The following is a 119,754-nucleotide window of genomic DNA, read 5'->3' on the forward strand; positions in this document are numbered from 1 at the left end:
GAGGCTGATCAGGATGTAGAGGAAGATTCAAACCGAGGGGTTTGCCCTTACACGGTGGCATGTGAGGTTTCTGCTAGGCCATGCTTCCAAAGGACTGAATTACAACATAAACTTTAATTGTTATGTATATGTACTTACTAGTTGTATTTTTAAGTTGAACACCCTTGTGTTTTGATATTTCTTGCTAAGATGAACATGAATTGTTAGAATCTCCTGGGCTTCCATTTGTAAGTATGACTGGTGTATAAATAAGATGAACCAAATACGTTTTAGTTTAAGTCGTTGGGGGTACATATTGTCCTACATCCCCCAATGTTTAACTTTCATATGATGACCATTATGTTTGTGTCTGGCTCATTTATACTCCTCTCAGTGGCCTTGTAGCTATGTTGAAAGGTATCATTTCTAAGTAGGGCAATATAGGTTGGCAGGTGACTATTGTGTGCGTATGGACCCTATCTTGCTAAACCTGTAATGGGTGATTGCTTGATTGTTTCATAAAAAGTCAAAAGACATATTTATAAATAAAAAATAATTTGTGAATAAAAATTTTATAAATAATTTGTGAATAAAAAAATCTTAGAATCATCTCTAAATTTAAGGTTGAAAAATTTAAATTTTAGCTTATAAGCATAAGTATAAGCCAAAATATAGTACTTACAAGGGACATTTTAGTAATATAGCTCTGAGTGGCCCACAAAAAATATCCTAAGAGTTGTAGCCATCGACCACTGTTTATATGAGCGTTCGACCAACATCTATGGGTATTATCCTTTGTAAGAATAGAACTTATATTTTTCTATGGTCAAAATTTCTCAGCTTTTAACGTTGGAATTCTTTCCATCAACATTCACGAATACGAGAGAAAAATTATAAGTTTTAGCCATAGTACTATATTTTCGGTAATTAACTTCGACCAAAATTGATGACTAAAAAATAGCAGATGTTTCTCCTGCCCAAATTTCATACTCCCTTCATCTCATAATATAAAGCATAACTATTTTTTATTTGTCCTATAATATAAGGCGTGCATGTAACCGTGCATTAACTAGCACATGTCTTTTCTCTAAATTTGATTTATCTTAAGTTCTTCACCATCCAAACATCCAGCCACATTACATGTATGCATACATGCACCTAGGTAATCTAAACGAAAAGGTAGTTACACCTAGATAATCTAAACGAAAAGGTTGTTATAACTCTTTGTGTTGGTGTTAGTTACATCTTATATTATTCAATGGAGGGAGTAAGTTGTAGCGCTGGGATCGTTGGATTATAAGTTAATGAAAGAGAAAAATAATTCAAAAATTTTAGCCATCGGCCACTATTTCCATGAGTTCTAGCATTCGATCAATATTTATAAGCATTATCGCTTGCAAGAATGGAACTAATAGTTTTCAACTTTTACCATTGGAATAGATGCCATCAACATTCGCGAATGCTTACCTTGAGAGAAAACAATTCATAATTTCATTTATGAGACTAAAAAATATATATTATTTTCTTTCTTATTCATGTTTGTTAGTTATGAGACATGGAATATAAGTATTTACGTAATCATGACTGTTTATATCTAATTACACTATAGAGTCTTGATTTTATGCGTGGTAAGAAAAGAAATATCATATTTCCGCTTATGTTTATCCTTATAAATTGAATCTTGAGTTTTCAGTTTTAAATTTAGAGTTGATTTTAAATCTTTTTATCGTAGTTTTTTTAACATTTTTTTAGATCTCTAAGAGTATATATATGTCTTATTTATAAACTATTTTTAATTTATAAATATGATATTTACATATTTTTTATTTTTACTATGACCGGCTGTCGCAGTCAGAAGAGCAAGGCGTGGCTCCGAGAACAACAACAGTGAGCACGGCATGCAAGTAAATCGGTTGGTGGAGGAATGGGCGGTCTCCCAAGGATAAGGAAAAATCGGCGGTCTCTGTCTGGTGTGCATCATCGGTCATCACTACAGCTGCACGCCCATCTCCACTCTTCTTTTAATTTTATTTACGGCAGTTTCCAAAAAGTTTTTTTAAAAAAATTTAAATATTGATAAAAGTAAAAAACTAATGACATAGTTAGAGGAGAAATCGAGATAAATCTTTTGAGCCTAATTAATCTATAATTAACTATAAGTGGTACAATAACCTACATGTGCTAATCTTGTGGTTTTTACGCGAGCTATGAATTTTTTTATTCATGTCCAAAAATACCTTTTGATATTTTTCTAATTTTTTTAAAGACTAAACAAACCCTTATTATTATTATTATTGATTTTTTTGTTTTCCCTCTTGGTAGCAGCAAGGGGAGCTAGCTGATTTCAGAAGCAAGTCACATACTCACATCAGCACATGTATAAATAAATAAATAAGGAAGACAGAGGCGGGGGAGCAGAGGCAGGGAAAGGAGAGAAGTGAAGCAAGCAATCAAGCAACTAGGGAGGTGAAGCCGTGAAGGTATCCAGGCTCCAACATATTTTGCTCTCCAGACTCCAGGTTAGGATCTCTTACCACTCCAACTCCTCCTCACCTCCTCCGATCCGCCAAGCACATCTCTTAATTAGGAGTAGCTTGTTGATTTTTGCAAAGTCGCAGGACGGGAGAGCGCAGCCTACTGAAGAGGGATCTCGCATTCACACCACAGGCAATCAGCTAGCTTACCTGAGAATCGAACAACATGACCACGCCTCTGCAGCATCAACTGTTGTTGCTTATCATCCTCGTATTCACCTGTGCTTCTGCCCCCCAGGTCCCCCTTTTTATTCCCCCTCATCACCTGCACTTCTTTCTTAATTTCTGCTCTAGTCATCTGATTACATCGATCCATTTCGACCAGCAACACCTTACAAAACCAGTAGATAACATTAAGATCCAATCAAGTATCTTTAATTCTTTACGGGTAGAATCCAATCGAAATTTCTTCTGGCTTTTTCTCCCACAGATCTGTTCCATCCATTAATTCATTTTTACCTGTGCTAGTTCCGCCAGGCACATAGCCAGTAATAAGTTTTGCTGTTAGAAAAAAAGGTTAATTAGATGCATGCTATTATAAATTTGTTAGTTTTGAAATATAGCATTATAATTCGACTAATTGGAAAGATGCCATTATAATTTCATAATTATTAGAAATACCCTTTCGGTGTATTTCTTTTAAAAAATTGGACCATATTGTCCATCTGTTATTTACTGTGCCCTTGGCATGTGCGAGGGCAATTTGATCCAAAAATAACATATCTGAAATGGTTCTAAAATTATAGTGGCATCTTTACAATTAGTCGAATTGTAATGACATATTTTAAAACTGGCAAATTTATAATGGCATGGATCTAATTAACCCTAGAAAAGAATATTGAGTGACGGGACAAGTCCCCAACTCCTCTAAAAAGATAACATATCAATTAAAAGCTAAGGAATTCTAGCAATTAATTCTACAGGCACCACACCATCCAAACATGAATAAAATAACGTTGGCTACCAATTCCAGGAGCAGCACTACACATAATATCCTTCGCCTCCAGTGATAGCATCAAAAAGCAAGAGTGGAGCTAGCTGGTAGACATGAACATAACCTGCATAATATTAGCCAATTTTTGTCATAAAAGTTTATCATTGACCAACATAGTTCACTATTCCCAGATAAAATCAATTTTGTGGAGCTTCCATAAGCCAATTTTCCAAAACTTGTGTACATTGAAGACATTTCTACAGCCCTATAGTGGACGGTCCTTCCTCTGATTGTTGAATGGACTGTAGTGGTGTTCTAAATTTCCTGCTATGGAGGCAGATATAGATCTGAGTTAGCATACTTGGTCGGGGAAAGAAAGGTTCTGGTTACTGCAACTAAGTCACTAAAAAAAAATTATCATCCATAGAATGACAGAATAGGAAGGTAGGAGGAAGCCCCTTCAGGCTTCCAGTCTAATGATTATTCTATCCTCAAATTGCTATGTCCAAGGAAATGTCTCTTGATTAATGAATCTCCCCTTTTCTGGCGATTTTTTTAATGAATTTCTTTTTCCCCTGCAAAAACGAAAGAATAGAAACACCTACAGGCCTCCTGTTTCCTCTACACCGAAAGGAAACAGGGAAGGAATTGTTCCTTGAGTTATGTTGTGAGCTGAGTCACATTTGTACATACATATGCACAGGCAACCAAAGCTGCAAAGTCAATCCCAGATCCCCAGCTCACAATTGAGGAGGGTGACAGTTCGAGAATCATCCAGGTGATGCCTCCCTTTCAATGTCGTCATTCTCACCTTATCTTTACCCATGGTATATTATTGAATGATATTTTGTTGTCACAGGACGACATCATAAAGACAATAAACAAGCATCCCAATGCTGGCTGGACTGCTGCACAGAATCCATACTTTGCAAACTACACTGTAAATAACAACACCCTCCTGTTGTTAGTATTTCAGCATCAAAACATTCATCTCCTGTTCATTCAGCGGCAGAGAATAATCCTCCTGTACAGGTTGCGCAATTTAAACATATCCTTGGAGTGAAGGCAACACCTCATAGCGTGTTAAGCAATGTTCTTGCCAAAACTTATTCAAGATCACTGATGCTTCCAAAGGAGTTTGATGCCAGGTCTGCATGGTCACACTGTAGCACAATTGGGACAATTCTTGGTAAACTCAATAAGAATCTCATTATTCAACTGTAGTTGGTTCTAGTTACTCAATGAGTCCACTCACCATGCTTTATTTCCTCAATAAATTCCCACCCAACCATGGGAAATGCTGATTTTCGTGAGCAGATCAGGTAAACTATGCACATCACCTTAAATTGTTAATTCCATGATGATTCTAAAAGTTATAATGTCTTGGTTGATCATGGCAGGGTCACTGTGGCTCGTGTTGGGCGTTTGGTGCTGTGGAGTGTCTCCAGGATCGTTTCTGCATTCATTTCAACATGGTCAGTGAATATGAATGTCAAGTCTGTTCTTATTGTGAAGGTTTCTAAATTCTAACAGGTCTTGTTGGTCCTTATCTTACATAGCCAAGCTACTGTTTTGTTCCTTGTAGAACATTTCGCTTTCTGTCAATGACCTACTGTCATGCTGTGGTTTTATGTGTGGTGATGGTTGTGATGGAGGCTACCCTATCATGGCATGGCGCTACTTTGTTCAAAATGGTGTTGTTACCGATGAGGTATTGTCCTTTTTCTACATGCTACCACATGAATGTTTCTGCATGATCCAGCAGCAGTTCCTATTATTGTGAATTATTTACCTGGGCTCTTACAACAATAGTTCAGCTTGATATACTTAGAGAATGCTAAATATTTCCATTGTTTTGCAGTGTGATCCGTACTTTGATCAGGTTGGTTGCAAACACCCAGGATGTGAACCTGCTTATGCTACGCCTGTGTGTGAGAAGAAATGCAAGGTGCAGAACCAAGTTTGGCTGGAAAAGAAGCATTTCAGTGTCAATGCATACAGGGTAAACTCTGATCCACATGACATCATGGCAGAGATCTTCCAAAATGGCCCTGTAGAAGTTGCTTTCACCGTTTATGAGGTACCATTGACTTTATTTTTTTTCCATGCTATTTTTGCAACGAATTTTAAATTGAAGGTTAACAGAAGTTATACATGACTGTAGGCTGCTCAATTACTGCTATGTTAGCTTTAAATAAAATATGACATGCAGAGGTTTAGGAAGGACAAAGTCGAAGGAGGAAAAAAATGAAAAACAACCCAAACAGAAAACCGTGCACCCTACTTATAGGATTGTTTTAACGTACCCTCGAATGAGTGTCAGCCGTTGGTTGCTTTAGATCCAATGGATTTGATTTATTATGCTACACCGGTAGTGGAAATTTTATAGGGGGTAAAATTAGAACTAAAATATATCACATTGCGATAAATTTGTGTCATATATCATATTAAAATAGATGAATTGGTATATATATATATATATATACTGCTAAAGTTTCAAATAAAATGTTTAATATATACTTATTAAAAATACATAGTTAGATTTTAATTTACTACACTACTACAGTGTAAGGTACCGCAATGTTGCCCTGGTTATAATATTTTATGAAACCTGGAACATTTATCTGAGCATTTTTTTGGTGCACTGGATGGGAACTTGTGCGTATTTTAGTAATATTTCAAACATTGATTGATCCAATCGGACATTTAATTTACAGCTCGTACGTTTTGAGACTTCATTTATAGCCTTCTGTGGTCTATTACCTGAGCAAAAAAAGAGTATGTTTTCTATCTTGGATGCATATTATACTGCTGATTTAATACTGCAACATTGTCAAGGATTTCGCACACTACAAATCAGGAGTATACAAGCACATCACAGGTGGCGTGATGGGTGGTCATGCTGTCAAGTTGATTGGATGGGGAACTACTGATGCTGGCGAGGATTACTGGGTATCTTGTTTCTTTTCCATACTACGTTATTTTTGAACATTTAAGCCTTAATTTGTTTTGGTTTTTGACCCAGAAAACAGTCCTAATTTGCTTTATTTCGTCTTTTTGTTTGTTGCAGCTGCTTGCAAACCAGTGGAACAGAGGATGGGGAGATGTAAGTTTGTGGCAAATACCGTGTTTTTTTATAAGTTCAATAGTGAGCTGTAGCATAGTTTGTATTTGCAGCTATTATTAATCTTTGGTCGGTGATACTCGTAGGATGGGTACTTCAAGATCATAAGGGGCAAAAACGAATGTGGCATCGAAGAAGATGTTGTTGCTGGTATGCCCTCGACGAAGAACATGGTCAGGAACTATGGTAGCGCCTTCGGAACGGCCATAGTTTGATCGATGTTTTTGGCCTCAGATACGGTTGGAAACATGTAAATTGTCCTGGGTGGTTTGTGGCTTTTGCACATGGGCAGGCCTCTCGAGACTGATAGAAGTTAGGTTACTTGTCCAGAAACATATTGGACTAATATCTGAATAAAAATTTTATGCTGGCTAGGAACACACGGTGATCTCAATGTAATCGAAAAACGTGGGGGATGTTTACACACTGTAATCCTTGTCTTTTGGCCTTTGTTTATGTCTATAAGCCAAAATTTAAAGTTTTAATCTTAAATTTAGAGTTGATTTTGAGGTTTTTATCGTAGCTTATTTTTTAGTTTTGACTTTTAGATTGCTATAAGCATATATATAAAAGTTTTATTCACTAAATTATTTTCTGTTTGAAAATATGTCGTTGGACTTTTTTTTCCTAAAAGATGACCCCTTTTCTAGTATCCTCAAGCATTTTGTTCAGTCAACTGCAGCAGCAAGCAACTAGATACATCTGGTTCAAATTACTGGAAAACACTGCAGAAATTACGCAAAAAAAAAAATACCCATCTTAGTTCAATGGAAACCGAGTATTCAGACAATGGCTGCATTAATCGATTTACTGGAATGACTAAAAACAGATGTACAATCGATCAATACATTTTGCTTCCCATTCAATGTACAGAATGCAGATAGAGTAAATTGAAACGATGGCCGGTCAATCAATAACATGCATATGGTCAGAATACAAGTACAACAATCGTTACATTGCGTCATGCAATGTCATTCGGTTTCGGCAACATAATATTTTCTCTTAGCATCGCAGAAGCACACTGCTTTTCCTGTTAGCAAGCGCTAGCTTCGCGACACAGGAACGCAGCCGCCATGCCCGTCTCCATGGCATTCCTGTCGACGTTGTTGAGAAGCAGGCGCAGGATCTCGCGACCAGTGCTCCACTAGCCTTTCAACAGGGACTTTGATGACATCGCGCCGAACACCAATATCTGACACATATCGCCCCACAGAGTACATGCCGCTTGTCACAATCGCCAGTCCACCAGCACTAGTTGTCAGGAACCGGAGCGGCGATGAGGCCACTGCGCTGAACGCAGCCGTCAGGGAGGCCAGCTGCCCACTGCGCCCAACACTGAAAGAAGTCTCCACAAGCAGCCCTGTCTTGCGGTATATAGCAAAGTCCTCGCAATTGTTCTTGAACAGACTATACATGCCAAACCCATTATTCAGGAGGTGCTGGACACGGTGGATCACAACATCAGCAGGGTCCGATGCAGCCAGGGTGCATGTTCCCCCACGTGCTTTTGCAAGGAAGAAAGCAGCGGACACCGCATAGTCGAACATGTACAGATTGCCCCCATATAGGAAGCAATCAAGGCATGATGTTATGACTCCCTGCTGCTTATTAATCAAGTGACCACATTTCTGGCAGGGAGGACCCTCCGTTGCTAGAGATGAGCTGAAAAGGAACCTGTCCAACAACGTCCCAGTTCCAATTTCATGTCCAGCTGCTTTTGTAAAATGAATAACCATGGCATCACCGATGTATATCCCTGACAATATGGCCACAGGTCAGAAACTTGAGTATCCTTACTCCTCAGCAAACACGTCAAGAGGAAAGCATGAACTGACTGGCGATTGAACCAACTCCAGATGTTACTAGCATTTTGCATACAACAACAACAGGAATGAGGTACATGCGGTTCACTGGAGCATTGAAAATCAGAAGCAATAGAGGGATGATGAGTGAGAAGAATAACCGTGGTGGGCATAGAGGTAGGTGGTTCTCCAAGAGTAGATGTGATCCCCGGCGGCGATGTCCATCCGATCCACCTGGTTGGAGAGCACGCCCACCATTGTCCTATCAATTGAATCGATCCCCTTCCCCTTCCTTGGTGAATGAATCTGATGAGGGTCACCTCACCTCACCTAGGCAAGGGATTCTCATTGCCATCGACTAGATGGCTTGGCTGGGTAAAGAAACCTACTCCACTCTGCTTCACTTGCTTAGCCTCGAAGGAGACGGACGGAGACGCCTCGGCCTCTCCTCGTCCCAACGACAAGGCTGGATGCGGATGGTTTGGGCCTTATTCTTAACCGGCCCAAGCCCAACATGTCATATTCTGTGCACTGCCAGTGTTTCTTTGCTCCTTTTTGTCCCTTTTTTAATGTTTGGTTTGGTGTATGCATGTCTTTCTACATCTTTGCCTTCATGCACTATATTCTTGCATTTTGCATTTTAGAAACATCAAGTTTGCGTCCTTCTAGCTATATTTATGCCCTATTCATTTTAGACTTCATTATATGAAACAAGTGGCAAATGGCCTTCCATAGTTCAAATGTTCAATCATCCCAAATCTGAACTCTTCATACTGGCAGTTCTTTTAGGCTTGTCAACAAGCAAGCTACACAGCAGGTAGGGGTTGATGCAGAAGATAATGATTCACTAGTAACTATCTTGCTATCATAAAGCATCGAACAACTCTCCGGTGCATTTTACTTATATTATACTACTAGTAAAAAATGATATTTTTATACTTTATTAATTACTTGATTACCAGTATTTTGTAATTTTATTTTTTTGCAATAAAAATCAAAATAAAAGGACAATATTGCCCCTTTAAATTTCTACTACACCTAATATTATTGGTAGTATAATTTAATTACAGATGTCCGATAAAAATAGATCAACCGTATGGATTAAATTCTATTACCAACAAAATACACCGGAGTTAGCCCCTAAAGCATTTTATTCTATTCTACATTTCTAAATTATTTTTAACTTATTAAGAAGTTTGCTAAAATCAAAATTGTCCCATAGACACTTGTACATTTACATGAAGCATTTCGTTTTTGACAAAAAAAAGGGTTTACATTAAAACTGAAATCCCTTCCCACTCTGCCTCACTGACGCCTTTTGAGGTGGAATCGAGTTCAAAACAAAGCAGTGGATCATTTTGTTGAATGCCGGTCGAATATACAAGTCTTAATTGATTGTATGTAGACTTAAAGTTAACTGTGGTACAATGCAGAATTATTGTCAAACTCTATAACCTATACCTGTTTTACATGATAATGGCAATATACAGTAGGTACAAAAGTGGACAACATTTGGACCATATTTGACAATCCACCTACCGTTGCATCCCGTCAGCAATTTTTTGGTGTTCGTAAATGATTTACAAGATTTGGCACGCTCTAATACTCAGGGAGAAGAGGGGACTGACTCAGCCCGATGTGTCAGATCTTCAAAAAGATGCATAGCTTCGCAATCAAGTCCACCAGCAAACTACAGAAATGCAGACAAGAAGTGCAGGCAAGCAAATTAGCACACCAAACGCCATGATCATCCATTAGCTTGGTGTGGTTTTTGATGAGTACTACCTGGTGAGCCCTGTAGGCGAAGCGCACACTTTGAGCAAGCAGAGCCTCACCCCCTGTTTCCCTGTCCAGTTCCTTGAGGGCTCTCATCATGTACACCTTTGCAAGCTTGAGTGAGGCCAACCTCATCTGCAGACCCCAACTTATTTAGTTGGTAGTTGATGTTTGCCTCAACAATGATAATAAACAAAACAGAATAATAACATGACTTGTACCTTGGAAGCAATCCCTGAATCAAGCATCCAGTCAGTGGGTATCCTCAACTCTTTGTAGGATGGTATCACCGAGCTCCTCAGATTCACCAATCTGCTCATGCTCTTCTCCAACCTGACAGCAATTTAACAAGCATGTCAATTATATTTGAGGAAGAAGCATCATATAATCATATATTAGAGCTTTTGAGTTATATATACTTGTGTTGCAAGGCTGATATCTTGGTGAGAGCAGCCTCACAGGAAGCAAGGGTGGTGTCACTGGAGGAGTTAGAGATCTGTGTGAGAAGAGAGTTGAGATGGCGGTATTCGGAGGCTGCCTCTCGCAGTGCATCGGCTTTTCTCTCCGGCCAGCTGAAGTGCTTCAGGACAGCTGCCTCGTCAGTCTGAAATCGATCAGAAGCAAGCGATGAGGAAGCAACGAAGGAAGGGCATTCATAAGGAAGAAAGAAATGCAGTCCACTTATATGCTATACCAGGGTTGATAGGTGTTGGTCCAGCCAATCCACAAAGGCGACCACTTGATCCACATCGGCGAATGTAGTTTGGTGGACTTTTGCGATGAGATGGTTGATCAACACTGCTTTTCCTTCCACGTCTGCTTTGATCTGCATGCACCAGCACCACCCATCGGAAACAAGTAACGGAGATCACAGAGAATCAACCAATGGTGATAGGCAGACTGACCGCTAGCAAGTGCGTGGAGCGGTTCTGCAGCTCGCCAACAATGCCAGAGGCAGCAGCATTTGGTGTCTTGGTGGTGAGGGATTTGTACATGTCGACCAGCGCCGTGGCATGGGAAGATCCTTGCAGCCTTGGAGGTGGTCGGGTAATTCGGCTAGGAGGAGGCGGCGCTGGAGGAATACATGTGGGAGGCGCTGAGGAATTCTCGTCTGCTGCTACCTGCTGCCGGAGCTGAGCGACAGTGCGGTGCGCGAGGGCGAGCTGCTGCTCCAGCTCGTCGTTGCGCCGCCGCAGCCTCTCCACCTCCCGCCCGAGGGACTCCGATTCTGATTGCATGTCATCCTTGCTGTTGCCGTTCGCCCTCGCAGACGCTGTGGCTGCTGCTCTGGAGGCCCTCGTTGGCACAGAGGCGTCCCCGTCGCTGAGCACTTGATGCTTCATCTTCTGCATCACATCAATTGCACTTGGTGGTTTGGTTGGCGATGCATGGAAGACAGTAGAAAGTCTGCTGAAAATCATTACTCTAGCTATCACCGGATGCTAAATCCCAATATCTAATTAGTAAAGAAGAACTGTAAGCAAGCCATTGGCTTATTAGATTTTAGACAGGCGTTTGACAAACAGGCTGGAGTATATATACTCTTCTAGACCACGTTACCAACTGAATTTAGTATGGAGTATACTGGACGAGCAATTTTACCATCTTTGATAAGATACTTCTTGGTACCTTCTCAAGGATTGGAAAAAAGCTCATATTGGATGCTTGGAGGCAAGGAAATATTGAAAATGTAATGAAGGGGAAAGTAACCAAAGTTTTAGTTTCTAAAGCAGTTACGAGAACACACAAAAGAACAAGGTTCGTAGTGAACATTTTGATCACTGTCAGTTGGAACATAATTTGAACTGTACAGGTCAACATACCAAAGCAAAGTTGTAATTATTTCTTGCTAAAGATACTGCCCAGTATTTTTGTTGGTGGCCTTGAATGCCATCTCTGTGCTCTTCCTTGATTACTGACTGAACAATCTTGTCAGTTTTGTATTTTAAGCAATTGCACAATCATGAAGTATATTGTTCAGCTTCATTGCATTAAAAAGATCGGAAGAGAAGAATGGGGGAATATACATTCAATAAAGATCACAATCAACGCATCATCAAGACAAAAATCAGAGTGGGGAAATGCAAGAAAAAGGGGAAATACTTGCAAGAGATCATATAGTAGTATTCTCAAGAACAAGAACAAAAGGAAGCACCTGAATTTTGTAAGATGCAAGTTGAGCATCTCCAATGGAAATTGGTGAGACCAGAACAGTGGCGAGATGCTGCTACTTATAGCTAATGAGAACAAATTTGCTTGTGGCTGGAGCTGGAGAGTGGGAAAGCAGGTAGCAATACAGCAATCTCGGATCATGAAAAATAATGCTAAGCTAGTTAGATAGTTACGGGTGGAATGTCCCAATATAAACCTCCCTTCCACATCACTTGCAACCAACCCAACCGAATCTTCTGAAAGGACCAAAATGCAGAGCATTCTTAAGTGCCAGTCCTGATTATTCAACTAGTAATCAACTTGTTGGTAATCTGAGGATTTTTGATGTGGAGAGTCCATTTCCTTTGGAAGTTTAGCAAGAGCAATAGAAAGAAACACAGAAAAACAAAAGGGAAGGTTGGCCAGTCAGTACGTACGATGAGTGGAGCAAGCAAGCAAGCACTCCTTGCAAGCAAATACAAGACGGGTGGTATATGCTGATTTGGTGTTGAAAGTTTGCTTAATTTTCAATCATCTGGATTCTGGAACACGTGTGACTTCAATTTCACTCTTTTTCACGCACAGCTCCGTACGTATTGCTCTTGTGGCTTAGATGCTCATGCTTTTCTTGCCATTCAACTTTGGCCTTGTTTAGTTTCAAAAAAATTTTTCAAAGACATCACATCGAATTTTTGGACACTTAAATAAAGCATTAAACATAGATGAAACAAAAAATTAATTGCATAGTTATGGAAGAAATCTTGAGACAATTTTTTGAGCTTAATTAGTCCATTATTAGCCATAAGTACTACAGTAACCAACATGTGCTAATGACGGATTAATTAGACTCGAAAAATTCATCTCGCGGTTCCTAGGCTAGCCATGAAATTCGTTTTTTCATTCGTGTCCGAAAACCCTTTCCGATATCCGGTCAAACATTTGACGTGACATTTTTTCCAAAAATTTTCTCAATCTAAACACCCCAATGTACTGAATTGGGAGGGTTTTCCATGATTGCTCCCGGACCTTATCGCCCAATTACTTCCAGCAACAGGATCAACACTTAAAAGTCAAAAAAGAGAATTATTTTTTCTTTCTTTCTTCACTACAACAGCTACCGACCAGGCTATCAAAAGCAAATTAACCCTAGTTGCTACTAATTCCTATAGTTCCTACTATCTGCCATACAACTTGGATGAGTGAATTCCCTAGCCTTTACATCAGCTGTAACTACTCTGTTTCCAAAACTATTCCTTTGATGTATGCAAATGCAATCACTGAGAACGAAGCAGCCAATGACCACCAATTGGGAGAGATTGTGCGCCAACAGTTGCTAGTGTCTGCAATATCTGACCCAAACCCAGAACTGGAAGAACCTGAGCCACCCGGGTTTAGAACTGATGAACCTGAACCAGACAGCGTAGTAGGAGTGGTAGGACTAGTGGATGATGTAGTAGGAGTCGTCAAAGCAGGATTATACCCAGCTACGGAGCTGCAAACATGAAAGCTGTAAGCACAATATTTCATTGTTTTTGAACTGAAGGACCTCATCCCAACTCCCAAGTTCCCTTAAAAGATATAAATTGAAGGGCATGGTCAAGCACTAGTTTGTCAAGCTTGCACAGTTGAACTAATTTTTACCTTGATGGTAACAACATTGATGATGCCAAAACACAGCTTTCTGAGCCTGCAAAGGGAAAGATACACACATTACAGATCTTTACAACATCAACCTGAAAATACATGAACAGGTGTATAATGAGAGGATACTCATTCTTACTAGGATTAACATTGACAAGCAACGCTGCCCCCCCAAAGTCACAGCTGGAGGGTGCAGGGCTCCTCCGGTAATAGCTGTTGAAAGCATAAGATGCATGCGCATCCAAGGTATTTGGATAATAACAACTGCCTGATGGTTGTATTGCTGAGCAATCTGCTCCTCCAATACCACATGCATAGTCCAGTGCATTCTGAAGTGCAGGTTGTGCTGAGCCAGCCTTGGCCACACACCATACTTGCTGCCCTGAAACAACTGGAACTGTAGTCGGACCGGGAGGTGACATGCTGAAAGCAGGCACAATCGGGTTTGTTGTTGGGTTGGTCGCTGGTGGGGAAGTAGGAACTGTTGAAGGGGAGGTGACAGGAATGATGATTGATGCAGTTGGCGCGGAGGTTGAAGGAGTTGGCAGTGGGTATGTCACAGGCGCAGGTGAGATGGAAGGATTCACCATTGAGGGGGCAGTGATGGGTGTAGGCAGAGGGTTCAAGGAAGGAATTGTGATGGTAGGATTTGTGGAAGGAACACTGATGATTATTGGTGTTGAGTTTGTAGAGGGGACTGTGATTGGCATCACTGGTTGAGCTGGATTCAAGTCGTCATGGACGGTTTGTTTGCCTGCAGTTTAAACAAATAGGAGTAATTAATTAGTCATCCAGTGTCACCATCAGCAAACCAAGGCAAGGTTTCTCAAACTTTTATGTCCTGACAAAGCTGCAATAGCATGCACATATCATTCAAGATAAAACCTAATAAATAAAGAGTAGTACATTTTTAGTCTTTTCGTAGTCTTTTGTGTGATGTAAGATGGGATTAGCAAAAGTGTTTGTGAGGAGTGGGTTCTGTCTGGATGTACTCCCAGGGCAGTTGTTTTTGTTTATGGAAAAATATTTTCATCACTCCGTTGAATATCCACTCTTTCTTGCATTGTTACCTCAACCTAGACTAAAATTGGTGCAGGAATAAAAAGATTAAAGGAAGGGTGATTAGGAGAAAGAAAAGTCTTACTCATGTGCCAGCCAAATGGAAGAACGAATCAAGTGAATTAGTTAGTGGAGAGGAAAATAGGAAGGCATCGGAACATACAGATGCCGAGACCAAAGATCTGGCTTATGGAGGGCAGCAGCTAAACATTACTAACATACAAACTGAATTGAAGGGCAGAGAAGAACAGACCTGAGCAGCAGGGAAGCGCACAAGAGAGGAGGACAACGAGGAGGAAAGGAGCCCATCTTCTGGCCATCCTTGTGCTGCTGGGAAGCTCAAGAAATAGATTTGGGAGCGAGAGGTGGAGCGCCGGAGCGGGGATGAGAGCGTCCGTGTGCTCGCCTCGCCTGCCCTCTTGGCAGCCGCCCAGAGAACACGGTAAAAAGGAAACTTGACCGGGCGTCGACCTCGTCTGTGGACAGATTGAACGGTCGGTTTTCTATTTATTAATACTGAATATAATTGTATATTTTTAATATAGAACTATTAAACTATGAGACTTTAACTTTTTGCCACTCTTACGGATTTTCATAACAGATTTAGCACTAGACCCACCTGTCATAGACTCCCACCTGTCATACACAGCGAGTGGTAAATCTGTTTTGGCCGCTCGTAAGAGTGGCAAAAAGTTAAATTTCTCTTAAACTATTACATGGCTATCGGCCTATCGCAATCAAAAATAAATGGTGACATAATATATTCGTAATGCCATGCTATTATAGGGTAAATTTAAAAATGTATTTATTAATTATACAAAACTACCATTGGTTTCCTATTTTTTTAAAAGAAAAACCTGGTTCACCCAATTTTTTACCACTTTGATTATAAGGACAAATTTTGAGTAGAAATGAGTTGTGTCGGTTCTAGTTTCTTATGTATAAACCACTCGTTCGATCCAATTTATCATACTATGACATGCTAAAGGAAACAACTTACTGTTGTTTCTATTTTTCCCCTTCCAATTTCTTCCTTTTTATTCTTTTCAAGCATAGGGACGGAACGGAGAAGGTTTTTACTGTGCCACCAAGGGTCGAAAAGCCTAACAAATCAATGCCCACACATCTGCTAACCTGCGTGAACAAAACTTCCTGTATATAAACTTTACTTCGTGTGTGTCTATATATATATATATATATATATTGTGTGTGTGCGTGTGCGTGTGTGTAATATTTATAGATACATCTTTTGTAAGGCAATATTTTAAATGTAGAAATTCTTATACGCCAATTTTAAAACTTAGTATAAAGACATATGTAAACTTTCTAAGCAGCAGAACCATTCGCGAGTTAATAGGCGCGGGAGCGTTCGCTATTAGACCGACCTGCCAAGGGCTAGTTTACCTGGTGTTAACTATAAAACTATAAAATTTAATTTATGAAAATCCAATTACTCTTTAAGTTTAATTGAATTTGATAGATATATCTTATAGTTTTCGTTTCGTATTTTGGCTTTACAGCGGTAACGTGTGATCGACGGTGCTGTTGATCCTAGACTGAACTCCAACTGATCGGAATTAGGTCATGGAAAATTGATTTGAAAGAGGTAACAATATATCGCCTTTATTATTTATATAATTAAATAAATATAACAAAAATTAGAAAATATAGTATTTTCCATCTTTCAGCACGCTTCAAAACAGCCATGTCGAATGTGTCGGCATTGGCGTGAGTGTGATGGAATATTATCGAGTCATATTTGGTTAGCATATTTGCGTTAAGATTAATTCCATGTATATAGGAGTCAGTACTTGGTGTTTAGATATTTTCCTAAATAGTTTGTAACCTTCGAACAATTCAATCTATACTCATTTTTTATGTTTATTTACTTTTATGTATTAGTTTTTATCCTAGTCTATCTTTGTCGTTTTGCAATAAAAAAGAGGTCGATGCTTCTCCCTGAAAGTAAGAAGGTTATCGTTTGCTAGTTTGCTAAAAAACTAGTTGTTCATCCTAACAGAAGTACAATTGCAATTTTGCTTGTAAATTAGTCGTTTGATTCCGCGAAAGTGAATTTATTTACAAATCTGCTTCGCTAGCCGTTTTTGATATTTCTGGAGGCATAACCATTCTTGTTTATTTTATGGGGTGAACTATGAGATCTTTGCTTTATACTTGAATCTCACCATACTATGATGAATCATTGTACTCATATTGTAAGCCAAGTAACAAATAAAAAAACTTGAACTACGCCTGGGTGTAAACGTCTTTATTTAACCCTTTCAGTCTTAAGAACGTACTTCTTGGTATACCCTTTTATTAGCCTATATCTGAATTGTGTTGCTCCCTTTACTCCATAATTGTATCCAAAGTTTCATGAAATAATTTCTAAGCTAGCATTGTGACTTGTACATATTGTGCGGTTAGCATCGTTATAAATTATATCTATATATACATGAGTTCTTATCTTGATATTAATTTTTAATTTTTAATTCAAATTTCAGATTTTACTAAATTGTATTTCTACATGGAACCTTATTTTAATTTTATTTATTTTTCAATTCCCAATTTGTATTTATACTCGTATTCTAAACTTGTACTCGTATGTAAACTCTTTTCTGCATAATATTTGTTTTTTGATCCACTTTTTAGATACTTCTTAATTGTATTTATACATCCACCATTTCTCTTAATATTATCTATTTTTAACCTAAATTTTAGATGTTTTCAAATTGTATTTATAGATGGACTCTTTACACAATATTAATTATTTTTCAATTCTTAACCTGAATTTGGATTTTTCTAAATTGTATTAACACCCAAGCTATTTTTTTAGTTTTATTTATTGTTAATTCCAAAATTTTACTTCTAATCAAATTCTAATTTTTATTTTTAATAATATGGGATTTTGTTGTCCATGAAGGCGAACATGGTTCATGTTCCAATTAGTTTATATGTATAATAGGTTTCAGTATGTCTAACTATATATGTATACATATATGTGAAAAGTAAAGAATAGATGACATTTTTGTGTCATCTATCACTTTTGGAAGTTCAGTTTGGAGATGCTGAGACTAAAAAGGATGGCGAAAAGAGTAGGGAACATGGCCAACATAATGGCCGATAGTGGTAGTAGGTCACGATGGAAACTAAAGTAGTCACTGAGGAAGGTTGCAACAGTTTTGGTCTGTCCAAATACGAAAATCTCCTGATCCTCATCTCCGAATTGTGTGGTGAAAAAAACGTTGAGCGTCCATGACAAGGGGGAAGCGTAGTACAACCATATCCACCATCTTGGTATTTGCTGCCATATCAGTCAATAATATATTTATGCATTATGTAATGACATGCCTATGATATAAGCAATGACTAATTTATGTGAGATGGAGAGTTTGCTTACTGGTGCAGGCACAATGAAGCCAGACATGAGGTTTTGCAAGGTGTAGAACATGGATGCCATTATTGACGCCACTTGGATATTAGGGGTGAGTGACACTATCATCATTCCTAGGTAAAGGAAGTATAGCAGTGTGCAAACCATGGTGTATATAAACCAAAAGAACTTGGTTGGTGTCCATGCATACCCTATCATCGGGTAAGATATGGACATAAATAATACTATCTGCACCATCACATAGGGGATCTCCATGGCAACCTACTCCAGTCACCCAAAGATGAAACATGAACAAAATAAATACAAAAGCATGTTGAACCTAAATATTAATGCAATTAAGTCCTTTACATATATGTTTGATGATTTGTGATACCTGTGCTAAGGAGTATGCCCAAGGGGAGTACATTCCAGCAAACATCTCCCTATATACAACAGAACGCTCAATGGAGATGAAGGGCATCACCAATTGACAATTATTGATGCCAGCAAAGACAGTGGTTGCATACATACACCCCATTATAGTGAATATACCTTGTTGGTTATTTCTGCCACAACAATGAAGAAAAATGAATGGAGAAACATGATCAACAGAAATCAATTTATCCATATGTATACGTATATATTTTCTCTACATCTATTTTTGCGAGGTTGGACAATAATGGATCACAATACATACATGTTGTTGATGTCACCCTTCTGCCAAAACAATGCACCAAAGATGATGCAGGACACTGCCATGAATATAATCCGCACCAAGTTGTAGGAAGGGCTCCTCCAATAAGATAAACATTGCTTCCAAAGACAAGCTTTTAGTTGCTCCCCAAATTTTTGTGGAAACCGTGTTGGGAAATGGATATCAGTCATGCCTGGAGTTGGTTTGCTCAACCACTTCACTAGGGTATCCTTGTCCCTTCAATCACCAAGTATTTATTGTTATTATAAACATCACACAATATTTTCTTAAAATTGTTAAGAGTACCATCAACTACAAGTTTACAATATTTCACGGTGACACATACTTATTTTTTATTTTAGTTATTGATGCAGTTGACATCCATGCATGATTTTATTCTTCTTTAGTATTGTAAAAACATACCACCTTGCATTATATATGCACGTTATTTTGGGCTTATAAATGACAATAAAACTACATGTAATGACTTTTTAGAACTTACTTGCACATGGATGACTCCTTATAAACTTTTGAGAAATCTACTCCTAGTCGAGCTTCCATAGATGCACAAGTAACTTCTAGCATCCAAGTTGATGGATTGTAGTTATCCTTGATCTTGGGTACCCCGGGTATTGCCTGGAAAAATGAAGAGAAAATCAAATACTTGGTGAATATATTTTCTAGTTAGGGCTATAATTCTAATTTGAATATTATTTGCTAAAAAGTATAAATGATTACTCCCTCCGTCCCAAAATAAACCAATTTTTCACTTTTTACCTACAATTTTTGACTATTTGTCTTATTCATTTTTTTTTTGCGATTGATATTTTTGTTTTTATTAGATGATAAATCATGAATAGTACTTTACGTGTGACTAATTTTTTTCTAATTTCCTAAAAACTTTTTAAATAAGACGGATGACCAAACGTTGGACATGAAAGCCGGAGAATTGGTTTTTTTTTTTGGACAGAGGGAGTATGTTGGTTGCTCCAAAGTGCAATGTGTGGAGAATGGATCTATTAAGAACAATTTTATGTACAACTATACTAACCTCTTTGCACATGAGCATACATTTGTATTTGCTAGTCAATTGCCCCCATTTAATCATTAAAGAATCATTCATTGGATTTCAATTTAGGCTTATAGCATATTAAATGGAGACCAATGGTAGCCGATGGACATGATACTTACCATAGAGAATGGAGTAAATTCCTTACGTGCCCCTAAAATTTTGTATGGCCACTTTTACGCATATGAGATTTGCTTGATCCCTCGTGTAACCTTAAGTTTTTATTTGGATTTATTACAAACCCATTCAATTAGCTTACCATTTGTTTTTGATGAAATGACCATATTGCCCTTTGCATATTGTAGAAAGTTAGAAATGTTGAGTGTATGCATTATTTGGGTTGTGAACAACAATAAGGGATAAGTTTTTAAATATTTGTTTTGAATTTTAAAATCCCCTAAACCCTCAAGGGTACTTAGGGAATTTACTCTATAGAATAATAAACGGGAAATGTACAAACCAAAGTATTATTAGTATATGCCTTCTAAAAAACAAGGAAAATCATGTTTTGTTTAGCTATGACCTTTATATAAAGAGCATAAAGATGAACAAGTTTAGGTTGTCAATTACCTGGAAATATTGGATTAAATTACATGAATGGTGCCCAAGTGGCCCAGCATAGATCAACTCTCCGCCCCTTTTCATTAGCATCAACTACATACAGGCATTATAAGATAATTAGTTATATATATGTGTGTATGTGTGTGTGTGTGTATATATATATATATATATATATATATATATATATATATATATATATATGAAGCCTCTATTCTACTACCAGATGTAGCTACTCCCTTCACGCCTAAGGTGCAGAAACACTTTCATACATATTTCTGCTCTCTTCCAACAGAAAATACAATCTCTATACGTGTATAGTTGTATCATTCATATAAGATTTGATAGTGTCCATAACTTCTGTTGGATGGGAGCAGAAACAGTTATGAAAATGTTTCTGAACCTTAGATGTAAAGGGAGTAGCTACACCTGATAGTAGGATCTAATTTTCATATATATATATATCATCAATCATTCTTCTAAACAAAGAATCTTGCACCATTAATTTCTTTGGCATCGTGAACACTAGAAAAATTGTTGTATGCTTTGAGTAGCCACTAACAAGGTTGGATATTTTCTTGTGCACCAAATTAAGCCACAAAGTTCTACTTGAGCTAGCATACGGTCTTTTTCTGCTTTTGATAGTCAATCCTCATAAACCTTATGCTATTAAAGCCAAAAAAAGGCCCATGTTACTTTTGGCTTGAAGTTGATGAAGATTTATGAAATAACTCTAGGTGTTATAATAAATTTCCATGTATTGTTAATGCAGTAGGTTTATCTACAATTTCTATCATTGTGTTAGCATCATATTTCTACAGTAATAGTTTAATTGTTTTAGCATCAATTTCCTTTAATCTTCCCCAAAGAAATAATGTAAGATATGAGCAATTTATACCACAATTTTTATGCCTTAAGAACTATAATTTAGATGTGCTTAATACTTGGAGTATGTATTATAGTAACTTGTAAGATACCTCATCGAAGGCCTCAAATATTTCTATACTTGGTTGGTGAATAGTACAGACAACTGTTCGGCCTGTTTGTGCGACATTCTTCACAGCACGCATGACAATAGCAGCTGCTCGTGCATCCAAGCCTGATGTCGGCTCATCCATGAATATTATTGAAGGGTTGGACACAAGTTCAACTGCAATAGTGAGTCTTTTCCTTTGCTCTGTAGATAGTCCACTTACTCCTGGTAATCCTACTAAAGCATCTCTAATTTCATCTAACTCAATTGTGTGAAGAACCTCGTTGACAAATTCCTATGATGGAAAAGAATGTGTTAGGCCACATTTTTATCTCAACTGTTCCTAGCAACTATGAGCCTAAAATGCAAAATAGTAAATTCAACACAATACAATTTTTTTATATATTGAAAATAAACCCCCTTAGGTCAGAAATATTTGATACCATATAGCATCGGTGGCTATTACACAATGGAAAATATTACCGACTGAAGGGAGTTTTTTTTAGTTGATTTTTTATTTCAACGGCAAAATAACTCACTTTCCTTGTTTTTGAATCAATTTCTGTTGGAAGGCGCAACCAAGCAGAATATGCAACAGACTCCCCCACTGTGATTTGCGGAGAATGGATATCAGTTTGTTCACAATAGCCTGATATCCTAGCAAAAGTTTGCTGAATTTTAGGATAACCTCCTACTCTTATATCTCCATCAATAAAGCCACCTGTTTTCCTTCCAGCAAGAACATCAAGGAGGGTTGTTTTTCCTGCTCCAGTAACTCCCATAAGTGCTGATAGAATCCCTGGCTGGAAGGCTCCTGTGATGTTATGGAGTAATTGTAGCTTTCGCTCCATGTAACCTTGCTCCCTCATTTCCTGCATTAAAAATTATTCCATCAATGATTTTTCATATGCTATGCTCTTAAGAATGTGGTGATAGAACAAGTTGAATATTGCTCTCTTTGACTTCACTGGAATCCATAAGAATGTCAACCCATGTGTTTCTCAACCAAGCATAACATCTAAAGATGCCTTGACTATTAGTTGTTAAGAATTACCGCAGGGGTGTCTACATAGTAGTTCACGTTTTGAAATGATATCGTCAATGGTGTGAAAGGTAAAACCATCCTCCCTACACAAGATTGCATAGTTACTTTTTTAACACTAATTATGTGTAATGGTGAAATATATAAATTAAACTAACCAGTCTGGTTAGGTGCTAAAGTATTTCCTGCTTGTAATTTAGGCATCCTCTTGTCCATGTCCTTAGACATATCTTTGCGACTTTCATTAATTGTGGCAAGCTTATCACGGGATATAATTGCTCGAGAAGTTCCTGCAGCTGAGAGATCGATATATGAGATTAAAATAATTCTCGAGTGAATACAAGTGTTTAAGAAGTGAAGCTCCCCAAATGTTTGATTCAACAATACTTCATATATATTATACTTACCTTTTTTAACGGTCAAGCCGATGGTGAAACCTACATTAAACAACAAAACAAACCCAATCAATGCTCCAACCGATATCCAGTAGAAATAGCTTGAGAAGTCAAGCCCTCGGTCCATTAGTATCCTCCTTCCAAGTGTTACATTGTTCACCGAGTTCTACAAACATGTGAAAAATTAATCTTTTCATGTTGGAATCTAAGCATAAAATACTCAACATGTTTCGAAAGATAGGTTAAGGATCAATTTGTACCCTTAACCACCTTGGTGCTAAAAACTCATTTCCAGTTAAGCCAATCTCAGCATATGACAACGGAGAGATCCAAAACCCCCATTTTAGCCAGGTTGGCATATATGCTATAAAAGTGGCACATAAAAAAGTGTTAGCATGTCTCCTTAACATTATATAAAGTATGACATACTTAGTCGAAGTTGCAACTTCTCTCTTATTGACATGGTAGAATTTATGGAAACAAAGGTAATGGCTTACACCGAGGAATTATAAAGCCCCCAAATAGAAGGATGACTAGAAATGACATCGTACCACCGACTGTACCAGCCACCATCGTTTGGAAGTATGATGCAACACATCGGAACAATGATAATGCTCCAGTGTGGACGAGGAATAGGATAAAGAGTTGTCGGAAAAACCTAAACATAAGAATTGAGGGTGTGAATAACAGAATAATATTCAATTTATCTTAATTACATATGCCAAACAAATAAGCACAGAAAGGAAAATTAAGATAGTGTTATACAACAGAATCCTAAAACTGATTTTGGTACACAAAATCACTACAAAACTACTATTAACAAATAAAACTATGCATGTTTGGGTTAGAAAAAAATGTTTGACTATAGGCCAGGATCCATCAGTGAGCTCTCGGGCATGAAACATATAAGAAAGAGTTGATAATAAAAGATTGTGTGCAATTTTACCTGGATGCTTCTGGAGTATAGCCAATGAGGTAGTACGATATTGATGTCCAAGCTATTGATTCAACTAAAGAAATTGGAATCTTTAGGATAAAAGCTGGTATTGCATATGCCCATGCAGGATAGAAATAGTAGCCTCTTTGTTTGTAAAAGACTGGAAGTCTACTAACTGCCATGGCCAATTCAGGGAAACCGTTCACTAAAATGAGGAGGAGTGCATAGAAAATAGAACCCATGTAATAGTCCGCATGTGCTCTATCGACCCCCATATGTGTGCGTAGAAATACTGTTCCGGTAATAATGGCAAGTAGTCCAAGCTGTAATGAAAATATGTTGTATGTTGATTTGTTGAGAAAATGCAAAATAAATTCAACCTCTGGTTTATATAAATTCAAGTTCCACCAATTATTAGTAAATTATGTAAGACATACTCTTTCAGCAAAAATACAGCTTGGTATGAGTACAATTACGAACCTATGTAATTCATGAGCTTCCAAGTATTTAAATTGCACATTGTTATGAACTGAGATAGAATAAAGATTGTGAAATCTCTCGGTTTGCTAACTTTTCTCTACTAAGAACTCAACGGAGAGTTAGATACGGCCAAGTAATCATTCCTAACACAATCAACAAGAGGTCGTAAATGGCTGTCAACACTTAATCTATACAGATACTTTTGCATCTAGCAGACTAGCAGACCTATATCTACGCACTACTTTTATATTACTCTAACATGATATTAAAGCAGAATTTTTTTTAACATTCTTAAAAAAGTACCTTGAGGTATCATATTCTTTAGTGTAAAATTTTGGTACCCTGAGATACTATAATTTTACACTAAAATTTTTGGTACCTTAAGTTACTTTTACAGGATGGTAAAAAATACTAAAAGCTAAAGTTCAAAGTAATTGAAGTGAAATTAAAATATTGTAGGAGTTTAAATTTTCTTGATTTAATGGAAATGCCTGATTACAACTGTCATGTTTGGGCACCAAGCTATGTAACACTAACTGTAGCATTGCAAATTTAGGTGTCAAGGCTGTCTTATGTTGTATCATAGAGTCTATTTATCGATACTCAATGCATGATTTTTATAATTACATTTTCTTCAAAGGTAAATTAATTTTCACTTGCTTACCTGAACACTTTTTGTTATGTAGATGAAGGCATTCCGTCTCATCAGAAGGATTTCTCTTGCAAAACATGCCTTGAGTAGATCCCACTTCGAAAGCGAGTATACATTGAAGGATAAATCATTCTTGCGTCCCTCTGATGTGTCATGAGGCTTTGAAATCTCTGTAGCAAGATTTTGAGCATCCTGAGATGCTCTAAACTTCTCACAGAAGTGGTCAACTGTAACAAAGTTGTATGTGTCCTCACTACGATTCCAGTATTGTCGTTGGTCTTTCTTAGACAAAACCTATACATAAATTTGAAAGAGCAATATTAACCAGCAAGTTTTTTCAAAGAACAATACTAGCGGACCACACAACATACTAACCTATATTCTTAATACTAAAAAAAATCATTTTGAACCTGTACCAAAATTATAGGTACACTAGACAAATGCTAAAACTCAAAAAACATTTCTGTATAGAAGAATGGCTGGTAGAAATACCATAGAACATAATTTGCCTGATTTAGTTTATCCATACCACATCAGTTGATATACTTAAGTACAAGAAACAAATTGACATGGGAGATTCTATTAGAACTATCAGATCTCAAATATCCACGTCAGTTGAAGTGGTCTTCGAGTAATTGTATCACCTTGATGTGATCATCTGAGATCAATAAAAGCTTGTTTTATCTTAAAAAAACAGCAGGCCAGCAAAACCATTTAGACAAAATAGAGGACCCACGTATATTTACTCTTTTTATTTCTCCAAAATCTTATGAAACAGTAGCATTAGATTATGTTAGTAGTTCAGGATCCACACACACCAACACCAATGCACAAGTTAACTCAAACCCGACTCAAGATTAATTTCTGACAAATCTTTGATGCTTCTAGAACTTGTCTTCAGACAACCACTTCAGCAATTAGTCAAACTATTTTCAATTAGCAAGTTTCAATACCTCCTGAAGAAAATCAGCAGCTCCTTTTCTTTGTGGGCACTTGAACCCACATGATTCAAAAAAATTCATAATACAATTCTTTGATCCATGGTATACAATTTTTCCTTCAGCCATCAAGATAATATCATCAAAAAGTTCGTAAGTTTCTGGTGCTGGTTGAAGAAGTGAGACCAGTATGGTAGACTCAGAGATATGACATAGCTGCTGGAGGCAAGAAACAATTTGGAAGGTAGTAGAGCTGTCCAGCCCAGTTGATATTTCATCCATGAAAAGCGCTCTTGAAGGTCCAACTATCATCTCCCCTGATTATAATTAAGATAAACTTTCAATATTCATTTAATCATTTCTAGATTATATCATGAAGGTTGTAGTGTTTTAACGTAATTTCTAGCTTACAATTGGAATATGACAACATCCTAAAAGTATATTATATATAAATGTGGTTAAATAACCTGTGGTTAGCCTCTTCTTCTCACCACCTGAAATGCCTCTTCTCATGACATCTCCCACTATAATGTCAGCGCAAATGTCAAGCCCCATAATCTATAAGGGATGAAGTTGATTATGCACAAGGTTAAAAGTTAATGTGCTATATCCTGAAAATTCTTCATTGGATCAATTACCTTCATGATATAATCTGTCTGCATGCTCCTTTCTAAGCCTTCCACAGATATTGCCTACAAAGATACATGAATGAATTGTAACAATTATACATGAACGATAAGTGCTAAAAATGAACTGGGCATTTTTCTAGAATTGAAAGGAGAGACCATCGATGATGAATTGTACTAGGAAAAGGGACAAGTGTTCACTCTTGTTGATGTGTGACCAGAAAAATATTTATATAAATGAATGTATAGTCGACACACGTGGAAAGTAAAATACATGAAAGAGGATTAGTAAACCTTCATGTATGTATCTATGTCAGGGTCGGGGGTAATCCCAGCCTCCTTCTCCCTCTTAATGACCTCCTTCATGATTTCTAATTTGCAGAAGAACGAAAAATAACGGCACTGGTTAAGTAGAGGGAATATTAAGTAACAAATAAATATAGGCAATTTAGCTATTACTACCTGCTCTGGTGCCAACGCCTTGAAACCTCGCGGAGAAGTCGAGCGTCTCTCTAACGGTCATCTCGGGGATATGAAGATCATATTGTGAAATGTAAGCCGATGTCTTATCTGGAACAAAGGTGTTGAGGTTCACACCATTGTACTCAACTTCGCCGGTTACCTGTAATGCAATACGTGCAGTTAATAGTAAAACAATACGATGTGTAGCGGGCGGATTAACGACGATCAATATATTCCATTCCATATGGCTAGCTAGTACGGAAGTAGGCTAGCTGCTGGTGGATGAATCAGAATTAACTATAGTATTAACCTTGAGATTTTTGTTGAGCTTTCCTGCGAGTGCGAGCAAGAGGGTGGTTTTGCCGCAGCCGGGGGGCCCAAGGAGGAGGGTCAGCCTGCAAGCAGCTAATGAATAAGCATGCTTAGCTGGTGCCTGGAGGAAGGAAGAAATGAATGAATAGGTGATCGACCTGGAAGGCTTGAGGATGCCGGTGACGTCGTTGAGAATGGGGATCCTTGCTGCGTGGCGGCGGCTGAATCCCAGCGCGGTGGTGAGCAGCTGCTGCACGGAGAGCACGGTGTTGAGGAGCGTGGGGAGCGGCTTGCCTGAAACCACGTGGCAGTCCGCCTCCACGCGCACGTTGCGCCACCGCACCTCCACCGTCGGCTGCCGCACGCCCACCCTCTCCATCCTCCGCCGCTGCTTCCGGAGCAGCCGGAGGTTGTCCCGCTGGATGTCCGCGATCAGTCTCTCCACCAGCACCCTCCGCTCCGCCGCCCCCAGCCGCCGCACGTCCACCGCCTCCGACGACTGCACCGACGTCCACAGCCTGTCGAAGGTGGGCAGCCTCTCGATGGCCGCCCATCTCAGCTCAGCTTCCTCCTCTCCGGCACCGTCGTCCCCGCCACCGTCCCAGCGCAACGAAGACGACAGGCTCCTGGTTGCCGCAGCCCGAAACGATGATGACAGCGCACGCACTGACGCCGCCTTCTCCGCTACTATTACTGCTTCTGCTTCTTCTTCTTCTTCTTCTTCAAATTCTTGAAGCTGGTGCTGCTTCTCCTCCATCTCCACCTCTTGGTTCATCATATCTAGCTGCTGCTCTGCTTTGCTTGTTGCTCCAGATTAATAACTTTTCCTCTTGTTGACATAACCCCAATTAACAACATGCATATTGCCATATTAATTGTGTGGTGTGGACTACGTACAGAAGTGGACAGAACCACTCGTACTAGTTCGAATATTGATGGGTACAACCTATACAGGTCAACCAAGTTATATGCCGTCATGGCACTCCGCACAATCAAACCATCTTCATCTCAATATGTATGTTCCTGGCTTTTCTAATCCAAGCTAAGCTAAGCAATGACGCCACTCGCACATGCACGATTTCTATTTATATTCAAGGCCTGCCTAGCCTAGATCCACCTAAAAATCTAATCATCACAACTATCACATACAAAGTCTTAGTTATGGAGTATGTATGTATTTATTATCCAGTATCTATCTTCAATCCTATTCCTATTTTCCTAGCTAGCTACAGTTCAACTAGACAAAAATATATAGGATCTGCTTATTGATCAATAGCAAAACTGACACATATATATGCTTGTATCTTAATTACATCCATCCCTTGCCTGAAAGTTAAACAAAACTAATGAGATCATTGGACTGTTCAAACTTCAATAACTAGATCTATTTGTATACACATTCATTGAGACATGGAGGTCATTTCCCAAGTTGAGATCAAACCCTGGATCCACTGTTTGCAGGTATTGGTGCCTTCTACAATAGCTATGTCAGACGCAACTAGGTGATGGGAAAAACACTCTGCTTTGCAAAGATGATTGGACTGAAGGGTCTCTTTTGGCTTTGCTTTTCCATAGGATTGCAATTTGACTTTCGTTAAGCATGTCCTAGCCTTACATGTGAAACTAAAGTGGTTAGAAGAGAGTAAGCTCTGGGTGCTCTTTACAGAGTCCCCTGACTTCGGATGTTAAACTCTAGACAACACTTACAGTTAAAACTTTGCATCTTCTCTTTGAAAAATGAGTCATGTTCGTTTGCCTTGCAAATTTATCTGGAAGATGGAAATTCGTTTGAAGATCAAGATTTTTCTATGAACATGTTCTAAAGGGTAGCATCCTTGCTAGGAAGAGTGGCTGGCATAGTTCTGGCAACTACTGCCTTCTGATTATGTGTTGGTAAAAGGATCTAATTGTTTATCTCATCATCATGCACAGCATACTGTTGGTGGAAACTGAGGGGAATATTGTTGTGACCCTGTCTCTCTCTCTCTCTCTTCTTCAGAACAGAAACGATCTGTATTTCATTTATTTCAATCAATGTACAGTATAACACTTCATTGCATTTTCTAATGATACTAGTATATGCACATGCATCTTGATGATCGAGCCACACATACAGATGCAAGAAATTAAGCAGATTTCCACGGAGTTGGTCAGCCGAATGTCTTCTCGCTGCTGTAGCACATCTAGAGGAAACCATCGCCCTCATCTTTGAAGGACTCGTACACGCTGCCCATCAGCTCAGCTGTAGCCACAATAAAATTACATATCGGAAGCTTCAGTAGGGCATCAAGCAGGACCCAAAAATACAGCCCAATATGCAAAGCTTACCAGTCTGGGGCAACGTGTTGCTGACAAACACAAGCAATGCTGTTCCTGGAGACAAATGCAACCTTGAACGAAGTACGAAAATAAATTGTCCAATTGGCATGCCACATGGAATTAGGTAACTGCAATCACTGCAGCCTTTCAGGCTTCCAAATTTAACAATCTTCTAAAAACATAAAATTAGCTAACTTACTTTGTTTCATATTATAAGATGTTTTGACCTTTTTCAAAGTCAAACTACTCTAAGTTTAATCAAAATTATACAAAAATATAGTGGCATTTTTGACATAAAACAAACATGCTCTCACAATATATCCAATGTTCTATCTAATGAAACAAATTTAATGTTGTATATATTGCCATATTTTTCTATAATTTTGCTCAAACTTTAAGATGTTTGACTTTAGAAAAAAATTAAAACATCTTCCAATATGAGATGTAGGGACTAGGAAGTGTATTCACTTGCGCTTCTCTAATTCTGGAAGACTACTTGAAAACCTCTCAACAATAACCTGCGAACATAGATACTTGAATTTTTGCATAATGTTTAGGTAACACATACGCAAACTAAATGTGACCTTCAATTGAGGCAAAAAAAATGCAGAAATGAAAGTAATCAGCTTTGATTCGTTCCCTTTGGATTCAATGATCCAGATGACTTAGGTTAGGTACAAATTCTGTTTTTGGTTATGTTTTCAGGATTTCTGTCCATAAGGTCCATCCAGTACTTGTTAAACCGATTCACAACACACAGTTGACTGAAGCAAAAATCTTGTGCTAAAAAAGGGTAGCTGTACAATTTAAACTATTTCTATGTAGGAATACCCCCAAGAATGCTCCATATGAGTTTGACCCCGATTACGTGCAAAAAAAAAAAAGAGTTTGACCCTGAGACCTGGATGACTGATTCAATCTGCGATATAAAACAGGCTATGAAATACAAATGGCCAACAACTTGCAAATAACAGATGCCCCCTACCTACCCTTTTTTGCTTTGCTCAATGGTATGAAAACGGAAAATGTGTGATTACGGTCAACTTGCTACATGAATTAAAATGGAATATGTAATTCAGGCAGCAGTTCCATCTTCTTATTAAGTGCTTGAAAATAAAAAATGTGTTGTCGTGGTTAAGTTCTGGCCAGGTTTCTCAGCACCATGATGCTGAATTTACCAAACTTCCTTCCAACATTAATAAAATTAGGCCTATGACCTTTCGCCGTCTCACCCAAAAAAAAACAGCTTGAAGTATTGACCAAACAATGGATTGACTATTTCCCTTGACATGAAGCTGCCGCATGCAAATGGGCAGTTCTGTTGGAAATAAGTAACAAACGCAATGGATAACTAATATAATAGAAAGTACAGGCAGCATTTGTTTTTTCCAATCATCAGTATAGGTAGAGCTCTCCTACCGTCCTAACCTTAGAGTTGTTCCATAGCTCAAGAGATACTTGAATGATCTTTTTAGGCAGAAGGCATTACACCCTGCTTTTAGTAGAAATCAAATAGTGTCTATATGGGGATTTCAGCGTACATACAAGCATCCAGCAAAAACATAAAGCGATTAAAGCAGCGGAAATCACTCCTTCCAATATTGTAAGACAAACAAACTAGACAGAAATGTCAGTTCAGATATACCACTAGTATTATTGTGACACGTGTGGTATGTTTATTGAGTGCATCTGTGCATGTGAAGTAAAAACATAATAATGGTAAGTTTCCCTGCAAAGTTTGGTGGCATCCAATAGGCAACAACAATAAATGAATGAGATGCTGACCTAGCAGTCCCTAGAGATGAAAGAAATCGTGATGGCATCACGTACGGGGATCCTTTCGGGGTAGGAGGCGATCATGGCGGCCGATTCTTTGGCCCTCTCGTTTGGACATAAAGAAATTGATTTAACTTGAAAATCAATCAGTCGGTTACTACGGATAGATTTAGAAGAAAAGGAGTATGAATCAATTAAGTAACCCAAGGGGAACTCTTTCTTGAAGGGCTTCATCGCTCTGTCCTTTCTTCCTCGATGCGAAAGAATCAATCAGCTATTAAGGCAGTTTCGTTTCTACTAATCTCTGTATAATGAATCCTGGCCTGATTCTCAGGAAGCCAGCCGCGCCACGTGGCACAATATACTCCTAGCGTTCGCCTTGGCACACGATCGTTCGATCGCGGATCGACGGGTATGATCGTTGCGGTATACCTGGCTGTAAATATAGGAAGTTTAAGGGGATTTTTATAAATTGCTAAACCTTCGTCCCGTTGAGCGCGCCGACCTCCGGCCTCTCCACCGCCGCCGCCGGGTCGCCCCGCCGTCGCCCGCCGCCCTCCGCGCCACGGCCGCCACCCTTCGCGCCACGGCCGCCACCCGCCTCGCCGTATCCTCTGCCCACATCTCCGCCGCCACTGCCGTCAGGTCTCCGCGCCACCGCCCCACCACCTCCGCCGCCCGCAGAGCCGCCTCGCCGCGCCGCGGCCACCGCCTGCTGCCGGGTCGCAGCCGCTCCTCCGCGCCGTGAGGGGCTCGGCAAAGCTTGTAAGTTATTTTAGTTTAGTGGAAAGCTCTATAATGGTAGACCAATGGTTTTGATGCTCATTATTAATTATCTAATTATCGTATTATTCTGTACTGTAGGTTAATGATACTGACGTCATGAAAGAGGCAAAACCAAGTTTATATGTAAAAAAGATACTACCCATTTTACTGAAGAATAGAGTTGTCCATTTTGTAGGATTTGATACTACCCAATACCTTTTACTACCCAATACCTTTTGACCTTCAGGTATTATCTTTTTGATTGCAATCGTTTTACTTGCAAGGACACCTGAATGTCAAATTCCGTTAGTTCTCTTTGATGTTTTTCACTCTAGGTTTCACAAAACTTGTACACAGCAGCAGAGTTCTATAATACATATAGTGGACCTTTTTCATAGCTTGTTTAGAAGACAAAAAAGAATCTAGTATATATTTGCTAATTTGCAATCCGCAAATTTTCTATTGTTAACATATGAAGTTAGCAGCATCATTGAAGTACACATGCAAGAATACGACTTTGAAACTTAAAAGTTAATTGCATGCTCTGAGTGTATATGTTCATCTACTTTTCTACAGAGACTGCGTTGCAGATGCAATTTTCATGCTCTTCGCTTCGTACACAAAATACAACAAGCTGGTGCATTACTTGTAGAGAGGTTGCATGGTCATAGACCCTATCCGTCGCCTTTAGAGGATAATCTTTTGGGTCATTTTACTAGAAAATCTGTTCTCAAGGGGTACAAGAATGATGCAATGAAATATCTAGCTGTTCATCTCAGGTTTGAGATTGACATGGTTGCATATTCTATGTGTTACTTTGGTGGTGGAAAAGAAGAGGAAGAGGAACTAGAGATCTATCGCCAAATTCACTTTCCAGCCCTGACAGAACTAAGGAAGACAACAAAGTACGTATGTTGTTTGATACTGATATTTTTCTGCCTTGCATATAGATGAATATAAATTATCATCTTGCTGTCCAACTTTGAAAAATCTTCCATGCTAAACCAGAAGCTTCTAAAACTTCCATTCTTAACTAGAAGGCTACTTTTATTAAATGCCAAAAAAAAAAATCTTACCTGCGATTAAATCTTGCTTCCCTTTTGCCACTTCAATTTTTCTTTCATGCACATGGTTATCTCACTGACATGTGGCTGCCGAACCTATCGTGTGATAAAAAAGTACATGATGTTTAAGTCCAGTTTATTAATCTATTGCCTGCCCTTTCAAATGGTGCCTATCTCTGAAAGTCCCACTATCATGTTAGGTTGCCATCTGCTGCTTCCTTGCGATCTGAAGGAAAATGCCCCCTTGCACCTTAAGAGGCTGTGCTTATCCTAGCAGCTATTGGTTTCATTCCGTTTTATTATTGGATTCATTATGTCATGAATGCAGGCGATAAACATTAACCACTTAATCCTGTGCACAGTTTCAAATCTGAAGAATACCTACAATAAACATTTATTAAACCCTAACATGCAGCTTACATTCTCTTCGAATAATGAGTATCAATTAACAAATATTTAAGCTTAACTAGCCTATAATATTTCATCGAATATCATTGGCAAACAAATAATCATAATAAACCTTTATACTCCCTCTTATTTTTTTAATTGACGTTGTTGACTTTTGATTTATGTTTGACTATTCGTCTTATTCAAAAAAAATTATATAATTATCGATTATTTTGTTATGATTTTATTTAATACTAAATTAACTTTAAGTATGTTTTATAATTTTGCATATTTGGCAAAAAAAGTTAAAAAACAAAGGGTCAAACATAAATCTAAAAATTAATTACGTTATTTAAAAATATCAGAGAGTATTTAGGTGTGCGAATGCCTCGCGTTGTTTCTAGTATGGTGTCTAGGGTTGGGTTGGTTCTCGTTGGGTAGCTAGTACCTGGAGGAAGAAGAAAAAGGCACCACGGCACGGAAACGACGAGGAGAAGAAGGAAGAAGAGAAAAGCGGAGGCCCAAAGGAAAAAGAAGAGGCCCATTCAAGTCTAGTCCAGCCCAACCCCAATCACTCACAGACAAGTCAGACCACTGTACAACCAACCCAATCCAAACCGAACGATAGAAGAAGATGGCGACATGTCGCTCGATGACCTCATCACCAGCAACAAGCGCTGCCACTGTCCCTCTGCCCGCCGCTGCCGCTCCCTATCACGCCGGCACCTTCCAAGTGCCTTTTCTCTACCCGTTCCCCATCTCCTCTATCTCTCCATCCATCCACGCTCTCCGACTTCGACTTGTTAGTTAGGGTATAGGGTTTGTTTCTGCCTAGGCTACGGCACCGCCCATGCCCAACATCGATACGGCCACCAAATTCTACATCTCCAACCTCAACTACGCCGTCTCCAACGAGGACATCAAGGTACCACCACCCACCCCTTTTCTCCAAATTTATAATCTTTCTTTTACCTCCCCTTACCCTCACCTATTTTCAATTTCATATGTTTCTATAAAATCACATCTTTCGATGAATTTACCCTATGATTTGACACCTCTACACTCACAACTTAACCCTTTTGCTTATGGAATGCAAATTCCCACACTTTTTCTTCCTTTATTATACTCTACATCGCCATAATATGCAGCTACCCACCTAGACGCTTCATATCGTATGTTTCAGACCTTTAGAGCATTCTTAACTTTTATTTAGAGTTTATTGTCCCATTCTCCCAAAATTGCTCTACAACGTACTTCTACTTTGCTCAGAAACTCTTTTCCGAGGTTGGCGATATGAAGCGTTACTCTATTAACTATGACAGGAGTCGAAGATCGAAGGTTCCAAACCCCACCTTTTTGTCCCTATTATACTATACTATACTACATACTATCACGTATGCATCCCTCCCTCCTTTGTGTTGAAATGCTCATTATTCAAACCCCTGTTTCTCCAGGGAACTGCAGAGGTTGTTTTTTCCAGAAGATCTGATGCCCTAACTGCTGTTAGGAGGTACAACAATGTGCGCTTGATGGCAAACCTATGAAAAATGAGCTCATTGGAACAAATATTGAGCTACCACCACCACTTGCTATTTTTGGCTTCGCTGCACTAGCTGGATACTTCAATTTTCCTTCCAAAAGGTTAGTAATTTCTGTATACATCGCTGTTTTTCTCTCCTTGAAATATCACTTGTAAGACGTTGCACTCTAAGAATTAACTGTTAAGATAAACCTGCTCTGTTGACATAGTCTCTAGTACTTATTTAGTTTGATTGGCATCTCTACAGATAAGTAGCAGCTAATACTGACTGTCAATCAAAGGTTCTCCAACTCTCCACTAAGTTTTGTACAGTGTTAAAGAGTCAGTGTTTGAAGATTTTCTTGGTCTTTTTTTTTTTACATTGGGCTCTGAGAAGACTGAAGTTTGCTTATATCAGTTCTGGAAAATATCATTATGATTTTTCAGACAAAATTTGAGTTTTTGGCAATATCTGATGGAGATATAGAAAATTAAAAACAAAATAGGTTCTCCTGGGATTTGAATTTGTGAGCTCACACTCAGCACGATGAAATATACCACCAATCTGCGTTAGATCTTGCAATGTAGTTGTTTGTTAAATTGCTTCAACTATACCTAGAAATCTTGAAAAAATCAACCAAGACTTCTTCTAGGTGGTCTTTGAGATAACCTTTTTTTTCTTTCTGAAATCTGGGTGAAATTGTGAGCCCTGATGAGAGTGCCACTGAACTGCCTTGAAAGTCCAAGGAGGGCAAGGATCACCTGATACATGTATCCCTTGTATTTATGAAGAATCATGTGAAAACTTGTTTGTTGCTCAATGTTACCTGTAGATAGTGTGACGAGTGCTATTAGAGTGTCTAGCAAATGTGGTGTGAGACTGAACTTCAGATTACTGAATACCATTTAAAATTGCTTGAATATGCACTCTGGTTTTTTAAGCTTGGTTTCTCAGGAAGATTTTGAGTAACATTTCCAGTGCTGAAATTTTCAGTGGACCTGGGAGGGGTGGATTTGGCAGTCATGGTCAGGGGCATGGTGGGGGTCATGGATAAATTTATGAACTAAAAAACACAATCTTAGTATTACAAAAGGAGTGATTGTTTCGCATTTTTATGGAAAAAACCAAATGACATATTTGCAAACAAAAGAAAATTTGTTAACTGGAATTGACATATAAATTGTATTTATATGTTAATTATTTATCTTAAGCTTATAAATGGGCCCTTCAGTCAATATTAATTAATTAAAAAAATTAATCCCAGTTTTGGATCTTTTTAAATTGTAGTTACTCATTGACTTTTTTTTAATTTTTATTTCTGGAATTATATTTCTAATCAGATTCTATTTTGTTTTTCGGTTAGAGTGGATTTTTCTAGCCTTAGGGTTAAGGTTTAGGAAAGATGATTTAATTGATTATGTGTTGTTGTACACAAACAAACATATATGGTAGAGAGATCCTAATGAATTATAGTGATATGCCGAGGAAGAGAGGAACAGAGAGTGAGGTCGAGCATGTCAGCCTCCATCTGCAGGGCATCCTTGGCCATTTCGCCCATGCAGAACCCAATCGAAGCCATGGCTGATGCTCCTTGCTGCTGTTGTGGCTGCTGCAACAAGGCGTGGCCGAGGAACGACTGCACCAACGTCTCCGGTGCCTCCTCGTCGTCGCAGCAACAGCTGCTGAGCCGGATGCCGGCCTCCAGGTCCTTGGGCTGCTTCTCATCGTCGCTGGGCCGGTGGAGAAGGGCGCTGGTGTGCTCGAGGGAGGCGGAGACGAGGCCATGGAAGCGGTGGATTGCTTCCGCCGCCTCATCTGCTGGTGGTGTCACCGCGAGCGCCCTCGTGTAGAGGGAGAGCAGCTGGGCCATCCTGTCCAGCCTCCCTGCTACCTTGTCGTAGCAGCTCGCGGGGAATGGCACCGACCACAGGAAATGGGGCTCGCCGGCAGCCTCTGCCACATATCTCTTGAGCAGGGCCACCTGCTCCTGCACCGCTTTTACCTTCGTCGACGTCTGTCCACCACAAGAGTCGTCGTCGTTGAAGCAGCATGCCAGGGTGGCGAGGCAGCGCACCAGCTGCTTCGTGGCCTTGGCGGATGGCCTGACGGCGGGCTGGAAGACGAGGTCGGCCACGACAGTGCAGGCGAGGCCTATGAAGGTCTCCACCAGGCGCGACACGGTGAACGCCATGGGTGGCTCGTCGTAGCGGCGACCCACGATGATGATGCCTGACACCGCTGCCGCAACGCCCCCAGCAGGGCCGTACGCGCGGCTGCGCTTTAGGAAGCCGGCGGTGAGGATGAGCCAGGGGAGGAGGGCAAGGAAGCGCAGCTCCATGAGGCGACGCTGGTCGATGAGGAGGCAGGCCAGGGCGCCGTAGACGGAGCCGAGGGCAGTGCCGTGGGCACGCGCAATGGCGAGAGCCCAGGTCCACTCGCGTTCTGTCGCCATTGTGGTGGCCACGATGAGCCCCGCCCAGAAGCCGTGGTCGCTACTGAAGAGCAGGCCGAGCAGGACGGCGAGGCCCAGCGAAAAGGCGCACTTGGCCGCCACCACCAGCCTTGTCGTCCTTGCTTCCTTGTGCCAAGGCCACGGGTGGTGTTTCCTCTGCTCGCGCTGCTCTTCATCGCATTTGGTGTTTCCATCGCATTGGGAGGCTGCGTCTGCAGGCGGCAGCAGCTGCAGCTTAGGAGGTGATGATGATGATCCGTGGAGGAGGAGATCCATGCAGAAGAGGAAGGCCAAAGGGGGCAGCTGCTCCGGCACCACAACTCCATACCCATACTCATGTTTGGCCATCTCCATGCCGCTGCAACTGCGTCTTGTGAGCAGGGTGACGCGTACTTGGTCCGTGGCCTGCTGCAGCCATGTTAGTGTTGGTGTTGGGCAGATGCTGCTGCTGCTGTTGGGTGCACGCTTTTGCATCTGCATCTGGATGCAGGCCATCTCCATCCCTCGCAGAGGCATCTCGATCAAGTCGTGCACCTGTTGATCCTCTTCATCGTCATCCCAGCCGCCCCTGCACCACCGTTTCAGCAGCGCCGGCATTCGCTCCCACTGCAAATCACCCTGTAATGCACGTATATAGTAATTAATTACTTATAGTTAAAAGTACGAGCATTTTTACTGTCATTACGATGATATCATGATATAATTACCTCCTGGTTCTACTCATCTAGTATATATATATGAATCAAGGGTAATTTAAACGTTCTTAATTAGAAAAGAATACTTCTATGTTTCAAAATTTATACTCAAAAGTACTTTGAGATACAAAATCTTTGCAGTGATACCTCCTAATATGTTCTTAAGCACAATAAAATTGCTCATAAATCAAATTATACCATTTTCCTACAAGCTAGTATAAACTTTTGACGAGGATTCCTTGGTATCGATAACTAGATTTCTAGTGCGTGCTAGCTTGTACAACTACTATGTACTTGAGACTAATTAGTGCAGCTCGCAGGGCCACTCATTAGCTAAGCTAGTGTGTTTGTCGATCGCATCTCTTTTCGGCAGGGGGCAAGATTTGTTCATCATATATATTATATATGTCACGCATGCATGCATCCACTAGCTACGACGGACGACGTTGTTAATTAGTTACTCCATATCTAAATATTAATCATTATTACGTATGAAAGGCAGAATTTAGCACTAGATTCTGACGGCTCTTCCGGACCATATATGTGTTGTATACTACTGTATATATTATATATAGTATGGTATAGTATAGTATATATACTTGGGCGGAGGTTATGCGGCGGCGGAGGAGGGCGGCTGCGGAGGCCGCGCGGTCGGCCTGCGAGATGATGCAGGCGGCCACCCACTGCCTCCGGCGTCCGCAGCAATAGGTCGACGACGATGACCCTGCAGCAGCGTCGAGCTGCATTAAACGGAAGGCGTGGGCCAGCAGCCTGACCCTCTCCGCCGCGATCTCCAAGTAGGCGGCCTTGTTGGCCCTGACCTCCTGCGTGGCCAGCCGCGGGCAGGGAAGCAACACAGCCAGCAGCGCAGCCACGACCCCGAGCGCCGTACACGCCACCACGTTCGCCGGGTGCAGCAGCACCGCCCCATCTCCATCTGACCGCCGCATGCTCTCCTGCCTGAACCTCGCCACGTATATGATGATTATCTGCCCCAGCGCTATCCGCTTCGCCACCGCCCCCGACCCCGGCAGCGCCACTGCAAACGTGCTCAGCGCCACCACCACCGTCGTCGCCACCACCGACTCCCCGGCGCCGGTGCGGTGCGCCAGCCACAGCGGCAGGACGGACGGCACGGCGCCCATGGCGGTGGCCTGGACTGCGCTGAGGGCGGCGCGCACGGCGCTGCCGAGGGTGGCGTCGACGACTATGATCACGGTGACGACGTAGGAGAAGGCCGGGAAGGTGAGGTGGCAGCGGATGGCGGGCGGGGCGTAGATGGAGGCCACGCCGACGATGGTGCAGGCCAGGGCGGCGCGAAAGCCCGAGGCTAGTGAGGAGCGCCAGCGGCGGCGAGGCTGCAACTGAGCCATGATTGCTATATCGTCGGTGGCCGGCGATGATGGCATATTCTGATGATTACGTACGTTACGCTAGTACGTACTCACCTATATATCTATGAAACGTATATGCATCGATCGATCATCCGCAGCTTATGATCGATGCATCGCTCGCGTGCATGCGCCATATATATATTGGAGTTGGAGCTCCATCAGCTCGATCGCTAGCAACCGCGCGCTGTCCTGTTAGGTCTGCAATTGCATATTTTTTTAAAGTAAAATAAAGTAGAGGAGTAAAGTAGGAGCTTGTTTCTTTCAACCATAAATATTTTTAGTGGCCACTCTTGCTGCTCCACTGCTTTTGGAGCAAACTAACTTAATTAGCTAGCTGACCTCACTATCCATGCATCCATCCAACCATCGATGTTGATATCGATTGATCATCCGTAACGAACTAGTGTAATTTTGCAATGGAATTGAAATTCTTTACCATGCATCGATGATCTAACGTACACATAAATTGGGTGTCTTCCACCTGGATACGCACGGAAACAACGTACGTGTGTGGATGCTAGCAGCTGCTATATCCATTAATGCACAGTGCATATATACATGGGATGCGGCGAATAGATCAGCGATCAATTAATGCAAATTACAGGACCATCCGAACATTTCAAAAGACCAGCTGTGGAGAATGGATCGATCGGTGGATGGCTGCAGAGAGCATGAAAGGTTGAAATGGCATATATGCGCGCATATGCAGCTAGCTCACAGTCATACTGCACCAAGCATTCATTAATTCATATATCCTTCACGGTTAATTGAAGAGATTTGGAGCTATACCAACTTGACATCACGTACTCTTAGGGCATTCTCAAACCATAACACTAGATGTAGTTTCCATAAATTCTACGTCATCGAAGAAATTAGTACTAGACACTACTCTTCTAATACAAACATCACTATTCTATACTTCAATTTAATACTACTTATCTCACAGGATATCTTGAATGTTGTGTAGAAACCATGTCTCATATAAGACATGGTTTCATTCTCTTTTCTCATTTATTCACTTGTCACATCATTTTTTATCCTAGATGATAACTTAATTAATGTTGGAAATACTCAAATTAATATCATCCTTGCTAGCCTCTAGTCTATTATGTGGCAGAATAAAATTTCTAGCTACCACCTACGACAATACTAATCAATGTTAGAGAAATTTCAGAAATTATGATGTCACCGAATAGATACGCAGGCATGTTAGTAGCCTAATTTGATGTTTTGTTGAAGGATCATTCAGTTATATGTATCCCTATCTCGCGATGCCTGTCAACATCAACCTCCTGCCGGCCTGTATATAATTAAGGTGTTCGGTATCTTCCAAATTCAAACCTTGCATGACCAACAAACTACGTATTGTAATTAATTAAACCGTTTGAGATAGCATACTAGCTAGTTGTTTGAGGGTATTAATAAATGAATTAACTTTTAACAAATTTAAAGCTTTCGTAAGAGTATTTAAAAAATTATTAGATAGTGTTTTTTTTCGGAATTCATGGAACAGATCATTTGCAACCTGGTGAAGCATGGAATTTTTTTTTAAAAAAAATATCCAAATCCAAGAATCAGAAAAGAACATGCATGCATGACCTTAATTATTAGTATGTTTTCAATTAATTAGCTATTATACATAAGCACAAAATTAAGTGCCGCTAATTGCTTGTTTTGAGATATACGATGTCTTCAGTTCAGTTAGGATGTAATTAATTATTAAGCTTTTCTCAGTACAAGGTTTTGTTACGCGGTTTTCTGTAGTGTCATGTCATCAAAAATGTGCACGAATCAAATAAACTCTCAGTGTGACTAACATATTACTACATATGTTTCATAATATAAGACTATATAATATTAACTAAATTTATATATATGTATACTAATAAATCTAGATATAGTTAAAATGTTTTATAATATGAAACAATGGAAGTTGATTTAAATATGTGGAGAGATAAAACAAATTTCTCGGATGTTTCAATCTAGTTTCATAGTCTAGTTAAATGTGTACCCTAAGTTTTATCCCTACAAAACCCAACTTCACTCCCTCGTCATATAAATTCCATGTTATACTATTATCTTTATCTATGTGGTATGATATTGATAAGATTAAAATCTTTAGAAAACTTGTATTGAGAATTGCCTTATAGAATTGCAGCTCGCGGTGATGATGCCCTTTCATCTAGCCACCTAATGATATCTGCAAATACAACGTCAATATTTTCCGTGGGTTCACCGGACGTGAGAGCATGACACATCCCCGGGTACAGCTTCATCATCTTGTCTTTGCTCTCCGCTAACGTGTAAAGTGCCTCGCTCACTGACGGATCCGTCACAGCATCGTCACCACCATGGACTATGATGAATGGCAGCGTAACCTGCAATTATTTTGTATAATATAGATATGACTTTCACTCACAAGTATATAATAAAAAATCATCTTCAAAGGTCTATTAATTAGGAGATGGATTTTCATCGCTTAGGTGGATATCCACTTATTTCTTGCATGTTATGCAAATAGTCATAAAAATGATAAGATGGATAAATATAACATATAAATATCATTGCATAAATATGTAAGTTCAAATTCGACTTCTATGAGTCGTAGAAATAACAAATTAAACCAAAACTAGTATAAACTCATTCACAGTTAAATTTATTATTTTTGTTACAACTTGTAGAAGTCGAATATGAATTTGTATGTTTGTGGACTAATGTATCTTATATTAATATATATTTTTCATTTTTTTCAATAATTATTTAGGTCACATGCAAGAAAGCAGTGGATATCTAACCAAGTGATGAAAATATTTTACCTATTTATAATTACCAGTTGTCTTGAGAAATGCTATTTTTTTTACAATTATATATCTCAAACAAGCAAAATAGAAAAGTATGGATGTACCACGACCAAAGCTATTTTTGTAATAAACAATACATCAGTGACTAAACTATAATATGTCATCCATAAAGTTCAACTCATTATGATATTATTAATTCAACGTCGAATATTGCCTTTACCTTGTCAAGGTTGCTTTCGATATCCAAACTTGCCATAAAAAGTTCATAGCCTGTCTTTAGCCTTGGCCTTCCCTTGTAGCAATAAGGATTGTTTCTTACCTAATTATAAATATAAATTTAAATTATTGACAGTTTGATGAGACTAAAACGAAGTGATGTAAGCATAGATCGCTGGAGGTTTTTAAGGGCATGAAGTCAAGCAATCTTCTAGGAGTATGGCCATGGTGGCAGCTAGGAGAGAAAGATGCATAGGCTAGTTTAAGTCCAAGCTGCCCAAAGGCATATGCTAAAGTGAGTGGCTTAATTCAAATTCAAATTCTTGAATGATCAAGCCTTTGGACAACACATGCTCCAAAAGAGAAATCAGGGAATTTGGAGCGGGTAAATTCATGCATGCCAGGTATAGCTTAATACCCAGTCTTTCATGTAGTTGGAGCTACATGCATACATGGAATTGGTAATACGAGATATGTTTTCCTACTTAATTTGCATGAGAAATTAGGAATGAGGGTTGCATGATGTTTGGTGGCCTATTTTGAGTTTCGTTGGGATTGGGATTGAGCAAAGGGTTTGTTACATCCACAAGATTTCATTTTTATTCACATCTTGTACTCCAAAACATCAATCATGCATATGCTAGAATTTAATCTCTATTCTCTAATGGTCTCAACAAATTTAACAATAGTTCGATAGATCAACTACATGATCCCTCGCCCCTTCTACGCTTTCATGTTAATTCAATGCGGTTCATATCTTTTTTCTTTCCCATACCTCTGCACGCCATTCCTCGTTTTTAATTGCCCTGTCAATCACATCTCCGCTGGGAATAATTTGCCAAGTAGGAATCACATTGCTTAGCTTGCTTAATATTGTTATCACAATTGGACGAGGCTTCATATCTTCAACAATCTGAATCACAGGTGTCGTCATGGTCAACTCAATGAAATTTATGAACATATATTACCACAAGATGTCTCATGTGCATCCTTGCAACCCTATAGTGCTTTCCTACTTACTCCCTCTATATGTAAATGTATGACGTTGGTTAACTCAATTTTAAAGTAACCAACGTCAAACAAATAAAATTGGGGGAGGGGGGTATTTTATCAAAACTTGGTGGAAAAGGAGAAACTGTAAACTTGCCGCGTGGCATGTGTAAAAAAAGAAAAGCACCAGTCGACGGTACTTTTCTCCTTCTTTATTTTATTATTCTAATTAGCATAATGTCTCTTTTTAATTTTTCTGCATGCATGTCCCCATGTGATTTAAAAAAAATGTGGTCTGGCAAATTGATTAATTTTTACCTATCCAATAAAATTATTTGATATTTTCTAGGCCTATTTACACTCAACTAGCAGAAAGCAAGTACCTTGAGGCTACAAAGCACATAAATATTGATATACTGCCAAATTGGTGTTGGAAGTACATATGTCGTCAAATATTGAAACAATTTTTTGAGAGGATAATGCACATTTATTAGAGAACACTGAAGTAAGCAACCTTGCACATGGGGGCAACCAAAATGGCGCCATCCCAATATGTGGGTTCCTTCCTGTGAAGCATCAGAACAACTGCTCCCCCCATTGACTCGCCAAGCAAGAATCTCTGTTTTCTCCTGTGCTCTGCTTTCTCTAGTACAAAGGAGAAATATGATATATTTCTCAATCTAAATTTTATAATCAATCCCCACTCGTATCAATCTTCTTATATATACATGTAATACTTGTTAGGAAAGTGTGTGGATTTCTAGTGCTCTGTAGTTCTACATGTATCATTTTCTCAAAAGAGAAATAAAATACTTTCAAAAGAGAATCTTCGTTTGTGGAGATAATATAATTTTATTTGAAACTCACATCTAATCTAAGTAAATTACCGATATAATTATATTTTTCTTAACTAAAATCTTGTCCAATGTATGGCTTACTAGCTCCATAAACTATGGAGATGGAGAGGCGTAGTTAGACAAGGTTATTTAATATTGAAATTAGTTATATGGTTCCCTATGTACTTAATGACATATATCATATCTGAATTTTGTGATAGTATTTTAACAAACATGGATATCAATAATGTGCGGTTTCATGATTTTAGAACTAGAATTTGCAACATACCTCCTTTGCTCATAATACATAGTTTTAAATTAAGCATATAAGACATAAAAAATACATACTATTTCATTATAACACTATCACTTGCACTAAATGGCATTTATTTTTATAGGAGGCTAACTTTGCAACAAAGATGGGATGAATATCCAAAATAATACTCCCTCCATGCATGAATGTATGACGTTGGTTCAATTTTGAACTAACCAACGTCCTACAAATAAAATGGGAGGGAGTATGAGTCAGGCCAATTAACTTATGTTCAACATACCGCAAATAGTTGTAAAATAACTGGAGCAATCAGACACAACATCGTTGAAGCTGTTAATATAGCCTTGAAGACCATCGGACTTTCCATGGCCCTCATAATCCAACCCATGCACCACAAATCCAGCCTCTGCCAAGCGCCTGCCTGTGCCTGAGTGATCAATAATCCATCAACTTACTCCTAGTTCAATGTTTTTTTTGTTATGCCTTAATATTAATATATAATTAAAATAAAACTACACAAGCAAAAAAGAGAAAGATATCATATTATTGTTTAACATGTCACATATATTTACACTTGTGTAATGTTCATTTGGAATCAACAAATGTGCTTTTTATAATCCTTATATAGGAACTGTAAGATACAAAAAAATTAGTGCTAAGTTTTTCAGATCAAGATCAAGATCAAGATACTAAGTTATACCATAAATTTACACTATAGATTATAATACTTGATGGTAGCTCCTAAAGGGCCATAAAATATCTCTCAGCACTTTATTCAAGCTATTTTAATTTATATAATTACATTGAAGGAACAACAACAGTTATATTACTTACCTCTCATTGAAATACTGCACTCCATTGCATATCCTAAAACATTCGAGCAAATAGAATGATAGTAAGAGGGTATAACAACAAATTATCCCATGTGTTTAGCTACCACTGCACTTAAAATTTCAGAGTAGCATATTATTAGTAGCTTGGATTACCATGGCATAGGAAGACTAGAGCTTTTGATTCATTATTTAAAGGGCTCCATTGGCATGCAAAGAGTTTCATTCCACGCATATTTGAAACATATTCCTGCATGCAACCAGTGTAAAATTTACACAAAATCTTCCAATCACATATTAGAAATAAAACCTTGAAAAGCATGAAAAATAATGAAACATTTGATGGTTGTGCTTCAATTTCTTACACTAAAAGGACGATCACTATTATTCATATACAGTTAAATCATATCCTCGAAATAAGGTTTGATACAAGGAAATCAACGAACCTCTTCATATTTGATAGTATCCTCTGCCATTTCCAATTTGAAGGATGCCATGTGGCCATGTCTAGAAACTTACATTTAAGCAATCCGTATTAGACAATGGTCAAAGAGCTATTTCTGTAAGGAATGGCCTAAGGGCATCGATCAGTTATTCAAAGTGTGAGGATAGTTTTAAAAATGTGTCTTTTGTGTGTGGTGTTATTTGCATGCATGCATGGAACTATAAATGGAATCTGGTTAAGGATGCAATATACCTAAGTTTAGTTTACAAAGTTTGTCATAATTAGCTTATCCTAAATTTGAGACACAACATTTTTGGCCGTACCCACGACAATGCCATACATTTATTAACAAGAGGAATTTACATTAAGTGAGAAGCCAAGTATTTGAGGGTCAGCCACATGGATGCCTAAACTCATGCGTGCAAAAAATCGTTAATAGAACATATAACAGTTGATGCCTAGAGATCTCGATCACACCGAGTAGTTACTACGATCGTAGCTAATATATTACAGTGGATAGAGATGATGCCATGTAGCTAATATATTAAGTATAAAATTACAACCTTTTAAGTTGTATACAACGTTGATGTGTTTGTGTATGTTTCGGTGCTCAAATTGATCTACCCAAGTGCTAACATGAGTGAAAACCAAGTTTTGATGTATCCTTTTTGAGTGCTTTTAGAGCTTAGCTTAGGTTTGGTTGGATAGCCATCTGAGTGAGCTTTTCATAATGTCTAATATAATAAAAAAATGAGCTCCAAGCAAAGAGCCTTGCCCAATTTACCTCTCTAACATCCGAAGTTCCATTAAGGATGGAAATTCAATTAATTCCTGATGAAAGTTCCGTTTGGAGTTGATTCGATTTTGTTGCATCTATTAAGAAAAATAACATAATATTCATTAGGTTTTAATGTAATTTTCATATGTGCAAAATCCTATATTGAGATATTGGAATACATTGGAAGTTTAGTTTGAAATAATGAAATTCTATTATGTGTATAGTGGCTAGTTTAGAGGGCTCGGATATTTAAATTCCTCCATCACTCCATCCCGTGGGGCTATGATTTCGAAGAGAAACACCTATCTAAAGCCAAATAGCTCATCCTCATTCTCTACCTCGGTGGTATCTCTTTGTGATAGTGATTTTGGAAGGAGGTTTGTTTCAATCCAACAAAAAGTAACAAAAAGCAACAAAAAAACACCTCGAGGTACCAGTACCTCGTGGTACCAAATCATTTCTAATTATTAGATCTAACAGTGCACATCCTACTCAGCCAGATCTAATGATGGGAAACGATTTGGTACCTCGAGATACCTTTTGTTGGACCGAAGCAAATCTCTGATTTTCAACACTAGCTAGCTATACGTCCAATAGGAAACCACTAGCTAGATCCGATTTCATATTTATTATGTACTGCTCCTTAGTACGGAAGCTGGTTTTTATCGCTATCAGTTTAGGAGAGACCTTCGTCTTCAAGAGTAGCAAACACAATCAAAGATCTTTTAATATGAACTCAAGTGCTCAATGGATACAGTGAAGCTCACTGGCTCTCTACTTTCCGTTCTCTCAATCCAACTCTCTCCTCTTTCTAAAGAGATTTGCTCCGATCCAATAAAAAATACCCGATTAAACGTATAGCTAGCTAGTGTTGAAAATCATGGTCGATCAGGATGAGAGGCGGCATTAAACAGAGCGCCGATCATGGCGTTCACGTCCCCCGGCGTCAGCCGCAGCGCCGCACCGTGGCGCCGGTAGAACATCCTGTACTTGGGCACCACTGCAGCAGTAGCCGCGGCCCTCAGCGCGTCGCCCATCGACTGGTCTGCAGTGACCCAGTTGTCCTGCATCGCCACGGTCTCCATCAAAGCCGCCTCCACGCCGTCCGCTGCGGCGATTGCCTTGAGCACCTTCTCCCACACCGCGCGAACGTACGCCTCCACGTGACGCCGCGTCGCCCTCGCCAACTCCTCATCATCCCCATCCCCGAGAACCTGCTGCAGCTTGTTGCAGCCGCGCACTTTCCTTCCGACGTAGTGCGTGTTGTTGGCGAGGAAGAGGTGCCTGAGCGCCACCTCTCGGCAGCTCCCGCCCTTGGCCTCGATTTTCCGCATCAGCACCCGCAGCAGCCAACCGATGGACGGCTGTTGGTTTATGCGATCAAGGGCGCCCTCGTAGTCGGCCAGGAACACCAGGTAGTTCATCACGTAGCGCGTCAGCGGGTGCACTGCGCCGCCTGCCGCCGTGGCTTTGGACGGCTCCTTCTCGATGGCCGCCTCCAAGCTGCCCAGTGCTCCCTGTGCCGCCTCACCGGCTTTAAACAGAACAGAGCGGGCGCGCTTCGCGACCTCTGACCTGTCCCCGAACACGGACATGATTGCCGGCAGGACCTCGGTGAGTGCGTCGTGCACGTCGAGCACACGGAACAACCGCTCCGGCGCGCGGCGCGCTCGCGCCACGGCGGCCTCAGCGACGGCGACGAGGTTTGTGGCCTGGTGGCTGGCAACGTCTTCGAACACCGCGTCGCCGACAGACGCGTCACCGGCGAAGACGGTGTCGCAAAGCTCCTTCTCCGCAGGGAAGACGGACGAGAAGGCAACGCGTGCCGCGGCGAGCCAGGACTGTATGTTGTCGTCGACCTGGTCCCAGGTGAGCTTGTGGAGCTGCACGACGATATGTAGGCGGCGCAGGGTGGCGGCCATCGCTGCGCGGCGACGCTCCTTGAAGGTGGAGATGCACTCCTTGCCATAGCCGGCAGTCATCATGGCCTGGGCGAGCGCGTGGAGAGTGCGGGCATGGTGTTCCCCGCGGGCTGGTGGTGAGAGGAGGAGGCGGAGCTCGAGCTGAAGCCTCCGCATGGCCGTGTCGAGGAGGTGATGGGCCTGGGCGAGGCCGTTGCCGTTGTGGGCGTTGGTTGGGTCGGAGGCGAAGAAGAGCATAGCGCGGTGGAGGTCGAGGGCGGCGTGCAGGAAGTGGTCAGCCTCCGAGGCGGAGGCGTGGAGGAAGAGCGAGGCGCCGTCGTCATCTGGATGCCACTTGCCGACGAGCGTGGCCGCAGCAGCGACGGTTTCGTCGACGACGGTGGCGGAGAGCGTGCGGCGATGGCGCAACGGCATACTCATCGTATCGTCCTCGATCGTTGGGCTTGCGCATCACTCGCTCTGTACGTATCGTCTATCCTGTAGTATTATAGACAACAATGAGAAGGAGTAGGCAGCAGCATCCGTCCGTCGCCAATCCAATTTTAATTAGTTTCTTGCAACTACGTACCCGTAATTGTTGTTTGATCGAGTCAAGCATAAGAATTGTATATACGATCGACTATAGTGCGTGGCCGGCAGTGGTAACAAAAATCCAACAATTAGCTAGGGAGCTTCTGCTTCTGATTAACAATTTGTTTTTTCTCCCTTAATTAATTACGCTACATTTTTTTTAATAACTTGTCCTTTAAGACAAGTATAATAAACGAACAAAGTTGTTTGGCAAACACAAGGAACGAACACAGTTTTGGTCGCCCTAATTAAATTTCGTGACAAACCAGAGAAGGTAACCCTGCATTGTTCATACGATTTATCTCGTGTTACAGATAAAATGAGCTCTACCGAATATACTTATACCTATTCTAATATAACTCTCTTCCCTAGCAAGGGTGAGATTGAGAGAGATTGATATATCCATAAGAAAAGAAATAAAAATTAGGAAAATTTGCAAACGTGCCATTATAATTTTGCAAAGTTGGAGATATTTCATTGGTATCACATGACATGTGGAACCCGCATGAGTCAATGACATGTGGGTCATGATGACATATCTCCAATTTTGTAGAATTATAATGGCATCCTTGAAATTTTCCCTAAAAATTATTTCTCTCCCTACGTTTGTGTGTGTTGTTCATCTACTGTTTTTATGTGCGTATAATAGATCAATAAAAATGTCTTCTCCAGATCGATGCAAATAGGTCACTAATTTTTCAAATCGTTATCAACACGAGTTAGCCCGTTGCATTGATTTGGGTGAGAGTTCTAATTGATCGATTTATTTTTAACTAACTCTATTTTACGATGTAAGATTTTCTAGTATTATCTAGATCTAACATTATACAAATAATGTATATTGATCAACAAATTAATACAATCAGAGCTTAAAAAACTTACATTATAGAACGGAAGGAGTACTTATATATATATATATATATATATATATATATATATATATATATATATATATATATATATATATATATATATTGATGTACCACGTCCACGCGTGCTTGCATGTATGGTCGTCGGTCGAGGTGTCCAACCACTACTAGATTAGCCACCGTGCACGAGGCAGTAGTCGGGCCACCTGTGTACTGAACAGGTGACTGCATAGCGCACGCATGTTGAACCACCAAGCTAGAGGCAGCATTGCCATGCGTGCACATGACACGCGTAGTTGCATGTGAAACGATGTTACCAATATGTGTTGCTGCTTAATTCTCATGCAAACATTGCTCTGATTCAGAATCCGGTTCAAAATTGTCAGTGCGTTAATCAGTGTTTTATATTTTCAATTTATTCATGTACACCGTCTTCCTATACATATCTACATGTTACACGTATGATATGGTTTTGTTACTTATGTATTAAATATCATGGTTTATTTATGAAATAAAATAATGTGCAACGGCTAGAATAACTTGCAGTGACTTGTGTGTATCTACAACCAGCTGTATACTTCACAGCATACACCTGTCATGCCAAATAGGACAGCCAGCTGGCCGCTCATACAATGTGGCATGCATATATGTATGGTGGACTGGCAACAAACGAATTCCTTGGCTAAAAAGCAAACGTGATTAAAGCTTATTAACTCAGTGACAGACAATTGAACTAGCCAGCTACATGATTCTTCACGAGAGAGACATAGGGATAAGAAATTTTAAGTAGTTTCTAGTTTTAATTTCAGCACGAATTACAGGATTATAAAAGCGTGCCATAGCCAACACATAAACAACAAATGTAACCAGAGGGGAGCACCATGCACCACAAGAGCCGCTCTTCCTCTTATTCTTCTTTGGATGTCATCAATGGTCGCTCGATCTTATCTCCGCCATTGCAAGAGCGTGAACTGCTACAGTTAGCGGGGGGGGGGGGGGGGGGGGGGGGGGGGTACAGCGCAGAGGAGCGGTAGGAGCGCATCGAAAAGTACCGAAGCAAGCGCAAGCACCGAAACTTTGGCAACAGAATCACCGTGAGTATTTCTACTTATTACCAGTACCTATATTTCACATTGTAAGATCTTCTATTTTTTCCTCGATTTTATATGGGTGTTAATAAATCTAAACATACATATATATATAATATTAATTGATCTACGAAAGAATATGGGTAGTACCAAAACATCTTATTATATAAAATGGATGGAATACTCCAATAGTATGCTATATTGCATTGCAAGCTGATGCATGTGAATATACTCCTATTCGATATTGATTGATCAGTATGCTTGTCGGAAGAGGCTTGCACAAGGGAGGGCGAGAGTGAAGGGGCGCTTCGTCACCAACTCATCTGGTAACGATGCACTTGCACATGAGCCACCAATTAATGGTGCTTATGCTGCAATCCAAAGCATTGTGCCGGAATGGTGGCCGGAAATGCAGGCTTCTCTGGCTGGGGATGAGACATGCGGTGGCGCGAGCGTGAACCTCCACATGTGTGATGCTAACGAAATGGAGCAGCTCGCTACCTACATAGGCGTCTCCTCCATCGACCTCTACACCTACCTGCACTGCTCATCACCGCCTAGCTAGCTAGCTACATTGATTGATTTTTTTTCATAGATTATTTCCTTAATTTAGACTTGCAAAACAGGTCTGTATTCACTCAAACATCATCTGCATCGAAAAGTTTTGAGGAAACAATAGGGCAAGCATTGCTGCATTGGTTCGTTCATTCTCATTCATTTTTGTCTTATTAATGTACTATTTTATTTGTCCGATAGGAAGTCTACTGCATTCATGCATGGTTGTGTTCACAGTTTAGGTACAAATATAGTTCATGTTCAAGTTGATATTGGTAGGTGGAGATGCCATGTTTACATGTAGCAAGTAGAGACTTATCAAATTATCTTACGATAAAACCGGGTGGCCTTTACATTGACTTACGGACAAGGCAAATTCATGAAGGGAGGAATATCATGGATGATGGACCTTTAGGTGGGCTGGCCCTAGACCCGGCCACTCAGCTAGGATGCTAGCACAAATGGCAATATACACGGAATAATCATCGATGAACAAGGAACCGAGAAATATGCCTCTTTTTCCTATTACTGTCTCTTGTGCCTCCCGTTGCTCTCCTAAACTCTACTTCTCTAGTCCTATTCACATGCCTATTCTTAGTCTTAGTCTAGTTACCAGGCAATTTGTTATTAGTGATAATAGTATGTGGTCATCGAAGTATATGATCTAGTACCTAGAACTACGAGCCCATGGATCAGAAAAAATCACCATGCTAAAAAATTTGTGGGCCAAAACTATATGGCTGTGACACACTCTTGGCTTCATACTGGCTAACAACATATATATAACACTTTTTTAGGGACGCTGAATTCATACGCAGAGATATTGATGAATTAAAAACCATTGGATACTACGATTGTTACATACCATATGGGAAAGAGGGGAGTAATTTTACCGTCCTTGATAAGTTACTAAGAGGCACCACTTTTTTCATGTAAATTTTGATATCTTCATATACCTGTATCTCTCGGTAACTACTTAAAAATTGTAAAATTGCTTGAAAGAGGACAACTATGCTACTCATGCAGCGGGAGGACTATACGGTAGGACGAATGATTGTACTTTTGAGTAGTTTAGATAGTCTTTAATTAATAAACATATGTTTTATCATTACTTACTCTACCGATATATTGATAATGAATTTAAATGTAACAGTACAAAAATATTTTATGGCAATGTAGCAGTATAATTTACACATATCAATTTCTAATTTTTCTTTCAAATTATTGATGATTTAAAGTTTTGCGGTTTGTTAGATGGCTAGCGATACATTGTTTCATTGTCATTATGACACGCTATTGTGCTATAGCCTATACATCGAAACGTGATACAAGTATTGACACCTAAATTTGATACAAATCAAAATTATTGATAAATTTAAGAAGGGAACGGAGCATCTGTGCAAAAACCAGTGAAACAACTATTCATTATATAATGGTTTGACTGGGCATCTTGTAGCGTGACTATCGTTAAAATTTTCTAAAAATAAAAATTCTACGATCATATTATAAACAAAAACCAACTAAATTGGGTGGAATAAATAAATGTTTGGGGAGACTATATCATAATTTTTTCCATAATACTAACTTCCTATTTTCTATAATTTTTAAACATTTTAGGAGACCACCGGTGTGCATAGCATGTTCTCGTGGATACTTGTAAGTTGTAATCCTCCACACACACACATACATATATATATATATATCTATGTATATATATATATGTATATATATATATATATGAATTTTGCTACGGTGGGTGGCTGTGAGTCACGATCCATAAACATAACAAAACATCTCCAAATATTGATTTATTTGGCTCAATAAATTATTCATATCAAAAATTTATTAGCATGCAATAAATTATTAGGTCTTAGGGCCATTCATATAAATACTCTCTCTTATTAATACAATTAAATCGTAGGGGCTTCCCTCACTGTCTTTTGATAAAAAAATATTTTCGGAGATATTTAAGTATTTGTTCTATATTTTTTAAAATGATAAAAAACATTGATTATTTTATTAATATCGTATAGTCACTTCTAAAAAATCTCAAGTAAACACTTAAAAGTTTTCAAAAATGGAAAGAAAAATTGCATTGTATAAGATTTTGATATAAACAATTTATTATACCATATGTATCAAAATTTGTATGTAATTTGATATGTTTTTGGATAATGACTCACGGAGCAGTACGTGAGTCATGATTCACCGTAGCACGTCTCTATGTGTGCGTATATGTATATAAAGTGAATTTTTAGAACGTATGTTCATGTACACGTGCAATCTTAGCATGTCATATATTCTTAAGATGTGTGCACCATATTAGATGAAGAGAATCTTCTATTATATATTTTTTATAAACATAAATATATGTATGTATGTATATGTGTGTGTGTATATATATATATGTGTGTGTATATCATGTATAATACTTGGTTGTATCAGGCCCTATCTAGTTTCCTAAAAGTTTTCCCAAAAATATCACATCGAATCTTTAGAGATCTAAATAAAGCATTAAATATACATGAACATTAAAACTATTTACATAGTTACGGGTGAAATCGTGAGACGAATCTTTTGAGCCTAAGTAGTACATGATTAGCCATAAGTGCTACAGTAACTAACACGTGCTAATGACGGATTAATTAGACTCAAAAGATTCGTCTCATGGTTTCCAGGTGAAATTTGAAATTTGTTTTGTAATTCGACTACGTCTAATACTTTAAATATGTGATCCTACGCATCGATGTGACATCTCTCCTAAAAATTTTTGGAGCTGAACGCACCCTGCACCCTCATTGACGGTTCTATCACGGGATAGTATAATATTTGCATAATAGACACTATAAAATTTGTGTTAATTATATTGTATTATGGTACGTGCATAAAATTTAAATTTAAATTATATTGTATAATTATTGGTGAATTGGAATTTTTTTTTGAATAGCAATTAGAAAAGGTCATGCCAATTTTTTTTCTATTGCCAACTAATATGTAATACATGCATCAAATATATCATAGTATTTATTTCCTACTTCTTTATATTTATTAAATATTTTTTAGGATTTTCTTCCTCGGAGCAAACATGCTACGGTTTTGAGCACGAACCACACAATCTCTATTACTGAATTCGGTGCACATTCTTGAGTGGAGAGAGCATCCACCTGTCAGCATGTAGCTCCGGCTTGGCACTCATGTCCTACTCTGGCGTATTCTAGTTAGAGCAAGGCTAATAACATAGCCAACAAGCTGGCTATAAGGGTCTTTGTAGTCTTCTATTAGTCCATTTTTATAGTAGTTAGATCTTTATCATTAATGCAGGACCCACATGTCTCTTCCACGTAGTTCCTTGGTTTTTGTGTCCAAACTGTCTATAAGACTGCAGTCCACTTCTTCTCTCTCCTCCACATAAGCATTTAGTCAGCTTACAACCTGCTATTATATTTGCTCTTAAGGGTAGCTCTCACCCTGACAAATAAATAATAACTGAATTTGTATCTCCTCACAAAATAAAAATAATACAAAATTTACAAAGCTTTTCAAATATATTTATTGAAATAATCCATTAAAAAATTTCAATAATAATACATATGCCTATGCCATATTAATTCTAATTCTTAAAAAAGTGCCATGCCAACATCAATGTCAAAGTAATATTTTTCTACTTTTTGTATACCTATGTCAATTAAATATTTTAAATAAGGGGCAATTTCGTTATTGCCCCTGTTTAGATCTCTAATATTAATTTTACCCTACTTTTTTTAGGGTTTTCATTTTTTCCTTTTTTTTGAACTCAATCCACAGACTGTCCCTCTTTTGAATGGAGTATACCAATGGTGTTAAGTTAGTCGTTAAAGTATTATTTTATCCTTTGTCGGAAATTTTATTTTTATCATTGTATTCTTAATAGTGCTTCTATTAATGTATATATACTAGTGTGATTTAGAATGGAGGGCGAAACCGCAAATGATAAAAATACAAGAATAAAATGAAATTTCTAACAAAGGGTAAAATAGTACTTTACAGCTGACTTAACACCGGTAGTACCCTTCGTTCAAAAGAGGGGCAGACTTTTGATTGAGTTAAAAAAAACAACATAAAAATAAAAACCCTAAAAATAAGGGGTAAAATCAAAATTAGATATCAAAATAGGGGTAAGAACAAAATTGTCCTTTTAAAAAAATATAGGAAAACTTTACTGATTCCAAAAAAACATCCACATATTAAAAAGTTACATTATATATTGATAAGATCGCAAAATGTATTTCGAACAAGTTAGGAAGTCATTCACAAGTACTCTTTGCAAGCTCTAAAATCTTGCATTTTGATCCTTAAACATGCAAATCTTGCATTTAGGTCCTCTGGTCTCTTCCAAATTGAACTATATACTCTCAAGCTATCTTTATTCTTCAAAACTTCTGTTAATATTTGAAATATGCCCTTTCATATTTACATCCCAAGTATGGCGAAAAAAATAATACAAAAATTCTAGATTTTTTACTTCAAGGATGAAGAGGAAGTGTTTTGGCTATAAAAAATTAGATAAATAATAATTATTAAAACAAGGAGAAGAAATGTATGTCCTCACGAAACAAAAAATATGTTTCATCATTAGTTGACAGGCTAATCACTCCCTCTAGTATGATTATTTTTATCATTTTGGATAATGTTAAAGACAAACTTTTAAAATACTTTCATAAAAATAAAAAATTATTTATTTATTATATATTACAATAGAAAATCTTAATCAAAGATGAATTTTGGAGACCGTACGTGTTCTTGTTGAAAACGACAAGTATTATAAAATTAACTGGAGGGAATACAATTTAAGATATGCAAATACTACCAAAGTGCTTGGGCTAGAAAAACACTTAAATTTTATAAACATGCAAATATACTCTCTTCGGTCAAAAATAATTATCGTTTAGGTCAAGATTTGATAAAACTTCTAAAATTCCTACCATCGATTATTTCTTAAATTATTAGTTTAAATACATAATAATTATTTCTTAAATATAGATTCTTCTTGAAAAGTATTATCATAATATCATAAAATTATTAGGTTATAAATTTATTTTAATATAAACCTGCTTGTCGAAATTTTAGAAATTTGACCTGTTCTAAAATAACAAATATTTTTGACCGAAGAGAGCATATTGTAAACATGGATATTAAAAAGTAAAAATTAAGTACATTAAATTCTCTTTATATAATGAGGTATCAAAGTAATTAAGTTGAGCCAACCCTACATTATATGGAATATCATATGCTAATAAATAGGCCCAAAACGTATGCAGGTACGCTAAAACCGATAGGGTTTGGTGCATAAAACCATGGAGACTGCGGAGTTTGAATTCAATTTTTCTTTTTTGAAAATGATTTTGTTGCGGTTTTTGTGGTAACTGTGCTACCGATGTGTAGCGGTAACGGCTCCGATAACGGTTTTCGTAAACCTTGTATAGAGAGCTATATGCAAATTTAATTAAGATGAAACGTGATGGGAGTATGGTGCCGTTCCTGCAGCCACAGTGTCCATGCTGTACGGTTGGTTTCACTTATAACAAATTGACGGCTGGCTAGCTGGCTGATCCTGTGGATATACGCCCACTCCATATACATGTGCCGGTCTTGTCTGGTATATATGTCGTCCTAGTGTGTGTATATGATCGAGCAGTGAAGTGAAATAACGAGTTCCATTCCCGAATCGGATGTACTGAATTAAACACAGAAAAGAAAGATCGATACCGGCAGCTACTGGGTGGCGGCTATATCCATAGAGGAAGAGGCATCAGAAGCTACAGGGGCCAACAAATCAAGAAAGCAGCAGCTATATAACTAGCTAGCGAGTTCAGAAGAGGGGGCCGCACTCTCTGAAGGGGAGGATCTAGGGAAGAAGGAGGCATGGCCTGGCCTGAAGACTAATTACCTTCAATTCATTTTACGCCAGCTAGCAGAGATCGATCCCTCCGTCCATGGCTTCCAAAGGTATCATCTAGTATCTATGTATGCTATTTAATTCCTAGCTGAATATATCTATCGGATAGACAGAGACGATTAATTACTTTAGGAAAGAGCTAGCTTAATTAATAGGTAGCTATATCGGGGTGTTTCAATTTGCTAGATCGTTCCTGCAGTTCTGTTCTTTCTTTCATTAGGATTTAGGCAAGCAAATGGAGCTAGCCTGCAGGGTACATGTAAAGCTAGCTAGCTCTAGGCTGCAGAGAGCTAATCTCCATCAATCTGTACGCACTGTGGCTAGCTAGCTAGTTATTTAACTAATTAAACTATATATGGCAAGTATCATGTTAATAAACTTATTTAGCTAGAGATGGTTTGCTTGCTGCAGTGATAACAGTGCAATTAGGTAGCTAGAATAACTAGAAAGCAGAGAGAGGGAGAGATGGATGGATGGATGGATGGAGTGGCCTCAGGGTGAGGGGAAAGTCTGTACGTAAGATCCGGCCTTATCCAGTCCAATCCTATTTTCGCCCTCATTATTGGTTGGATCATATATATGGATGCATCACCATCCATCTCATCAACTGGAGTTACTGCTACTTGCTTCTTGCTGCTACTGTATTCTGCCCACCAAATTGCAATACTGATATGAATAGCTATAGGTAGCCCACGAGACGACGACGTTCCTGTCCCTGCTTTAGCTTCGTCTTCACTTGATCCATCGATCTATATGTCGGTTTCTATCATGTATGTCAACTTAATTTTAACACCCTTCTTCTTAATTTTCCGGATTAATTACCTCAGACTGATGCCTTCGATCTCGATCGAGTCCTCTGTATTATTAATTTTTAGATAACGGAATTCATTTATTAATTTCAACCTTTGATTTGTAAAAGCTATAGCGTGTGCTAATGGTAGCATGACACTTATGTCACGGCGAAAAGTAAAATTGATATATCGATTGAAATCAACCAGCATGGGCATCTGAATCCATCACATTCATGCATGTATAGTATATCTATCTGTATATCCCCGGAAGCATCTGCATTATACATATGATCCTTGAATATAGCCACTGGCTAGCTAGAGAATCCAATTCCCTGCCTATGTATATCCTCTTTTTATTTCCTACTATATACTACATTTACCTTCCACTACGTTTTCTCTCTTTTTCGTCGAGAAACTTTTTATATATACTTTTCACACTATTTTTTAAAACGCTTATATCGACTTTTTAATTATAAATATCAGTCCTTAATTTACTACGGGTGTATGTTCAGAGTTGTTAAGAAAGCTTAGCATTTTAGTCTGAGGGAAAAATAACTACAATTAGGCACATGTAGTCTGAAGGAGAACCCTTAGACAGGCATGCACCGGTGCCTAGCTTGGGGAGAATAGGCAAGCAAGTGTTTTGCTCTTGTCTGCTATTCGGTGGCATGAATGCTAGGAACAAGGACTCAACAATTAACTTATCAAGGTCCCAAATATATCTTAGCAACCGTCGATCCCTTGGTAAGTGAACGATCGATCCATGACTCCATGTGCTGAAAATCATTGATAGCACCAAACTTTTTACGGTTTTAACTACTAATATCCATCGATATCAGCTAAGTGTCCCCTATATATTTATCTGTCTCATAAATAGAAAAAAATTACATTTCTCCTCTCAAATTTTTACTTGGTTAAAATAGGCCACCTTCACTGTACCTTATATATGGTGGTAACATGACAGCACAATTCAAATCTAAAGATGTTTATGGGTATTTAAAACATGTTACTCAAAATTTGCTAAGTTTCCTTTACCTGTTCATATTTTCAACAAGATATATCATATGCGGATTTACCCTATATAGTTATATGTTTCACTCCAGTCTTTCCACTCTTTCTTAAGTTTTACTGCCATACATGCATATATGATGTAATATAATAAAATCGGATTTATCAGATCTAAAGGAATAGATGATGAATAATCATTTGAAGATAAAATACAAATATAAAAATATGTGGGTAAAAGCTCATTGGGGTTTATGAGCTCGAGCGGTGGCCACGGTGGTATCACTAAGGTTGAACTACATATCATGAAATATTCCAATGGAATGACGGTGGGAAATAGATTTAAATATCTTATATATAAGAGATGGTGCCAACTATAACCTCAACTACATAAAAATCAAACTATACATATGATGGAAAATGAATGGATAAAAGGCCAATGAGTTTGATAAGCTCGAGCAGTGGCCATGGAGGTATCACCAAGGAAGAACGATATGGCTTGAAGAATCCAATGGAACGGAGGTGGGAAATTGATCTGAAGATGCTATATCACTAGTACAAATCCTCACATCCGTCATGGGCAGTGTTTGCCTTGTCAGTCGACTATGCTGACTAGTCGATACTCAACGGCAAACCAACTCGATCACGACGTAAATGTTGAATTAGTCGATGTGACTGATTAGTCAGTCAAAGATGGTATAGCTGGTTCAATTCAGTAAGTATTAGTTTGTGACTAGCCAGCTAAACGGGCTAACTAGGATATAGAAAAGTGGTACAAGATAAAATTTTGGGCCAACATGTGTGCTAAGGGGCTGAAACGTATGCTATGGTTAGGACCTCGCTATTATTCCCATCCTTCATGCTCTCTCTTGCCTCTCACAATAAATTTAGTGACGACAAATAGTTGGATATGCAATACCTTCAAGATAATTTATGCTTATTAAATCTTAGTCTTTTACTCCTTTGTGGTTTTTCAATAACTAATGTTCAACACCCACTAGTATGAAAAAGTGCTCCAAAACATGCCAAAATAGGTATGCTTGTGTGCAAAATGTATTTTGGGAATATTGGAGCCACTGAGTACGACTAGTCTGTACAATAGCTAGTTGGTGGGTAGCCGATAAACTACCAACCGATGTCTAGGTAAACATTAGAAATGAGTCATCTGTGATGGGTCAAATAGAGTCATTACGTATGACCCTAGTTGTGACACGCAGACTTGGTAGTTGTTAGAGACTTTCAAAGTGAAAATGAGTCATTACTAAGCAACTCATTTACAACGGCTCGTTTGAAGAATTGTTACACATGCCCTTATTTGTAACAGCTCCATATTAAGAACTATTATAGATGACATATACACATCTATTATGGGTCTCTTATTTTTAAATGTTATAGATGACTATACCAAACAGGCCCAAATATTTGATCCTCTTCATCTTCGCTACTCTTGTTCCTCCGCCCTTCCTACGCTACTGTCGCATATCCCTCCCCTCTTTCTCCACTACTCCCGGCCAACATCAACCTTCTTATGCCTCAGGACTGACTTGTTGCGCCTCTTCCTCCAATCCTGCCACCACCACGCCCCAACGCTAACCCGCCTTTCTCTTCCTCTACCCATACCACCATTGTGCCCCTAACGTAGGCCCGTCGCTCTTCTTCCTCCACCCAACCACCATCACGCCACTTAGTTCGATTACCTGCCTAAGCTTGGGGAGACTAGATCCAGTGGTCCTTGAGCTCAAGGCAGTCGTATCTGGCAGATCTCTCCACCCCGCGCTAGGATCTAGTGGCCCTCAAGCTTGAGGTGCTTGGATCCAAGGACCAGCTTTACTCCATGCCAAGATCAGGTAACGACTTGTCTAGTAATGGCCTTCCCCCAACAGCTCAACATCAACATCCTCAACACCAGCACCCCTCGTCGACTCTAGTAGCGTGTCCCTGTTAGGTTATATTCCATCTCCGTGTTAGCCTCCACCATCCCTGGTACCTCGTCTATGTTGGCATCTATAGCCTAGCTTTGGCTGCCTCCTTCACCCTGGTGCCCCTCTAGGAATAACCCTGACAACCTGTCCTTATCTACGTCGACCTCCCACATCTCCAGTACCTCATCTGCATCTACATTTGCAACCCAACGCAGACAACTTCCTCAACCATGCCGCAACTTCCATGGAGGCCTCCACTCTACTGCACCTTCACCTAGCTCCCCTTCTCCCCCTTCTCTCTAAATTTTGACTTGAATGCAAATTTTGATGTATTATCATCTATATGCCCTGGGATTTTGAATGTAAATTTTGATGTGTTATCATCTATATGCCCTTGGATTTTGAATGCAAATTTTGGTGTGTGAAGTAAAAGTCTATGCAATGTAATTTTCATGTATTTTGATGAATATACATTGGATTTGTATTTGCTGTCATTTTGTGAAATGCATTGAATTCGAGATATATGTGTTCTTGCACCTTATCATTTTTGCGAAATATCATCATTTGTAATGGCTCCTAAGTCCTAACATGTCTGAGATGTCATAGATAAGCATATGAAGCTATTAGATATATAGCGCCTCAAAATATGAAGTCGTTATAGATGACTATCCACATCTTTGACTATTGGATAGTAATGGGTTGTTAAGCTAATACATATGATTGTTTTCAATCGTTATAGATGGAAGGTTTTGTAGTAGTGGTAGTCATAAATAATTTAAGCAAATAAAAAAATTATCATATACTATTTAATATTATATCATATACTCTTGTATACGCAGGCGTAGGAGTAGGAGGAGGAGGAGGTGTGGAGAGGGGGAGGGGGAGGGGTTACCAGCAGCAGCTGCCACGCGACTCCCGGGGATCCCTGGAGGTCTTCAACCCCTCCTTCCTCCCCACTCCCACCTACACTCTGCGCAAGGACGACGACAATGCAGCGCAGCGTGCGGTGGAGTGGGGCCTTGTCCTCCACACCGACCACCACACGGGCCGCCCACAGGGTGTCTCCGCCCGCCCCTCCTCTGGCTCCGGCTCCGGCTCTGCCCGCACCAGCTCCGAGGAGACACAGTCCCATTCCCAGAGCGTCGCCGCCATCCCCCGCGTCTCGGAGGAGCTGCGCGCCGCGCTGTCCGCGTTCCAGCAGACGTTCGTGGTCTCTGACGCCACCCGCCCCGACCACCCCATCATGTACGCCAGCGCCGGATTCTTCAACATGACCGGCTACACCGCTAAGGAGGTCGTCGGGAGGAACTGGTCCGTCCGTCCTCCCTCCAATTCGATTCTACAATCCAATTCCTTCCATTAATCACATCACTGCACTGCAGCCGCTTCCTTCAAGGCTCTGCCACCGACCCTCATGAGATTCAAAACATCAGACAAGCCCTCGCCGCTGGCTCCAACTACTGCGGCCGCATCCTCAACTACAAGAAGGATGGCACGCCCTTCTGGAACCTCTTAACCATCTCCCCCATCAAGGATGAGGATGGCAGGCTCCTCAAGTTCATCGGGTCAGTCGCCTATTTTCTCATCCCGTCCCGTCCTTAAGATGGTCGTATTTTATTATACCCAAATGTGTTAATTGTCTCAGTTTTTATTTTAATTCACTCATTGGATTGCCATTCCAGGATGCAAGTTGAGGTCAGTAAATACACCGAAGGGAATAAGGATGCGGTCGTTCGTCCAAATGGACTGCCAGAATCACTCATCAAATATGATGGTACCACTAAATGTTCATCTTGTGCTTTGAAATTATTTTAACCTTCAACTCTTGGAACTTTACAAATTCTGGTTTACAACTTAAAGGAATCAAAAATGTTTACAGCTAGACAGAAGGATCTTGCCCGTAGCTCAGTCTCTGAGCTTGTGTTGGCACTCAAGAATCCACGCTCATTGTCAGAATCAAGCAATAGCACCTTAAAGAGAATATCACAAGAATCAATAGAAATGTCGATGAACCAAGTGCCTGGCAAGAGAAGCTCTGAAAGTGGTTCTCGCCGGAATTCTCGTAGCGGAACAAGGAGCTCGCTTCAGAAGATCAGTGAAGTACCTGAACAAGGGAATAAAACCAGAAAATCTGGTCTGCACTCATTTATGGGGTATGCATACAAGTCAAATTATATGACATGTTCCTTGAATTTATCTTATGTCTAACTCAAGTTGCACATGCAGTTTTCTTGGTATGGGCCATGGAAGTGTAGAGAAGAACATGCTGAAACCAAGAGATGACGATCCGCTGATTGATAGTGATGATGAAAGACCTGAGAGCTTTGAAGACGAGTTTAGGAGGAAAGAAATGAGGAGGGGTATAGACTTGGCTACTACACTTGAACGTATCGAGAAGAATTTTGTCATCACTGATCCAAGATTGCCTGATAATCCCATTGTATGATCCATCCCCTCTTGTTCCTCTTATGCCCCCACCTGTTCTTTATATTAATATGGATACTAAATTTCATGTGTTAAGTTTGATGTGTTTTTTGGTTGATATTTCAGATATTTGCATCTGATAGCTTTCTACAATTGACAGAATACAGTCGTGAAGAAATATTAGGAAGAAACTGCAGGTCAATGATGATCCTATTTTGTGCCGTTTTATTGCATTCTACTGGAAGGCTTTTAATTTTTCTAGCAAATCTTAAGCTTTTGTAAATTAGCTATTTTTAAAACTTTAACAGTATAGGTTAGCTTTCACGTAAAAGACTAGCAACATTGCTTACCTGATGCTTTCTTCTCTGTTGTGCAGGTTTCTCCAAGGTCCTGAAACTGACCGTGTGACAGTTGGGAAAATAAGAGATGCCATTGATAACCATGCAGAGGTCACGGTTCAGTTGATAAATTATACAAAGAGTGGTATGCTACTGATCACATTGCCAGCATGTTCTTGATTTTTAAATCTTTCACAGTAATGAAAACAAGCCAAATTTACCTGTTAATCTTCATCACATGGACAGGTAAAAAGTTTTGGAATCTCTTTCACTTACAACCAATGCGTGATCAAAAGGTACTGTAGTAATGTACATGGGAAAAATTTGCTAAGTTATTCGATATATTGATCTGCAATTTCTTTGCATGTAATTTGAGATGCATCCAATTTGCGTGTGGATCAGGGTGACGTTCAATACTTTATTGGGGTTCAGTTGGATGGAACTGAGCGTGTTCGGGATGATGCTGCAAAAGAGGGAACCATGCTGGTTTGTATCTTTTTTTTTAATAGCTGTGCAACTAACAAAAGCAACAAAAATTGATATTGTTGGTCTTCGTAACTGTTTTATCAATGCCATGCTTTTGTAGTCTGATAATTCTGGAAATTTATGAATGATCTAACTGAAATTAAAAAAACATTTTCTATACCTAGAAGAGTAGCATTCTCTTCTGACAATTATTTGCAGCTTTCTCTCATCATTTTCATTTTCATTTTCAATTTTCTAATTTCATTTTTCTGCGTAATTTACCCCTTTATGTCTCCATGTATAGAGCGATTTATGATTAAAAAAATATTGCATTAGATTATTGTGTCAATGCTACCGAACTGTTTGTAAATGTTTGTGGCTAATTGTACTGAATTTGGACAATGCAAGCGCAGAACACCGTATGAATTGTTGCATTGTTCTGGATTAACTGAACTGTTCAGTCTTTACTAAACTTTGCCATGGACCTTAAATTTTCTGAAAGCATAAATGCCAGTTTGATGAAAAATGACCTGAAATATTTATGTCTCAGATTAAGAAAACTGCAGATAATATTGATGAGGCTGCAAAAGAACTCCCAGATGCTAATTTGGTAAGACTAAAGCTTCATTCCTTGGTTCGTCAGATAATTATATGCTTGCAGTTCTGACAGTAATCCATGGTCACATTCAGAGACCAGAAGATCTATGGGCTAACCACTCAAAAGTAGTCCTGCCAAAGCCACATATGAAGGATACTGCATCATGGAGAGCCATCCAAAAAGTATGATGTGCATGTAGTTTACCAATCTTGTATGCACACATCAGTTTGAGGTTATTGCATAAAAGTATTATCTGGACAAACTTGGTAGAGTATTTTACCATTCTGCATTTCTGCTATAGCATTCAATAGCCTTTACAAAACACTGGTTATTTGACTATTATATTATATATCATCACAACAGGGGATTTATTCTGCTGTACAAATGTAGAATATAACCACCTCTACGGAGCACTAATATTTGATATTTCTATTGTAGGTTCTTGAGAGTGGTGAAAGTATTGATTTAAAACATTTTAGGCCAGTAAAACCTTTAGGATCTGGTGACACTGGAAGGTAAATCCTTTCATGGTTTGGTTTGAACCAAAAGGTCAAAGTACATTAAATTACTATCATTTTGCAATTTGCATTAGCGATTTCAACACAAAATCATGTGTATTATTATTGGAATTGTAGTGTGCACTTGGTAGAGTTGCTAAATACAGGCAAATACTTTGCCATGAAAGCTATGGATAAAAGCATCATGCTTAATCGCAATAAGGTTTTATTCTTGTTTCATCTTTCACTCTACATTTTTTATGAATACATGACAATGTTTACACCTCCAGTTATTTCCATCGCATTCTATCTCTGAATGAATTCTAATGCCTCTAGGTCCACAGAGCTACTGCTGAACGCCAAATCCTTGATCTGCTGGACCACCCATTCCTTCCAACATTATATGCATCATTTCAGGTTTGCTCTATTAATAAGCTAGCTAAGATATCCTGTTTCTAAAGGTCAAAAAAAAGATATCCTGTTTTTGTGTAAGCATGTTCATTGTACTCTGCTTATGTGGATTCTATCCCTATTCTTAAGCCCTAACTCCCCAACATAGCCACAGAAATCTTTTTGCAATACATCAGTTTTATGTGGTACTTTCTGATGAGTTTTACCCCAAAATATGGCAGACAAAGACACATATATGCCTCATTACTGACTACTGCCCAGGTGGTGAGCTCTTTGTGCTTCTAGACAGGCAACCTCTGAAGGTTCTACACGAAGATGCAGTCAGGTCATAATTTAAAGTGCTTCTTTTGCTTAGATCTGGTGGGATGATGTGTATGGCTTTGATTGAATGTGCATGGACCAGATATGTGCTCAATCGATTGCAGCACACACTTGCTACTTCTATCTGTTGTGATTTATTTTGTTCAATCCAGTTGCTTTTATGAGAAGACAAAGAAGTGTGTGTATAATACTATCGCATCATCCACAGGTTCTATGCTGCTGAAGTGGTCGTTGCGCTAGAATACCTGCACTGCCAAGGTACATATACATTACGGTAACTTGCATGCATAAAAATTCTCTCTCCTGTTGATGATTATCAATATATAGGTTTGCTTGTCATCGTTACTTAATGTTCATGCTTATGGCCATTCATATTACACTAACTAGGGGATTGCCCCTGCACAGTTTTGCACAAAGCTAGCTAATTCACAAAGAGTTAGATTTAATATACAACTCTGAAATTTTATTTATATAGATACCACTACGTAGAAGTGTATTTGAATTTCATATATAACTCTTAGCTTCTATTTCTCTAAGGTTTGGATTTCATATACAACTCTTAGATTCTATTTATATAGGTTTGGATTTCATATACAACTCTTAGCTTCTATTTCTTTATGGTTTGGATTTCATATACAACTCTTAGCTTCTATTCCATAAGGTTTGGATTTCATTTACAACTCCTATATTCTATTTCTATAGGTTTGGATTGGATTTCATATACAACTCTTAGATTCTATTTCTATAATATAATTATATTTTGTATACAACTATGTTGATCAATCTATACCATTATAATCTGGACCTAACATGATCTAACTGTTGGTTCTCAAAAAAAAAAGATATAACTGTTAAGATTTCTTTTTCTTTGATTAATATGGTAATTTCTATCATCTAGAGCAAACATGATGACTTCTTTCAAGTTGTCTTTATAATATAATAGAATAATAGATGGATAGAAAGATAGATCGATCCTATAAAAAGTATTTGTCTGCTGTGCATGCATGCCATACATAAATATTGAACCATACTAGCACTTCTCAAATCCCAATACAGTTGTAGCCATACAAGATATTCGTGCAGTTACTCTGGGAAATAGATGCCCGTTTTGTTTTGATAATTTATCACATTTAGCTGGAAAACAGTTACACTACTTCTAAATGTGCGTGGTTGCCTTCTTTGTCTTCAGGTATAATATACCGAGACTTAAAACCAGAGAATATCTTACTTCATCGAGACGGGCACATCTCCCTCACAGACTTTGATCTGTCTTGCCTGACATCTTGCAGACCGCAGGTAATAATTTGACAAATCTCTTCTCACAAAAGTAATACTAATTTATTAACCTCTTTCTCTTTGAAATAAATGATAAGATGCCACCGTTTTTATGGTAATGAAAACAGAAGTCAGCTTTGTTTGAATATGCTTTGCTCATCGTACTGCTACATAATTTTGGCAAGTTGTTCTAAAGAGTAGTTCTGATCTTTCTGGTAAGTGTTTTTATTGGTGACAGTGCTAACCAATTATCAAGTGATAGCACATATCATCATATTAGTAATACAATATTATTTTCAATTTGTTGTGCATTTTGTCACGTATATCAATAACTTCATTATCATCCCAAGCTTCAACATTTTTTTTCTGTTTTATTTGGTAGATGTTTCTTCCAGAAGATGCTGATGAGAAAAAGAGGAGGAAAGGCAGGGGTTACCCCATATTTTTTGCTGAACCTATGCGAGCATCCAATTCATTTGTTGGCACGGAGGAGTACATTGCGCCTGTATGTGTTTGGGAAAGTTTGATTCATTCCCTATACTTTGCTCTTTGGTTCGAGTTACCGCATCCTTGTCTTTTTCAGGAGATCATTACAGGAGCTAGCCATACTAGCGCTGTTGATTGGTGGGCTCTAGGTAATTCTTTCTCTAACAAGGCAGTCCTTATAGCTTGTTCAGTTGTTATGAATAGTTTTGGGAAGCTACTACTATATCAGACATGGGTACGAGGTTGTGTTGATGAAGGTGTTTATTGCTTCAGGAATTCTTCTGTATGAAATGTTGTATGGTTACACACCTTTTAGAGGGAAAACGAGACAGAGAACGTTTGCGAATATCCTGCACAAGGATATAAGATTTCCTGCGAGTATAACGGTAAGCTAGAAGCATGAATTTAGATTAAAAGTAGGAGGAAAGAAAAGCTAAGTGAATGCGTGCAGGTGAGCCTGGCGGGGAGGCAGCTGATATACAGACTACTGCATAGGGACCCTACCAACAGGCTGGGGTCCTACGAAGGAGCCAACGAGATTAAAGGGCATCCCTTCTTCCGCGCCATCAACTGGCCTCTTATCCGAGCCACGGTAATTTAAATACGCCTCTCTCTCTATAGCTTTAATACGGTGGTCTCGTCATCTCATCTGATTATGAATTGAACTCAAAGTACTATACCTTGCATTGCATGCAGCCTCCTCCAAAACTGGAGGCCCCACTCTTCTGGGACGACTCCATGTCCATGGAGGAGAAGAAGGGACTAGCCACTGATAACCACACTGATATGTTCTAAACACTGTCAATGGTGATCTCATCTTCCACCGAAGAAGAGAGCTTATTGCTTTTGTGTAGGCCAAGATGTCCTGCAAATCTATCTTACTCTATCGTATCGTACACGGATCATCATCTTAATAAGCCGGCCCCAACGCAATGTATGGATACTAGGTTTTTCTTTGAGTAATTTGCATGTTTGGATTATCTTCTTCATAGGTATAGTGGAGTAGAGTAGAGAGAATAAATAGTACTGTATGTATGTACTCCAGTCCAAATAAAATGAAAGATTGTGTTGGTGGGCCTCTGCAATTGGGCTTGATCAGTATCCATACATTTTTTTATTAAAAGTAACAAAAATAGATTTTTTTTGTTTGAAAAAAAAGCTAAAGTAGATCTCTATGTAATTTCAAATAAAATACACCTATATTCTTTGTTAATTTTTTAATAAAAAAGTATATAGATAAAAAAGTCTTTCTACCTAGACCAAGAGAGAAGAGAGACTAGTAGAGTGTAGAGAGGGAAGGGAGACCTCTCCTCGTGTGCGGCGCTACGGCGGAGGGAAGGATGGCTTGGCTGCCGACGGTGGCGAAGCGGCTGTTGGGGGTCTCACCGTCGAGGGTGAGATACCTCTCTATCTTGACGTCCCCGCCCACCAGGGCCGTCCTCTACGATCACCATGGGCCACCGGAGCAAGTCGTTAGGGTGGCGGCAGCGGAGATCGGCGACCGCGATGTGTGCGTGCGGATGCTGGCGCCCCCATTAACCCGTCCGCCCTCCCCTCGTGGCAGCCATGCAGGCTACGAGGGGGTTCACTAGGTCCACACCCTCGACCCCGTCGTCGATTCCCTCTCCCCCGGCGACTTGGTCTGCAGCACAGATTTCTGGAATGCTGATTGGTTACTAGGGGTAGTATGAGGAGAGCTCACCCCCTTAATGTATGGACAACTCTCTGATGCATTTTACTGATAGTATTATGCTACCAGTAGAAAAAAGGGTATTTTTTACTTTGTTAATTACTTGATTAGCAGTATTTTGTAATTTTGTTTTTTTTGCAATAAAGACCACATTAAAAAGGACGATATTACTCCTTTAAATTTCTACTACATCTAATATTGTTAGTAGTACAATTTAATCATAGTTATCCGATAAAAATATATCAACGGTATGGATTAAATTATACTACCAGTAAAATGCACTAGAGTCAACCGCTTAATCTATACACGTGTGGAAAGGCCAGGACTCATGGTAGCCCAGGAGCTGCACCGGAATCGATGGGTCAAAGACATCGAGGGTGCTCCATCCAATGTCGCTCCGGGAGTACTTGCAAATCTGGGACAAATTGCAGGGGGTGCAAGTGACACAAGGCACGAAGGATCAGACAATATGGAAACTATCAAAGGATGGTGCTTTCACAATGAAATCAACCTACAAGTCCTTCATGGTGAAAACGGCCGCCTGCTGTGGCAAGCGGATATGAGCATCGGGACATGGCATACACTTGGTTAGACTCATAAAACCAAAAGATGGCAATGGACGCCATTGAGGTAAACCATCATTGGATGGTAGAAAGAACCTTCGTGGCTACTTAATTACACCCATAGTATAAAACCCGCTGCTAGAAATAGGTTTTGAGTAAACTACTTGAGAAAGATGCTTTTATGCAAAAGAACCCTATAGCCTTCCTTATTACAATCTTGCATGTGCATATTTCCGTGATGGTTGTTGAGTACCTTGTACTCACTCTTGCTAAATCCAAAACTTCAGTGCTCGAAGAGAATTTGGCTGTAGAACCTTTCGGGTGCTTTGAAGTAATCCCAGCTAGAGCGGTCGTCTAGCGGTTCTTGCCTTACAATCGCCGCTTGTGTCGTGTCAGCTATCCCCTCCTTGCATGTGCATATTTCCATGATGGTTGTTGAGTACCTTGTACTTACTCTTGCTAAATCCAAAACTTCAATGCTTGAAGAGAATCTGGCTGTAGAACCTTTCTGGTGCTTTGAAGTAATCCCAGCTACAGCGGTCGTCTAGCGGTTCTTGCCCTACAATCGCTGCTTTTGTCATGTCAGTTGTGCCCTCCTGTTTCTTGTCTTTTGCTGCTTCTCTGTAAAGGCTTTGGTTTAACCAAAAGTTTTGTAAGTACCATTTTAAACTTACTTTTATTTGTGATATGTTGTGATCCAACTATGTAAGTGTGTACCAACTACTGATCCAGGGATTGGTATGGATAAACACAAAAGGTTACCGATTAACAAAATCGGGGGCCTACAAGCGCCTGCTCCGCTAGCAGGGTGTGGCGAGGAGAAAGGAGTAGAGAGTTAGGAAGGAGGAAGAATGAGTATGACATGTGAGTCCCACATGGGCCCTTTTTAAATTATTTTTTAGTGTAACTGACACGTGGACCCCATGGTTTTTATTTTTTTCCAATCAAATTGCCAGGTAAGCGCCACGTCATGCCACGTGGGACGAAGACCTAGTCAAAAGAACCACGCTAGCCAAAACCGGGGACAATACCACCGAGGGACCTCGTTTGCACTGGTTTTGTAAGTTGGAGGTAGGGATGACAGTTGGGCACAATGGGCATGGGTAGTGACTACCCATACCCGTGCCCGCGAGGTATTTCATGCTCGTGGGCATACCCATTACTACATGACGGGCAAGGAACACTACCCATGTTCGTTGTCCGTGGGCATGCCTGTTTACCTGTCACAAACTCACATTTCAACATTTCAACCACAAATCTCCACAAGTAGAGAGACATTATCACAATTTAAAGAAAGGGTATAGTTGTAACAAGTTCAACAATACAAGCATACTAGATGGTGGCATTTATACTAATTTGACCGAGGGATCACATGTCAGTTGGTTTTTGCATGTAAACGGGCGAAGCGGGCATGGGCATGCCCATGCCCATTGGGTATATGTTTTGACCCAATAAAAAACGGGTTAATTAGATTCATGCTATTATAAAATTGCTAGTTTTGAAATATATCATTACTATTCGACTAATTATAAGAATGCCATTATAATAATTTCAAAACTATTTGACATATGCCACTTCATACCCCTTCGGTGTATTTTTTTTTAAAAAAATTGGACTATATTGCCCCTATATTGTTCACTGCGTCCTTGATATGTGCAAAGGGTAATTTGGTCCAAAAATAGTATATATGAAATAGTTCTAAAATCATAATGACAACCTTACAATTAGTCAAATGATATAGTTCAAAACTAACAAATTTATGATGACATGAATATAATTAACCCATAAAAACCCATGGGTACTAAATGAAGAACAAACCCAACTCTTATTAGGTTCTTACCCACAGGTAAACAGGCAAATGGGTTAAATTCTCATCCGTGTTGCAGGATGTGTTGTATCCGGTTTTTGTAAATCGATGACAAGACTAGGGACCTTACAGTTCAGGGTACCTTTTCTAGTCCGGGTGGTCCTCCCCCGCGACGGCCCAAAACGAAAAAAGCCCACCAGAGGCGGTGGGTTACGGCAGAGGAGACAGAAGCGCGCAACGCCGCTCCAATCCTCCCCCAAATCGCGTCGGTTCTGTCCGTCTCCGGCTGTCCGCCTCTCCCTTCGGTCTCGCCGCTCCTCTCGTTCTGCGGCTGCGCCAGCCGTCGCCCATCGGCCGCCCGGCAGCCGGCAGCTCGACGGCGCTCAGGCGCCGGGTCCCTCTCCGTCTCTCCCTCCTGCTGCTGGCTGCTGCCCCTCCGGCTCCGTGACTGACCACCCAACGATTCGTTCCTGGATCCGCCACGGCGGCGCTAGGTGTTTGCTCGACGCCCACGATTCACCTCCTCCTGCACCCGCATCCCCACCCCACCCCCCGATGTACCGCCTCTGCTCCGCCTCTCGACTTCTCTCCTCCATGGCATCTGCTCCGCCTCGCTGGTGGCCTGCAGGTCTTCCACCACAAGCAGTTTATCCACTGACGGCAGCATTGTCCTCTCCCGATCCCGATCGATTTGTCCATCCTATCCGCAGGTATGTGTTTTCTCCTGGAGAATATAAAAATAGATTTCCAGCCTGGAGAATAGTATTGCAATTACGATTTAATCGTGATGGATGGATGCTTAGACGAGCTCTTTTTATGCCCTTTGATGATAGATTTGTTTTTGGACCTCAGAAGATGGGCATTAGCAGTCATCATGGTCGTTATGGTGTTGATCGTCGCACAGATGGTGAAAATAATGATGGGGCAACTAAAGATCATTTTGGTGATGGTAAAGAAAATGTAAGGACCACAAAAGATAGCGAAGAACATCAAAAGACTATAGAATATACTGAGATGGCAACCAGCAGCGATGAAGATGCATCAGATAGTGAAGAAGAGGCAGGGATGATGTCAACTGATAGCGAAGATGACTCCTGTTGCAATCCCCCTAAAATTCAAACTGCGTGTATATTGGAAGATAGCAGTCACCGTGATGGTTCTATATACAAGGGCAACAACTGGTGGAAAAGGACTTATCGTATTTCTGATCTTGACGAGAGTAAGTGATCCACATATCCTTACTTTTTTTTAAAAAAAATCTATTTTGATCTTAGAAATTTTATCAAGCTATAGATCAATCATTATATTTGCTATTAAATCCCAAAAGTTTGAGTATTTTCTGCATTGTTTGTTTCATTTTATATTTGCTATTGTAAATACCTACTAGTTTGGGCACAAGTTGCAGTATTCTGAAATCCCTAGCTAAAATTGCAAGTAACTGGTAATTTTGACAAAAATATTTGTAGTTTTTTTTAGAATTACTCAAAAAAGATAAGGCGGTTTGACCCATGATTTTCTGCAACCCAATTGATGTGCAAAAGTATAGTTTTCTTTCTTTGTACTAATTAAGTATTTGCTAACCGTATTAATTGTTGGTTGTAATATGACATGTGATCATTGGGGCAAGCTCCGTTGGAGGCGATGATGTTATCAAGTCCTAAATACTGCGTTATGAATGGTGAAGAATGTTTAACGCATGGACCATGTCCCATGCTGCACTTTGTCTCACTAAAACTGGCTGAAATTGCTGACACCGGTGGCCCAGTAGAGCTGTATGGATACTTAGCAGCACGGGACCTTTTGGATCCATTGCGTAACTATATATTCCATACTAGCAGGGAGGATCCCATCATCGTGGAGAAGGTGCACATCCCTACTCTGCATTTTTTTTAAATTACTTTGTTTTATTTCATAATATGAAGTCTTCATCACATGCATATAACAGAAGGAGATGATTTTGATGGTATACTAAAAGCAAGTTAATTTGTTCTACATCATCCAATCAATGGAAATGTTGTCATAATTGTGCTCTTGATGTTTAGACATAGGTTCAATTTGCACTCGCTCTTTTCTTACTTTTAACACATGATTAGTTTACGTTACTGTGACATTTATAAAGTTATCCCCTATTTCATGACTATATTTTTCTACTTATTTAAATGTCTATGGCCTCATTACAGTTAAAAGTAATACATATATATCCTGACATCGCTAGAAACAAATGCTTAGATATTTACATTTTGTGAATATTTCTATTATAGTAATGTTTCAATGTTATGGCTGGAAAAACATGCTTCAAAGTGGTCGGCATACCCAAAAGTAGCAGAATAGAAACAATTGATTGTTTAAGCCATTACGATGCTAACCAAGATTTTGGTTATGGTAATTATACTATAAAATAAACCTATATAATTAAATTAAGTATGGCGTTTTATGTGTTACAAACAAAATCAAACATAATAGTTTGGACCTTTAGTAGCTATCTGATAATACTTTTTTTTTATTAATTTGTAGGAATAGAAGATACACAATACAAACTATCATTTTTTTCCACTCATAATAAGTCCACAAACATCCATAATTTAATATTTGACAACTCTAGATAAAATTGAATTATTCCATCAAATAGTTTTGCTATCTCTGTTAATCTTATACACTTGGCAGCCATTCAATGTTTAATGTGTTTAATATACTAGGTTCTTTATTTGCGTAGTTTTACTCTACTTTATAAAGCTACTGAAGCTAAGCATTTTGACTTAGCTGTAAAGCCCCTGTTCTTTTCTCCAACAAAAATTGGATATTTTTTTGATAAAAGCTGCACGTTTTTTTCAAACCGCTAACGTGCGTTTCGTGTGAAAACTTTTTATATGAAAGTTGTTCTAAAATATAAGATTAATCCATTTTCAAGTTTGTAATAATTAAAACTCAAATAATCACACATTATTATCACATTGTTTTGCATGAAATATTTAATCTTTCTCTTTATCTTCGTCCTTAAGAGATTCAAAAACCACCTAAATGTGTCCCTCGAAGTTGTAAAAGATGTAAATCATCCGATTGGTGCTGACAGTCATCGGGGTAGGGCATTAGTAATGTCTTGAGTACTTCCTCTGTCGTAAAATAAGTCAATCTTATACTTCAATGTGACACATAAGATAAATCTGGATCGTACTAGGATGTGTCACGTTGAAGTATGAGGTTGGTTATTTTGGGGTGAAAGGAGTACTAGTTAGTACTTCCAGATATATATAGTCAATAACAAAATAACATATCGACCCATTTCATTGTTATATTTTCTATGGTGAGTTAATAAATAATAATGTTTTTGTAGGGTTCTCTTATTGAAATATCTGGCCCTAAACGAGGGATTGAAATATTAAGTGATGTCCTAATCGAGTTTGATATGAGGATAAAGACAGGAGTAGGAGAAGATGATCTACAGCTGATTGATGGTGTATTAGTCATTGGTTGTGAGACACAAACAGATGTAACATTAAGAAGACACATATATGGCGATTGTGGTGCGGTCGAGATAAAATTTTCACATCTACATCATGCAGTGGAGGCGACAGTACAGGTTGCCATATTGGAAGTGCAGAGTCATTTCAATCTGTCTATCGATTGTTATGTGGGTCCGTTATCTGATGAAATGCAGCTATTTTGTGGCCACATAGCCAAGCCATGTGGATTAAGGAAATTTGTGCTTGCTGCAATGATGCGTAATTTGTTGCGATTGAAGTTGAAGGTAAGCCAAGAAGAGGGGGGGTCTTACGTCGAACATTTTTGCTCGTTCGAACCAAATGATCACGGACATTCATGTCAACAGCTAAATACTAAGTTTGCATCTTTTATGGTGAAGGTTACTTGGTCGACTTTGGATTTTAATAATCTAGAAAATTATATGTAATTCACGACCGATGCTACAATAATAATTTAGTGTATTTAATTATTTTTCTTATTTACTTAATTAATATAGGCCTATGTGACTACTGTGATTAATATCATTATTTTTTAATTCTTCTTAAACTTGAGTCATGTGTTAGCCTGGAAAAAGTCTAATATAACGCTATGTTTCACATGTCTAATACACTTTCAATTAGCTGTCGATCATCATCTTGTTCTGCTCCTATCTTTATCCTCATATCAAACTCGATTAGGACATCATTTATATTTTTTGATGAGGGAACCTTACAAAAACATCATTATTTATTCACTCACCATAGAAAATTTGACAACAAAAAGTGCCAATATGTTATTTTGCTATTGACTATACTAATAATATGTTTGTGCTAACTCTGCGGTGTCATAATATGTTCGATAATCGTGTTTAAGGTATTATTTTTAAATATAGAAGTGTTCAATTATGAAATATAATTTAGCATGAATAACTCGTAAAGCAGTACACGAGTAACTTTTAGTAAGAGTAACACGAATAACTATCCAAGTGTGATAAAAAAATATGATAGCTATAGTATTATTTAACACTAAACAATATATGTCATGAGATGACAGAATTATTTATAATATACTATAATCATTAGATTTATAACAAATGTCAATCACTTATTTATAACATATTATAATCATTAAATTTATAACAAATATAACATAAGTGACCACATGTTTCACATAACTATACCTTTTCTAAATATTAAGTAAATTTAATATTAAAAATAATGTTATGCATATGGAAGAATTAAGACAACAAATTGTATTAATAAATTAATAATTAAAAACTTAATTGACACTATATAGGATAAAATTTCTTAATGTAAACATGTGCTCAATATACATAGGGGCATGGTTTTGTGAAGTCTTATGACCATAATAACGGGGATTATGTGAGTGACACAGGACATAATACATGTGGTTTTCTCGTATTTACTTTATTATTTAAGAAAATGGTCAAACATTATATTATCACTTTTATGTTACACTATATTTTATATATTTATATTGTAATTTTAAAATATCTAAGTACGATAACTTCGTCTAAAATGGGTTGTTTTTTATTTCGAAGAAAAAAATGATAGTCTAGACCTAACAAATAAGTAAAAAAAATTATCATTTTCGGTTAAATGTATTTACCTGATCAAACTCCTCTTTGCACCCTTGGCTACGGTGTCATTTAGTCAATTCAAAGGAATAACCAAAAGACGATACATGATACAATGACGAAACATATAATAAGGCCAGTTTAAATGCATACAAATTTTGACCCTAGGAATTATCCTAGTCTTGCAGCCGAGCAGTAGCAGACACTATAGAGTCACCGACCGACATCTTGGCGAGGAAAGCAGAGAGACATGCACTAACGAATAACGGAGCTTTAGAATAAGGCCTGAAGAGTAGCAACACGGTAATTTTGAAATTAAAAGCACTAACAAATAACGGAGCTTTAGAATAAGGCCTGAAGAGTAGCAACACGGTAATTTTGAAATTAAAAGCCCGCTCTGAACCAGGGTGCTTAATTGTATATTCAGTTTGTTTCTCGTAGAACCATTGAGTTGCAACAAACCTGAGTAATGAACTGTGGACAAATCATCATTAGCCTTATAAACAATCCATGAATTGATTGTCAACCAATCTGCACCAACACAATTAAACCACTCATAACCCAAACAATCGTTCAAGTTTCATCAAGTTTGAAGCTCCAAAACAAACGAAGCAACACATGAAATAGGTGCATAAATTAAAAAGTTAACGTCCAAGAGAGATTCACATATTTATGAATAGTACAGTTAAGCAAATTCAGACCAACTGAATACACCAAAAGAGAATTAAAAGAGTTGCCAGGTAAAGTACAATTGAAGTGGGTATTTGACTGATTATAATCCGTCCAACATTTTGATTCATACTGCTTAGTTTTTTTTTATGGCGGATGTTTATTAACTTGAAGTTGGTTCAATGATGAACAACTAGAATCTATATTTATTTATTTATATCCTCAAATTGGGTAAGTACTTAATAGGCAATATAAGACGTATCCGTGAATCAGAGAGACAGAAGTATGCTGTCAGCTTATTTAAACCTTTTCAGGTAGATCTATTGTGTAACAATTATAACTGCACAAAGTAGCTTAACGCTGTATGCTTTACTATCTTAATAAAGACGACATCTCTGGTTGATTTGAATAGGATTGAAGCAAAGGATGGAGTTAATGTTGGGGGCCATAAGTCCAACAGCTATTAGGCTGGACAAATTTATTGCATCCTTTCGCAACATAGAAGTTCCTTGACTAGCTAATGTGGTACCTGAAAAATTATCGAGCACATATTAGTGGAAAATTTTGGGTGTTCATCTTATCGCTAAATCTAGACGCTAGAATTATGCATAGCCAACACACTGCAAGTCAGAGCATAGAAGAATGACTCAGAAATAAGGTTACTGCACTGGCTGAAGACATAAGTTTACAAAGCTTTTGGTTGTTGCAAGAAAAATCTGTGTGTGGATTAGAACAGTAGCAGCAATTATACAAGCTTTTAAAAATTATTGATGGATAAGGCTCCTACTGCCTACTTAATGAAATGAGATCATCAAACAATACAAAGAAAAGATAATCAGTTCTATAAAAATCACTCTGGCTAGAGAAAGAAGACAAGCATTCAGTTTTAAGCTCCATAACTCTAAAGCCAAATTCATCATTCATGTCAATATCACTCTTTTTCTTTCTCTGAGGTAACCAAACATAAAAGTACAAGATGATAATCTATCGAAGGTCCAAGTTGTCCGCACTCGCTGAAGCAAGTAAATTAGTTTACCACATGTAAACATTAAGCCGGTTCTAATCTTATCAACTTTAGATGCTTATCTACTGCTTCCTCAAGCAAATAAACACAATGTTGATTACCTCATTGTGCTAAAAAAATACTCATTTGCAAATTTATATGCTTACCTGTTTGCGCTCAACAAATAAATACTCGGTTGCAAATTTAGATGTTTATTTATTTGTGCTCAACAAATAAATACTCAGTTGCAGATAAAGCAGATGCGAGTCGGTAAATACTTTTGTATTGTCAGTTGCATGAATATGAAACATTTTCTATACTGAGTCGGTACCAATACTTCTATTTCTCATCGAAGAGGGGCTGCTGACAACACGTAGCATCCCCTCGTTGAAGTCCCTGGCCTCATCGACGCCGACGCCGAGCTGGCCGGGGTTGGCATGCGTGGGCCAGGCGGGTTTCCCGGTGACATCGGGACATCGCCGTAGCCGAGGTACTTCATGGCGGTGTGGTTAGGGCGGAAGAACGCGTAGTTGAGTGTCTGGTTGTTGTAGCTGAAGTAGAGGTAGGGGTTGACCATGAAGGGCGAGCCGGTGTCGTGGTGGAACTGGAGCATCGGCGGCAAGAGCTTGGTGTCTTAGCCGGCGCGGTGGAGGGGTGGCGGTGGCGGGCATAGTAATAGGTGTTAAATCTTACATATTCCATAAATGTTGGTATTTATTTGATGCAGGTAATAAACCCAGAAGTTGGGAGGAAAATCAAACTAAAGTGAGGGAGAAACATGTATCCATACAAGGGGGGTTGTTGTGAACTTCATCAAAATACCAGAGAATCAGCCCAAAACTTCGAGAAATGGATAAGGAAAAAGTCCACTAGAGATCCCTAAACTTTAAGGTGAATTTATTTTTTTGTCCCTTAGCCGTAATACCAGAAATGTGTACCCCTAAACTTACAAATTCGTTCAGAAAAAGTCCCTCAATAGTATTGACCTATTTTTTTTGACCGTTTTTACTAAGGTGGCGTCCGGTGAGTCCCACATGTCATACTTTTTACTCTCTCTTCTCCCTTCCTCTCCCCTGTCTCTCTCTTCTTCCTCTCCAGTGCTGCCGGCGGGGGTGGGGGCGGTGGCAGGCGGACCGACCCGGGCGGCGATGACGTGCTGTGGCCGGCGCGGGCGAGCGGCAACCATGGCTGCCACGAGCTGGTCCGACCTGCCGTCGGAGCTCCTCGCGAAGATCGCTGGTGGCCTCGTTGAGCTTGGCGACATCGCGCGCTTCCGGTCGGTATGATCCTCATGGCGCTCGGCATCGACTGTTAGCAAATTTGATCGTAGCTGGATGGTTTATGCGGGCTGTAGCTAATACGGCAAGACACACAAGATTAAACAAGCAAAAGAGATTTTGGTGCTGCGAAGCTGCAGCTTTTCTGAATGTTTCTTTGAACTATAAATTACGAAACAAACAACTAACTTCGTAGTGGATCCCCACTTGTGCGCGCGCACGTCTGTTTGCCACATCGTGCCATCCCACGATCCGTGACACAACGCACACGACCCATCTCCATGCGAACATAGCGCACGTCAAGCTTACTGCACGAACTGAAACATGTCGTGCTGACTCATGCAAAACAAAAAGAATGCAGAAAATCAGGAAAAACCTAACGAACTAGAGCAGCTAGACTTATCTAACTACGAGCTCCCCGCCGAAGCGCGCATCGCGGTGGTCGGCGACGAGCTCTTCCTTCTCGTCAGGTCCAAGTGGACCCGACCGGCGACGAGCTCTTCCTTCTAGCGGTGGCCGGCGGCAGCGTTGACCCGACCTGACACTGGTTGGCCGCCGGCACGAGGCACTGTGGGTGCATATCCACCCGGCATGTTGCCGCGGCGCCGCCGTACGACTTGAGATGTCTTCGGCTTCATCGTCAGCTATGCATCTATTGATATGCTTCTGACCAGCTTACCACAAGTGCTACATAGTGGATTCTGTTTCTAGTTAATCAAATTCTTAATCCTCGGATCCCACGCACAATCAGTTGACCAACTGAGCAAAATGAGTACTAGCATCAACTGAGCAATTGCTAGTACAGTTCAACAACTGATCGATCGGAGAGCTGAAGCACACCACACGTAAAGCGTCCATGACGATGGACAGACGCACGTCACGGCAACAACCAAGAACTTTATTGCTCGACGCCTTTCCTCTATATGCGCGCGCCTACCACCGGCCGCGTCACACACCTCGCAAAGCCGCGCGCATCAAAACTTCTGCTCCTATCTTGCCCAAATGGACGGCGCCGGCAACGATGGCGCCAAGCTCCCCTTTGGTAATGGCAAGGGCACCGCGCGCTACAGCCATGGAGGTTGTGTCGTCGTCTTCTTCTTCTCCGGCGCCGGCGCCCTCGATGCTATCAAGTCGGTGCTGCTCTCCTACGCGTATGTGAGCGTCTGGATCACACTGAGCTTCTCGGTGATCGTGTACAACAAGTACACCCTCGACCCCAAGATGTGCAACTGGCCCTTCCCTGTCTACATCACCATGATCCACATGGCCTTCTGCGCCTTCCTCGCCGTCGTGCTTGTCCGTGTCCTTCGCGTCGTCGCCGTACCGGCGTTGCCGCCCATGACGCCCAGCCTCTACGCCGCCCCCGTCGTGCCTATCGTTGCGCTCTCGCTCTGGTTCTCCAACTCCACGTACATCTACCTCTCCGTCTCCTTCATCCAGATGCTCAAGGCGCTCATGCCCGTCGCCGTATGCACCCTCTTCGTCGCCTTCCGCACTGACTCTTTCCGCCCTGTGCGCCCTAGCTTGTCGGCCACCCACCACCCGTCGACTGCAGCAGCCACCCGCGCCTGCACAGGAGAGGAGAGAGAAAGAAAAAGAGAGAAGAGGAAGGGAGAGAATAGCTTGTAGTTGATATGTGACTTACACGCGGGTCTCATATTTTTTTTTTAATTTTCTTCTTGCTGTCTACGATGACACGTCAGCGAAATCATTTATGGATACTGTTCTTGGACCTAATCCGCATGGTTTTGAACATTTGAAGGGCTAAGATTTCTGGCATTGCGGTTTATGGATGTGTCGCAGACTCGACGTAAAGTTAAGGGATAATATCTAAACTTTAAGTTCACCTGTCGTCCCTCAACGTCAAGATTGTGAGACATCGCTAAGCCCTAATAACAGAAATTTTAGCCCTTTAAGTGTTCAAAACCGTTCAGATTAGATTCAAAGTCAGTATACATGGATGGACGTGGCATCCTCAAAACTAAAAAAATGTGGGACCACATGTCAGCTGCATGCTCTTCTCTCTCTTCCTCTTCTCTCTTCTTCCTCATCTCTCCTCTCCCGGGAAGGTAGCTCACGGCGCAGGCGGCTGTGACGGTCGGCAGGCTGCGGGCAAGGGGGGGGGGGGGGGGCCGGCGAGCTAGGGCGCTCATGCAGGGCGGAAGGAGTCGGTACGGAAGGCGACGACGAGGGAGTATACGGCGACGGGCATGAGCGCCTTGAGCATCTGGATGAAGGAGACGGAGAGGTAGATGTAGGCGGAGTTGGAGAACCAGAACGAGAGCATGCACATCACGCCGATGGGCACGACCGCACGACGGAGGCGGCGTAGAGGGGTTGGGCGTCGTGGGCGGACGAGCACGACGGCAAGGGAGGCGCAGAAGAGCAGCACCGACGGCGCTGGCGCCGGAGAAGAAGAAGACGACGACACAACCTCTCCATGGCTGGCGCCGGATGGGAGCTTGGCACCCCATCGTTGTCCGCGCCGCCCATTTGGGCGAGATAGGAGCGGAAGCTTTGATGCGCGCGGCTTTGCGAGGTGTCTGACGCCGCAGGTTGGTGGGTACTAAGAAAGTTCTTGGTTGTTGCCGTGACGTGCGTCTATCCATCGTCATGGACGATTTACGTGTGGTGTGCTTTAGCTCTCCGATTGATTGTTAGATTTAAGCTTGACATGTGCATGTGTGTGTACATCGTGTTTGCGTGTGTCGTCGAATCCGGCGCGAGCAGCAAAAGGGCTGCGGCCATGGCGGACTGACGTGGGGGTGTCGAGCTCGTGCATGCAGGAAGGCTGCGATGGATTCGGCTAGTGTTAGTTAGTGCTTCGTGGAGGAGGTGAGCTGCGTGAGCCGCACGTTGAGGAGCACGTGCTGCAGACGAGAGTGAAGCTCCGGCATGCATGGCGTGGTCCGGGTCGAGCGGATCGGCGCGAGGAGACCGAGCGTTGGAGGAGAGCTCCATAGTGTCGCTGTGGTCTATAAAATGGCGCTGTAATCTTCCATCTTGTAGTGTGAGTCAAGTAATAAAAGCCAAGAAGAGAGCGAGGTAGTCGCCGGCGGCGTTCGTCGCTGAAATCTTGTGTTATAGCTACTGTTCATCTTCTTCCTTGGGTTGCAGCTACTGTTCATCCTTTTCCTTGGGTTGCTGTGGCGAGTGAGAGAGAGAGCAAACGTTCCTGGTGCCAACATTGATCAGTTGCTGAACTGTACTAGCAATTGCTCAGTTGATGCTACATGCTAGTACTCATTTTGGGGAAAATATTCTGATCTCTTGAGGAAATATTCTCTCGTCTCTTATATGCTATCTAAATAGTCATCAAAAAATTTAAAAAAAATTATGAAGATAGATTAACATAAGATATATCACTACATAACCATGCAAGTTCAAATATGACTTCTACAATCCATATCAAAAATAACAAATTGAACTCTGGATAGCATACGTATAATCACAGTCATATTTGTTATTTTTAGTATGGATCGTAGAAGTCATATTTAACTTGCATGTTTGTATAGTGATATATTTTATATTAATCTATCTTCACAATTTTTTTTAAAATTTTTTGATGACTATTTGAATAGCATGCAATAAACGAGTGGCTCGATGGTTTAAAATCCACTACCATCATTTTGGTCAGTTGGTCACTGATTGTGCGTGGGATCCGAGGATTAAAAATTTGATTAACTAGAAACAAAATCAACTACGTAACACTTGTGGTAAGCTGGCCAGAAGCATATCAATAGATGCACAGGTGACGATGAAGCCGAACATCTCAAGTCGTACGGCGGCGCCGCGGCGACGTGCGCGGCGTGCGGGACGTGCCTGGTGGACATGCACACGCAGTGCCTCGTCCCGGCGGCCGACCAGTGCCGGGGCGGCGGCGACGCACCGGCGGCCACGACCTCTTCCAAGTGAAAGAGAATGCTTTGGAAGAAAAGACGAGAGATAAGATGGAGGAAGAGAAGAGCTTGCAGCATACCTATGACTTACGTGTGGGTCCCATATTTTTTTATTTTCTCCTCCTTGCTGACTAGGATGTCATATCAGTGAATCTACACAGTTTTGAACACTTGAAAGGCTAAGATTTCTAGTATTATAGTTTAGAGATTTCTCATAGACGATGTAAAGTTGAGAGACGGCAAATGAATTTATTTCATAGGTCTTATAGTATAATGCTATAAAGGCCGATAGAGGGAGGAGGGACATGAAAATTGTATTGAAACTTCATCTGAAAGCATTTCTCGTTCTATCTATTCTTCCTGTGTTCTATTATATGTGATCTTTGCTGTTCGGGTGAATACTTGCATTTCGTTGGATTTGTGGCGGTGTCGTTACATAGCCTACTTCCGTACTAGCTAGCCATATGGAATGGAATATATTGATCATCATTAATCCGCTACACATTGTATTATTTTGCTATTAACTGCACGCATTGCATTAATTACAGGTAACTGGCAAAGTTGAGTATAACGGTGTGAACCTCAATACCTTTGTTCCAGATAAGACATCGGCTTATATTTCAAAATATGATCTTCATATCCCTGAGATGACCGTTAGAGAGACGCTCGACTTCTCTGCGAGGTTTCAGGGCGTTGGCACCAGAGCAAGTAGTAATAGTTAAATTGCCTATATTTATTTGTTACTTAATATTCCCTCTACTTAACCAGTGCCGTTATTTTTCTTCTGCAAATTAGAAATCATGAAGGAGGTCATTAAGAGGGAGAAGGAGGCTGGGATTACCCCCGACCCTGATATAGATACATACATGAAGGTTTACTAACCCTCTTTCATGTATTTTACTTTTCACGTGTGTCGACTATACATTCATTTCTATAAACATTTTTCTGATCACATCAACAAGAGTGAACACTTGTCCCTTTTCCTAGTACAATTCATCATCGACGACAGTCTCTCTTTTCAATTCAAGAAAAATGCCCAGTTCATTTTTAGCACTTATCGTTCATGTATAATTGTTACAATTCATTCATGTATCTTTGTAGGAAATATATGTGGAAGGCTTATAAAGGAGGAGCATGCAGACAGATTATATCATGAAGGTAATTGATCCAATTAATGAAGAATTTTCAGGATATCGCACATTAACTTTTAATCTTGTGCATAATCAACTTCATCCCTTATAGATTATGGGGCTTGACATTTGCGCTGACATTATAGTGGGAGATGTCATGAGAAGAGGCATTTCAGGTGGTGAGAAAAAGAGGCTAACCACAGGTTATTTAACCACATTTATATATAATATACTTTTAGGTCATATTCCAATTATACGCTAGAAATGATTACGTTAAAACACTACAACCTTTATGATATAATATAGAAATGATTAAATGAATATTGAAAGTTTATCTTAATTATAATGAGGGGAGATGATAGTTGGACCTTCAAGAGCGCTTTTCATGGATGAAATATCAACTGGGCTGGACAGCTCTACTACCTTCCAAATTGTTTCTTGCCTCCAGCAGCTATGTCATATCTCTGAGTCTACCATACTGGTCTCACTTCTTCAACCAGCACCAGAAACTTACGAACTTTTTGATGATATTATCTTGATGGCTGAAGGAAAAATTGTATACCATGGATCAAAGAATTGTACTATGAATTTTTTTGAATCATGTGGGTTCAAGTGCCCACAAAGAAAAGGAGCTGCTGGTTTTCTTCAGGAGGTATTGAAACTTGATAATTGAAAATAGTTTGACTAATTGCTGAAGTGGTTGTCTGAAGACAAGTTCTAGAAGCATCAAAGATTTGTCGGAAATTAATCTTGAGTCGGGTTTGAGTTAACTTGTTCATTGGTGTTGGTGTACATGTGTAGATCCTGAACTACTAACATAATCTAATGCTACTATTTCATAAGATTTTGGAGAAATAAAAAGAATAAAGATACTTGGGTCCTCTTTTTTTGTCTAAATGGTTTTGCTGGTCTGCTATTTTTTAGATAAAGAAAGCTTTTATTGATCTCAGATGATTACGTCAAGGTGATACAATCACTCGAAGACCACTTCAACTGATGTGGATATTTGAGAACTGATAATTCTAATAGAATCTCCCATGTCAATTTGTTTTTTACTTAAGCATATCAACTGATGTGGTATGGATAAACTAAATCAGGAAAATTATGTTCTATGGTATTTCTACCAGCCATTCTTCTATACAGAAATGTTTTTTTGAGTTTTAGCATTTGTGTAGTGTATCTATAATTTTGGTACAGGTTCAAAATGATTTTTTTAGTATTAAGAATATAGGTTAGTATGTTGTGTGGTCCGCTAGTATTGTTCTTTGAAAAAACTTGCTGGTTAATATTGCTCTTTTAAATTTATGTATAGGTTTTTTCTAAGAAAGACCAACGACAATACTGAAATCGTAGTGAGGACACATACAACTTTGTTACAGTTGACCACTTCTGTGAGAAGTTTAGAGCATCTCAAGATGCTCAAAATCTTGCTACAGAGATTTCAAAGCCTCATGATACATCAGAGGGACGCAAGAATGATTTATCCTTCAATGTATACTCGCTTTCGAAGTGGGATCTACTCAAGGCATGTTTTGCAAGAGAAATCCTTCTGATGAGACGAAATGCCTTCATCTACATAACAAAAAGTGTTCAGGTAAGCAAGTGAAAATTAATTTACCTTTGAAGATAATGTAATTATAAAAATCATGCACTGAGTATCGATAAGTAGACTATGATACTACACACGACAGCCTTGACACCTAAATTTGCAATGCTAGCTTGGTGCCCAAACATGACGGTTGTAATCAGGCATTTTCATTAAATCAAGATAATTTAAACTCCTACTATATTTTAATTTCACTTCAATTACTTTGAACTTTAGCTTTTAGGGTTTTTTACCATCCTTTAAAAGTACCTTAAGGTACCAAAAAATTTAGTGTAAAATTATGTTATCTCAAGGTACCAAAATTTTATCCTGAATAATATGGTACCTCAAGATACTTTTTCAAGGATCTTAAAAAAATTCTTAGCTTTAATATCATGTTAGGGCAATATAAAAGCAGTGCGTGGATATATGTGTGCTAGTCTGCTAGATGCAAAAGTGTATGTATAGATTAAGTGTTGACAGCCATTTGTGACCTCTTGTTGATTGTGTTAGGAATGAATTCTTGCCGTATCTAACTCTCCATTGAGTTCTTAGTAGAGAAAAGTTAGCAGACCGAGAGATTTCCCAATCCTTATTCTATTTCAGTTCATAACAATGTTCAAGTTAAATACTTGGAAGCTCACGAATTACATAGGTTCGTAATTGTACTCATACCAAGGTGTATTTTTGCTGAAAGAGTATGTCTTACATAATTTACTTATAATTGGTGGAACTTGAATTTATAAAAACCAGAAGTTAAATTTATTTTGTATTTTCTCAACAAATCAACATACAACATATTTTCATTAAAGCTTGGACTACTTGCCATTATTACCGAAACAGTATTTCTATGCACACATATGGGGGTCGATAGAGCTCATGCAGACTATTATATGGGTTCCATTTTCTATGCACTCCTCCTCATTTTAGTGAACGGTTTCCTTGAATTGGCCATGCCAGTTAGTAGACTCCCGGTCTTTTACAAACAAAGAGGCTACTATTTCTATCCTGCATGGGCATATGCAATACCAGCTTTTATCTTAAAGATTCCAGTTTCTTTAGTTGAATCAATAGCTTGGACATCAATATCGTACTACCTCATTGGCTATACTCCAGAAGCATCCAGGTAAAATTGCACACAAATTACTCATTCGGTTACACTAGAATCTTTTATTATCAATTTCATACCGGAGAGCTCACTGATGCATCCTGGCCTATAGTCAAACATTTTTTTTCTAGCCTAGAGATGCGTAGTTTTATTTGTTAACAAGTAGTTTTGCAGTGATTTTGTGTACCAAAGTCGGTTTTAGGATTATGTTGTATAACACTATCTTGATTTTCTTTTCAGTGCTTATTTGTTTGGCATATGTAATTAAGATAAATTGAATATTATTCTTATGTTTAGGTTTTTTTGACAACTCTTTATCCTATTCCTCGTCCACACTGGAGCATTATCATTGTTCTGATGTGTTGCATCATACTTCCAAACGATGGTGGCTGGTACACTCGGTGGTACAATGTCATTCCTAGTCATCCTTCTATTTTGGGGCTTTATAATTCCTCATTGTAAACCATTACCTTTGTTTCCATAAATTCTACCATACCAATAAGAGAGAAGTTGCAACTTCGACTAAGTATGCCATACTTTATAATGTTAAGAAGTCACGCTAACACTTTTTTATGTGCCACTTTTATAGCATATATGCCAATCTGGCTAAAATGGGGGTTTTGGATTATTAGCTTAGAGTTTGTTAGGATTAGATTACAAGTTAGTTTAGTTAATTTTCCATTAATATCCAGAGTTTGTTAGCAATACGTAGAGATGTAAGCCTATTTAAAGGGGCACAGATTAGACAATAAAGCAGCGACGAATTTATCTCTATTTCTCTCATCTCGTTCTCTGTTCTCTCGTCTTCTTCACATCATCAGCCACAGGACGGGCAGCCAACCCGGTTGCCAAGGCCAAGGCTGCCGATCACCCATCGTTACCTTATCCGTTCTTACGCCGGAGCTCGTGACAACTTGATATATATTCCATGCTAAAATGATCAAAGCAGTGAAGCATCCACCCAGGAACACTAACCTGAACGAATCTAGTAGAACTTGAATGTACTGAGCCATGTTTTTCTCGATAGTTTTCAGCACTTATTCTCAGTACCAATTCTTCCACCAGATGTTGCAATGTTAAGAAGAAAACCACTATTGATGGATGCCGATGTTGATGGCATGTTTGGAGAACTTTGCACTGCAACAAAGGGAAATGCTAAAATATCGACGACCGAGTTTATCAGCTCCCGAACTCCCTTTTTCCCACCAAGACCAGTCCAAGCTGCCAATGCCTTAAGGTGTATATCACACAGTAAGTCAGTTAAAAGCTATACATGCTTCCTTCTATACAAAATTTCACACAAAACACCACCAGGTAGACAGTGAGATAAAGTCAAGAGAGTCCAGACAACTCCCAATGGTGATAATCCACTACGGTGTATCGAGCTTTCTTTCTAATCAGATGGTTCCTTTGAGAATCCATCAGTAAGCAACCGAATTAGGAGCTGTGGGATGCCAACAGAGCAGGCTAGTTCAATGACCAACGGCCCACCACATTTCAGTCTTGTTTCCAACAGCCCAACACAACCATCATGAAGGCCGAACAGATTTAGTTGACCAGCATTATATCAACAGAGTGCTTCACTACCATCAGATAGCCAAAGCTTCAGCAATGTATGTATTGTTGTTATACGAGGAAACAATGCAAGGGCAGTTTCACACAGAAGATCTGCTTTGCCCTCCATTTTCCAGTGAAAGGGACGATAGTGCAAGCATTGCAGATGCACAGTGTGGCTGGAGGCAACTCTTGACTGTATCATCAACTGAAGAGAGATGCGCAAGAACAGAAAGTCGTGAACGCTGTTTCTTCTGGGAACTTGTTAAGATAATTGGTGCTGAAGAATTTCCCTCTGACTTCAAGCATGTAGCTATTGTTGCCAGTGCAAGGCAACAGTGCACTACTAGGTCACAAGGATTGAATAGTCTGCATTTCTGATTACTGTTTTGCTTGGACTCCTTATTCAAATATGATCCACAATGAGAGCATGTCAGATACAATTGTCCAATCTCCACCATGTTCTACTTCATTGACATTGGTCATAAATCATAGCACAGAAAAGAAACATCGAGTAGACAAGCTCTTGAGATTAGCTGGAAGGCAATATTTCAGCACATAAAGAATTACAACAACAGATATAATTTCAGGTGCAACTAAAGACATGCTGAATTCCAAAGTAAAAGTGGCGCAACCGGACGAGGCGCAGCCGTCGTCGACGGAGACGTAGCGGCGGCTGGGGTGGCAGCGTACTGGCGGCCGGGGGTGTGGCGTAGCGGCAGAGGCTATGCGCGGCTGCGCGCATGCGCCTACGGCCTACGCGCCAGCGTGGTGCGGCATTGTGGCGCTGCGTGCGGCATGGCTGCGGCCTGCGTGCGTCTATGCTAGGGTTAGCTCTTAAGTTGGGCCAAACCGATTAGTTGTTGGGCTGTAAAATATGGTCTGGTTGGACTGGAGCACTATCCGGATATTCGCAAAATATTCGGATATTATCCGACCGTTATCTGATTCCGACGAATATCACTAATATCATATTCATTTCCGTATGCAAAAAATAATAATCTGAATTCATTTTCGTATCCGAAATTATCCGACCGAATCAGTCCGTATCCGAAAATTGTTCCGGTCGGACAGAAAATATCGGTGAAGGCTGCAGCTTGAACTAGAGTTGAAAGTGATTCGGATAATTTCCGTCCGACCGGATTGTTTTTCGGATTCGGATAGCTTCGATTAGATAATTCCGGAAATTTTTGGATTCGGAATCAAATTCGGATTATTTTTTCGGATACGGAAACAAATACGATACAGGTGATATCTATCGGATACTATACGGATTTGTTTCCGATATCCGAACCTATACATTAACCACTCAATCAAATCAGCTCGACATAAAGAAGTACATCAGTGTTAGCCTTAGCTGGTTCTAACTAACTGGCTTACAGCAATCTAGGCGTCCACGACCACACAACCGCCACAGATATTTCTTTTAATGGTATTAGTAATCACTTATATTTAAAAATATTAATAAGTTATAGACTTATATTAAAAAAATAACAAGTTATATTTCTTCAATAATATGTGAAGCTTAGTTTAAGAATTCAGTGGAGTAACCACTCAGAAGAAGAAGCGACATGGGAAAGAGAAGATGAGCTGAAGGCCGCCCATCCGCACCTCTTCGCTAGCACCTCCGAATCTCGGGGTCGAGATTCCGTTTAAGGGGTAGGTTTGTCACACCCGAAGTTTAATCCTAAGCCTGAATTCGTAGAAAAAATTCATAAATAATAATTGGCTTAAATAACTCAGGAAAAATCCCTCTAAAGGAATTAATTTAATTAAATCATGGTTCGCAAATCGATTAACTGGATTTAAACTCAAATTGCAGAAATATAAAACTCTGTCCAAAAATTTAATTTAAAATTCGGCAAAAGTGGAGCCTTTCCATTTTCCCTCCATTTTCTTTCTTTTTCCCTTCCTTCTCAAATTGGGCCGAAGTCCAATTTTACTCCCTCTGTTATTTTTCCTTTTCCTTCTCCCTTTTCTTTTTCCTGCCCTCCTCCTCCCAGGCCAGCCCAGCCGAACCGGCCCAGCCTCCCTCCTCCAGGCCGGCCTAGCCGAGCCGGCCTCTCCCCGCCCCCCCCCCCCCCCCCCGCCTGGGCCACGAGCTGCCTCGGCCCGGCTCTCCGCCTCCGCCAAGGCCCGCGCTCGCGCCGAAGTCCACTCTCCCTCCCCCGCCCCGGCCGAGCCGGACTCCGCACCGCCGCCGCAACCGCCGCCGCCGAGACCGCGTCGTGGCCGACCCGATCTCCCCAACGGCCACCCGCCCTAGCCAGCGCTCCTCCCCTATAAATCCCCCTCACTCCTGCGCCGCCGCCGCCCCTTTATGCACGTCCCGACCCGCTGCCGTGCCCTTCGCCTCGTCGTCGCCGCCCGAACTCGCGCCTCGCCACCAGCCAACGCCGTGGAACCGCGTCACCATCTCCAACTCGTCCTTGCCGATCTTCTGTCGCCGTCGGTGAGCACCTCTCCTTCCCTCTTTTCCCTCCCGGATGCCGCCGCCACGCGCTTGCGTCGCCTGTTGCCATCGACGCACCCTCGCCGGCATGGTCCCCTTCGCCTCGCCATCACCGACGTGCCCGCGACACCCATGCCTCCCTTCGCCGCCCGCGCGATCGCCGTCGGCCGTCGCCACTCGCATCACCCGCGTCACTCGGCCGTGCGCCATCTCCAGCCGCCGCCGTCGGCCGTTGTTGTTCCCACTACCGGCCATCGCCATGCGCCGTTAACCCCTTTGCCGCCGCCGGTTGCCAATCGTCGCCGACGTCCATCGCCCCGCGGTGCGCTGCCGCTCCTCCCGGCCGAACGCCGCATCCCCTCTCCCTTCACCTCTGTTTTCTTTCACCGAACGACGGGTCCCACCCGTCAGCCACTGGTTGCCCCCTCTCCTCTCTCCTCCCCGTGGGGCCCACTCGTCAGCCATCCGCCCATTTCCTCTTTCTCCTCCCCTCGGGCCCGCGTGTCGGCCTCTCACCCTCCCTTCTCCCACCGATAGGTGGCCCCCACCTATCGGCGCCACCCCTCCTCTCTCCTTGCTGACGTCATCGCCTCATTTAATTGCGTAATAAATCTATTTAGAACTTTTCTGATTAGTTAAAAAACCAGAAAACTTCTAAATTTCATAACTAATTCTTTCGGTCTCCGTTTAAGTCCATTCAAATTTCATTAAATTCATAAAATTGTCAAGAATCCACTAAAAATACTTTATTTTACTGTTTTAGTAGAGTATGTGCTTTTTTTTTGCTTTGTCGCTTAGATTCGGACCCCGCCGAAGCGCCGGTTTATTTCGAGATCGTCGCCGAAGTACCCCAGGGACCAGAGCAAGGCAAGTGGCACTCATCTTTGATCATATTGGACCTATTATTACAAATTCTCCGTTTTATTTGTTCAAATATGTATTGTTTTAATTAAAGTATTTACTATATTTATTTTTCGGGTAATCCTTATTATTATGCCGTTGTTTATCTAACTTTATTCATGCTAGACCAGGAGTAATTTGATTAGATTAGGGCTAGGTTAATGTTTTGCCGTGCTTAGAACAAGTAGCTCATGAGATCTTACTGTAATCATGACGCGGGTTAATGCTAACTAAAATATTGATAATGGTGGGCTGTGGGTGCATGGTTCATGACGCGGGTTAATGCCAACTAAAATATTGATAATGGTGGGCTGTGGGTGCATGGTTTTAAGAGTCGTACCCATGGCAGTTAAGGACCGGTTCACAGGAAACCCTGGAAGGCTTCGAACTATTTGACGTACCAAGGCAAGGGTAGGCGTGATGGAGTATGGACGGGCAATCGTGGTGTAACGAAAGCCTCTGCTTGTCACGCCTCAACCCTAGGAACCCCCTAGGTTGGGCCTGTGCTCTAGGACATCAAGACTTCCCTCACACAACCAACACACGTCTTTTCTGCGCACCCAAGAAATGACTTCCCGGTCGGTCACCCTCCAGGCCAAGCACACTTAACCTTGGAGTTCTCTCGAGATAAGCTTCCGGAAAAGAAGTTGCAACTTGTTGGTATGAGTATCTATCAAATCCTATTAAGCCTTGGGCTGGGATGTTACACTGCTGCTTCCGGATCTACCAAGGCACAAGAGGGGACTGCCCGACTTGGTGTAAAAGAGGGGGAGAAACCTGAAGTGCGGTACGATTGAATAGGGAGGGTTATGTGACGGGTCCTATCACGGTCTCCTTTTCGGTATACCATGGTGGTATGTTGGCGCACGTTCAAGTGCAGTGGAGTCGTGTCTTGTGGGCACAGTAGTACACCTCTGATCAGAGTATAATCTATTTGAATAGTCGTGCCCACGGTTACGATCGGACTCCTAGCTTCACTGTGATTAGTTGAACCTTTAATGACCTGGGTAAACTAGCTTTCACTTGGGACTACTGCAACATGGAGTAATGTTGAGTAGTGGTTGGGCTTGTCGTAACATGGTGTAATGTTGGACAGTGTTGTGGTATTTTTGCAACTGTTATTTATTTATCTACTCTTTTATTTACTTAATTACCTTTATTCTATTTAATCTCTGTTATTTATTAAATGCTGCCCTATTGTAACTAACCGTAGCCTGTCCTTGATGATCCTATGCATCATTTGTTACTCTCTCTTTTCCGTGTTGCTTGTTGAGTACGGTGGTTTGTACTCAGTCTTGCTAAATTTCCCCTTCAGAGTTAGAGGTTGAATCCGATGGAGTTGACTCTCAGGAGTAAGCTGATTCGCCGTCGAAGCGTTGCTTGTGGACTGAAGCCGTACCCGCTGGAGGTAGTCTATGTTATCTTTCCGCCGCATTTTCTTAGAATAAGTGTTATTTTCAGTTGTTTCCAAGAACGATGGTTATGTAATCAACATTGTCTTTTTTGTACCCTGGCCGGTCTTGGACAGGGATTTTAATACACAATTAATTTCAGAAATTCATGTGAGGAATTTCTGGACGTGACATTTGGTGAGGATTTGTCACGTTATGAGTTTTACTCTAACCGAAAATAAATTAAATAATGTATTAAAAATAATTTGTTTAATTAAGTTTAGGAGAAATCAGTGTAAATTAATTGAATTTAATTGGAAGCTCTTCGTAATATTTTAAAATGTCCTGAAAGCATTTGAAATAATAACAAGATTTAAATTCGAATTTCAGAGAATAAAATTTGCCTAAATCAATCTAATAAAAATCGGTAAAATTGGAGGCAAAATTTTTTTCTTTTTCCCTCATTCCTTTTTTTCCTTCCATTTTCTTTGCTCCTTTTCCTTTCCTTTTTCCTTTTTCTTTCTTTCTTCCTTCTTCTCTCGTCCTTTCTCTATTTCTTCTTTCCCAGCCGAGTGGGCCGGCAGCCTCCCTCGGCCCACCTCCTTTTTCCTTTCCTCCCCCGCTGGGCCAGCCTAGAGGCCACAGCCCGCTGTGCGCCCGAAGTCCAGTCCTACCCCTCCTCCTTCTCGGCCGCTGACACGTGGGGCCCACCTGTCGGGGTCATCCCCTACCTCCAACTGGAGCCCATGCCCACGCGCGCCTCACCACGCTACGGTCGTCGCCCCGCCTCGGATGCCACGCCCTCCGCTCGCTGCCACACCCACGCCGCGCGCCCACACCTCGCGTCCAAGTCGTTCTGCAACGACTACCCTTTGCTCGCGCACCGCCGTGTGCAACGGCGGCCGCCGAATTCGCCAGCGCCACATCGGGCCGCCGCCGCTCTCCCTCGCGGTCACCTTGCTGTCGCGGTCGTGCGCCATTGCTGCCCTCCTCTCGAAATCCGCTTGCGCTTGCCCATCCCGGCCGCCTCACCCACGCATGTGTCGTCTCAGCAGGGCTGGCCCTGAGGGGGGCTGGAGGTACGGCCGCCCCGGGCCCCCTAATCTTGGGGGCCCATACCCCTACCCAGACTGATATATTCTGAAATTTCTGATATTTACGTGTCATCTATTAACTAGGTTTATCTTTATGCATTGAGAAGAAACTATTCGATGAAATTGATAAGGGTGTCATTATCAATGACTTCACATCTAAGGCCCTATTTAGTTTCAAAAATTTCCGTGTTCACCCATCACATTTAATCTTTCAACACATATATAGATTATTAAATATAGTTTTAAAATAACTAATTGCACCGTTCGAAAGAAATTTAAAAGACAAACCTTTTGGGCCTAATTAGTCTATGATTAGTCAAAATTGCTACAGTAACTCACATGTGCTAATGACAAATAATTAGACTTAAAAATCCATCTCGTGGTTTCCTGACACCCTATGTAATTATTTTTTTAATTAGTCATTGAAATAGTCTTCGAAAATACAGTTAAACATCTGATTTGACACCAACAAAAAATTTTATGAACTAAACACGCTCTAAAAATGTCAGATTTTTTTTGAGATAATATATATCATGTTTTTGTATAAATATTATTTTTGAATGTAATTTAAATATTCACAACAATAATTCACACACATTTATATATATATATATATAGAAGTATATATATTGATTGTTATCTTATAGTACGATAGGGTTCTCTATGTTTACTTTCGCACCGGCCCCTAAAAGTCAGAACCGCCCTCGGCCACCGAGCCCCCGCGCGCGCAGCTGCTGGCCGCCGCTCGCCGCGCCGCACTCGCGCCCGCCTCGCCCCGTCGACGTCGTCGCGCCGTGTCGTTGGCCACGCCGCGTCCGCTCGCCGCATCCGCCTCGCCAACAAAAGTTCTGGATTTGTTCTGGGTGAATGATGGAACGGACAACAAAAGTTGTTTGCTGTTTTGTGAGAAATAGCTGCATCTTTATTTTTGGTTTGAGGCACAATCAAACATAAGATCCTCCTCTAAGTGAGAAACGACCAACTGGTAGTGTCTGCAATAGATCAAGAACCTGTTTGAGCAGGAAAGGAGAGAAAAAATGAAGTTATTAACAGGTTGGTTTCTTCTTCTCCCATCTCTGCAATGACTGAACTAGAAAGAACGAACACAATTGGAAAGAGAGTGGAAATCTTACAGGACTGAAGAAGCTAGTCGCCGGCGACGAACAGAAGCGCGCGAGATCTGCGGATGCGAGCGCGCTCGAGTGCTGTATGGCTGGATCGGGGCAGCAGAGAGATCAATCTCACCCTTGTACGGAGTGCGGGGGCGGCGGGTTGATGTAGTGCCGCTGTTGTGGCGGATGTCTTCGCTTCTTCCGCATGCAGCAGAGGCAGATGAAACTGGCGAGCAGCAGCAGCAACAACACGGGGCCACAGACGGCGACGCCCACCATCATTGATGTGGACGCCCCGGAGCCACCGCCTCCTAACGACTGCGAGCTGGGCGACTTGGGCGACGAGTGGTTCGGCGTGGACGACGACCTGCCCCCACCCCCGGACGACGGCGGCGAGTTCCCCCACAAACCATGGAAGACGGCGAGGAGGGCTTGTCCGAGGACAGCGCCGGGGTAGGCGGCCCAGTATAGGCTGACGTCGGCGACGCGGAGGGGACGACCGGGGCCGAAGTAGAGCCCGGCGTGGGAGGCGACGCGGAGGGCGCGGCCGGCGCGGGCGAGGACGGCGCGGACGCATCCACGTGAGAGGGGTCGTCGGGCGAGGAATTTACTATTTAGGACACGACATTGGACGGTTTCGTTTAAATTGCCTTCGAACCGTGGACTTCTCTAATATGAGTTTGTATCCGGCACCTCTCCTCTCGAATGACCATTTCGAATTCCTTTGCTCACTAAATAATATTGTCAACTGATAAACCAAAATTTTGACCGAAATACCCTTAGAAATTTACACGTTCTGCCTTCCTGTCACTCTCGTGCTCTTGCGTTGTGCTTCATCCTCTCTCTGTCGTTCTCTCTGCTGGAGGCGTGCATGGCCGGTGGCTACGGCGAACTACGCGTCGTTCTCGTTTGACCACGCGCTGAAGCTGGAGGAGAAGCTGCAGGCGCAGGAGCGCGAGGCCGACGCCATGAGGGAGGAGCTGGAGGAGAAGGCGCGGTCGGAGCTCGCGGCGGCGGTGCAGGAGTACCTGCGCTCCGACGAGCACAGCCCGGAGCTGGCGGCGCACGTGCTGGAGGGGTACGAGCGCGGCATGGAGGACATGAGGGGCGTCGCGCTTCGGTGCTACGCCGCCGGCAGCGCCCTCGCCGACCAACCCCGCGCCGCCGCCAGATCCACGCCGGCCGCCGCTCTCCAGACCGACCACCGGGCAGAGGGGGCACGGCGACGGCCCAGAAAGCTCTGGCAGCCTCACGCCCCCACGCCTCGGCGCCCGCGGAGAACGGCCGGCCCACACCGCCGCTGCCGCTCGACGCAAGCTCGTCATCCTCACCGCGGCCGATCGGCGACGTCCCCATGTGCGACGGAGGCCGCCGGAGCTCGAAGGGGGAGGAACTCCTCGTCGTCGACTCCGGCGAGCTCGAAGGTGAAGCCCTTGCGACCGGCGCTGGGGGAACGGCGCCATCGCGGTCTCTAGCAGAGAGAAAGAGAGAGCTAGGCAGAAAGAGAGTGAGGGTATTTCCGTCAAAATTTTGGTTGAAGTGTTGAAAATATTTTTTAGTGAGTAAAGAAATTTGAAATGGTCATCTGAGAGGAGGGACGTTGGATACTATGGTTCGGAGGCTATTTGAGCGAAGTCGTCTGATTTCATGGCCTAAATAACAAATTCCTTTTATCGGGTTGGAGGGAGAGGTATTATAGTAATGTAAGATTACACCTATTCATCAAATGTTTAAAAATTTTAATTTCATCAAATCTTATAAAAAGAATGTGAGGAGCAAATTTGAATTTTCTGCTCTCACTGGTTACCCCCTAGCACCCAGCCATGGCAAGGCAGCGCCCTGACCAGCAACTAGCTTGCACGGCTCATTTGCTTCAAAGATAAAATTCAGATTGCTGTACTAGAAAGAAAGGAAACTATCTTTAGAAAGAAAGAGCATTAGCCTTAGTCGATTAAGACTGCTATAAAAACACAAACATCCCTCCCTCCCACTTGACATGAAAGTGGGCCTATTTTATGTCACTTCATACAAACAATCCTGCCCGGCAGTCTTGAATTCCTATTGCTTTGAAGCAACGTAATAAACACATTGTTCTTGTAATCAGAATTCAGGAGCCCCAAGATTGAGGACTTGCTAAGGAATACATGGGGAATTTGCTATGACCAAAAACAGAAAAGCATCAACATTTTTAGAGAATAGTGTTTGCATTATTATATTGTGCCAACACGATGCGCCACACAATTAAGATTTAATTAGTTAAAATAAAAATAAAATAAAATAATTTCGATATAACTAGTTAAGGACGTAAAAAATCAGAGAGAGGAGGGGAGCAAAAAATAAAATTTGATTAGGAATACATTTTTAAAATAAAAATAAAGAAATTAATGAAGGAAATGATCATAAAACACAATAGCCGGTCTGTAATATTGGTTAAATCGGTGTTTACAAATCACCATCATAGAGTGATAAAATATGCATACAACAAGCAATATATAAAGGGTCTTCGCAATGAATGAAACCAACACTTTAGTTTACAGCCAGCTGAAAATAAGAAACCATACAGGCACACTGTCAACGAACAGTGCTTCCAACAACACATCTCTGCCAGATTCTTCAATCCTATGGCCAAATCACACATCTTGAGCCACCTTCCTGAAAATGAATCCTCAAAATTCACATCTGATTCCAAATTTTAACTGAAAATTACACTTACGAATTGAGAGAATTATGTACTAACCTTAGATAAATAGAACACGTTCGGATAGTATGACTACGAACACGACAATATCCACATTTCCTTTCTCTTTTTTCTAAGAATCCTCTCATTCTTCTAGTAGGGGCACCTTTAGGAATTACTTCTATAGGATCATGTACATGATCAGTATAACCAATGTTAGATCGTGAACTTTGCCCAATGACATGACCATACTGACTTTCCATATCAATTGAAGCACTAGTTTCATCCTCATGGATCAAACTCTGCAGGAATTTCATCACCTTCAATGTTCTTTCTTCAGACATCGAGCATTTGAAAAATGCTTCGCTACCAAATGTATGCAGCTGTCTATATCGTTCCATCTGCTCGGACCAAGTATATACTTCCCCATACCTATCTGAAGGAAATGCATACTTCGCTCTCAATGTCCACCTAGGAACTATGCAACACTCTGGAATCCTTTCTAGATTTAAGAAATGGATAACTGAGAAGATATGCTCACATGGTATAGATTCACACTCCATTTTCCGACATGGGCAGACAACACTAACTAAGGATGCTTCCTCATACAAGCACTTGACGATAATAATTTTTTCAGTTTGCTTCAAAGAAAGAACATACCTCACACAAATGTCCTCGTCTATAATATCAATGAATTCCCAGTCCATCACTTTATAAATCTCCATCTTCACCTTCTTGAAAGCTCTTGGTGTGAATACACATGCTGCGTCTTTCTCAATGGGGCTAGCATCATTATCCGTGAAAGGTAAGGATTGTGAAGCCTTCGCATCTAATTCAGCCTCCTGGTGACGCATACGTGACAAGCAATGCTCATAGTGTTCAACCAACACTACTAGACTCATCTTACGATCCAAAAACCGATGAAGTTTTGAGTTCAAGCTCTCACTTCGTTGATTGCTTTTCATACCTAGAAAAACTCTACCATTTAAGAAGGCAGCAGCCCATTTCTTTCTAAGATTATACATCCTCATTAGCCACTTGTGGTCGTCTGAAACCTTATGATTGGCCTTAAACTCCCCCTACTTCACATCAAATTCTAGTTCATCCATTGGTGCATGAACTAGTGCTCTAAAATCTGATAACATATCTGGACTGAGATGCCGTGCCATATTTTGCTCAATGTGCCATGTGCACAACCGATGATCTGAATTGGGCATTATACTTTGGATTGCTCTTCGCATTAAATTGTCTCCATATGTGATCAATGACTTGGGATGTTTTTGGCACATGCAATTGAGAAATTGCCTTAGTATCCATTCATATGTCATAACCTTCTCATCTGAAACAATAGCACATGCAAATATGATTGTAGATCCATGGTGGTTAACACCAACAAAAGGAATGAAAGGAAGGTTATATTTGTTAACACGGTATGTGCTATCAAAAACTACAACTTCACCAAACGCATCATAATCAATTCTTGATTGTGCATCAGTCCAAAAAAGCCTTTTCAGACAACCACCATTATCTTTCTCATACTCAAAAAAAAAAATCCATATCATCTTTTTGCCGTGCATGCATGTACTTGATAACATGTTCCGCATCTCCTTCTTGAATCCGTTTCTTCCTTTGCCTAACAAAAAAATTGTACAGATCCCTTGATGTAAAACCTGTTGCTTCATAACCACCATGGTCTCTCTCCATTACATCCATCACTTGATGCTGCTGCAAACCTACATCTTTCAATCCCATGACATTAGCCTTTTGTGCTTCGGTCAATCTTCGGAGTGAGCGAAGGAAAGCAACTTCATCAGGTTTACACATTGGGTGGCTATGCTTAGACACAAACTCTAGTACATACCAGTCACCCCTCTCCTTGTCTAGTTTGATCTCAAGTTGAGCATCACAACCACACCTAGTGAATGCTCGTGGCTGTCTACTTCTTTTATTTGGATCCATATACATGTCTTTTCTATAACCTTGCCTAGAGCATGTGTACCGCCTATGGAACACTTCTTTGCTCAAACAATGTCGTCTAATATAATCCTTCCGTATGCTAAAACCTTTTCCTTTCGCGTACTTATTGTAATAATCATAACCTTGCTTCTCACTTTTAGATCTCAGATTGATCATCATATCATATTCTTCTTGATCCTCAAGACTTGCTCTGCTTTCATCCATTGCAAGCGTCCATCAAATCCTGTCCAATATGCAGTGCCAAATCAGCCAGTGCCCTACTTAATTGGATATAAATTAACTGAACATCATATTGCATTCATATATTACTTTAGGTCTGCTGTAATTGCATATTCAGAACCATCACATTGCATTGAATTAAATAATTAGTTTAGGATAAAATTGCATATTCATAACCATAAGCAGTCCATCAGAACTTCTTATCAGAAACAATATGCAGTTCCAAATGTCATAGTATCAGCCAATAAAAACAATAGACAAACAGAGACATTTTTTTTTCCAAAAAACAGGTGAATGTGGGAATGACTTGTGCGTTGTGAGTTCTAGCCAGGCCAGCACCTCCACGGGCATGACGCAGCAACGCTGCCTCCCTTTCCTTATGTCTGCTGGATAAATTCGAAGAGGGAGAGTAGCGCCGGCCATCGCATGCGCGTTGTTACTCCACCTCACGGCCATTGCTGCAACTGTAGCCGTCGCCGCCATAGATGCGCGAGGAAAAGATGGGGGCAACATGACAATAAAGTGAGATGCAGTGAAATAGGAATAACCTGAGGTACCAAAGCTCAGATATGGCCACTCCTGACGATGCTTGCTTGCTGTTGCAGCTCCGTGACTCACTGGTTGCTTGCTGTTGTAGCAGAATCTTCAGAACGCTAGGATAAGGAGAGCAGGGAAGGGAGTGGTGAGGACATAGAGAGCATGGACGAGCAGAGCAAGGAAGGGAGCTGTGAGGGTGGAGAGAGCATGGACGAGGATGTGCTGCGCGTCGCCCCGCCGTCGCCGTCGGCCGGGCAGAACATGGACAACGCTGGCTGGAAGGAGAAGAGATGTATGGAAGCAGTGTGAACACCCCAATAACGCTGGAAGGAGACCTATCTCTTTTTTCTATCCCTATCAACCCCCCTCAATTTAACGGACAGATTTGCATGGTTATTGGATGGTACCTGTACCTCATGATACCTACTTAAGGATAGAAAAAGTGTTATATTTGGATACCTTCGGCCAGAACACAGGTTTAAAAGTGAATAAGGGCAAAAGCGTTCACAACAATAAGGTGTTTAGAGGATTAGGTCCAGCTACTGCAAAATACACTAGGATGTACGATTGAGCCTTTCCCAATTACATATCTCGGCCTCCCACTATCTTTGCGCATACTGGCAAATCATGGCCGGATAGAAATCCAAACTTTTGTCAGCTAGGGACAGGATGAACCTAATAAAGTCGGGGCTCCAATCTTTGCCAGCACACTACCTCTTGGTTTTGCAGCTCCCGCAATGGTCAATCAAAGCGTTGGAAAGGAAGTGCAGGGGTTTCTTATGGAAGGGCCAGGAAGACGTCAATGGAGGACACTGTCTAGTAAATTGGAGATCGATCTGTATGCCAATCCATGCTGAGGGTCTTGTCATTAAGTACTTGAACTACTTCGGAAAAACTTCGAGAATGAGATGGTTAGCCTTGAGACAGGAGCAGCTCGGCAGACCATGGACTTTGATTCCAATTGAACAATCTGCCTCTGCAGACTTGTAGGATATATTCCTCTCGGCAACTAGGTTTGTGGTTGGGGATGGTATCCCATCCCGCCTTCATTCAGCACCTGGCAGACCTATATCGTGAAGTCGGCCAACGCCTGGCACAGGGTCCGCGCCTATGTGCCTCCCCACTACCCCACCACCGTCACCATCAATCAACTCACTGCACTCAAGATGCTCCATGATTTTGTAAGCCTCACCCTTGGTGTTGCTGCTCTTCCCTTGTCCAATTTCTATGTTATGTTAGGGACCTTGATGCTGATGCATGTGTCTCTCTTTTGCACCTAGGTGACTCTCTTGTCCAGAACGGTGCCACCAGCATTGTCGGTCAGTGCGTCATTCAGCTCACCAAACTCCATAGCCTTCACACCATCAACATCATAAGGGACAGGTCCTCTCTTCTACATCACATCACATCTCATTTCAATTTACTTTCTTTATGATGACTCATCTCATCTCCCAAATTTGCTCTAGACCTGGCTGAGGAGAAGCCAAGGACAAACTTAAATAGCTTGGAGCAGATCAAGTATTCACAGAAAGCCAGCTAGATATTAAGAATGTCAAGACCTTGTTTGTAATTCTCTCTACAGGCCTGCATCTCTAGTTCTTTAATCATCCTCAAACCATCTACTCCTACTTCCTTTTAGTGGCCATACTATCCATATTAAATATATGAAATAGTGTGGTCAAAATGTATTTCTTCAAATCTGTCACCGTATTAATTTAATTGGGAATGCTTAGGCTCCTAAATGAACTCAGTCACAAGTTCTCCTATACTTTGATAACTATCAAAAAATGTAACTGTAAGAAACAGGATGATTTCAACTGTTTCCTTACACTGCTCTATTTTGTTTACTGTGGTATCAGGGTGCTTTGCCAAAACCTACATTAGGATTAAACTGTGTTGGAGGAAATGATGCTTCTATCATACTGAAAATTTTAAGGTAACACTATCAATTTAAACATGACCCAATTCCAATTAGAACCGTCTTTATCTTCCATATATGATTATAAACTCTCTTTAGACAAGGTGGCACAATGGTGACTTATGGTGGAATGTCCAAGAAACCTGTATCTACTTCATCTTTCATTTTTAAGGCTAGTACACCCGACTCAGGGGATTGTGTGTCACATAAGAACAAGTCATATGGCTCAGTCAAATTGATGAGTTAAGAAGAGAATTTATTTCTGCATCAATCGTATCACGTGTGAAATACACTATCTTGGTATGTCAAAATGTGTTGAACTATTATTTACTTCCTCCGTTCCATAAGTGACTTTAGGTTTGTCATAAGTCAAACCTCTTTAAGTTTGAGTAAATTTATAGAAAAATTTACTAACATCTACAACAACCAAATTATTTTCATTAATCCCACCATTAAGTATATTTTTATAGTACTAGCAATACCTATGCTTTGCTATAAAAATATATTACAAAATGTTATAGGATTGTTTTATCAACTATACTAATATCACTTGTTTGAACCAAATACGGACTATTGCATAATATCAGCAAATACCATGAGCTAATTTACAAAAAAACATGTATAAAGTAGTGGGGTGACAGATTCACTGCCATCACTGTTAGAGACATTTAAAGTAATATATTTGTTTTGTGTTAAAATATTGCTATATTTTTCTATAAACTTGGTTGCACTTAAAAAGATTTAATTATGTAAAAGCCCAAAGTGACTTGTAATATGAAATGGACGGAGTAGCTACAAAAGAAAAATTCATGCATTAAGTTTGAAGCACCAATCGTTTCCTTTTTGCTACTATTACGAGGGTAACGTACCAGAAATTTTAGGGTAAAATTTTTGCAAAAATGTTTTAAATTTTTGTTCTTTGTTTTGTCGAGTTGGAGCTTCTAAACTCTCCTATTATTTTTCTTTCGTCTTTTCATCCGTTACCATCTACTCAAATATCAAACATCAAATTCAATTTCTCCTGTAAATATTCGATGTCAAGCCATCGCCACCAAAATCTTGAACCATACAAATAGCCTAAATCTAAATCTTCTATATTCATATTCTATCCAAATATCTTGAATATTCCAAACTCATATCAACCTAAAGTCCCAAGTTTATCCAGTTCAAAATTTCATCAATCTTGCGAGAACCGTCATTCCGATCGCCATCTAAATTCCTCCCAAATTTCTAAAACATTGCCTAATTTATTTCGGGCGAAATCTATCCATCCAGTGCAGCCTCCATCTCACTGTCATCAATTCAAATACATTCATGATTAGCTATTACCCGATCCCCACCATTGATCTAAGAGTCGAGTGTCGATCCAATTCTCTTTACAATTACCTATTATTAAGTACTTGCCACAAAATTCTGGTGTTTATAAATATTTCCATTTAAGGTTATATCGATATCCAGAAATTCTAGTCTCATCTATTTATTTATTTATTTTTGTCTCGTCTGTATTTCATCCAAGTTTCCATATCAAATTTCATTCATACTACTCCTATTTAAATTCCAAAATTACCATATTCATGTTCTATTGAAAGGTATCTCAAATATCTCAAATTTTCTAAACCATCGCAAATACTAAAACCTCGAGTCCATTCACAAAATAACTTTGAGATTTCTAAAATATTCTTTTTATTAACCCCACCGAAAATTCATCCAGTCCATTCATTCACCCATCCTATCTACCATTTCTTTGTTTCTCTGTGTACGCCGTCGCCGCCTTGCCAAAGTCGCGGCCACGCAGCTGCTCCGTCGCCCACGCCAGCACCACGCGTCGTTATCTCGCCGCCGTGTTCAGGAGCAAATCGATGTCAAGCCGGCTGCCCTTCCACCGCCTCTGCTGCCAGCAAAGCAGAGATTTGCTTCTGTCGGAGTAGCAACCGACGTCTTCGTCATCCATATCATCCAGCCACTGCATCGCACGAACAAAGCATAAGCAAACCAAGCCAAGCACGGCTCGCTGCTCTCATTCTACTCACCACCGCCATCCATCCTCTATCCATCTCTCTCTCCGGTTCATCTCGCCGGCCACCACCAACGGCAAAGGAGATTGCCGTGATCTGCCCCTTCGTCTTCCGGAAGCCACACTGCCTCCCACGGCCGGAGTCGTTGCAACCAGACTCAATTTTGCTGGAGCTCAAGTTTTGGTCGCCGGCGTTCGTCTGCAAAATTTGTCACCTCCACTGCTCTTCATCCAAACCAAACGGTAAAAATGGAACCTACAGTCCCTTCCCCACCTTTCCCCTCCCTTTTCCCATTGAATTTGTCGCCGGAATCACGCCGGCGCTAATGCCGCCGCCGCTGCTCTGTTCACCGCCGTCGGGCTACACGGCGCCCCCTCGGTCTGCGCCCTCCCGTGCCCGGCTGCCGGTTCATGTACCTCCGCCGCCCTCCACTGGTACTCCCTGACCGCCGCGCCCCTGTTGGACCTCGCCGGAGTGCCTCCGCCGCCTGCGCCGGCCGTGGTCGCCAGGGCTGCCGGCCGCCGCTGCCCCATGGGACGGGGTCGTCCGGACCCCTAGGTCGCGGATCCGGCGCCCCCTTGGCTGGATCTAGCCTCTCCCTTGCTGCCAGCGCCCTCCATGGCCAGCCACCTCCCTGTGAAGGAAACAAGAAAGAAAAAGAACGAACGGAGAAGAAGAAAGGAGGAGGAAAGAGAAAAGGAAAAAAAAAGAAAAAAAAGAAAAAGAAAAGAGAAGAAAAGAAAAGAAAAAGGAAAAATACAAAAAATAATAATAAAAGGAGAAGGAGAAAATAAAATAATTGGAGTCCATTCCAATTTTTTTTCTTCTATTCAAAATAAATTCAAAAACTATTCTTTTCTCCGATTTAAATAATTCTTTGACTTTCAAATCTCGGATTTTAAAATCCGAAACCATTTTCCGACTCCTAGAGTCATTCTAAATTCAACGGCGATAGTTTCGTCACCATCCGAAACTCTAAAGTCATAGCCCTAATTTTGATCTTAGAGTTTACTATTCACTAATACCGGCGAAACCATTGAAAATCAACTTAACCTTTGACTCAATGTATTATTATTATTATTTGGTTAGTCACTCTGCTATACTGGATAATTATGCAGTCAAAAATCCGGAGTTCATCTAAATGTATCGAAATTATTTGAAGCGTCGATTTCATATCATTTCTTTCGATCTGACCTCATTTGATTTATATATCCTTTTATCTTTATCCACTAAACCATATACAATTTGATCCATTGATTTAATTCAATAGCTCAATAGCTTACTATCATTGTCTAGCCATTCCTTTCATTCAAACCAACTATGCATGATCTACATACACTCTCTGGACACACATAACCATATCTTATATGCGTTTACGGTTCTAACCACCACCACTACTCAATAACCCGGTCATCTAGGACCGTTTACCAATGGATCCACTTGAATCTTTTGTGCAAACCAATTTCATAATAGTATCTTGAGCCAAATTCCAACACTATTCTTTGTTTGACACATAAAAATCATATTATAATCTCTTGACCCTTCTATTACCGGTCTTCACATTCACCATTCATTACTTGAACTCTAGATCACCTCCATTTAAGTGCGCCACCTTAATTCAGCCCTAAACCATATATATCCGGACCTTTAACTCTAATTTTATTCTTCGAAACAATCCGAGCCTATTCAAATCCATCTATACTCCAATTTGTTATAATATCATTTAGAACCACCGCTTTAAGTTGTCATATGACCATGGCATCATGACACATACCTTAACCCAGCTATTGAAATCCTCCTGAATCCAAGTTTAGGTTGTTTATCACAAAATAACCTTATCAGTCTCTTCGTCTTCTCTTGCGAGACACTACCACATAGCCTCTCCCATATAAACTCTTACTCCTATCCAGACTTAACAAGCCCTAACCTTCAACCAGCCATTGTATATTTGTATTTCCTTTTATTTGAATCAACCTTTGTCTCCGATCGTACTTGATCTCCATTTATATGGTACATAAGTGAATCTCGCATTATGCGAAGCCACATAAAATTATATCATAGATATGTGAACTCCCTTACTTCTCATATCTACCCAACACCACTCTACTTCTAAATCATAAACATCTAGCAATACAATCATAATCTTAATCCTATATCTGTTTAAAAGCCTTCTAAATCCCTCCAATCATCTATTCAATTATTATCTTTCTTTAGCTCCAACTTTTTGTTGTTATTTTATCGTTTATTTATAGCTTTTAGTTTTATGATTTTGCTTATTGCTTGTTCTTGTGTGCGTGCGCTAGATCGTATGCAAGAAAAGTCTATCAAACTGTTGCAGGAGCTGACGTGGACCCAGACGACTACGTTGAAGCTCCCAGAAAACTACATATTGCAAGACAAGTCACGAAACCATCATTTGATCATCTTGAGAACCTAAGTAGAAAACCACTTAGTTATTGTATACATTATTTACTTGCAAAGTTATTTTGGCGTATTATTACTTTCAAATAATCATGTTGCATTAGTTATTGCCCTATACCTAATTTACTGTTATTGCCGATACCATAAACTATACCGTCCCTGATAACCTAGGTATAGGTTGTACACTTCATCAGAATAATATCATAGTGGATAATACCACCAAACCTCTATACACATACATTTGTTTTGCTCGTCGTCACATGATGACGCTATCGGGCTACGTTTTGATATAAACCACTCGCCTTGAGTGATATGGAAGGTAACTCCGGGTGAAGGTTGGTGTTCTGGATATTATGACATGTATTACTGTGTTTATTATATGCATGTGCTATGTTAATTTATTTGCTTTTCTGGCTATAAGGATAAACCCTCTTATGCCATGGAAAATGATATAGTTTGCGCCCATCCACAGGGCCGAGTAATCGAACTTAACCTAGTACGTGGTCCCATTATACGAACGACTGTTAGAAGCTCTAGGAGCATATAGGAGTGGACATGTGTAAGAGACCGCGGGCCAAGTTGACATGATCTCACAACAGTGGCACTTGTGAAAGCAGCGATCTACTATGCCTTGCCTGTGGCCAAGCAAGTGCCTGACTGCTAGGACGAAGAATATCCCAATGCACGGTACTAGTAGTAAGTGGGACTAATGAATGGTTATGTTATCTTGACTCTGATCCAGTCGTGGTATCATGTGCGTAACGCTGGGCAGACGCTGTAGAGTCGTATTGTATTCGCTGGGCAGACGCTGTAGAGTCATATTGTATTCGAATACACCGTGCTCCCGGTTAATGGAGATGTGTCATTGGGTGATTCCTATTTCTTATGGTATGAGTAGATTTTATAATTAAAATTAGATTGGAATAAGATGAGAATGATGGTGATTAATATTGCTACGTTTTAAACTATTGATTTATAAATGTTTGCAAATAAACTGTTTTATCAAAATAGGAAAAAACTATTTATAATAGGCTTATTATCAACCCATCTTGATGAACCTTATGTCCTTGTACTACTTACATGTAGAATACTTGTATTCTTGGATCGTAGTTTGCTGGGTACGTTTGTACTCACCCTTTGCATAAAATATGGTTTAGAAGAGCAGGTCTTCGTCAAGGTTGCTCGTGTTAGGGTCGCTTTCTTCGCTCAGGCTCGCCTGTGGAGCTGTTTGATCTTGGGGTCTTCTGCTTGCTGCCTAGTTGGTCTGTTTGAAAAGCTAGGCCGACGTGCCATATTTCTGCTGTTAAGTAAGTTTTTCTTCGATGAGCCTGTGCTTTTATACCTTTTCTGTGCGCAACTGAACCCTGGACAGTTGTGCGTGTGGTATTTCTGTTTATTTCAGGTACATTCCCAAAATGAGTATGAAATGTTGCTCTCTTGTTGGACCTAGTGCGCAAAGGCGAGCTCAAATACGAGTATGAAATGCTGCTCTCTTGTTGAATTGTTGTTGGATATTGAGACAGTATGAAAGAAATGAATGTTTGTGAATCGGTTCGCTTGCAGGATGGAGTTGACGCCCTTCAGCGACTTCCGTGTGGCTCTTGATAACGCACTCGGCAAACATGGGAGCCAACCAAAGCAGGTTCTTATGTTCTAAGATAAGGCCAGGACAATGGATGAGAGAGAGAACTTGTATTCTGTATATTGAAAAGGATGCAGACTAGATCACATAAAATAGGAGTAGAAAAAGGAGGTAAATAGTGCATGTGTGTGTGGCTGCCGGATTGGCGACCACTTTCAGTGTTTTTCTTATGAAGCAGCACGATGTTTTGCGGACAATGCAGCGGATCCCTGTACGTGCCAAGTGCTATTTAGTCCAATGACCCTTCACTCCAGAGCTTTCTTTTTTATTTGAGAACAAATGTTGAGAAGGGAAAAACATATTCTTATGTCTACTGCTATATATTGCAAATGATCCATATAATTTAAAATAGGTCTCAATTAGATCTAAAACAAAAAATCAATGAATCATTTACTTGTGGTTTCGGGATTATACGTTTGTGCCTAAGAGGAGAGGAAGATGGACTTTTGTAGTAGTAGAGATAGCCGGTGCTCTAATAAAATGGGTTATGGGTATTGATTGATCTTCTTCTACCTGGGAAGAAGACGAGAAGTTTTATATATGATAAGGAATGCATCAAAGGGTTTTGTTCTTTTATAGACGAAAGACTATCTAATTTTTTATAGTTATGTAGTAATTTAAACAATAAAATTAACTTCTAGAAAGTAAAAAAATCTTAGAAAGATGAGACATTGAACTTGTATGAAAAAATGTTTTGTATAAAATATATGGTTTAGCGTTTTGAAAAGTATATGCGTAAAAATTAAGGATAATCCGTATAAAATAATGCAGTCCTGATATAGAGCAGAAGAGAGGGAAAAACATATTTTTTTTCAGCTTATCCTTAATGATCCTCCAAACTAAAAGAGGGCCTTACAAGCTGGTTCTTCACTTATGTAGTGTTTTTTTCTCTTTGATCTTTTGATATCGTATTCTAACCACATGCTAGTTTTCTTGAACTTAATACAGTCTAGTATGGACGTGTTTGTTTATACTTTTGGGCCTTATTTTAATCTTTACAGACCCGTTTTCTAAGCTCCTATATGATTTGTTTTGTAAAGAAAATTTTTTTTAAAAGATCCCCGTCTAATGTAATGTAAGGTTTTAACTTAGTTGGTCAAGTTATTTATACATTATGTCATCAAATGACTATCTTAAAATTAAAAGATAATCATACAATCTCAACTATCTCCAACACCACCAATACGCACAGTAGGCAAAATTCAACTATATAAGTCAATATGGGGTAATATTCTTTTCCCCCTCGAATTAGGTCAATGTAGGGTGAGTCCTTTGAAGATTTTCAAGAGGAAAAACTTTTAAGGTGCCTTTGGTTGGTGGTCAAGGTGAGATAAGATACGGCGATTTATATTTTTAAAGATATGATGATCTAGTTTTATGTTTGGTCAAATGGATAGGATGATTCAATTTTTTATTTGGTTGATAGACGAGTAAGAATACGATGGATATATTAAATTACTAATACACAATAATATAAATTAATTTTTATAGATCTTATCATAATTAGTACAAATTAACAATAAAATAAATCTATAATCCCTAATTAACACTAATTTAAAATTGTTAATTACTAATTAGTGACAAAATATACTAATTATCACCAAACAATTGCTAATGATCACTGTTCGTGATGGTGGATGAGCTCATTTGGCCAAATACACTCATCCAATATTTTTACGGAATATTTCTTTTTGTATGCCGCCATATCCATATTTGTTCACGAACCAAACGTATGAAAAAAAATAGACGGTCATATCCATCGAAAGATATCTAACCAACCAAACGAACCTTTAGGGTAGCTGCGTGAAAACCAGATGGGAGTATTAGAAAGTTGCAATTGAAACATTAGAGAGCATAGGGAGAAGTGAGAAGAGAAAGAGGGGTTTTGTCGTCTATATTGTCTGGTGCAATCTGCATCTCCACCCCCATTCTCGCATCCGCCTCCTCCCCACTACGCTGACGCTGGTGATGGACGACTACGCTCGGGAGATGATGGAGCTGAAGACGCTCGTCACCCGCACCCTCGAGAAGAAGGGCGTCCTCGCCAAGATCAGGGTTCGCTAATCCCCCCTCCCCTCATTCCCTTCCCACTGCAGATCTACCTCCTTTGCCGGATCTACGGATGCTTCACCCTCGCCGTTAAAATCTGTTTATTGCCTTCCTCACCTTCGATTTGATCCCTACAGTAGAAAAATTCTCTTCTTCACAAACGCAGGCAGGCCGCCCGCCCTAGTGTTCTATTTAGGTTTCTTGTTCAGGCTCAGATTGCTAATCAGAAAGGGATCTCACCCTGTATACCTTGCCCTACTTTTGCTTACATTCTCAATTAGATTAGAGCGTGAAATGTTGACCTACACACATGCCATGCTGGCAGGAAGTGCCTCGTGTGCCAAAATCTTCTATTTAATTTTGTTAAATCTATGCCCCCAAGTTTAGACAATACAATTATTGATGAAAGAAATGAATAGCCTGTACTTGTCCTCATCCTGTTGAAGCCAGGTTATGCTCAATCAAAGCCAGTGTGATTTCTCTAGTTTCAAGAACCATTACATGGGAAAACGCTCTTATTGGCTCAAGGCATGTTTCCTCATCTTGTATTATCCTCTTGCTTGAATAGGCTGAGCTAAGAGCGAGTGTGTTCGAGGCCATAGAAGAGGAGGATCGGGTAGTGGAGAATGATGATGGTGGGAATCCTGCTTTGCTTGGTAGCTGCAATGACCGAGCTAAGCAGCTCCATGCTTCACCTTCAGGTTTGTGTTGTAAATTGTATTATCTTTTACTTTTACTCAGAAGTTCAGATTGTTTGCCATGCTGCTTCAAAAATAATTTATATGGTATATATAATTCCCTTGTTTCCTTTATTGGGTTTTGCTTTCATACCATTGCGTGAACTCGCAATTTACCATGATGCCACCATTCCACCAAATTTCATCTTTATTCTCTTTCTCCTATGCTTATGAAAGAACTCATTTTTACCCTCATGATGATTAGTCTCCTATGCTTGTGCGCTTATGTTTCTAAGAAGCATCTGTTCTACATAATTTCTTCTTTGTTTTTGACTGGTTTACATAGAAGATTTTCTTTGCTCTCAGGTAGGTTGTTAACAGCACTTGTAAGCGAATACTTGGAGTGGGCCCAACTAAGTCACACGATGAAAGTTTATTTACCTGAATGTAATCTGGTAACACTTTGCCATATCTCATGACTCTTGGATGTGTAAGTCCAAAATTAAACATCTGATAATGCTGCTATCCGTTGTTTGCTGTTGTATTCGTTAATCAGCCAAAGGACTTCTGGAAGAATGAATTAAAGGATTTTTCTAACAAAAGTGGAGCTGAAGGAAGCAGGAGTGCTGAAAGTGGCCCCATGCTTCTAGATGTTCTTGAAGGATATCTCAAATATGAGGTTATTTTCTTGCTAACTCAGACAGACAGTATTGGAATAAATGTATATTAAATCTGTCTGTTTATGAATTTTGGTCCATAATTACAACTATTTTATTATTATTATCCACATTTTCCTTCACTGTTCTATAGCCCATGAATTAACTGTGCACACTTCTAATCATACCATGTATAAAATAAAAAATATAAAAATCAATAAATAATTATCCTTGAATCTAAATCTTATGTGCATAATCATATGAGATATCTAATACTTTTGTATAGAAAATCTACAAATAGCACACACATTGCTACATATATTTAGCCATGAAAAATCTAGAGTGGGGATGTATGTAGAACCTTTAATTACCCCAAGTCCCTCTTCTTATAGATCTAGTTTTAATCTTTATTTGCTTTTACTTAATTAAATCGATATTGAGCAGAATTTGTCTCAAACAAGGATGGCTGGTAGGAGAATTATCAACTCTGAGTCAGATCATACATTAAATGCTGAACAACGGAACAACATGAGGAGGCCATCATCATCCTCTTCAGTTACAGGCTTGCCTCCTATGGGAAGGTAACAGCTTACTACTATTCAGCTATTCATCTTGCAGATGTTTGTTGTTTCCTCAAAACACGCGTTCGAGAGTTTCCCCAAAACACATGTAATATTTTCCATGCAACTTGCAGGCCAATGCCATCATCACAAGCATCAGGTACATTATATATAAAATTCTCTCAATTTGTTTATTTTACGCTAGAGTGTTTTTCTAAAGAGAGCGTTTTGCACATTCAGACCGAAGAGGGGGATCTTCAGCCTCAAATGCCAGGAAGGATGAATACAACTGGAGATATGACGCTGATGATATCTCAGAAGAAGTATTGCGTGCATCAAGTGCCCTAGAAAACGTCCAGCTAGACCGGAAAGCTCGCAATCTTACAACTTCTTGGAGGTTAGAACTCTTGCCTTGCTTTCTTTGCACCTTCCCCTTTGCCTGGCCAATCGTTTATGATCGTAGCATTTCTCTTTACAGGCATCCGGGTGACGGTGCCGAGTAAAATCTCAAGTTGGGATGGGTCCAACTCGCCATTGCCCTGCTTGGACCGCTCCTTTGGGGCATATGTATCGTGTTGGTTGCTGTGATGGGATTGTGCGCTTGCGCAGAGGAATGCTTAGTGTTGATCATGCCTTCTGTACTCTTAGCTAATTTATTTATGCACCAGAAATGAGTTTGATTTTGTGCTGGACAATTATGTTCTTTTGTGCATAATTAGTTGCGTGTAGTTTCTAACAAATTGTTGGTAATGCCTGTTCCTAAGTGGCATACAAACGTGTCCTCAAGCGGCAGTTTCCTCCAAATCCAACCAAGCACATCCAGTTTCCTGCGCCTCTTGTAAGTTGTAATTCATTCTTGAGAGGCATTCACCTTTTTTTTTTTGAGAATATGCAACTGCATATCTTTTTATATTAAGGAAGGGGAGAGTACTTTGACAACAACCAGCAGACTATTTATAGGAGGAGAAAAATACAAGGACTAGACCAACTAAAACAGAGGCTGGTAATAGTAGCATATATCTCCCGGTGATCGTTGCGACCTGAAGCAAACCCTCCCTTTTTCAGGCCGGAGTGAGCGGTGAGTGCCACCTATCTCCATGCCAGTAGGACGACAATGGTGATGAAATCTTGGCTCGCCTGTCCCATGTCCGATAGCACAATCCACCAAAGCCTAAGCCTAGTAGGATATGATCTATTGTTTCTTCCTGCTGATCGCACAAGACATAATAATTCGGCGGGTGTGAGAGGATTCACATATCTGTCAACTCCAGTTCCCAGCAACATTCATTTGGTAAACCAATTTCCACGTAAACAATGTTAAGCCAAGGTACTGGATTTGATTACATTTGAACTTTTGCAGAGTACTTCATTTGGCAATTTATGTCTAGCTGGTAGAGTGGCACCAGTTGGGAGTATACAAACAACTCGGTCCACTGACATTATTCCAGGATTATACCAGAAAATGCTACTGGTCTCTCGATATTATGCCTTCCCTCTTATCATCCACGTACTCGCCCGTTTTTCATCTCTGCTAACGCTGTAATGCACATCAATACACTTTAACATCTTAGCACCACTTAACAAGGACCTATATATAGCAGAGCTTTTTTTTTTTGAATTTTCACCAGGGGGAGAGATTCCCCACCTGCATTTAAATTAGAACGGATTAAAGAGAAGGTACATTTTCCGTATTTGCTACAGCTCGTAAAATACATCCTTTCAGTGGGAGGTTACAAAGCGATCTTCTATTCTAAAGCGTTCTGCCCATATCGTTACATCTTGAACACACTGTCTTAGTAGCATTGCTGAAGATGGTTTCAAATTGTTAAAAATCACGTCATTTCTATGGGTCCATAGTCTCCAGAAAAAGCGTTATATTCACACAATTGTGAGTATTATGCATGAGTTCTTTTTAGTATATAGAATTTTAAGTGGAGATATATACACAAATCTTATTTCCCCTTCTTTTCTTCTCAAATCAAGAAGTTAACAAGGCAGTCCCTTCTAGTTTGCAGTTACCTCATATCCTCAAGTTGCTGATTTCTTGTTCTGAATAGACTATCCAGAAAAGTCCTAAACCAAAGTGCATATATTCACGACAGTGCCGTTCAGAAAGGTGATGTTAATTCCCCGGTGATTTAAAACCTCCGTCGACAGCTTTCTGTCAAACATATGTAACCTATAATCGTTTTCCCAATCTTAATGAAATTGGTCGGTCCAATCTTTTTCTTATGTGCCAATCAACAACAGCTTTTCCTGAACACACCTGACTACCAAATTCAAATCTAAATCGATTATACTGTGACAGAATAATCTTTACATGAAGAATTCAAGCCACCCTCCAAAATGGAAAGCCCGTGAAAGGATAGTCGGGTACCAGCCTATAGGTACAGTACAATTTTACAACAATCATCCAAGGAGGCCGTGGGATTCTAACGCAATACTCCCTATCCTATCCTTAAATGTTTGACGCCGTTCATTTTTTTATACATATTTGACTATTCATCTTATTCAAAAAATTTGTAAAATATGTAAAGCTATATATATACATAAAAGTATATTTAATAATAAATTAAATAATATAAAAATAATTAATAATTATGTAAATTTTTTGAATAAGAAGAATAGCCAAACATGCATAAAAAAGTTAATAGCGTCAAACATTTAGGGACGGAGGTAGTATCATAATGGTCTGCTACTTGCCATTCTAGGCCACCACCCGCACGTTTTTGGCACGACGAAGTAACAATAGTAACCTGTGAACCAAAACTAGAGCATAAGCATACCTTTTCTTGCACATTGAATTCTGCAACAACAGCATCATAACCAATAGCTTGATCGCATCCTTTTAACTGGTTTTCTTTTTCGGAGGATGAGGTCTCCGCCTTCCTCATGTTGGGTAGTAGCTCCGTGGGAACTCGCTCCCGTTCACTTGCTTTTGCCCGTACTTACTCCAGCTGTAGCCATCGTTCTTCACACTGACAATTGGCTTGCTAACGCTCAAATTGTTCCAACAGTCTACTTGTCCTGTATCTGCTTTCTTCTGATAGTATGTAGTATGTGAGCCACTGTCTTCTAACTAAAACGCTCAGCATATTGTTAGAAAATGACCAAATGATGATATCATAGGTCGGTTCCAATTCATCTAATGGGCAGAAATAAAACAAGGTACAAAATTATGTAACTTTTGGAAAGAAAGCAAAGTATTTTTCTTTGCAGGAACAAAGAGAAGTTGAATTTTGTCGAACTGACTCTGATTGCAGTGATTTCTGTTGATGAATCACTCAGTGCATGTGTGAACCGTGTTGCCTTTGGACGTCTTAATACAATCGCCTCCTCCGGTACGTGACTCATGGAGAATCAGTGGCAGTGGAGTCTTTCAGAAGCACTGGGAATGACCTCAATCTGCACGAAGGCCTGGATACCACAGGCTTCATAGCAGCGACCTTCTTGTGAATTTGCATATTGCACTGATGAAAAATATAGCACAATTTACGTACCAAAGATATATTTTAGTTGAAACAGGCATTTTTGCATTTAAAATTGTGAATGACAAAGAAAGTAGGTACATTTACAAATCATATATGTATGCGAATGAATAAAAGAGAAACTCTTATCAACCAGATGTAAAACAGAGGAAATGAGCCAAGAAGAGAAGAGTGGTCCTAGGAAAAATCATGAGTTTATGCAATATTTAGCTAAATTTTGAAGATTGTTTGAGACCAAACGACAAGACATGCTGAACATAATGAAGTGTAAAAATGCTTTATTTCAAGAAGTTTACCTGTTTTCTCCTTGTGCATGTATACTTATAAACCAAAGTCTTTGTGCTACTACAGGCACAGACTGGTAGATGCAATCAAGCAATCTTAGGGCAACTAAGGAAGTGGAGTTGAAGGCTGACAGAGAGAGGAGAGAAAGATAGTTAGGGTGCATGCATAAGCATGACTGTTAGGTCTGGAAGTGGTAGACTGGTAGGTACACCCATAGATGCCAGAAAATTGTCCTCCTTGCTGCAGTTTACCAAATGCAAATGGCACCACATTGTACCAATTTACTTTATGGATCACAAAACATTAGATAAGACCATGAGCTCCAACAATGATTCAACCATATGCTCAACTAACTTGCAAACATAATCACAATAGCATTGGCTGTGTACATCCGTTTGGATGTAGAGGCCGGTTTAATTTATTATCTAAAACAAATAATCATAATAGCATTGTTGCATTTACCATTACCAACAATGAGAGTATTTGAACCCATAAATTCTGCAAAATGATTAGTACTACTTAGAGCAAGTTCAATAGTATAGCCAACTACTAGCTCCAATTTATCTATAGTCAATCTAATAGCCAATTTATACAATAATTACCTACAAAACATCAATACATGGTCTCACATGTCATACACACATTTTGTTTTGAAGCCCGTGTGCAACTAGCTATAAATTAGTAGCCCACCTCTATTCTCTTTCCCTTTTATCTCTTTAAAATATGCTTACAGCTGGCTTATAGCATGCTATTGTACCTGCTCTTACACAAAACCTATTTTAGTCTAGCTGTTGTTGCAAGCTCATGGAAGAAAGCATTAGTACTGCTATGGTGTAGTACATAAATCCAGAAGATAGATCAGACGCATTAGTAGTGCTCCATCAACCAGCCAAGCATCCCTCTCATAAGTCATAAGTTACACACAAAAAGGAAATCCAAATGAAGTGGCATTACACTAGCCTCTAAGAGCATAGAATATGAAACACTCCTTCAACCATATACTCAAGTAACTTGTCAATTTGTAAACATAAGCACAATAGCATTGTTGCATCAACTATAACCAACATTGAAGAGTATTTGAATCGAGAAATTCTACAAAAAGATTACACAAGGACCTATTCTGTTCTACCTGTTGCTGTTGCAAGCTCACGGAAAAAATGATCGGCGAAATTACAGGTGCCATTGATACATAGATAGAGGGAGGTAGTTTGGTAGGTCCATTTGTATGCAGCAATTTTGTAGCTAGTTTGCATATCTGAATGGAACCAAAGTGCTAGTTATTGATGTGCATATATATGGTTTCTTTTATTGGTTGTTTATAAAGAGAGTTGATATCTCTGTTGATGTTTACTTGACGCTGAGAGTGCTTAGTTACGTCAAATAAGCATAACCAGAGGGAATACAAATTTTAGGGAGGTATAGCTAGGAATGGAGAAATGGTCAAATGTTGAATAACTGCTTTGGTCGATATGTTCCGACACATGATCGATGTTCATCTACAGAAGTGCAGGTGCAGGTGTTCTAGCTAGCTTATTTACTTACTGCTACTTCCGTTTCATATTGTAAGATATCTAGTCTTGTCTAGATTTATCCATTGATGAATGTATATAATTTGTATATATGTCTAAATTCATTAGCATCTATATGAATCTAAACAAGGCTAGAAAGTCTTGCATTGTGAAACGGTGGAAGTAGTAATTAAGGATGCAATCAAAATATTGTTTCTGCCAACAGATGAACAAAATAGTTGTGGGGTATCCGTACTTGGGGTATTCATAATCTGTACATACTTATATAGGTTAGAGGGTACTGGACAAG

General features: G+C 40.2%; 14 protein-coding genes, 2 long non-coding RNA genes and 2 pseudogenes across 25 annotated transcripts; 8 read left to right on the plus strand and 10 right to left on the minus strand.

The window, feature by feature from the left end:
• The first annotated feature begins 2,362 nt into the window (after positions 1-2,362).
• On the plus strand, positions 2,363-6,925 carry LOC102704389 (cathepsin B-like protease 3). The gene is made up of 12 exons (XM_006664932.3): positions 2,363-2,498; positions 2,598-2,751; positions 4,151-4,225; positions 4,307-4,387; positions 4,480-4,636; positions 4,765-4,769; positions 4,848-4,922; positions 5,033-5,158; positions 5,309-5,527; positions 6,286-6,399; positions 6,518-6,553; positions 6,658-6,925. The coding sequence occupies exons 2-12, from the start codon at positions 2,680-2,682 to the stop codon at positions 6,784-6,786; spliced, it is 1,089 nt and encodes a 362-aa protein (XP_006664995.2). The 5' UTR covers positions 2,363-2,498; positions 2,598-2,679; the 3' UTR covers positions 6,787-6,925.
• Positions 6,926-7,452: 527 nt separating this feature from the next.
• LOC102705975 (protein LEAD-SENSITIVE 1-like) lies at positions 7,453-8,753 on the minus strand. Of its 2 annotated transcripts, none has more exons than XM_006664935.3 (2): positions 8,535-8,753; positions 7,453-8,327 (listed from the first exon to the last, which is right to left on the minus strand). In XM_006664935.3, the coding sequence occupies exons 1-2, from the start codon at positions 8,629-8,631 to the stop codon at positions 7,615-7,617; spliced, it is 810 nt and encodes a 269-aa protein (XP_006664998.2). In that variant the 5' UTR covers positions 8,632-8,753; the 3' UTR covers positions 7,453-7,614. The 2 variants fall into 2 exon arrangements, with proteins under 2 accessions (XP_006664998.2, XP_015698991.2); XM_015843505.2 differs by having other exon boundaries at positions 7,453-8,433; positions 8,535-8,597.
• Positions 8,754-9,725: 972 nt separating this feature from the next.
• On the minus strand, positions 9,726-12,412 carry LOC102705690 (protein CHUP1, chloroplastic-like). 2 transcript variants are annotated; one of them, XM_006664934.3, is made up of 7 exons: positions 12,305-12,412; positions 11,055-11,495; positions 10,844-10,975; positions 10,569-10,753; positions 10,371-10,482; positions 10,159-10,284; positions 9,726-10,063 (listed from the first exon to the last, which is right to left on the minus strand). In XM_006664934.3, the coding sequence occupies exons 2-7, from the start codon at positions 11,490-11,492 to the stop codon at positions 9,980-9,982; spliced, it is 1,077 nt and encodes a 358-aa protein (XP_006664997.2). In that variant the 5' UTR covers positions 11,493-11,495; positions 12,305-12,412; the 3' UTR covers positions 9,726-9,979. The 2 variants fall into 2 exon arrangements, with proteins under 2 accessions (XP_006664997.2, XP_040385017.1); XM_040529083.1 differs by lacking the exon at positions 12,305-12,412 and having other exon boundaries at positions 11,055-11,569.
• Positions 12,413-13,370: 958 nt separating this feature from the next.
• On the minus strand, positions 13,371-15,458 carry LOC107305508 (G8 domain-containing protein DDB_G0286311-like). The gene is made up of 4 exons (XM_015843506.2): positions 15,254-15,458; positions 14,081-14,695; positions 13,942-13,987; positions 13,371-13,792 (listed from the first exon to the last, which is right to left on the minus strand). The coding sequence occupies exons 1-4, from the start codon at positions 15,318-15,320 to the stop codon at positions 13,531-13,533; spliced, it is 990 nt and encodes a 329-aa protein (XP_015698992.2). The 5' UTR covers positions 15,321-15,458; the 3' UTR covers positions 13,371-13,530.
• Positions 15,459-17,919: 2,461 nt separating this feature from the next.
• On the minus strand, positions 17,920-28,471 carry LOC102703548 (ABC transporter G family member 41). The gene is made up of 22 exons (XM_040529157.1): positions 27,670-28,471; positions 27,510-27,594; positions 27,200-27,359; positions 27,032-27,108; positions 26,750-26,803; positions 26,579-26,669; positions 26,127-26,428; positions 25,186-25,467; positions 24,051-24,364; positions 23,602-23,762; positions 23,365-23,468; positions 23,117-23,270; positions 22,868-23,005; positions 22,722-22,795; positions 22,207-22,539; positions 21,672-21,962; positions 20,707-20,790; positions 19,570-19,703; positions 19,071-19,304; positions 18,768-18,939; positions 18,401-18,655; positions 17,920-18,304 (listed from the first exon to the last, which is right to left on the minus strand). The coding sequence occupies exons 1-22, from the start codon at positions 28,287-28,289 to the stop codon at positions 18,041-18,043; spliced, it is 4,383 nt and encodes a 1,460-aa protein (XP_040385091.1). The 5' UTR covers positions 28,290-28,471; the 3' UTR covers positions 17,920-18,040.
• Positions 28,472-29,459: 988 nt separating this feature from the next.
• LOC102705402 (autophagy-related protein 8D-like) lies at positions 29,460-31,884 on the minus strand. The gene is made up of 4 exons (XM_015843504.1): positions 31,661-31,884; positions 30,299-30,348; positions 29,840-29,958; positions 29,460-29,753 (listed from the first exon to the last, which is right to left on the minus strand). Exons 1-4 carry the CDS (start codon positions 31,838-31,840, stop codon positions 29,695-29,697), a joined length of 408 nt encoding a protein of 135 aa, XP_015698990.1. The 5' UTR covers positions 31,841-31,884; the 3' UTR covers positions 29,460-29,694.
• A 395-nt stretch (positions 31,885-32,279) lies between these two features.
• LOC121055823 lies at positions 32,280-33,953 on the plus strand. 2 transcript variants are annotated; one of them, XR_005812814.1, is made up of 4 exons: positions 32,280-32,371; positions 32,471-32,618; positions 32,948-33,276; positions 33,636-33,953. It is a non-coding gene; the product is annotated as an uncharacterized LOC121055823 (long non-coding RNA). The 2 variants fall into 2 exon arrangements; XR_005812813.1 differs by having other exon boundaries at positions 32,948-33,953.
• Positions 33,954-34,126: 173 nt separating this feature from the next.
• LOC102705131 (THO complex subunit 4B-like) lies at positions 34,127-36,473 on the plus strand. The gene is given in 5 exon segments (XM_015843503.2): positions 34,127-34,747; positions 35,092-35,160; positions 35,277-35,343; positions 35,346-35,463; positions 35,610-36,473. Coding segments are annotated over 5 exon segments (333 nt in total). The 5' UTR covers positions 34,127-34,672; the 3' UTR covers positions 35,614-36,473.
• Positions 36,474-36,801: 328 nt separating this feature from the next.
• LOC102704861 lies at positions 36,802-39,862 on the minus strand. Its single transcript, XM_040528653.1, has 3 exons — positions 39,089-39,862; positions 38,188-38,412; positions 36,802-37,959 (listed from the first exon to the last, which is right to left on the minus strand). The coding sequence occupies exons 1-3, from the start codon at positions 39,860-39,862 to the stop codon at positions 36,802-36,804; spliced, it is 2,157 nt and encodes a 718-aa protein (XP_040384587.1).
• Positions 39,863-41,862: 2,000 nt separating this feature from the next.
• LOC107305540 (caffeoylshikimate esterase-like) lies at positions 41,863-46,415 on the minus strand. Of its 3 annotated transcripts, none has more exons than XM_040528930.1 (8): positions 46,196-46,273; positions 45,987-46,080; positions 45,835-45,867; positions 45,281-45,427; positions 44,405-44,535; positions 43,676-43,813; positions 42,905-43,003; positions 41,863-42,261 (listed from the first exon to the last, which is right to left on the minus strand). In XM_040528930.1, the coding sequence occupies exons 1-8, from the start codon at positions 46,220-46,222 to the stop codon at positions 42,028-42,030; spliced, it is 903 nt and encodes a 300-aa protein (XP_040384864.1). In that variant the 5' UTR covers positions 46,223-46,273; the 3' UTR covers positions 41,863-42,027. The 3 variants fall into 3 exon arrangements, with proteins under 3 accessions (XP_040384864.1, XP_040384863.1, XP_040384865.1); XM_040528929.1 differs by lacking the exon at positions 46,196-46,273 and adding an exon at positions 46,277-46,415 and having other exon boundaries at positions 41,865-42,261; XM_040528931.1 differs by lacking the exons at positions 43,676-43,813; positions 46,196-46,273 and adding an exon at positions 46,277-46,415 and having other exon boundaries at positions 41,865-42,261.
• Positions 46,416-47,931: 1,516 nt separating this feature from the next.
• LOC102718332 (exocyst complex component EXO70A1-like) lies at positions 47,932-49,395 on the minus strand. The gene has a single exon (XM_006665071.2). The coding sequence runs from the start codon at positions 49,393-49,395 to the stop codon at positions 47,932-47,934; it is 1,464 nt and encodes a 487-aa protein (XP_006665134.2).
• Positions 49,396-57,718: 8,323 nt separating this feature from the next.
• LOC102717577 (phototropin-1A) lies at positions 57,719-69,320 on the plus strand. The gene is made up of 23 exons (XM_040528695.1): positions 57,719-58,042; positions 62,550-63,021; positions 63,093-63,275; positions 63,393-63,484; positions 63,590-63,863; positions 63,937-64,150; positions 64,261-64,331; positions 64,511-64,617; positions 64,719-64,768; positions 64,875-64,958; positions 65,488-65,547; positions 65,628-65,717; positions 65,974-66,050; positions 66,171-66,255; positions 66,369-66,449; positions 66,665-66,768; positions 66,973-67,022; positions 67,954-68,060; positions 68,422-68,544; positions 68,623-68,674; positions 68,799-68,911; positions 68,977-69,117; positions 69,222-69,320. Exons 1-23 carry the CDS (start codon positions 58,030-58,032, stop codon positions 69,318-69,320), a joined length of 2,742 nt encoding a protein of 913 aa, XP_040384629.1. The 5' UTR covers positions 57,719-58,029.
• Positions 69,321-72,809: 3,489 nt separating this feature from the next.
• LOC102714139 lies at positions 72,810-76,592 on the plus strand. Of its 2 annotated transcripts, none has more exons than XM_006663636.3 (4): positions 72,810-73,295; positions 73,419-73,804; positions 74,213-74,448; positions 75,917-76,592. In XM_006663636.3, exons 1-4 carry the CDS (start codon positions 73,141-73,143, stop codon positions 76,490-76,492), a joined length of 1,353 nt encoding a protein of 450 aa, XP_006663699.2. In that variant the 5' UTR covers positions 72,810-73,140; the 3' UTR covers positions 76,493-76,592. The 2 variants fall into 2 exon arrangements, with proteins under 2 accessions (XP_006663699.2, XP_006663700.1); XM_006663637.3 differs by having other exon boundaries at positions 73,222-73,295; positions 73,438-73,804.
• An 8,544-nt stretch (positions 76,593-85,136) lies between these two features.
• LOC102717856 lies at positions 85,137-89,064 on the plus strand (annotated as a pseudogene).
• A 130-nt stretch (positions 89,065-89,194) lies between these two features.
• LOC121055728 lies at positions 89,195-95,589 on the minus strand (annotated as a pseudogene).
• A 3,644-nt stretch (positions 95,590-99,233) lies between these two features.
• Positions 99,234-102,308, minus strand: LOC102718133 (protein FAR-RED ELONGATED HYPOCOTYL 3-like). Of its 2 annotated transcripts, none has more exons than XM_015843154.2 (3): positions 102,237-102,308; positions 99,553-101,692; positions 99,234-99,463 (listed from the first exon to the last, which is right to left on the minus strand). In XM_015843154.2, exons 2-3 carry the CDS (start codon positions 100,521-100,523, stop codon positions 99,271-99,273), a joined length of 1,164 nt encoding a protein of 387 aa, XP_015698640.2. In that variant the 5' UTR covers positions 100,524-101,692; positions 102,237-102,308; the 3' UTR covers positions 99,234-99,270. The 2 variants fall into 2 exon arrangements, with proteins under 2 accessions (XP_015698640.2, XP_015698641.2); XM_015843155.2 differs by having other exon boundaries at positions 99,354-99,467.
• Positions 102,309-106,312: 4,004 nt separating this feature from the next.
• LOC102714597 lies at positions 106,313-110,589 on the plus strand. Of its 3 annotated transcripts, none has more exons than XR_005812730.1 (4): positions 106,313-106,400; positions 108,462-109,886; positions 109,952-110,054; positions 110,143-110,589. It is a non-coding gene; the product is annotated as an uncharacterized LOC102714597 (long non-coding RNA). The 3 variants fall into 3 exon arrangements; XR_001551613.2 differs by having other exon boundaries at positions 109,982-110,054; XR_423950.3 differs by having other exon boundaries at positions 106,324-106,400; positions 109,737-109,886; positions 109,982-110,054; positions 110,143-110,579.
• Positions 110,590-112,062: 1,473 nt separating this feature from the next.
• LOC102714872 (protein TONNEAU 1a-like) lies at positions 112,063-115,093 on the plus strand. Its single transcript, XM_040528725.1, has 8 exons — positions 112,063-112,276; positions 112,839-112,971; positions 113,314-113,402; positions 113,504-113,626; positions 114,048-114,184; positions 114,298-114,323; positions 114,404-114,560; positions 114,642-115,093. The coding sequence occupies exons 1-8, from the start codon at positions 112,190-112,192 to the stop codon at positions 114,664-114,666; spliced, it is 777 nt and encodes a 258-aa protein (XP_040384659.1). The 5' UTR covers positions 112,063-112,189; the 3' UTR covers positions 114,667-115,093.
• The last annotated feature ends 4,661 nt before the right edge of the window (positions 115,094-119,754 follow it).

The sequence above is a fragment of the Oryza brachyantha genome, chromosome 11, assembly GCF_000231095.2.
Source record: "Oryza brachyantha chromosome 11, ObraRS2, whole genome shotgun sequence".
NCBI lineage: Eukaryota > Viridiplantae > Streptophyta > Magnoliopsida > Poales > Poaceae > Oryza > Oryza brachyantha.

Excerpts from the sequence above, each read along its gene's own strand:
- LOC102704389 (XM_006664932.3), top strand. The coding sequence starts at position 2,680 with ATGACCACGCCTCTGCAGCATCAACTGTTGTTGCTTATCATCCTCGTA. Across the intron at positions 4,388-4,479 it reads CATACTTTGCAAACTACACT|GTTGCGCAATTTAAACATAT; the intron begins GTAAATAACAAC and ends CCTCCTGTACAG. Across the intron at positions 6,554-6,657 it reads GGAACAGAGGATGGGGAGAT|GATGGGTACTTCAAGATCAT; the intron begins GTAAGTTTGTGG and ends TGATACTCGTAG.
- LOC102705975 (XM_006664935.3), bottom strand. The coding sequence starts at position 8,631 with ATGGTGGGCGTGCTCTCCAACCAGGTGGATCGGATGGACATCGCCGCC. Across the intron at positions 8,328-8,534 it reads CTACCTCTATGCCCACCACG|GGATATACATCGGTGATGCC; the intron begins GTTATTCTTCTC and ends CCATATTGTCAG.
- LOC102705690 (XM_040529083.1), bottom strand. The coding sequence starts at position 11,501 with ATGCAGAAGATGAAGCATCAAGTGCTCAGCGACGGGGACGCCTCTGTG. Across the intron at positions 10,976-11,054 it reads GCTCCACGCACTTGCTAGCG|ATCAAAGCAGACGTGGAAGG; the intron begins GTCAGTCTGCCT and ends TGGTGCATGCAG. Across the intron at positions 10,064-10,158 it reads TCGCCTACAGGGCTCACCAG|TTTGCTGGTGGACTTGATTG; the intron begins GTAGTACTCATC and ends GCATTTCTGTAG.
- LOC107305508 (XM_015843506.2), bottom strand. The coding sequence starts at position 15,320 with ATGGCCAGAAGATGGGCTCCTTTCCTCCTCGTTGTCCTCCTCTCTTGT. Across the intron at positions 13,988-14,080 it reads GCTTGTCAATGTTAATCCTA|GCTCAGAAAGCTGTGTTTTG; the intron begins GTAAGAATGAGT and ends TTCCCTTTGCAG. Across the intron at positions 13,793-13,941 it reads TCAATGTTGTTACCATCAAG|CTCCGTAGCTGGGTATAATC; the intron begins GTAAAAATTAGT and ends TCATGTTTGCAG.
- LOC102703548 (XM_040529157.1), bottom strand. The coding sequence starts at position 28,289 with ATGATGAACCAAGAGGTGGAGATGGAGGAGAAGCAGCACCAGCTTCAA. Across the intron at positions 27,109-27,199 it reads AGGCGTTGGCACCAGAGCAG|AAATCATGAAGGAGGTCATT; the intron begins GTAGTAATAGCT and ends TCTGCAAATTAG. Across the intron at positions 26,670-26,749 it reads AGACAGATTATATCATGAAG|ATTATGGGGCTTGACATTTG; the intron begins GTAATTGATCCA and ends CATCCCTTATAG.
- LOC102705402 (XM_015843504.1), bottom strand. The coding sequence starts at position 31,840 with ATGAAGCCCTTCAAGAAAGAGTTCCCCTTGGGTTACTTAATTGATTCA. Across the intron at positions 30,349-31,660 it reads CCTACCCCGAAAGGATCCCC|GTTATTGTTGAGAGGTTTTC; the intron begins GTACGTGATGCC and ends CTATGTTCGCAG. Across the intron at positions 29,754-29,839 it reads CAACACGTTGCCCCAGACTG|CTGAGCTGATGGGCAGCGTG; the intron begins GTAAGCTTTGCA and ends TTGTGGCTACAG.
- LOC102704861 (XM_040528653.1), bottom strand. The coding sequence starts at position 39,862 with ATGGCTCAGTTGCAGCCTCGCCGCCGCTGGCGCTCCTCACTAGCCTCG. Across the intron at positions 38,413-39,088 it reads GCCGCATAACCTCCGCCCAA|GGTGATTTGCAGTGGGAGCG; the intron begins GTATATATACTA and ends CGTGCATTACAG. Across the intron at positions 37,960-38,187 it reads TGCAGCAGGCCACGGACCAA|CGCGAGCAGAGGAAACACCA; the intron begins GTACGCGTCACC and ends GATGAAGAGCAG.
- LOC107305540 (XM_040528929.1), bottom strand. The coding sequence starts at position 46,327 with ATGGCATCCTTCAAATTGGAAATGGCAGAGGATACTATCAAATATGAA. Across the intron at positions 44,536-45,280 it reads TTATTTTACAACTATTTGCG|AGAAAGCAGAGCACAGGAGA; the intron begins GTATGTTGAACA and ends CCTTTGTACTAG. Across the intron at positions 42,262-42,904 it reads TCGAAAGCAACCTTGACAAG|GTTACGCTGCCATTCATCAT; the intron begins GTAAAGGCAATA and ends AAATAATTGCAG.
- LOC102718332 (XM_006665071.2), bottom strand. The coding sequence starts at position 49,395 with ATGAGTATGCCGTTGCGCCATCGCCGCACGCTCTCCGCCACCGTCGTC.
- LOC102717577 (XM_040528695.1), top strand. Across the intron at positions 63,485-63,589 it reads ATCACTCATCAAATATGATG|CTAGACAGAAGGATCTTGCC; the intron begins GTACCACTAAAT and ends AAATGTTTACAG. Across the intron at positions 66,256-66,368 it reads TCATGCTTAATCGCAATAAG|GTCCACAGAGCTACTGCTGA; the intron begins GTTTTATTCTTG and ends TAATGCCTCTAG.
- LOC102714139 (XM_006663636.3), top strand. The coding sequence starts at position 73,141 with ATGTACCGCCTCTGCTCCGCCTCTCGACTTCTCTCCTCCATGGCATCT. Across the intron at positions 73,296-73,418 it reads TTTGTCCATCCTATCCGCAG|ATTTGTTTTTGGACCTCAGA; the intron begins GTATGTGTTTTC and ends CTTTGATGATAG. Across the intron at positions 73,805-74,212 it reads TATTTCTGATCTTGACGAGA|CTCCGTTGGAGGCGATGATG; the intron begins GTAAGTGATCCA and ends CATTGGGGCAAG.
- LOC102718133 (XM_015843154.2), bottom strand. The coding sequence starts at position 100,523 with ATGAGGATGTATAATCTTAGAAAGAAATGGGCTGCTGCCTTCTTAAAT. Across the intron at positions 99,464-99,552 it reads ACGTGTTCTATTTATCTAAG|GTGGCTCAAGATGTGTGATT; the intron begins GTTAGTACATAA and ends ATTTTCAGGAAG.
- LOC102714872 (XM_040528725.1), top strand. The coding sequence starts at position 112,190 with ATGGACGACTACGCTCGGGAGATGATGGAGCTGAAGACGCTCGTCACC. Across the intron at positions 112,277-112,838 it reads GCGTCCTCGCCAAGATCAGG|GCTGAGCTAAGAGCGAGTGT; the intron begins GTTCGCTAATCC and ends TTGCTTGAATAG. Across the intron at positions 113,627-114,047 it reads AAGGATATCTCAAATATGAG|AATTTGTCTCAAACAAGGAT; the intron begins GTTATTTTCTTG and ends GATATTGAGCAG.